This window comes from Nycticebus coucang, chromosome X, assembly GCF_027406575.1.
Source record: "Nycticebus coucang isolate mNycCou1 chromosome X, mNycCou1.pri, whole genome shotgun sequence".
Lineage (NCBI taxonomy): Eukaryota > Metazoa > Chordata > Mammalia > Primates > Lorisidae > Nycticebus > Nycticebus coucang.
The window spans coordinates 95,063,403-95,207,581 of NC_069804.1; the positions used below are offsets into that span (position 1 = coordinate 95,063,403).

Consider the following 144,179-nt stretch of genomic DNA (forward strand, 5'->3'; position numbering starts at 1 on the left):
GTACTCAGCCCTACTATGAAAACAATTTCATATGAAAGTTATAACCTAATTATATCCCAAGAAGAAGGGGAAAGTGGAGAGGGAGGAGAGGGGAAGGGGGAGGACTGGTGAAGGTAGAGTAATTGGTAGGACCACACCTACGGTGCATCTTAGAAGGGTACATGTGAAATTTACTAAATGTAGAATAAAAATGTCTTAACACAATAATGAAGAAAATGCCGTGAAGGCTATGTTAACCAGTTTGATTGAAACATTTCAAATTGTACATAAAACCAGCACGTTGTACCCCATGATTGCATTAATATACACAACTACGATTTAATAAAAAAAAAAAAAAAAAGAAGTTGCAGTAGTCCTATGGCTCAGGATGGTGAAAAAGTTTCCAAGCAGATTAGTGACTTGCTGACTACCAGAGTTGTGATGAAAAGAGAAATAATACCCCAGCCTCCCTTTCCACCAGGCTTTGAGCTCCCCAAAGTTGATCTCTGACAATAAATGTTTCCTCCTATTTCATTCTGCAACTTCTTCTCATGTAATTTCTTGCAGGCTCCGGAAACTTTCTCCCTAAACTACACCTGAGATGTGAACTTTCTTTCCTCTCTATTGTCTGAAACACTTCAATCCTTCTGTGATGAATTGTCAAACAATGTCTGCAGTCATGCATATTCCCCCTGAATAGGACTTCCTATCCCCAGGGTATGTTGTTCTATGCTATGTTGAAAGTCAGGTTTTCTACTGTGTTCCATTGTGTATGTTTCTATTTATGTAGCAACATCATGTTGTTTTGGTTACTATAGCCTTGTAGTATAGCTTGAAGTTTCATAATATGAAGCCCCAGATATGATCTTTTTGCATAATATAGCTTTGGATATTTGAACAATTTTTGGTTCCAGATAAAGTATAGAATTAGTTTTTACCTGTGAAATGTGACCTAAGATTTATGATTGGAATTACATTGAATCTTTAAATTACTTTGGACTGTAAGAACATTTTAACATGTTGATTCTAACAATCTGTGAACATGAGATGTTTTCCCACTTGTTTGTGTCATCTGTGATTAAATTTTCAGTATTGCATAGTTCTCCTTGTAAAGATCTTTCACCTCCTTGGTTAAGTACCTGCTTAAATGATGTATTTACCTTGCAGCTGTTTTGAATAGTACTGAGTCTTTGATTTTAATTCTTAGCTTGACTGTTATTGTTGCATATTAATAGAAATGCTGCTAGTTTGAGCACAGAGGTATTATAACCTGAGACATTGCTAAATTTATTTGCCAATTCTAGGCATTCTTTGGTATTTTCTAGATACAAGATCATAGCATCAGTATAAAGTGATAGTTTGACCTACTCTTCCTCCATATGAATACACTTTGTTTCTTTATTTTAACCAATTGCTCTAGCTAGGACTTCCAGTACTATGTTGAATAAAAGTGGTGACAGTAAGGCACCATTGCCCTTTTTCAGTTCTTAGGAACAGTTTATGCCTTTAGCTTTCCCCCATTCATTATGATGTTGTCTGTGAATTTGTCATACATTGCTTTTCTAACTTTCAGATAAATTCCTTCTATGTCTGGAGTTTTTTTTTTATCATAAAAGAGTGGTAGATTTTGTTGAATGCTTTTGCTTCATCTATCCATATTATCATTTAGTCTTTGATTTTACTTCTGTTTATGTGGTAAAACATGTGTACCAATTTACATATAATGAATCATCTATACATCCCTGGGATGGAGCCCACTTAGTGATGGTGGATTATTCTTTTGATGTGTTGTTGAATTCAGTTTCTAGTATTTTACTGAGGATTTTTGCATCTTTATTCATAAGGGATAGTGATCCATATTTTTCTTCTTTTGTTATGTGTTATCTGGGAAGAGACTCAAAGAAAAGGGTTTCAAGGGGGTGGGAGAAAAACCTGGACTGCTGAATCAGGAAGTCTGGAGGGCTCATAAAAATGTAGGTATGAAGTAACCTAGGTAACCAATGACAAAAAAAAAAAAATAGAAAGAAACAATAAATGACCAACAGAAAAGGGCAATACTGCCTGGAGGCACAGAGAGGCCATTGAAAAACTTGTAGCCAGTTTCAAATACAGAGAGTATTGAATATCCCTGCAGGCCTCTGCATCTTGTCTCCCTCACCTTTTTCTCCTTTATGAGAAGGACCCATTTCCAACTCTCTTTGGACATGCTCTAAACTTTCTCTTTGTTCTTCGTAAATAATATATCTCTTTGCTACACTGACACTTGTGTAAGTTACTTCTCCTTTCTATCTACATTGCCCATGCCTTCTCCAGTTTTACTTTCAGTTTCCACTCTAGCTTTCAGTTACTTCTGTGCCTCGATTGCACATCAGATCAACTGAATATGGGATCCCCAAACCTCAACAATATCTGAGATTTGATATCAAAATGACAGCAACTTCATGGAATGAGCTAGGAAGGATTCCCTCTTCCTCAATGTTATGGAATATCTGAAGTATGAGTATGACATTTTGTTAATCTAGTAGAAGTTTACCGTAATTCCATCTGCTCTGGGATTTTGTTGTTGTTAGAAGAATTTCTATTACAGCATTTTTGTGTTTTAAGGAATTTGTTTCCTTTCTATTTGATATGCATAGAGATATTTTCAGTATTCACAGATTTTGTTAAATGTGGTGTGCTGTCTGTAGTAATATCTCTTTTACATTTCTGATTGACCTTATTTAGATCATTTCTCTTCTTTTCCTAGTTGATATCAGAAAAGTTTTATCAATTTTGCTTATATTTTTAAAGAACCAGTTTCACTAAACTTTTGTAGATTTTGTTATCAATTACATTTAGTTTTGCTGTGACCTTTATTATTTACTTTTTGGTTAAGCATTCTCTTTGCACTTCTTTGCCTTGAGGTGCCACATTAGGTAATTAATTTGTGATCCTTTGAATTTTCTGTGTGTTCACTTAAGGTTATATATTTTACTCTTAGTTAAAATTTTTCTAAGGCTCATAGATTTATATAGCTTGTGTCCCCTTTATCTTTCAGTTCAATGGCTATTTCAATTTTCATCTGAATTTCATTACTGTCTCAATAGTCATTAAGTATATGGTTGCTTAATTTTGATGACTTTATGTAGAATTGAGTGTCTCTCTTAGAATTAATTTCTAGTTTTACTCCACTGTGGTCTGAGAAGATACAAGATATTTCAAAATTTAAAATTTTCTGAAATGTTTTGTGGTCTAAGATATGATCAATTTTGGAGAATGTTCCATGTTATAATTAGAAGAATGCGTATTTGATAGTTTGGGGGTAGACTATTCCTTTTATATTTGTCAGGTCCATTTGCTTTAGGGCCCCATTTAAGTCCAGTGTTCCCTTGGACATTTTTTTGTTTTGATGATATGTCCAACTCTGTTAGTGGGGTGTTAAGTCTCTGGCAATTATGATGCTATTATTTATTTCCTCTCCTAACTCTAGCAGTATTTATTTTATGTATCTGGAATCTTCTGTGTCAGGTGCATATGTTTTTAGGATTGTTATGTCCTCTTACTGAATTATTATGTTTACCATTTTATAATGGCAAACTTTGTTTTTCTTTACCATTGTTGATTTAATGTAATTTTTTTCTGATATGAGAATGGCTACACCTGATCTCTTTTGGTTTCCATTTGCATATAATATCTTCCATCCTTTTACACTGAACCTGTGTGTTTTTGAGGTTTAAATGTGTCTCGTGGAGACAGAAAATAATTGAGTTGTGTTTTCCCATCCATTATGCCAGGTTATTTCTTTTGATTGGAGCATTTAAATAATTAGTGTTAAGAAACAGAACTGTTATGTGGAATGTTATTCTTTTCATCATATTGGCTAGTACATTATTGGTTTGTTCTTCTGCATGTGGTATTGTTTTATAGAAAATGTGAACTTTAGCTTTTTTGAGTGGTTTTACAATAGTGGTTATTTTTTGTACTGATTTGAGTATAATGTACTTCTGAGCATATCCTGAAGGACAGGAATGGCTATGGCAAATTATTTCAGTTTTCGCTTGTCTGAAAACAGTAAATTTCTACATCAATTGTGATAATTAGTTTTGCAGGATGCAAAATTTTAAATTGAGAGTTTTTCTGTTTAATGAGATTAAAGATGAGACCCCACTCCCTTCTTGTTTATGAAGTTACTGTGGAGAAGTCTGCTCTTAGTCTGATGGGTTTTCCCTTGTAGGTAAATTTTTTTTATATCTAGCTGCTTGTAGAATTATTTTCTTTATTTTAACTTTGGCCAGTTTGATTACTGCATGTCTTGGAGCTACCTTATTTTCTATGTATATTTCTAGTGTTCAACAACCATGTTGAATCTATTGCCTGAGTCTCTGGCCCAGAAATACCAAGAAAATTTTCATCAATAATTTCCTTGAATAGAGTTTTCATTTTTAAATTCTTTCTATGTGTCCCTTGGAGATACCTGTAATTCATACATGAGTTCAATTTGCATGTTCCATATCTCTCAAAAAGATTGCTCTACCTTTATTCTGCCCATTTAAATGACTGGATTCACTCCAGAGACTTGTCTTTAAGTTCTGAGATTCCTTCTTCCCCTTGGTTTAATCAGGTGCTGAATCTCTTGGCTGTGTTTCGACTAATTTATTATTTATTTCTTTAAGAGCTAGTACATCTTTTCTTATGCTGTTCAGGTCTTTAGTAGATTTTTCATTAATTTCCAAAGTATTTGTTGGCTTTTTTTTGGGGGGGAGGGGGTTGGTTTTAAACTTTCTCTTCAATTTCATTCATTTTATTTTTCATATATACTCTGAATTCCACTTGTCTTTTGAACATCTTCTTTGAAGTTGAATTTCACTATTCTAGCTCCATTGTAATCCCTCATGTTATCTATCTGTTTTGATTTTTTACGTTGTTAGTTTTGTTTTGCTGATTTCTTCTCATCTGAAACCTCTTATCGTAACTCGGAGCTGATAAGTTTGAAGGGCACCTGTTATTTTCTGGGAACACTGCTGTTTTATTAAAAAAAGAGATCCTTAAATTATGTTCCCCCCACTACTTTGGGAGAATGTTGACATGACAGGGGAAGGGCATGTGCAATAAAAACCTATAATGCAGCTGTTTTGATTTCTTCTGTTCTGTGATTACCTCTGTTCAGGGGGTTTCTGAATGATGTTTGTGGGTGTTGAGTTGTCCACCAGATATTTGCAGAATGTTTGAGTTGAGAGCTGGGTGAGATGCTGCTCACTAAGGCTTGTATTGTGGGAATTGCTTCACCCAGAGTTTCCCTGCAGAGATGGCACTCACAGCTGTGTGAGGCTATCTACTCAGCTTCATAGATTTCCTGGAAATAAATGCTTGCCTTAACTTCAGGTTAATCTGGCTATAAGGTTATTGACTTTGTTTGTCTATTCAGAGAATCAACTTTTTGTTTCATTGATCCTTTCTGTGTGTGTGTATTCCTTTTTTTGTTTTTTAGTTATGCTCGGACATTTTTATTTATTTTTTAATTTTTTTTAATAAATCATAGCTGTGTACATCAGTATGATCATGGGGCACCATACACTTGGTTCATAGACCATTTGACACATTTTCATCACATTAGTTGACATAGCCCTCCTGGCATTTTCTTACTTTGCTAAGACATTTACATTCCACATTTACCAAGCCTCACATATACCCTTGTAAGATGCACCACAGGTGTGATCCTTTCAATGCCCCTCCCTCTACCCATATACCCTCTCCCTCCCCACCCTTTCCCCCTTCCCCCTATTCTTAGGTTGTAACTGGGTTATAGCCTTCATGTGAAGGTCCTAAATTAGTTTCATAGTAGTGGTGAGTACATTGGATACTTTTTCTTCCATTCTCGAGATACTTTACTGAGAATAATATGTTCCAGCTCCATCCATGTAAACATGAAAGAGGTAAAGTCTCCATCTTCCTTCAAGGCTGCATAGTATTCCATGGTGTACATATACCACAATTTATTAATCCATTCATGGATCGATGGGCATTTTGTTTTTTTCCATGACTTAGCAATTATGAATAGGGCTGCAATAAACATTCTGGTACAAATATCTTTGTTATGATGTGATTTTTGGTCTTCTGGGTATATACCCAGCAGAGGAATTACAGGATTGAATGGCAGATCTATTTTTAGATCTCTAAGTGTTCTCCATATATCTTTCTGAAAGGAATGTATTAATTTGAATTCCCACCAGCAGTGCAAAAGTGTTCCCTTTTCTCCACATCCACGCCAACATCACTGGTCTTGGGATTTTGTGATATAGGCTAGTCTCACTGGAGTTAGATGATATCTCAAAGTAGTTTTGATTTGCATTTCTCTGATGATTAAAGATGATGAGCATTTTTTCATATGTCTGAAGGCCATGAGCCTATCTTCTTCAGAGAAGTTTCTCTTCAAATCCCTTGCCCAGCCTGTAATGGAATCACTTGTTCTTTTCTTGCTAATGCATTTGAGTTCTCTGTGAATTCTGGTTATTAAACCTTTGTCAGAGACATAACCTGTTTGCTTGCTTTACTTACTGTGTTCTTGGCTGTGCAGAAGCTTTTTAGTTTGATCAAGTCCGAATAGTTTTTTTTTTGAAGCTGCTTCAGTTGCCCGGGGGGTTCTTCTCATAAAAAACTCGCCCAACCCAATTTCTTCAAGGGTTTTCTCTGCACTCTCTTCTAATATTTTTATAGTTTCATGTCTTAAGTTTAAATTTTTAATCCAGTAAGAGTCTATCTTGATTAATGGTGAAAGGTGTGGGTCCATTTTCAGTCTTCTACATGTTGCCAGGCAGTTCACCCAGCACCATTTGTTAAATAGGGAATCTTTTCCCCACTGAATGTTTTTAACTGGCTTGTCAAAGATTAAATAATGGTAAGTAGCTGGATTCATCTCTTGGTTCTGTATTCTGTTCCAGACATCTACTTCTCTGTTTTTGTGCCAGTACCATACTGTTTTGATCACTATCGATTTGTAGTATAGTCTGAGGTCTGGTAGAGTAATTCCTCCTGCTTTGTTTTTATTTTTGAGTAATGTCTTGGCTATTCAAGGTTTTTTCTGAAGAGATCAAACTTTCGCTCTTCACAGATGATATGATTGTATATCTGGAAAACACTAGGGACACTACTACAAAACTCTTAGAAGTGATAAAGGAATACAGCAACGTCTCAGGTTACAAAATCAACATTCATTAATCGGTAGCCTTTATATATACCAACAATAGTCAAGCTGAAAAAACAATTAAGGACTCTATCCCATTCACAGTAATGCCAAAGAAGATGAAATATTTGGGAGTTTATTTATTTATTTTTTGTCACTGGTTTTACATTTTTCTGAAAAATTTTCCTTAAGATGAGATATTAAGTTGTTAATTTATCATTTGTCTGTATTTTGAATGTAGTTATTTGAGGATACAAGCATTCCCCTTAGGGCTGCTTTAGTTTTATTCCATAGATTTTGATATCTTCTGTCTCCTTTATAATTAAGTTCAAAGAATCTTTTAATTTCCATTTGTCCAAAATATTAAGGGGTTAGAAACATTTTAGGTTACATGGATCACTTTTGAAAATGAATGCTAGCTAAACTTGTGCTAATCACGCAAGTAGTATGTATCCTACCTGCTATGTAAGCTTTTGCAACTCTCTTCCCTCCTACTGTTTGGGTAATTTCCAGTGAGTTTTACCCCGCTCTGTGCACATGCATGTTCATTGGTCAGTTCCAATTTATTTGTGAGTGTATGTGGTATTTTTTTTCCATTCTTGAGGCACTTCACTTAGGATAATGGTTTTCAGTTCCATTCAGAATTTTTTTTTTTTTAATGATTGATCTATGTGTCATAGAGCAACAATTATTTATTTTTAATTTCCATGACTTTGTGCAGACTTGAGTGTTTTTCTTGCAATTGGTTTCAATTTTTAATCCACTATAGTCTGAGAAGATACATGGTATTACTATTATTATTTTTTTGATATTTTGAGATATTTTCTGTGACACAACTTATAATCTTTGTCAAAAAATATCACATATGCTGATGAGAAAAATACATAAGTAGTGGTTTGGGGGTAGATGTTCCATAACTATCTGTTAGGTCTATTTGATTTATAATCCTATAAGTCCAGTATTTTGTTTCTCACTTTCTGTTTGTTTTTTTCTTTGTTTCAGAATGTTAGAAGATGCATGTATTTCATTTATACACTTTATTTTGCAAAAATTGGGTCAAGATTATAAGGGTGCATAGACAATGTGCATCATATGCAATGGGTGTGAATTTACCAATGTGCATCATATGCAATGGGTGTGAATTTACCCACCCCCTTTTTCCCCCTTCTCCCAGCTTGATTTTCATTGAGATTTACTTCCATATATGCACTTAAGAGATTCCTGTATCAAATGATAGGTCTATTTTAAGTTCTTTGAGGTATCTCTATATAATTTTCCATAGAGGCTGTACTAGTTTGCAGTCCCACAGTGTATAAGAATTTTTCTCTCTGCATCCACGCCAGCGTCTGTTTTGGGGGAGTTTTTTTATCTGAGCCATTAATGTTGGTGTTAGATGATATCTCACTGTGCTTTGGGTTTGTATTTTCCTAATTATTACACAAAGTATTTTTTCTTGGATTTGTTGGGCATTAGTGTATTTTCATTTGACAAGTTTCTGTTTATGTATTTTTCTCACTTTTTCATGGGGGTGGTTTGGTTGTTTCTTGCTGATTTGTTTCAGTTCAATTCCATTTACAAGTCTGTTATTAGATAAATAACATGAAATATATTTTCACATTCTCTGGGTTGTCTATTTCCTGTTTGGATTGTGTCCTTGACTATGCAGAAGCTTTTTAAATTGGTCAAGACCTATTTTGTTTTTGATTATAATTTTATTGTTCATATCTTTTATACATTTGATGTTTTTATTTTTTACCTGTTTTATCACCTATTGACAAATATGTCAAAAACTTTCACTGTGATGGTAGATGTATCTATTTCTCATTTTAGCCCTGTGAATTTTTGCTTTGTATATTTATTTATTTATTTATTTTATTAAGTCATATACACATAGACCATGAATACATTTATGCATATGTGGGGTACAATGTGTTGATTTTTTTATACAATTTGACGTGCTTACATCAAACTAATTAATATAGCTTTCATCTCATTTACTTGATTATTGTGTTAAGACATTTATGTTCTATACTTGATAGATTTGACTTGTACCCTTGCAATATGCTCCATAGGTATGGTCCCACCATTTATCCTCCCTCTATCAAACCTGCACCTCCACTCCCTTCCCACTCCATCTCTCTCCTTCATCCTGGGCTATAGTTGTGTTCTATCTTTCATAAGAAAGTGTGAGTAAATATAAGTTGGTTTCATAAAAGTACTGAGTACATTGGATACTGTTTCCTCCATTCTTGAGATACTTTACTCAGGAGAATATGTTCCAGGTTCCTCCATGTAAACATAAAAGAGGTAAAGTCTCCATCTTTTTTTAAGGCTGCATAGTATTCCATGGTATACATATACCACAATTTATTAATCCATAAATGGGTCTATGGGCATTTGGGCTTCTTCCATGACTTGGCTGTTACTAATTGAGCTGCAATGAATAATCTGGTGCAAATATCTTTTTTGCAAAATGATTTTTGGTCTTTTGAATATACTAATAGTAGAGGAATTGCAGCATCCAATGACAGGTCAATTTTTTGATCCCTGAGTATTCTCCAAACTTCTTTCCAAAAGGAACATATTAGTTTGCATTCCCACAAGCAGTGGAGAAATGTTCCCTTTTCTCCACATCCACACCAACATCTGTAGTTTTGGGATTTTGTGATGTGGGCTACTTTTACTGGAGTTAGATGTATCTCAGAGTAGTTTTGATTTGCATTTCTCTAATGATCAAAGATGACGAGCATTTTTTCATGTATCTGTAGACCATGAGCCTGTCTTCTTCAGAGAAGCTTCTGTTCAGATCTCTTACCCATAGTGAAATGTGATCACTTGTTCTTTTCTTATTAATCAATTTAAGTTCACTGTGGTTTCTGGTTATCAGACCTTTGTCAGAAATGTAACCTGCAAATATCCTCTCCCATTCTGAGGGCAGTCTACTCGCTTTACTTACTGTGTTCTTGGCAGTGCAGAAGCTTTTTAGTTTGACCAGATCCCAGTAATGTATTTTTGTATTCCTTCAATTGCCCTGGGGGTCCTCCTCATAAAGTTTTCTCCCAGGCCAATTTCTTCAAGTGTTTCCCCTGCAGTCTTTCCAAGAATCTTTATGGTTTCATGTCTTAGGTTTAAGTCTTCTATCCAGTGAGAGTCAAATTTTGTTAGAGGTGAAATGTGTGGGTCCACCTTCTGTCTTCTACAAGCCACCAGCCAATTCATCAAGCACCATTTGTTAAAAAGTATTATTTTTTCAAGGTCTTTAAAGTATGACAGTGGTGCTTTAATAGGGATTGCTTTAAAATTGTATATTGCTTTGGGTAGTATGGACATTTTAACAATGTTGATTATTCTCAACCATGAGCATGGGATGTTTTTCAATTTTTTGACATCTTCAACTATTTCTTTTCTGAGAGTTTCATAGCTCTCTTTATAGAGATCTTTCACATCCTTTGTTAGTTAAACTCCTAGATATTTCATTTTCTTTGGCACTACTGTAAAGGGAATAGAGCCCATGACTGTTTTTTCAGCTTGACTATTGTTGGCATATATGAATGCTACTTATTGGTGAATATTGATTTTGTAGCCTGAGGCACTGCTGTATTCTTTGATCACTTCTAAGAGTTTCGTGGTTGCGTCCCGGCGGTTTTCCAGGTATACAATCATATCATCTGTGAAAAGTGAATGTTTGATGTCCTTTGACACTATATGGATACCCTTGATTGCTTTCTCTTGCCTAATTGCAATGGCTAAGACTTCCATTACAATGTTAAAAATCAGTTGAGATAGTGGGCAACCTTGCCTGGTTCCTAATCTGAGTGGAAATGTTTTCAATTTTACTCCATTCAATATAATATTGGCTGTAGGTGTGCTGTAGATCGCCTTTATCAGTTTAAGAAATGTCCCTTCTATACCTATTTTCTTAAGTGTTCTGATCATAAAAGGATGCTGGATATCATCAAAATCTTTTTTCGCTTCAACTGAGAGAATCATATGGTCTTTGTTTTTTAATTTGTTTATGTGATGAATTATATTTATAGATTTACAGATATTGAAACAGCCTTGAGACTGTGGGATAAAACCCACTTGGTCGTGTTGTATAATTTGTTTGATGTGTTGCTGGATTCTTTCTGCTAGGATCTTATTGAATATTTTTTCATCAGTATTCATTAGAGATATGGAGCTATAATTTTATTTTCTTGTTGGGTCTTTTCCTAGTTTTGGGACCAGGGTAATGTTTTCTTCATAGAATGTGTTGGGAAGTATTTCTTCTTTTTTTTATGTTTTGGTAAAGCTTAATTAATATGGGACTATTTCCTCTTTAAAGGTTTGGTAGAATTCTGATGTGAAGCCATCTGGTCCCGGGCCCTTTTCTATTTATTTATTTTCATTGTTACTATGATTATTTGGGGGGTCTTCTTAATGAATTCTTAGCTAGGCTAATATCTGTAAGAGTTTTTTCTATTATTTTATTCTAGTATTCTTATAGTTTCCTTCCTTACATTTAAGTCTTTTATTCTTCATGCATTAATTTTTTGTGAGTGGTGATAGGGGAGGATTCAGTTTCAGTCTTTTACATGTGGTTCTCCAGTTTTCCCCACAACATTTATTGAACAGTGATTCTCTTCATTGTTTGTCTTTATATGTTTTGTCAAAAATTAGGTGAGAATATAAGGATGATTTTATATCTGGGGTCTCTGTTCTGATATGGTCTAGTTCTCCATTTTTGTGAAGTATTATGACTTACTTACCATATCTTGATATCTGATAAAGTGATGCATCCCACTTTAAGTTTACTCAGCAAAATTAAGAAAGATGGCTCATTTACAAAAATTACAAATGCAATATATGACAAAAATACATCCAACATCATATCTAATAGGGAAAAGTTGAGAGGATTCTTGTTCAGAACTGGAACCCAACAAGGTGCCCCTCTATCATTACTTTTGTTTAACACAGTGCTGGATGTACTCACCTGTGGTGACAGGCTAGAAAAATGATAAAGAGAAAAAAACAGTGAAACATTCATGAGGAGTACAAATGGCAAGAGTCCAACTCCTTATCTTGGAAGCTGAAGACAGCCACAAGAATAAAATGCTTAACTGGTTTTGAACAAGCCAAAAGATTAGATTAGAAAGCATCCATTTAGGGGTCGCGCCTGTGGCTCAAGGAGTAGGGTGCTGGTCCCATATGCCGGAGGTGGTGGGTTCAAACCCAGCCCCAGCCAAAAAAAAAAAAAAAGAAAGCATCCATTTAGGTTGGTTGAGACAGATTAGCAATATAGATTGAAAGGTAATTAGCATCTACCCTTTTACAATATATGTGCCTTTTTGAGAATTAATTCTAACCCTGACCCTTTTAAACTCCCCAATATATTATTCCCCTTAGGTGTGACATAAGACCACCCATACTTCACATGTGGGGACATGGTTTCCTTATAATCATGGTAAATAAGCTAATGCTAGTGTGTTGAAACACAGTAAAAGATCTGGTGATATTTCAGATGGGGTAGCATTCTCCAGATGTGTCTTTATGCTGATGAGAGTGTTTGCCTCTCTGAGCCTCATTGGTTGTTGCCCCAGCAATAGCTGAGTGTGAGAATCTTGATTTTTCATGCTGACCTCCTCTGTTTTGGCCAGGTTCCAAGGAAGTAAAAAGGAGAAAACAGGAAGAGGTGAGACCCCTTAGAGGTCTTCTGGATATCCGGGTCAGACGACCTGCAGAAGAGGGAAAAAGGCACTGATCTCCCAAATCCCAAGTGGAAGGAAGAAGGATCTCTAATTGTCCCAGTAAAGGAAAACTGGTATTGTCAGGAAAACCCCAAAAACCTGCAGTGGCAGCAAAGTTAGGGTAAAAGCTTGAGAGATTTCTTTGTTTCTCCTCTTTTTTCTTTTTTCCTGGACCTCATATGGCATGAGGTGATCTACCTCAGATCCTGTTCTGGGATCCAAGTTGAGGGCTTATACTGACCCTCCAATCACCAAGAAGCAGCAGTCTTCCTTTCATTTTCCATGGAAAGAAGGCTGAAGATTTTCACTCCTTCTGGAACTCATACAGCATAATGTGATTCATCCTAATTCTGATTCTGAGTTCCACTGGGGGTGAGGTCCAAGTAGGGGGATCATGATGACCCACCAGAAGCCATGTGGTCAAGAGTCTTTCTTTCATTTTCCTCAGCAGGAAGGCTGAAGGACCACTTGCAGCCTTGAGAGCAGGGCTCCCTGAAATCTGCAGCTTACAAATGCCTCCGCCTCTTAAATGCTTGTTTATGTGCTCCTCTGCCTTTGGTAAATAGACTATACTGTTATTGGGAGAGCAATTAGCCATCTTTTTGTCTTAATTTTCACATGTAAATATTTTCTTTCTCCAAATTTTAAGTTTTTACAAATATTATTGACAGAATTACAGTGGTACCCTTCTCCCTCATTTCATTTTATTTGGGATCTCTACCTTTTGATATAGGAACTATATTTGCAAAGTTTTCCCCCATCAAAGGCTATTTTAATATATTTTATTTTCTTAAAATATTTGTCCCATTTTTGTTCCTTAGCCATCAACTTCGTTGGCCATCATATTACCAACAAGAAAAAATACCATAAACTCCAGTTGCAGTGACTATTCCACACAGCTGGATGTAAAGTTATAGGTAGTCAATTAACAGATTTATTAGAGGCAGTTCAGTGTAAGTGCCCATGGTACCCCAAGGAAGGAAGTTTAACTATAGAAGACTTAGAGAGAAGTGGACATTGGCTACCAAAATCTCTCTGGCTAGTCTCAATTAAAAATTTGGCTATTCAGATTCAATGCCATTTGATGCTCCACCATACTCAAGGTAGTATGCCCCCATCTAAGTCTTTCCAAGTCAAATCAAAATCAGACCCTCCAAAATATTACTCCCTGGAGGAAAAGAATTTCTTTATTTTCAACCATGTAGGGAATACCCTATCAACTCCCCCTCCTCTGTTGGAATTAAATGAGCCCTCCCCTTCACAATTAATAAGTATTATAGAAAAATGTTTAAGAGAAGGGGCTGAATTAGCCCTGGTATATCACAGGTGTTCTTATATACCACTTTGTATATCACAGGTGTCCTTATATACTGTGATAATCACATTGCCTACCATAAAAAAACTGCCATTTTCAATTTTTAATGAATTAAGATCTATTGTAAAAGAGAATGGTATTCAAAGTGCTTTTACCAAAAGTGTGTCTGATTCTATTGCTCGAAGCTATGAAATGACCCCCTGCTATTACATATCACTGGTTTGATTCTTACTCAATTTAGTGTTTGGTTTCAGCAATTTAAAGATTTATGCCACCATTTGCCAACAATAATTCTAGAATAGGAACCAAAATAAGATTTGAAATGCTCATAGGTGCAGGAGCATATACTATCCACCAAGAACAAACACAATATAACAAACAAGCCTGAACTCAGAGCTCATCCATGGCCTTCTGTGTGTAGGCTAAGATCCCAGAGGGCCAGATGCCGACTGGCATATTTTCTGCCATCTCCAGGATGCCACAGAATCTTATTTAGACTTTGTCAACCATTTACAAAGTGCAGTAAGCCTCCAAGTTGACAGTCCTCAGGATGATGATATTTACTCCTCCAACTGGCTTATGAGAATGCTAATTCTGATTGCCAGAAAGCTTTGGTTCTATAAGAGGTAATTATCTAGACATAACCCTTCTGACATGATTAAGGGTTCCCAGAATGTCAGCAAGAAGCACATAAAACACACATTTCAGCAGAAGATCTTCAACCCCCCCACGTCATAAATGCAGAAAGAAAGGACATTTTCAAAAAGCATGCCCCCTCTATAATAACAATAATAGAAATCCTAAGTGTGTTGCCCAAAGAAAAATATCCCAAATGTTGTAAATGGTTTCATTTGGCCAATCAATGCCATTCTAAATTTGATTCTCAGGGTAATCACTGAAATAGGAAATGGGACATGGGCTCCCATGCCCCTCAAATCAACTGGAGCCTGTCTGTGAACAATGTCCCAGAGAACTCCCCACAGTAATAACTGCACTAAACTAAGAAGGTTTAATAAATCCCTACCTACCCAATGAAGACAAAATTAAACCAATTAGAATAATATTTACTCATGAAACAATAACAAAAAGTGAGGAATTGAAGGAAAAACTATTAAGTCTATACTGAACTGATATTTTTATTAACACTATGTGCAACTGAATGTCTGATGAATGCCCTACATGGTTAGAATTTCTCTATCTTCTTTGACTAAAGGAAGACAAACATTTAGATCAGGCAGTAGAATTCAGAGAATTATCTACTCATCTCCATGGACACCTACCTCTTGATTCTTTAGAGGTCATAGAGGTACAAGAATTCATTGGGAACATAAGTTTCAATCAATCCCTGCTATAGTTGGGCCTGACAATGATAGTCATGTTAAAATTACTGTTTTCACTCACATCCCTCAAACTCTTTGTAAGGATGAGCCTATTGCAAACATAATATTTATGTCCTGTGTTTCTGAAGTATGTCTTTCTTTCTCTCTTGACATTACCCAAGCAAATTTTAGTTAATTTGTTTTGAACACAAAATGAGGTAGAGGCAAACCTTTTGTGACTATGACAATTAACCACAAACCTATCACAGTCCTTATGAATATCAGAGCTGATACTACTATGATAGCAGCAAAATATTGGTCTAACAATTAGAAAACGGCCATCTCCTTCACTGCCATCTCAGGAAGGAACAGACAACTCCCAAACAAAGTAAATATTTTCTCTGGTGTATGAGGTGTATGAGTCCAGATAATCAACAAGCAAATGTTTGTCATTTTTTCTTAGATTTGTTCTTCCCTTTATGGGGGCATGATTTACTGTCATAATGGAATGTCCAGATGAATGTAGGGCAGCCTTTTCATTAGTGGCCATTGAAACTGAACTGCGTATGCTTTAGTGGAAACTTGGTCCCCTAGTTGCATGGATCCCTGGCCACTGGAGGGGGAAATTTTTAAAAACACTCAACCCAGTTATAACCTAAGAATAGGGAGAAGGGGGAAAGGGAGGGGAGGGAGGGGTGAGGTAGGTGGAGGGAGAGGGATTAATGAGATTATACCTGCCGTGCATCTTACAAGGGTATATGTGAATCCTAGTAAATGTGGAATGTAAAGGTCTTAGGAAATTAACTAAGAAAATGCCACAAAAGCTATGTTAACTAGTGTGATGAAAATGTGTCAAACGGTCTATGAACCAAGTGTATGGTGCCCCATGATCATATTAATGTATACAGCTATGATTTAATAAAAAAAAAAAACACTCAACAATTAGTGCAGCAACACCTGCAAGCCAATCATATAGAACCTTCAGTAAGTGCTTGTAGCACACTTATGTTTTTGTTTTCCTAAAAAAAAATCTGGAAAATGGAGGCTATTTCCTGACCTTAGATTGGTTAATGTTTGCATTATTCCAATGGAGGCTGCACAGCCAGGAATCCCTAACCCTCGTTTAACTCCTCAAGGATATAGTTTGACAGTGATTGATTTGAAAGACAGTTTTTTTTTTTCAATATCCCTTTGTACCTGTCAGATAGAGAAAGATTTGTTTTTTTTTTTTTCCTTTCATACTATTAATTGTAGTGCCCCCATGGAATGTTATCAATGGAATGTTTTGTCCCAAGGAGTTGTTAATAGCCATATGTTTTCAAGGTATACATGACAAAGGCTTTAATTCCAGCCTGTGTTAAAGTCCCTTTAGGTTTAATATACCATTGTATAGATGATATTTTAATAGTCATCAAAGGCAAACTATCCTTTCTCAAATATTGCATTTCCTAGTTGAATCTCTGGCCCAGGCTGCCAGTAACCTGCCTGGCAAAGGTATTTAGGGATACTGGGAATATACAGAGTGAGATGTGAAAGAAAGACACAAAACAGTGGGATCAGAAGGGCTGTCCTCAATAGGATGCAGCAATCTCAGCTTTACTGCACAGCTTTTATATATAGTAGCTTGAAGGCATGATCTTCTCATGGTTGCAAAACTTGATTAAAAAACAGCCTAAAGGAGTAGGACGCTGTCCCCATATACTGGAGGTGGTGGGTTCAAAGCCAGCCCCTGCCAAAAACTGCAAAAAACAAAACAAAACAAAACAAAACAAAAACAGCCTAGGGGCAAACAGCATCCTTAGCAGTCTGTTCTGAGCAAAGGGCATGGCTCCAATCTAATTCAGTTCAGGAACCAAGCACAACAGGAAAATTTCTGAGGCCAGATTTGCACTTGGTCCTTGATTTAGTACATTTCCTCAGACTAGGTGGCTTTGCCTCCCAGATGATCAGCTCTGAATAGCTCCTCCTTTTCTTTCTAAGTGCATGCAGTGAAGATTAAACTTTAATCCTTGGACTGCTGGGAAGGATTGCTGGAGGGCTTCCAGAAATACACACAAGATCAAAACCATTGTCCCCAATCCAATAAGGGTATATATCACATGAGTGAAAGATGTTGATGGTATAAATTTAGTAAAGAACTGCTTTATGGCTGTGGCCACCTCTTGTGGTGACAATGTCTGTAAATGTGCATGTTGAATGGACTGGATATGCTAATGCAAGGTGGCAATATCTACTGAAAAATTATTAGAAGCCCAAATGCCCTTCAAGTGACTCTGGACATGATCCCAACTCCACTCTGTGGCATTATATTTATAGTAACACAGAACCACTCAACTCTGTGTGACAGCGTAGAGGAAGACAGGACTTAAGGGCTTCAAATTGTTGCCCTAGAAGCAGGACCACCTCCTCAAGAGCATTAAGTTTTTCATCAATTTTACAATTGATCTTTTCCTGAATGCCCAAAGCAGTTGAGACATTTTTAGAGAGAACATTTACATAATCAGCAGTCTGTATGGATTGAGTAAGGGCTACACCAGCAGTAATGGCTGTGGCAACAGTAGTTATGAGGGCAATAATTCCAGCAATTAACATGCCCCGGAAATGCTTGGGGCACTTAAGCTGCTCTAGTAATAGCTGCAAAACTTGGTGCCCAGGATTGGCATACCAAGTGCCATTCACATGTACTGGAATCATAACAAAAGGGGGATACTGAAACTAAACAATATCTTGGTACTGCTGGGTGCTAGAAAGACAAGTCATTAGGTTACAATTAGTGCAAGTCACAACATACTCATACTCTGTAATCACAGAGCCTTCATCTGGAAAAATATGAGTCTTCATTGCAATGTTTTAAGGACCTATTACAAAAACATAAGGGTGTTTTACACATGCCTTGAGATACTGGGTTTGCTTATTAGCCTTTTCCTCCACAGTAGGATGTGTAAAAGTCATTGGGCCAGTGGCAGCAGCAGCTCACCAAAGACCAGTTTGCAACTGACCTCAAAGGGTAGAAAAAATTTTCATAGTCCAGTCCCCAGTGGCCCCTCCTGATTGGAGGAGCTGCTCCACCACTGAGAGCAACAAAGAAGGGGACCTGGCTTTATTCATAACAGCCAAAAAGGGACGGGACCAGTCCTACACAAAAAGAAGGTGCCAAAAATCTTGTGGATAGCTCTGGGGGTATAAGAACAAGATCTCCACAGGAGGAAGTCATCCAAAGAGTGTTCATGCCCTAGTAATTGGCAGGGAGGCAAAGACGCTTGGGGGAGACATCCCATGCTGTGATGGCTTGCATCCTTGATGATCCTCTCCAGAAGCCAGCAGGGTGCATCCACGCTCTCTGGAAAGACACAAACATTCCCTCATCCCCAAATGAGCACCAGACTGGGGCCAAACCACTATTCTGTGAGGGAGTCCTTCCACTTAACCAAGGGGAAAGAGCCAGGACAGGGATGCCAACAGCAATCCACAGGTGACTAGCCTTCTTGATCTAATGAAAGAAAATTAAGGACAAAAAGTGCATGAGAGATAGTTCTGAGGTGTGAGGATCCAACTCCCCTTTTTAATTTTTTTCCAATTGGAGCTTTAAGCAGGCATGAGCCCATTTCACAATTCCTTGGCCCTGAGGATTGTAAGGAATACCAAAAGAATGGTAGACAGAAAACTGTGCCATAAAAGAAGCAAGGGCCTTTGACATGTAGGCAGGGGCGTTGTCTGTTTTGATAACTTTGGGAACTGCAAGAACAGAAAAACAATGCAAAAGATGTGCTTTAACATCCTTGATAGCTTCTCTGGAATGGGCGGAAGCCATGGAAACCCTGAATAGGTATCTATACAAGCATGCACACAAGCAAGTTTACCAAAAGAAGAAAAATGGATGACATCCATTTGCCACAACTGCCCAGGCAAGAGGCCCTGAGGATTAACTCCATAATGAGGTAGTGGAACATGAGGTAAGAAATAAGAACATTGCTTCACAATCTGTCAGGCTGATTCTTGCAAAATACCAAACTGCAGATGCAGGGTATGTGTATTTTGATGGTGAATGGCGTGAGAGTCCTGGGTCTTATCAGTCATAGACAACATAACCAAGCCCACAAAACAAAGATAATCAGCAATGGTATATTGCCTCCAGCTAAAGACCCAAGCAATGCGCTATGACCACGAAGGTGACCAACATAATAGGGGGAAGACTGGGCAAGTAAAGTCTGCTGAAAATGTAACAAGAGTGTTTGGAGAGCTAAGTGTACTGAGGGGCCATTTGTGGCTTCCTCCAAAATCTGCAAACAGCAAAAAACTCATTCACTAAAATGGGAAGACTTTGGAAAAGTCAAATGAGCAGCAGCTAGCTCAACTCTTTGGGCATAAGAGAAGGAAGTGCAACAGATAAAAGTTTGACCATGTAAAACTAAATCAGCATAGCCAGAAGAGGAACCATCACTAAATGCAAGGTCTGCATGAGGAAGTGGGACATCAGAACAAAGGCAAGGAAAAATTAAAAGTTGCTGGCACAAAAAATGAAAGTAGATTGGATCCAGGGTAATGATAAGTAATCTGGCCCACAAAACTGGCAAAGGCAAGCTGCCAAGCAGTATTAAACTGCACAATTGATTCACTTGTGCTGCAGTAAAGGTGACTATAATAAAATGAGGATCAATCCTGCACAATTAACATGCATGGGTGTGGGTGGCATTGATGAGTTGAGCAGCTAAATCAGGATAAGGGGACAGTGTGCAGTGCTGAGAAGATAGCAAATGCAGCCATTTGATAGAGGTGACCTGCCAAAAAAACAGGTAGGAAATGAAGAAGTATCCAAAACTATAATGGTTAGAGGAGAAGCATAATCTATTCAAGCAACCTAAGCCTGGTTTTAAGCCTGGTCCACTAGAGTTAAAGCAGCAATGCACTGAAGGAGTGAAAGAGCAGGGAGAAATGGGGGAAGAGTCTCCCTATAAAATGTCAAAAAGAGGAAGTAACTCATGAGTTGTGATATGAAGCTATGTGAACAGCCAACTAATAACACATAAGAGTTTTTTAAAATCATTCAGTCTGCAGATGGGAGGTATCCAACACAATGTGTTGAGGGTGCATGGAACTTGTAAAACTTTCATGCCCAAGTAATCCAAGGGATAAGTCTGTTGAATTTTTTCAGGGGCTACAACCAAATTATGCTGAGTGAAATGATGAGTTAAATGACTCAGCATTTTATCTAAAACATCTCAGGAAGGATGAGAAAAAAGAATGTCTTCCATGTAATGAATACAGTAAACCAGTGAATACTGCTGTCAGAAGAGGGGAGAGAATTTGAGCTACAAATTTTTGGCAGAGAGTGGGACTGTCAGCTATTCTCTGAGGCAGAACACACCATTGAAAATGATGCATAGGCTGTTCAAAAGTAATAAATGGGAGACTAAATGCAAAATGCCAGCAATCCCGGGGCACAAGAGAAATAGTGAAAAAACAATCCTTAAGATCAATAACAAGCAAGCCATGAATTAGGGACAGCAACAGAGGATGGTAATCCAGGCTGAAAAACTCCCATAACCTCCATAGTAGCATTAATTGCACAGAGGTCCTGTAACAACTGGCATTTTCCTGATTTTTTCTTAATAACAAAAAGGGAGTATTCCAAGGGCTATTAGAGGGCCCAATATGACCAAGGTCCAGTTGTTCTTGTACCAATGTCTCAGCTGCCTGAAGTTTTTCTTGAGTCAAATGCCACTGATCTACCCAGACTGGGTCAGATATTTTCCATGCAATAGGATCTGCAGTCAGGTGAGCAGCTTCATCAGTGGCCTGAAGGAAAAGGCCTGTAAGGGCCATTGCAGCTACAGAGGTTGGGTTATACCCTGTGCATGTTTATCCTACCCTGATAGGGTATTAAAGCCTTGTTTAAGCATCAGACTAGATATACAGTTTCATTTGGGCTGATGAGAAGTGCTCCCAATTATTTGAGAACATCCCTTCCCCATAAATTGCATGGAAGATGTTCCAGCACACAAAGTTGGGAAGTACCAGAATTACCTTCAGGGTCAGTCCAAGTAAGGAGGGAAGAGCTTTAGAGGGGATTTTGACTAATACCTATTCCTTGCAACTGAGCCATGGATGGAGTCAGAGGCCAGGGTGAAGGCCAATGCTGTTTTGACATGACCAGTGATACCTGGGAATGAACAGCCTTGAATAGTAAGCCTGAGTTTGGGGTGTTCCTGAGAAATAGCTAAGACCCAATAGGCATCATTGAATCCCCTGGTCTTCTATTCTGACCCTTTTGGGACCTGTCTGCATTTTTGGAAGGGTACAAGGATAATCTTAGCAATGTGTTTTCCAGGAATGACAGACACAATATCACGAGGGGCTGCTGGCATAACTTTGATTTCTCCCTCATAGTCAGAGTCAGTATCTCCAAGAACAACTTGGAGCCCCAGCATGGCAGAAAAATGCCTGTGGAAATTCTCTGAGTTCCTAGCTCTGGGGTTAATACGTAGTGGGAGGTAGAACTGAGGTCCAGTCCTTCAGAGCTGGGAGTTGCTCAAGAAAAGGATTCAATGCCTTTCCGGGGAGTGGAGACAATTGAGACAGGACTGTCTCCCCTGGGTTGTGGGTAACTTCTCCAATTGTTTGTCAGGCCATGGGGGATGCCTGGACCCAGTTTCCTGAAGTTGGCTTAAGAGGCCTGCCCTGAGGATCAGTTTTTGACTTGCATTCATAAGCCCAATGAAAGCCATGCTGGCATTTAGTATAGTCACATGTGACCCAAAGAGGTGGGTCACATGTGCACAAGTGTTGAAGGTCCCTGAGTGCATTGCGGACACTGCTTACTAAAATGATCAGGCTTTCCACAATTGGAACAATTGTCATTTCTTTGGGGCCCAGAGACATGAGGGGGGTTACCCATTGGTTATTTCCTTGCATCTGCTGATACACCACTCCAATGGGTACACCTTTCATCCAATCTTTGAATTCAGCCCCCTGAGTATAAGAAGATTCAACCTCTGCACAGATGTGAATATAATCTTCCAAGGAACCTCATTTTTTGTAAGGGTATATCACAGCTTGATAGGCAGAATTAGCATTCTCAATGCTAATTGGCGAACAATCAAAGTCCCAGCCTCGGGGTCAGCAATAACACAACCACACCTTGCAACAACATCTTGGCAACAAAATCTTGGTAATTCTTATCAGGGGCCTGGCAAATCTTAATCAGTTCCTCTGTTCAGAGCTGTGAGGGTAGCTGCCTCCAGGTGGCTAATGCCATCGTAGCAACCTGATTATATACAAAGTGGGGCCAATTGACTTGAGCTATAGTATCAGAATAATTTCTCATACATGTAAGCATATCATAGGAACCTCCATTATTAACCTGATGATTATGCCGAGCCATTTCATCAGGTTTATTCATATATTCTGCCTTTCACAAGAGGTAATCCCCTCTGGAGAGGCATGCTTTAGCAATACTCTTCCAATCATTAGGGGACAAGGCATCATCCCCTAAAGCAGGCATCCTCAAACTTTTTAAACAGGGGCCAATTCACTGTCCCTCATACCGTTGGAGGGCTGGACTATAGTTTAAAAACGAAAACTATGAACAAATTCCTATGCACACTGCGCATATCTTATTTTGAAGTAAAAAACAATATGTGAACAAATACAATTCACACCTCCGCATGTGGCCCGGGCCGTAGTTTGAGGACCCCTGCCCTAAAGAATCTATCATAGCCATAGTAAAAGGAGCAGTGGCTCCATATTGAGACATATCTGCCTTTATATCCTTCAAAGTTTTAAAGGGAATGGGTTCATAGTACTGCTGATTAGAAATTGGATCTATGCAAATAGGGAAAGCATGAAAGCTAGACATATCCTCCCCCCACTTCATAGGCCAAATGCAAAGCTTGTTGCAATGGAGTAGCAGACGGGGTACACAGTGGCTGCAAAAGACGTGTGACGAGATGGAACTGGAGCAGGGAGAGCAGGAGCTGCAGGAGCTGGGGAGCAGACAGAACAACAGGAGCTAAAGGAGGGATCATAGAGCAATCTCCCTCCTTTTTCTTTAAGGTAGCCTGTAAGGCTGTGAAAGCTTTAATCAAGTCTTTAGTAGGCACTCCCTCAAAATCATCACTACAATTTTCATCCCTGGGAGGCTGCTCTTCTTCCTCATGATATCAAGCAGCTTTCTCCTCAAGCTGTTGCACTTCTTCTGGGGACAGAGAATCTTCTTTAGGGAGAAAATTGAGGGCATCCCAATCATCGAGAGCAGGCTCAGAGGGAGTGTGACAGAAGGGAATCATTCACTCAACCTCAGGTTTTGGGTCGAGGCAATTCTTCACCAAATTATAGTTGATGAAAGTTTCAATGGAGACCCCATCAGGCCCTTGAGCAGTATAACAAGCTTTCAAGCAGGACCCATCCTTATCCCATGTATCCGAATTGACAGTCCCCTCTTCAGGGAACCAAGGAAATACCTCCTCCACAAGCTGCAAAAAATGCTCCAATTAATGAGTCTGCAACCAGGCTCTGTGAGCTGTGAGCATACACTTTAACACTTGCACATACAAATCACTGTCCTTTGACCCAGACTGTCCCATGCTTTACTCCTGATGAACAATGCACCCCCTTAGTATACCTAAATTTACAGAAGTATATGACCTACTTTATATTAGGGACTCACCTATAAGTCAGCCGCAACACAGCAAAACAACTTTATCGGGCTGTCTCGTGTGGTCAGTATTCCTAATATCCCTGTTTGGGGCACCACCTGCTAGAAATCTGCCTGGCAAACGTTATTATGGACCCTGGGAGTAGACGGCACGGGTTGTGTCAAAGAAAGACACCAAACCGCAGGATCAGGAGGGCTGTCAATAGGACGCAGCAATCTCAGTTTTATTGCACAGCTTTTATATACAGTAGCTTGAAGGCATGATCTCTTCATGGTTGCATAACTTGCTTAAAAACAACCTAGGGTCAAACAGCATCCTCAGCAGTCTGTTGTGATCAAAGGGTATGGCTCTCATCTAATCTGGTTCAGGAACCAGCCGTAACAGGAAAACCGCTGAGGCCAGGTTTGCACTCGGTCCTTGACTCAAGTATATTTCCTCAAAATAAGTGGCCTTGCCTCCCAGAAGGTCAGCTCCAAACCCCAGGCAGGTCTTCAAATTACTCAAGAAAAAAATAAAGATTCAGAAACCTTAACAAAATCTTGCATGTATTTTGGGAACTCAAACCATTCAACCACAGCAAGTTACTCTTTCTTTATATTCCAGCCAAGATTCCAGTATTGACTGCACAGGCTCAGTATTGACATTTCCTCAGGCTCAAGATATTAATGGAGCCTTCCCAGAATGTCAACTGAAATATACTTCTCTCCCCATAGGAGTAAATCCCTGATGTTTACAGGCAAATGCCCTTTGGCAAATGAATTGCATACATTTCCCTTCTTTTGTTAAATTTAAATATATTCACATTTCTGGCATGATCCATACCAGTTGCTAAGCTGAAGAAACTACCAAACATGTACAGAAACTTTTGTGTCAGTAATAGCCACTTCAGCACTCCTTCACAAATTAGAACATATGATGGCCCTCCTTATACTTCAAACGTATTTTTCTTATTTGTTCTTTTTGTTTGTTTGTTTCTCTCTTTTATTAAGTCTACCCCCCATCCAGGGGAAGGGATATAGACCATTATTACTGTGACTCTTACCTCAGGACTCTGTGAATCTTTTGTCCGTCCACTCACCCCTGTCTGTGCCCAATAAATAAAAAGGGGACAAGGGAGGGGAGAGGAAGATGCTCCAGGCCCAGGACAGTATCTATCTGTTTTGAGAATGAGCTCAGCAAGACTAAATAGACCACAGACTATATGGTGGGGCTAAGGAAGAACCTCAAGCTGGCCTGAGGCAAGGGTAGGTGAAGAGCAGAGTGTCCTTTCCCTAGGCTTGGGGCAGGGGCTAAGAGCCTGCCTGCAGCCTGGAGCCCAGCTTTGCAAGGCAGGGAAAGATCCCTGATAGCAGCTTTCTGGTCAAGTTTGCCCAGATAAAGTCCTGACACAAAGACCTGAGAGTTCTGTTGCTAAGAGCACCATCTTCCTTCCTTGTCTCATCCCAGTGAAAGCTAGGATGGGCACAGAGTCCTCAGAATCTACTCTGGCAAGGCCTGCAGAAGGTGTGTGTCTCTCAGTGTCCCTGGGCAGGAGAAGGGATTGAGGAACTGGCCCCTCTGGGTTTAGCTTCTCACTTTCTAGGCTGCTTTCTAGCTCTGACCTCCCACTGGTGGCCACCTGGGGTGTAAACCACAGGATGGGGCCTCCCTAGCACCCCTGGGTTCCTGGTAGCTGCAACTCTTCCCAGCCTTGCCACAGAGTCTGGCCCTCCCAGGCCTTCTGCTGCTCCTGCTACTTTTCCAGCTTGTAGGAGGCTGTGAGTTCATCAAACAGCTTTCCATTCATCTCCATGAACATCTTAGCATATTGTAGATCAGAGATATGATGGTTTGATTCCAGTGCTCCTTGGAGACTTGATACGGGGTCCCAAACACAGCAGGTAGCACAGTGTGGCAGTTATCCTCAATGAGGCTCAGGATATATTCATTGTTTCAGAAATACAGAAACCGCTTGGCAACCTGGAAATAGGGCCTGAAAACATAGCAATCCACCTGCTTAAAGAGAGACTCCTTGACCTTCATGAACTGGGAAGTGCTTAATGACATCAGGAATCTCTTCCATCTCTCTGAGAAACTTCACCTCCTTCTGGGTGCAAATTTTTGGCCAGTATTTGAGCAGCCTCCAGATCACATGCTCTCCTAAAGTGGCATACTTCTCCAGGAACTCCACTACATAGTATGCCAGTTGGGCGTGAAAGACAGACAGCAGCTTGACAGAATGCAGGGGAATCAGATTGCAAACCAGAAACTGCTTGTGCTCGGTCTTCAAGGGCATCACAAAGCCATTGATGATGCTTCCTGTGATCTCCAGCAGCTCACCCATACCATTGAAGTGCTAAAATTCATAGATGAACCAGAGGAAGATAAGGTTGCACTGTTTGCTGGATATAGGCCCAGAGACCCAGGAACTTGGCATAGACCCATTGTAGAATAGTCTTGAAGTACTCACGCTTCCTAGGGTCCTCCCTATCAAATATCTCCAAAAACATCAGGACAAACTTTTGATCCACAAATCTCTTGGCCACAGAGAACTGGAAGTCTAGGCTCTCCCAGAAACGCAGAAAGAACTCATATACCAACTGCAGATGTGGCCATGAAGGTTCGAGATTGGGCTTGTTTTCTTCAGGGACAAATTCAGGGTTCTCACTGGGTGGCAGGATCTGGAAGATATTCACTGAGATCATTCGGATGATGTCTTCTGGGTAGACAGGCTCAATGAGGACACCCTGGGTTCTACTCACATACTCTACCAGGTCATTGAGTGCTGCCCAATTTACCTCCTTCCTCTTTAGGTCAGCCACACAGTCCAAGAAGTCAAACATACCCCACATTGGGCCAGCTCAGAGGCCAGGACTTCTTTGAGCAGGGGCAGTGGTGTGAGCTCTTGCTGGTTGCTCTGACAGCGGAATGGAGCAGATCTGTGAGAGTGCCAGGAACTTGTCCTGTGAAGGGACTGGTGGAAGAAGCCATCCACCTTTTCAGTTGGGGGGCACAGGCAACAGCCCTGGGGAGTAGGGGCTTGTGGGGGGTAGGAGGCAGTTTCATCTCCATAGCTGACAGGCAGCAGGTCAAGCTTTCACAGCCCCTGGGGTTCTCTCTCAGCCTGGAGGATGCTGGATGAGGCTGAGAGGACTAACTTAGGTTCATCAGGTTGGAGGGGGGGCCACAACCACAATCGTTAGCCCCCCACCAGGGCTTTTGGCAACTGCCTAGCCCTGGGGTGCAGGCTGGATAGAAAGGAAGATGGCTCAGGCCTACGTCCTTCTTGAGGGTCTAGGAGAGTCCAGATAGGGTTCTCACCCTGATTCTCAAAAATCTAGACTTTGGTCACTGACCCCCTGATGCTGCCCATGGGGCAGGGATGCAGTTCAGGGCTCTTTTGCACTTGTTCCACTCTGGGTTCTGGGACTGGGCAGTGGCACTCCTGGGTTCTCTCCCTGGCTCTGGAAGTGCTGGAGCATGCTCCCAGCTCAGTCCTGGGTTGAGGCCAGGAAAATGAGGAGCTCTATGCTAGCCTGGGAAGAGAGCAGACTTCTGCAGAAGTCCAGAAACTCCAACCCAGCTCCCAACCAGCCATGGCTCACTGCACACAGGTACCTGCCCACAAGCCACTCAGGATGACATCAAGTCACCTCCCTCATTTTTCTTTTTTTCAACAATGGCACATTAAACACACCACAGGTATTCCTCACAGTCCAACAAGCAAAGCCATTGTTGAAAGATTGGGCAAGGTGTCCTTAAACATCAACTAATAAAAGAGTGGAAGTATGGAGGATAGACTAAGTCCCCCAGAACAACTACAAAAGCTCTTTTTACAATTAAATTTTTATATTGTTGTAAGGACATTTTAACTGCTGCTGAAAGAAATTTCATTCACCCAAATGAAGACCCCAAGCCTAGCATTTAGGTATCCCTCAATGGCCAGGACTGGTCAAATGATTAGCATGGGGAAGAGGCTATGCTGCTGCTCTTTCTCCTACAGGCCCTTTGTAGATTCCAGCCTGCCTTGTGAAACCTTATCAAAAATTGACATCTGATACCAGAAGTGACCAAACCCACCATAAATCTGATCCAAGAGATGTACTCCATCACCTTGACACCCCCCAGGATATGATGATGACTCAGGAGAAACTCCTAGATGTATATCAATAGAGTATTTCAGTCCATAATTCAGAAGTGCAGCTGGCTACTCATTGAGTTCCAGTTATTACCTGGGGAATTGTAAAACATCTTTCAGACCAAGACAGAACTGCTGTAGAAAATACAGGAAAACCACCCACTACTGAGAATATATTCCTTGCCTTATTGGCAAGCATCATAGCCAATTCCATTTGTACTAATCAGGTATTATCTGTCTTGTATTTCTTTCTATTTGTTTTGCTCAGGTAAGTACTTCTCATTTATATTGTTCTTATGTACTTGAACCACCATTCTCCTACCCAATAATGTGGGACGATCACAAACCCTCATTGTCATCCAATGATATGGATATTACTGGAGGATCATGGCTCCCACCTCCTGATCCTTTATGGTATTATAACTCCTAAGCTTCTAATAATAGAATGTATTCCAGTGGATGGCATCAGTTACAAAAAAATTAGTCAGTTTTAACTGAATATTTACCTCTATGTTTATAAAGGGATACATAAAATAACACAATTTATTGTATTTCTTTTAATCTCCAATAATATATGACATATTCATAATTATTTTTCTTGCATAGAGGGGGTATAACATCAAAAACTTATCAGAGGAGTAGGTATTGATAGACTACTAATTCATGGACATTCATTTCACAGATTATGAATAACTTTATGTAAAGGCCATCCACCAGGTGATCATGATCCTCCCCAAATTATATGAAATTATTATTTATTCCCCTAATTTCACACAAGTATGATTACCTAATAAGTGGAATTATGAGAATTGGAGACCTCACAATTTATTTTTACAAAAGTCTAATACTACATGGAAATTTGCCTTGCCTTCTTATCACACCACAGATAGTCCCATTTGGATTCCCGGGCTGGCATGTCCTTTCATTGCATAAATTACATCCCCTGCAAGAAATTACCTCACCATAGTATGTTTTCACCATTAAAAATAGAAATTTGAGAGCTTCATTATCTTTCTTCTTCCAAATATTACTCAATATGTTAAATCAGAAAATCAATTATATCGGTGAATTGTTATAGACTCTTATGCCAATGTTATGGTATGTACTTCATAACCATACATATTTGCTTTAACTTCCAAGCTGGCATTTCTACTGCCCATTAAAAATCTTTGTTCCCAAATTTCACATTTTACTTTAACTTTATCAGCTGATAAGACTTGTCTCACCCGTTGCTTTATTTATCATATTGTGACACAGCTAAAGTTACCCATTAATATATTTTAGATAGAGAGCTTAGGCTTGGATCTCTGTTAATTTAAGTCAATCCTGGAGCTAAATCCAATGACTTAGAACAAATGACATCAGCCCTGGAATCGCTCCCCCCCCAAAAAAAAAAAAAAAAAACACACACACTTTGTTGGAGTGCTTTTAGCTTCTATTATAGCAGCAACAATGCTTGCTGGCACTGCAGCTACCACTGCTGTAGCTTTGTCCCAATCTATTCATGCAGCCCATCAGGTAAATAGTTACTTTTAAATCATAACTTCAGAAATTCAATCATTGCCTACTATTGACAAAGAAATCCTCAAACACCTCAATGTTCTGGCAGCTGCTGTCTTTGGATGTGTGAAAGGCAAGAAGGTATTTGGACATGAGAAAAACTAGTATGTGATAATGCATACTGTTCAATGCATTTCATATTGTTGCAAGGACAGTTTAACTGCTGCTGAAAGAAATTTCACTCACCCAAATAAAGACCGGTCTCTGGGGGTGCTGGAGCATGCTCCCAGCTCAATGTGCATAACTCCCATCACATTTAATACTCATCATAATTTGAATATTGTTAAATTGCATCTCTAAGGAACATTTGAAAAACCCATAGCCCAAGGTTTCTCTTGGCTCAAAGAACAATTAGGAAAACATTTGAAACAATTCCAAGACAAAGCTCAACAAGAAACATTAAATAATCTTAATGATGTGAGTAATTGGATCAATCCTGAAACATAGTTCTGCAGACTCAATTTAGGAATTTGTATTTTTTCTTCTCCTGCTTTCATTCTGTTACTGTGGGTTTTTGCAGTTATGAATGCGTTTTGCAAGTTATTACAAAGGACCAGAAATGCCAAGGCCATGATAACTCTGAAGATCAAAAAACAACCAAGATTACCACCTGTTCCAGAACAAGACCCTGATGATTATCATGCTCAAAATTATGCCAATTAGTAAAACAAAAAGGGGGAGAATTTGAGGACAGGCTAGAAAAATTATAAAGAAAAAAAGTGGCCTGAATGGTGACTATTCTTTTCTTCTAGTTTCTATTTGCCTGAAATATTAATTTCCAACCCTTTACTCCAAGCCTTGTTTTGTCTTTAGAGCATATAAATGGCTTGAATTTTTTATTCAGTCAACGAGCCAGTGCCTCTTCAGTAGGGAATTCAAGTCATTCACATTTATTGAGTAAATTGATAAATATGATGGAGTTCTGGTTGTTTTATTTTGTGGAGGTTCATTGCTTAGTTTTATCCCTTGAGCCATTGTGGAAGTTAGGTTTTGACCTTTAGTTTCTGGTTATCTACTTTGCTGGTCGGGCATTGTGATGTCAGTGTGAAGAACGGGTCTGAGTACTTCCTGCAGAGATGGTCTTGCAGTAAATTTCCTTAGTGTTTGCATGTCATCAAAAGTTTTGATTTATTTATTTATCAAGTATGTAACTTAATTAAGCAGGAGATAGAACTCTGGGCTTAAAGTTGTTTTGTTTAAGATGATTAAAGGAAGATAATCACCCTCTTCTGGCTTGAAATGTTTTAGCTGAAAAGTCTGCTGTCACCCTGATGGTTCTTTCCTTGTAGGTTACCTGTTGCCTTCTCCTGGATGCTTGTAAATTTTTCTCTTTCATTTTTGACCTTGGCCAAGTTAAACACAATGTGTCTAAGAGATAGATGATCTGTTTGTAATTAGTTGAACTGGGCTTTACGATATCCATCTAAGAGGATTGTGTCATCATCTTTGGTGATGCTTGGTAAATTTTCATTTATGATATCCTCCAGTAGGGCATTCATACCTTTAGGTCTCTATTCTTCTCCTTAATGTATACCAATAATTTGTATGTTTGTACATTTCATGAAGTCTCATAATTTTCTAAGGGATTTCTCTGCTTTTACTCTCTTTTTTGCCTCTTTAAAACTTTAAGTTGTCTCAAGAGCCTAATCTTCTAGTTCTGAAATTATTTCTTCTCCATGTTTTAAACTGTTAGTGGTACTTGCCACTGAATCTTTTAGCTCCCTGAATTACACATTCAAATTCATAAGCTCCAATATATTAAATACATAAAAGATTGCATATAGGGGACCTCTGACCACTTCCCCTCATTTCAAAAAAAGAGGTCTAGCTTTAAAATGGTGTCATAATTTACACTCCTATCTACGGGTCATACTTCTCCATCTGGTAACTGGTATTGAAGCCAACTGTGTTAAAAAGATTTTCTGAGGCTGTAAAATCTGAGGGTCTTCCAATTCTTTAAGAGTTATCCCAGGAGTGAGTAGATGGTATTAAAGATGTTTGTCCCATGGAGAGAAAAGACAGAACACTCTGCAACTCAGGCATCCCTCAGGTGCATACATAGTGTCTTCACAACCCCAGGAAGACTTTACCATCTGGCAAAGAAAATATCCCTCCAAGGCTGTGTGCAGACTCTTGGAGAGGTTACACGAAACCAATTAATTTTTCACAAGAAATGTTGTATGGGTCCATTTCATTCCCTTGTGACGGATGCTAGGAAGAGAAACCTATGTTACTGCCACTGGGACCATACCTGTCTTTTCCCCTTTTATTTCCCACAAAACACTTCATGGAGAGTAGGCTCTCCTCCTTGCCTTTAGGAATCCTTTTCCCACTATTGCCTCACAGTCTCCTCAGACATACACAACTCCACAAATAGCAGACTCTACCGCTTGCCTCTTGCAAGCCTCTTGTCACTAATGCCTTCTGGTCTCCTTGGACTTGTATGGTGTATGTACTTGTATTAGAAAGTGTCTCTAATTTGCAAAGAGATGGGAGCTGGCCGGGGGACATAGCTTGTCCTATGAGGACTTTAATGAATTTCTTTATCACATTTGTCACATCTCCTGTAGTGTTAGGGGGATAGAGAAATTCCATAGAAGTGGAGTTGTTCCAAAGAATACAGGGTAAGGAAAAGGTCTGAAGAGCCCAACAAGCATAGAGCTCTCTAGACAAAGATGTTGCTAATGGCTGAAAGTCAAAATACACACACACACACACACAGGGCAACCCCCTTCCTGGCTGACACTAAAAGGAAAGACTGTCTTTGCTTATGCTTTGGAGTTCCGTCTACATGGAAAAAAGTATAAGGAGAGGATAGTGATTTAAAGCAACAAAGGTAAGGCAAGCTTTAATTAGATTTTATTCCCTCGATCTTTGCAATTAATAGTATAGTAATGTCTGGACTATTAACTGTACTTTTTGTGTAGATGTTTGGTCTTTACAGTGAAAAATAGAAAAATCACTATCCTACTTTTTTCTTTTTACTTTATAAACTTTTAAAATTTTTTTCAGATTAATATGGGGGTACAAATGTATAGGTTACATTATTTTCCTTTCCAAGGTAAAGTTCAAGGCGTAGTTGAGCCCTTCACCCAGGGGGTTTGCTGTAAAACCTTACATAGCACACATTAGGTGAAGACTTACCAATCACCCTCCCTCCTCCTCTTTACCCTTTCCCCCTCACCTCACTTGAATATACTTGTGTTTTTATTTCATGGGGGGAATGTAGTTGTTTATCTACTTATTTCATATTAGTATTAAGTATCTTAGACAATTATTTTTCCATTCTTGTGATACTTTACTAAGTAGAATGTGTTTCAACTCTATCCAGGTTAATAGAAAAGATGTGAAGTCTCTATCCTTTTTTATGGCCAGATAGTACTCCATGGTATACATATAACACAGCTTGTTCATCCCTTCAAGAGTTTATGGGTATTTGGATTGCTTCCATGTCTTGACAATTGTGACTTCAGATGCAATAAACATTATAGTGTAAATGTACTTATATTAAATGATTTTTGTTCTCCTGGATAGATACCCAATAATGAGATTACAGTATCAAATGAAGGTCTACTTTTAGCTCTTTGAGAATTCTTGATACTTCTTTCCACAGAGGCTGTATTAGTTTGCAATAACACCAGCAGTGCAAAAGTGTTCCTGTCTCTCCAAATCCATGCCAACATCTTCAGCTTTGGGATTTTGTGATATGGGTTATACTTACTGGGGTAAGGTGATATCTCAGAGTGGTTTTGATTTTCATTTCTCTCAGGATTAGGAACAATTAATGTTTTTCATGTGTTTGTTGGCTATTCACCCATCTTCTTCAGAGAAGTTTTTGTTCAAGTCACTTGCCCATTTATAATTGGGATTGTTTGCATGTTTCTTGTTGATTGATTTTTGTTCTCTGTAGATTCTAATTATCAGCTCTTTGTCAGATTCATAACATGCAAATATCTTTTCCCATTCTGAACTTTGTTGGTTTACTTTAGTGGTTGTACCCTTAGCTGTGCAGGTGCTTTTTAGCTTGCTCATGTCCCATTCATTTATTTTTGATGTTGCTGCAATTACTAAATGGGTCTTCATAAGTTTTTGTTTTTTTTTCCCCAGAATGATATTGATCAAAAGTATTTACCACACTTCTTCCTGGGATTTTTACTTTTTTGAGTCTTAAATTTAAATCTTTTATGCAGTGAGACTCAATTTTTGTCAGTGGTGAAAGATGTGGGTCTAATTTCAGTCTTCTATATGTGGCCAATGAATTCTCCTATGACCACGTATTAAATAAGGATTATTTCCCCACTTCATGCTTTTTTTTTTTTTTTTTTGGTTTATCAAAGATTAGATGGCAATACATCACAGTGTTCAACTCTAGGTTCTCTTTCTATTCCATAAATCAATATGTCCATTTCTGTGCTAGTACCATGTTATTTTGATCACTGTGGATTTTATTAAAACCTGAAGTCTGGTAATATTATGCATCTAGATTTGTTGTCATTTCTTAAAAGTGCATTGGCTGCCAAGGGTTTTTGTGTGGTTCCATATGAAATGAAGTACATTTTTTTTTTTTTGAGACAGTCTCACAATTTGCTACCCTCAGTATAGTTCCATGGTATCATAGCTCACATTAACCTAAAACTCTTGGTTTCAAGTAATTTTCTTTTCTCAACCTCCTGAGTAGCTGGGATTATAGGCACCTGCCACAGAGCCTTGCTATTTTTATAAATAGGGTCTCACTCTTGCTCAGGCTGGTCTTGAAGTTGTGAGCTCAAGTGATCCCTGCTCCTCAGTCTCCCAGAGTGCTAGGATTACAGGCTTGAATCACTACATCTGGCTCATTTTTTAATTTCTTCAAAGTGTGACATTGGTGCATTAAATGTATAGGTCATTTTGGGTAGCATGGACAATTTAACAATGCTGATTCTTCCCAGTCATGAACATGGTATGTTTTTCCATGTGTTAACATGTTCTTCAATTTCTTTACTCAGTTTCATAATTCTCTTTATGGAGACCTTTCACGTCCTTTGTTAGATATATTCCCAGGTATTTCATTTTATTTGAAGCTACTATGAAGGGCATTATGTCTTTGGTTTGATTCTCAGCTTGATTCTTTTTGGCATATGTGAAGGCTACTGATTTGTAGACATTGAATTTATATCTTGAAATATTTCTGTATTTCTTGATCACATCTAAGAGCTTTGTGGTTGAGTACTTGGAATTTTCCAGGCATAAGATCATGTCAAAAACAAGACCAAGTGTTGGACCTTGCCTAGCCCCATTTTAATATTCTTAATCTCTTTCTCTTGCCTGAGTACGTTGGCTAGGACTTTTAGCACTATGGTGAACAGTGGTGGTGGTGATAGTGAGCATCTTTGTCTGATTTCAGTTCTCAGTGAAAATGCTTTTAGCTTTACTACATTCAATATGATATTGGACACTAAAAGAAATTAATCACCAGAGAAAAAGTGAATAGATGAGTCCCACAGTACTCTGTGAACTCCAGGTGGATCCTCCATGCCAGAACCTCCTCCTTCTCTCTCCAGGATGCAATGTTGGATCCTCCATGTTCTCCTTCCAAGAAGCCATGCAACCTCCCTACTCCCCTTCTGGGAAAACAAAACCAACACCATGCTTTAATATTCTAAACTTGGTCTGGAGTAATTCCTTTCCCTTCTCAGGAGCACCTACTGACTTTTTCAACCTGTTTTGTGAGCACACTTAAGGAAGCAGATTAATAAAATTCCGGTTAATAAGGGCTACAATCAGAAGACACAGTTGATTTGTCATCTTACCTGGGATTTGAGGTGGAATATGGAGAATGCACTGATGCTCTAGGGTTCTTTTTCTTGAGGCTTCTGCACAAGGAAAAATGTTGAGGTTTTTTATTCTGGGTTTTGAAGCCCACAAAAGTTGTTGGGGGTTGTGAGTCCCAGTTCCCTGAACTCAGTTGATCTGTTGTAATTACTCAGCTGAACTAGGAAGTTCAACTGAAGCATAGTGGTAATTGAAGGTAATAATGAATTGAAATTGGAAATAAAACTGAAGAAGCATAAGAAACATGGGTAGAAAGCATAGTACCTTACACAGGTTTCAGTGTAAAAAAGAGAATTTTTTTTTTTTTTTTTTTTAGGAAGAATAAAGCAAAAGTTTAGAACACTTCCAAACAGAATTGGAAGCAGGTTCCAGTCAAGATGTGAAGAGAGGTGAGAGAGACAGAGACACAAAGGCTATGCAGGGGTAAATACCCTCTCCATTTGAAATTGGTTGCAAGTATTTCTTTGGCCTCTCTGTACCTCCTGTTTACCTAGGTTACTTCAAACACACATTCTTATAGGCCCTCCATACCTCTTAGTTCAGCAGACTAGCCTGTCCTCCCATCCCTCTTAAAGTCCCTTTCTTTGTATCCCTTCTCAGGATCAATAAAAACATTTAAGAAAAAGATGTAAGAGGAAGTGCTTGCTGCACTGAGCCTGCCAAGTTGCAGAGCTGACCAGAGGAGTTTTTTCTTTTCCTTTCTTCTTTTCTTTTCTTTTCTTGTCTTTTCTTTTCTCTTTTCTTTTCTTTTCTTGCTTTGTGTTCTTTTTTCTGTGGCAGTTTTGGCTGGGGCCAGGTTTGAATCCACCACCCTCTATATATGAGACCAGCACCCTACTCCCTTAGCCACAGGCACCAACCTGCTTTGCTTTTTTATTTTCCTTTTTTTTTTCTTTTATTTTTTTTGGGGGGATATCAAGTAAGAGGTCTCATCCTCAACCCCTACCCCAGCCTCCCACTACCGCTGGGCTAAGAAGCTAGAATGGCCAAGGTCCCCCACACAACATTGTTCCAGGCATTTTGGTATCTTTCAGATGAAAGCATTGAAGCTTTCACAAGTTCTCCTGACAAAGTCAGTGTAAATGACATCATCCTAATTGCTCTCAATACAGATCTGAGAACGATTGGCAAGAAATTCCTCCCCAGTGACATCAGCTGTGGAAACATAGAAAAGCTTGAATGCCTAAAAATTTGCAATGTTCTGCACCAAAGGATAATGAAGAATCTCAGGCTGCACCAAGGATGCTGCGACCACAGATGTCTGATGATCATATCAGTTGCACAGCAGTAGAATTTAGTTATATGTCAAAAATAAGCCTGAAAACACCACCTGGAATTAAGGTTAAGCTCTCAGGCATTGTTGAGGTAAAAAATGGATTTCTACTCTTGAATGACCACAGTTCTTGGCAGTGAAGTGGAACACCTTATTGAGAAATGGGAATTACAGAGAAGTGTATCAAAACACAATATAAGCAATATTGGAACCAAAGGTGGACCACCTCCTTTTGTGCCTTTTGGACAGAAGTGTGTATTTCGTGTCCAAGCAGAAAGAACAGAACTTGATCGAAGAAAGACATTGCATGTTACAATGCCCGTCAAAGCTACAAATGATAATGATGAATTTGAAAAGCAAAGGACTGCTCCTACAAAGATCAAAGAAACCAAGACATTTGGAGGAGGTGGTGGCAGTGCTAGAAGTAATTTCAATATGGGTGGTGCTGGTAACCAAAATAGGGAAGTTTTACTGAAAGAAAAGTCAACCAAATCAGAGGCAAAACATGAATTTGTTTATAGTGAACTGGTTGATGAGAAGGCTCTGAAGCATATGACAGAAACCGGCTTCAATAAGGAAGCTTCAAGGCAAGCTCTTATAGATAATGACAACAACTTAGAAGCAGCATTGACTGTACTTACTTCTCAACAGCAATAAACAGAAATCTGTTATGGGTCCACATCTGGGAGGTAGAGAAAGAGTCAGCGGGGGAATGATATCTGAAGATGAAGCCCTGGGAAGGGGAAGGCCATCAGCACAAACTAAATTATTTCTTGGTATCTAAAATGGGAAATTTGACTGTGGAAGATTAATATGAGGATACAAACGATTAGATTACAGTGTTTGTGTTTGTTAGAATCTAAGTCACAGTCTCAGTAGCTTCATCAGGGGCAACATAGGTTGTCAAATACTGATCAAAATTGAGTGAAAGAAAATAATCAACCAAGACATCCTCCTCTAAATGATACCAGGCATCGAAGAAATGAAAAACCTCCTCATTTTCAAAGAGACTCTAAAAATTCAAAGTCCATTTTGTAAGACAGTGGGTTACCTAGAAATAGAGGTTCTGAGATTCTGAGAGAATGAATACTTCTTCAGGGTCTAAAGTATGGGATGAAGAGAGAGTCAGGTGTGATAGACCATATTCTAGATATGACAGAACTAAAGATACTTCTTATACTTTAGGTTCTTAGCACAATGATGGTGCTTTGAAAAAAAAAGAGATAACTATTCAAAGCAGATAAGGAAAAGGTCCATTCTATCTAGAGGCAAAAGAAAATCCACTTTCTCAAGAATCCATGGATTATAATAATCAAAAACATGTAAAAAGAGAAAAACAAACAGCTAACCCTGATCTTTTTTATGATAGGAAATCATGAATAATCAGCAATGAAGCTTTTAGTGGTATAAAAATTGAAAAACATTTTAATGTAAATACTGATTACCAGAATCCTATTTGAAGTAATAGTTTCATTGTCATTTCAAATGGAGAGACAGAAGTTCCACTGAGAAGAAAACAAGTAGGACCTATTAAACTAGCAGGACCTGTCCCAACTATACCCTATGACAATAAAATATTTTACAGTAGTGGTCTCAAAAGGAAACCTGGGCCAATAAAGCCAGAAAAAGTACTAGAATCATTTATTCCTCTGGAGTATACAAAAATGTGGAAACCAGGAGATGAATATTTTGCAGTATGTTAGGAAGACAAGTTTAACCAGGCAGAAGTGGACTCTTTCCCTTCCTCGGGTATGTCAGCTGTTGTTAAATCCATTGATTATGGAAACGATAAAGAGGTGCTACTAAGCAATATCAAGCCCATTCAAACAGAGGCATGGGTATGTAATCCAAATTCTGTACAAAGACATAAACTATATTATAAAATATACATTTCTAAAAGAGTAAGCATAATCATTCAGAATTTGCAAGTGGGAAATGATTTTGAATTTACTTAAAAGAGGTTACCCCTAAAGTAAGATTTTAATTTAATTCTTCCACTGAACTACAATAAATATAAATGCTTTGGAATTACTTTTCTGGTAGAATGTTTTGCCACATTATACTTTGGAAATAGGAGCTGTTATTTACATGTTTGTCAAAACTTTTTTGTGTGTAAAATGGGTTTTTATGCATATTTTTTCTTTCCCAGATCGTTACTTTAAATTTTATTAAATTATGTCCAGTGGTTGCCAAATTTAAATTTCTGTTGCATACATGTATATTGTTTATTATTTTAATTACATGTAAAATTAAGAAAAATACTTTAAATTACACATTAATTTGTAATGCATTTATTGCATATATATTTATATATGTACAGATTAACCATACATATCTGCTTATTAATTATTTTATTAGTTTTGTTGCCAAATATTATGTCAAAGTTGGGTGAAACTTTGCTGATGTAACTTAACACATAATGGCTTACTGGAGTCCATTTTATATGGGACTTACGTGACTGTAAATAGCTAAATCCTTAACTACATTTAGGCAAAAACAAGAGTACAAAACATTATAATTACTTTGTAAAGTTTTTGTTAATTCTTTCATTTCTCTAATTTGTGGATAGCTGTTAATAAATTTATCATTACAAAAGATAAGAAAGATACAAGAATTTCATACACAATGAAATATATGAGCTATAGATAATCAGTACTAAGGGAAACTTTATAGAAATAAATGCATACTTTAAAGTGGTAAAAAGATTCCAAACAAATAACCTAATGCTGTACCTCCAGGGGCTAGAAAAACCAAAATAAATAGCACACAATAAATAAAAACTAAAAATGTGAAAAAGATTAGAAAAGAAATAAATAAAATTTCAGATAAAAGGAAACTAAAAATATCAATGAAACAAAAAGTTACTTTAAGGGAAAGTTTAAAAAATTATCTATCTTTGGCTAGAATAAGAAAACAGAGGAAAGATCAAATAAATAAAATCAGAAATTTAAAAGGAAACAAAATACCATGGAAATTCAAAGAATTATTACGGACTGTTATAAATAACTGTATACTAACAAATTGTAAAATATAGGAGAAATATATAAACCTAAAACAATTGAAGGATGAATAAATAGAAAACATATTTTAAAAGCCATAACAAGTAATGAGACCAAAGCAGTAACAATAATTTTCTGATCCAAGAAAAATCTAGGTTATATTAATAAATATAATTCTACCAAACTTTAATAAAAAACAAAGAAAAAATAATACCAATTCTACTCAAATTCTTCAACAAAATTACACAGGAAGGGGTGCTTTCAGACTCATTCTTCAAGACCAATATTACCTGATATTAAAACCAGACAATATTACAACACAAAATAAAACTGCAAATCAATATGTCGGATAAACATAGATGGAAAATTCCTCCACAAAATTCTAGCAAAGATAGTCCGATAACACATTTAAAAGACAATTTACTGTGATCAAAAGGGATTTGTCACTCAGTTACAATATAGATGGACATATGCAAATCAATATGTAATAAATCAAATTAACATAAGCATGATAAAAATTATACAATAATTTCAATGCATGTAGAAAATGTATTTAATAAATTTCAACATCTTTTATGATAAAATCATAAATAAACCTGCTATTAAAGAAATGTACCTCAAAGAGTAAAGTTGCTATGAAACAAACTCACAGCAAATGTCATACTGAATGGGGAAAAAAATCTGAGCCTATCCTCTAAGACCTAAAACAAGACAAAAACTCTGAGCTTTGCTACTTTCATTCAATATAATACTAAAGGTGCTGGCCAGAGAAATTAAGCAGGTGAAAAAAATTAAAAGTCATCTATGCCAAAAGGGCCAAATCAGATTAGCCTTGTTCACAGACAATATAATCTTATATTTAAAAAAAAGTGTGGAAGGTAGATAGGTTGATCTCTCAGAAAGGAAGCCTGCCTCAATTCAGGGGAAAGCCTGCAAACACAACATCCCTGGTAGATCATCAAGACCATCAAAGACGAAAGAAGCCCAGAGGTACATGAAACAAGGCAAAGTCACCAAAACTTTTGGCACCAGGTGGGAAGGGGGTGGGAAGTCAGCAGGTGGGAAGGGGCTGAGCTCTTAAAGGGGCTAAATCCTTTGAACTCCTGATTGGAGTTAGATTGGAGAACCTAGCTTGCTTGCTCTGGGGAATGAAACTGGCTTTCCCCTCACCCTTTCTATATACATTATTGGCCATTTTTTAATGACCCCCTACCTGTTGTTCTCTATGTTTCCATTTACCTAGCCTTTCCTTCTATCCAATTTTCCTAGGGACTTGGGATTCTTTAAATCCTATCTTTTGGCATCTTTACATTTTTCATATGTGCTTTGTGTTAGAGATAAATAAAAGGTTTCTGAGAAGTTAGAGAGTCACTGCATTGATTCAATCTGCTGTTGTGTCATGGGAGTCAATGTATGTCTTTCTCCAGCCCTCTCAGTCTTTATGTATTAAGCTTATGTAGAGTCTCATGAATTTCTACCCTAGCATCATTCCCCCTGTCAATGTCCAAGGTAGGTTTTGGTACACAGAAAACCTAAAGATAGCTTCACAAAAAAAAAAAAAAAAAAAAAAAAAGAAGGAAAGAAAAAAGGAAAACTGATATAAGAATTCTGCAAAGTTGAAGGATGCAAAATCAATGTATTATAATCAGCAACATTTCTATATGCTAACAACAAATGATCTGAGAAAAAATTAAGAAAGCAATCTTGAGATGTTAAGGAGGGGCCAAAATGAAAACCTGGAAGCACCCTGCACATTTCAATCTCATGGAGAGGATTGAAAATGGCAATTGAATATTTATCTTTAGATTGATAATCTAAGGGACAACATTGAAAATTAAAAAGAGGTAATAGTGAGTGGCGCCTGTGGCTCAAAGGAGTAGAGCACCAGCCCCATATACTGGAGGTGGCAGGTTCAAATCTGGTCTCAGCCAAAAACTGCAAAAAATAAAAAAAATAATAAAAAAGGTAACAATATGCTCCCAATGTGAAGGAGAAGGAAGAGAAGCAACCACAACCTGCTCCATGGGATTAGATGGACACTGGGAAGGGGAAAGGAATAACACATGGGTAAGAAAAGTGAAGAGAAGCTGACTCTCCACACTCCTCCCACATATTATATCTTATCTGTGGGGGGTACCTTACACCACAGCAGGATTCTGAACTGACATAGAGAGATGATTAGAGATTGTGTAGTGTCCTTGCTCTAGAGTAAAGGCAAAGGCAAGGAGGAGACCCAATGGTTTGCAAAGTCTGAGTGCTGTGGCTGCTGCAATTTTGAGATCCCAGATATTCCAGAGAACTTCATCTAATCAGGGTTTGGATCCATTGATATTGCCTCCCAATTACCTCTGCCAAGCTGGCAGGGTGTAAGGATGTGGCACTCTTTTATGTCCTATGGGCATGTTTGTATGTTACCACTGCTGATGAGGGATTTGGCAAGGCAAATGCATGATTTGCTGCAGGCTGATTCCTACATCTGACAATCCTTGGTGGAGTGGCACTCAAGCAGCAATTACCACCAACTGCATAACTGAGGAGGCAATGCTCAGATTGAAGTGGGATAAAAAACACCACTGCCTGTAGACCCGATCAGAGAAGTGCTTGGATTGATGCATTATAAGAATCACCACTGCTGACTGATCTAGGAAGGGTGATCACTTACTCCACAGCTTGACAATCACCTGCGGTAACCACAGAACAACAATAAGGTGTGAAGCGCAGGAGAGCAGCAGTGTCAAAGTTTCACATTATATCTTTCCTACTTCTGCCAGGTAAATCTCTTGGAGTAGGACCCAAGTGCACCATTCAGGGGCCTGTTATTCACTTTACTGGGAGTTCCAAGTAAGGGAATTACTTCTATCTATTAGAGTAAGGGAGTTCCAAGAAGAGGAGAATAGATACATTGTGAACCTATCTGTCTTGAGCTGGGAAAAAATATTTCAGATGAGAAGGAAAGAGCACAAGAACTCTACAAACATGCAAAGGCAAACTCTTTTGACATCTCTAAAAAATCACAATAGTTATATATAGACTTCAGAATATGGATGATAAGTAAGATCAATGAGATTAAAGTAAAAGTTGGAAAACAGCACAAAAACCAAGACATAAATGAAAAAAATACATTAAAGAGATAGATAACATTAGAAAGATAAAATAGAATTTAAGGGGATTAAAGAGTAATTTAGGGAATTTCAAAACAAAATAAAGGTTTAACAAGGGAAACATAAAGCACAAAGAAAGAATATTTGAGCTTAAAGGCAATGTTTTTGCATTAACCCAGTCAGTCAAAAATGTAGGAAAAAAGCATCCATAATAATTGACCACCATTTCAAGATATATGAAGCATTTAAAGTACACAAATATAAGAAACATAGATATATCTGAGGGAGAAGAAGAAAAATCAGAAAGCATGAAAAATCTATTTAAAGAATAATTGAGGAATACTTTCTTGGTATTGCTAGAGATTTAAATATCCATATACAAAATGATAATTGAACACCTGGAAGTTTCGGCAAATTGCACATCACGAAGGCATAGGCATCAGTCTGGAAAAAGTCAAAATTAATGAGAAAATTGTACAAGCTTCAAGAAGAAAGAAACAAGTAACATACAAAATAAATGCATCATACTATGGCAGAATTCTCAGCAGAAACTTGCTAGTCAAAAAGGTTATGCATCCCATATTTAGTCCCCTTAATTTGGACAAGTGGAAGCCAATAATTTTGTATAATTCAAAATTTAGTTTCATAAAAGAAAGAGAAATAAAGTCTTTCTCAGATAAGCAAACACTGTAGGAATTTGTCACCACAAGATCTGTCCTACAATAAATGACTAAAAGTACTCTATACTAGGAAGAGAACAACAGAAAACCACCTTTGAAAAATAACCAAAAAATAAGCTCACAATTTTTATAGAACAGAAACCTAAGGAAGAAAACAAAACAGCTAGGAAATGTTCAACATGATGAAGAGAACAGCATCTCACATGCCAATATTAACATTAAATGTAAATGGTATTAATCCTTCACTTAAAAGATATAGATTAGCTAAATGGATAAAAAGCACAACCCAGAGAAATATCGTGCCCAGAAAACCCATCAAACTTACAAAGACTCTCACAGACTCAAGGTAAAGGAATGTTAAAAATGTTTCATGAGTGCAAACCAAAAAAGAGCACTATTAATTATTCTTCTCTCAGATAAAATACACTTTCATTCAACAATGGTTTAAAAATGCAAAGATGATCATTGTATTATTATGAAGGGAGCAATTCAGCAAAAAGATATAAGTGTTAGTGTACATGCACCTAACACAAGAGCTTCTGGATTCATAGATCAAATTCTACCAGATATAAGCAAATAACTAGGAGCATCATAATAGCAAGGGACATCAACACTCCACTGACATAATTAAACAGACCATTGAGGCATAAAATCAACAAAGAAACATTGAAGCTACAAAGGACTCTAAAACAAATGGACCTAACAGACATTTACAGAACAATCTACTCCCAACACAGCAGAATATACATTTTCCTCATCAGCACATAGAATATTCTATAGGATAGATCATGTTAGGCCATACAACCAGTTTCAGAAAACTCAGAAAAAATTAAAACTATACTATGTTTTTTTTTTTTCTCAGATCACAGTAGATTAGAACTGGAAATTCATTTCAGGAGAAAGACTAAAATGCTAACAAATACATGGGGTGAAATTAAACCAACTGACAGTGATTTTTGGGTCTATGATTAAATTAATATGGGAAATATATATATATATATATATATATATATATTATTCCAACTAAATGACAGAGGACACATAACTTCCCAAAATCAATAAGAATAACAAAAGAAGTGCTAAGGGAGGTAGCCAGAGCCTTAAATGTCTTAATTCCAAAAGACAGACCACAAATAATATCCCACCTCAAGAAATGGAGAAAAAAAGTACAAACCATAAAGTTAGTGGAAGAAGAAAATAACAAAGTTCATAGAAAAACTAAATGAATTTGAAAGCAAAGAAACAAAACAAAGAATCAGTGAAACAAAAAGTTAGTGCTTTGAAAAGTTAAACAAAATCAGCCAAAACTATCTAGATTATCTAAAGTTTTTTTCTTTTTTCTTTTCTTTTTCTTTCTTTCTTTCTTTCTTTCTTTCTTTCTTTCTTTCTTTCTTTCTTTCTTTCTTTCTTTCTTTCTTTCTTTCTTTCTTTCTTTCTTTTTTTTTTTTTGTTGTTTTTTGAGACAGAATCTCACTTTTTCACCTTCTGTAGAGTGCCATGGCATCACAACTGAAAGCAACCTCCAGCTCCCGGGCTTAGGTGATTCTCTTGCCTCATTCTCCGGACTAGCTGGCACTAGGCTATTTTTTGTTATAATTTGGCCGTGGCCTGGTTCAAACACACCACCCTCAGTATATGGGGCTGGTGCCCTACTCACTAAGCCACAGGTGCCGTCCACTTAGATTATCTAAAAGTAGAAGAGAAAGGAGAAAAATGCTTAATAAGAAATGTAAAAGAGGATAAATTATAACAGACACCACAGATATCAAAATAATATGTATGAAAACATTTATGCACAAAAATTAAAAACTATGGAGAAAGTTTATAAATTCTTGGAAACACACAACCTCCCAAGTTGAAATTAGGAAAAAATAGAAATTCTTAATAGAGTCATGATGAGTAGTGAGACTGAAACAATAATAAAAAAAAATCTCCCAATAAAAAAGCCCAATGTGAGATAAATTCATAGCATAATTTTCTCAGACCTGCAATAAATAACTGGTATCTACACCACTGAAACTATTCCATAATATCAAGAAGGATAGAGTCATCCCTAACTCACTGTACAAAGCTAGAGTCACCTGATTACCAAAGCCAGAAAATAAGAAAACACAGTAAGAAAACTGACCAGTATCTGTCATGAATAAAGAAGCAAAAGTCCTCAACCGTATAACTAGCACACTAAATTTAACAGCATAATTTAATTTACCATAATCAAGCGGCTTCCATCTCACGGATATAAGAATGGTCTGAAATATGCAAATCAATATATGTCATTCATCATAATTGTAATTATTTTAATTAAAATTCATAAGTTTAATTAAAAACAAACAAAATATGATCATTTCAATAAATGTAGAATAAATATTTGATAAAATCCAGCACCCTTCATGATAAAAACACTCAACAAATTAGGCATTGAAAAAATATACATCAAAAATAAAAGCTATGTATAATGCAACAACTGTCAATATCACAGTGAATGGGGGAAAGATTAAAGCTTTCATCTTAGAAACTGAAATAAGACAAAGAAGCCCACTATTGCTACTTCTTTTTTTTTTATTAAATCATAACTGTATACATTGATATGATCATGGGGCATCATACACTCGCTTCATAGACCATTTGACACATTTTTATCACAATGGTTAACATAGCCTATTCAACATAGTCTTAGAAGTCTCAGACAAAACAATTAGGCAAAAGAAAAAAGAAAACAATCAAAGTTGTAAAAGTGGATGTAAAACTATTCCTGTTTGCATCTGATAAGATCTTATATTTAGAAAATGCTATAGACTCCACTGAAAGACACCTATAATTGATAAATAAATTAAAGTCTCAGGATAAATATTAATGTACAACAATTAGCAGCACTTTAACATATTAGTCAAACTGAGGGCAAAATGAATAATTGAATAGTATTTAAAATGGCTGCAAAAAATAAAATAAAATTTCTAGGAATATACTTACCTAAGTAGGTGAATGATTTCTACACAGAGAACTATAGCCCATTTAAGAAAGAAACCACAGAAGACACAAACAAATGGGAAAACATCCCATATTAATTGATGGAGAAATCAACATTGTTAAAATATTCATACTTCCCAAAATATCTCAATAAGGATGGAATAAAAAAGTATCCAATATACTCAGTACTATTATGAAACCAATATATAATCACCCACACTTTCATATGAATGATAAAAAACAACTCTAGTCTAGAATGAAGGAGGGAAGAAGAAGGGGAGGGGATGAGAGGAAGGAGAATGGGTGGAAGGAGAATAATTGGTGGGACCTCACCTATATAATGCAAGGGTACGTGTCAAATCCATTAATAGTAGAGTATAAATGTCTTAACACAACAAATAATCGAGTGAGATGAAAGCTGTACTAACCAGTTTGATGTAAGTGTTCCAAATTGTATATCAAATCAGCACATCATAACCCATAAATTCATTAGTGTACACAGTTATGCTTTAATAAAAAGAAAGTCTCCTCCAAATACCAACCTCATTTTAATAGGTCCAAAAAAATTAATTCCAAATTTTATATGAAACCAACAAGAAGACAAAGTAATCCTAAGCAAAAGAACAGATACGAAGGTATCACATTACATGATTTCAATTTATACTACAAGGATAGTATCTCAAACAGTATGGTATTGGGATAAAGGTGTACACACAGACCAATGGAACATCATAGATAACACAGAAATAAAGCAACATAGCTACAATTAACAGATTTTTGACAATGTACACAAAAATATACACTGAAGAAAGGGTACCCGATGTAGTAAATGGTACTGGCAAAATCGAGTAACCACATGCATCAGAATAAAACTGGATCCTTATATCTGACATATCCAAAAATTAACTAAAGATGGATTAAAAACTTAAATGTAATAACTGAAACCATAAAAATTCTAGAAGAAAACATGGGAAAACCCCATTTGGGCATTGGCAGAGGCAAAGAATTTATGAATAAGACCTCCCCCCAAAATTACAGCAACAAAAATAAATAGATAATACTTGATGAAATCGAATAGTTTCTCATAGCAAAGGAAATAACAAAGAGAAGAAATAGAAAACTTATGTAATGATAGAAAATATTCATAAACTATACATCAGATAAAGGAATAATATCTAGAATCTATAAAGAAATCAAAAGTAGCAAAAATAAATAAAGTGATCAATAAGTGTGCAAAAACATGATCCGAAAACTTATTAAATGTAGAATATAAAAGTCTTAATGCAATAGCTAAGAAAATGCCAGGAAGGCTATGCTAACCAGTGTGATGAAAATGTGTCAAACTGTTTATAAAACCAGTGTATGGTACCCCATGATCACATTAATGTACACAGCTATGATTTAATAATGAAAAAAATAAAGAATAAAAAATAAATGGATTAATGGCCAAGAAACATATGAAAAACTGTTCAACATCACTAATCATCAGGGAAATGTAAATTAAAAGCAGAATGAGACACACCATTACTCCTGTTAGAATAGGCATTATTAGAAATCTAAAAACAATAGCTAGTGAAGACATAGTATAAACCAATCACTTATTCACTGCTTCTGAGAATATAAGCCACAGCAACCTCTATGAAAAACACTGTAGAGATTGTTCAAAGAACTAAATTTAAACCTATCTTTTGATAGAGAAATTCCCCTACTGGATATGTAAACATATACAAAGAAGTCATTTTATAAAAATACACCTGTACCTGAATGTTTACCACAGCACAATTGCAAAAATATGGAATAAACATAATTGCCTACCATTCATGAATAAATAAAGAAAATGTGGAATATATGTACCTGGGACTATTTCTCAGTCATAAAATATAAGGAAATAATGTCTTTTGCAGCAACTTTGATGAAACTGCAGGCCATTATCCTAAGTGAAATATCTCAGAAATGGAAAAGCATATGCTATATGTTCTCACTTAAAATTTGGAGCTAAATGGATACTTATGGTCATAAAGTGTTGTAATGGACATTAAAAATTAAAAAAGCAGGTGAAAGGATGGGTGGTGAGGAATAAAAATATGCCTATCAGATACAATGTACACAATTACTTTGGTGATGACTACACTGAAAGGTCTCACATTGGCATGATATAATCCATCTATGTAACAAAAAATACTTGTATCTTCTTATTTAAAAAAGTGTTAGCAATAGCGACAAACTATAGAATCTTAATATTTAATTTGGAATCAATCTAAATGTGCATAAATGGATAAAATAATAAAGATATGTATGCATATATATGTATGTACATATTGTTATTAATATATGCATATATTAATATATATAATATATAGTGTCCATAGTTTGTATGCAATGTAAAATAGTTGCCATATATATGTATGTATATATATCAAATACTATTAAGACACAACAAAGCATGGAGTCCTGGATGTCAGTGAGATGGTAGACTAGGGACACCTAGAACTTCTACCCTTCAGAAGAAATGAACAAGGCAGTGGGTAAACTCCTAAGATTTGACAGAAGTATTGAAGGGCAAATACTAGATTGAAGTTGGAGAATGGAGAGGTAACTGTAGTAATTGAAAGTCCAGAAGGGCAGTGTGGAAGTATTTGTCTTCTGCAGCCTAATTTTCCTCTGTCAGATTGGATTGGCCTTGAAACAGGAATGACTTTTGCCATTGAGGGGAAAAGTAAGCAGAAGAAACTCAACATCCCCCATTGCCCCTGCAAATAACTATAGTTCTTACTACAGGGGAATCCCACAGTTCTTTCAAATCTTCAGGCCAGTTGGGTGAGCTTCTGGGAATACATAAATATGTATTGCTACAGATACAATATTTGGGGGTAGATGGTGTGCCCTACCCACTTTCTATTCAGTCCCTATGGACTAAGACGCTGCATCAGAGCAGTCAGGATCTTATAATCACAGCCATGTCTTGAGTGTGTTTTCCTCTTTAAGCCAGTAGCAACTGGGCCTCTACAGCATTGTGGCTCCATATTTATTCCATCATGCCCACAAAGATGTCTGAATTCCACATCTCTAACTGTACAGAGCTTGAGCCAAGGACCAGCTGAGACTAGAGTCCTGCATGGCAGAGAAATCAATTCCTGCTGCCCACACCATGTCAAAGGAACAGTCTAGAAGTATTTCTCAGGGCAAAGCTATCACTGGGCAAACCAAACTACTGCATGCTTTCCCTGAAGTGAGAGAGGTCCCAAAGTCGCGAAGTAGCTAGCACACCTCCAGGCTGTGTAGGAAACAGCATACTTATTCCCATATCCAAACTAACAGTTATGTGTCCAAGAGCATAAGACAGACCCCAAATTGTCCAACTAAAAATGTGTGTGCACACTATATTGATCTAAGAAACAACCCAGAAGTCCCACCCTCAGCAAAGCCAGTCCATGACCCACTACTCTCCATTATAGTTTATGCCACTGAGACACTTGCATGCATCACAGGGATAGATTATAGCTTAAAGAAACTACAAGAAGAAACTACACTTCTGCATCCACTTATAACCAAAGACAAAACATATAACCAAAACTAACACCATAAGACCTATCTGAATGAATGTCTTTCCCTGTGAAACTTACTCTACAAAACTGAAAAAGGTAACTCTTCCACCAGAGTTATAGAAATAAATGTAGGTACATACCAATCCTTTAAAAAGCAACAAAACATGACACTTCTAAAGGAACATAATTATTTGTCACTAGCAGACTTGAATCAAGAAAATATATAAAATTCAAGTAAAAATTTAAAATAATAATTTTAGAGTCAAGATAGCCAATTAGAGGCAACTCTTTTTGGAGTGTTCTCCATAAAAGTAGGAGATTTAGATGGAAGTGATTTGGGAGCAATTGAAATTTAGGGGTAGATCCCAGGGAGTGGGAGCAGAGGTATTCAGTGACCCCACAAAGAAGAGCTATAAGGACAAAGATAAGAAAGAGAAAGACAGATAGGAAAGGACAGTCACAAAGCAAATCATATCTGAAGTAGTCTGGAGCCAAATGAAAGGGTAAGGTGGATCCCCTTTCCACATCCAGGGGCTCTTCACAAGTAGCAAGACACAGAAACTCTCATCCCGGGGGATAGTACCACGAGGAAAAATAGACCCAGCTTTCCTGAACCTAGATCTTTCCATCTCTGAATCTTCCCCTTTCCTAGCAAAATAGAGATCAATTTTGGTTCCAGCCAGCTTGTATCCACAGCCCATCCCACTCCCTAATCAACTAGATAGAGTACCCTTACTGAGGCTCACTTCACAAAGTGCCGGCATGTGGCTGGAATACCCACACAGTGTAGACAGTATAGCCGGTCTGGTTTCCCCTCTAGGTGGTGGAGTGATAAAGTCTAGACCTTCCCCTTTCCCATAGCGAACATAAAAGTATGCATTGCAGAGGCCAAATCCTCTCCCACTGGCATTGAGAGGGAATGACTGCCTCTGGGGCAGACAGTACAGGAGTGGTGAAGGGAGAAGGGTCCAGCTTCCTCATCTTATCAGGCCACAACACAAGGGGGTCCACACTGTGTGGCCCTGATTTGCAACACTGGCAGGCTGTGATCAGAGAGCCCCCATGCGCTGATTTCAGGAGTAAACAGTAGTTCATTTATACTGACATTGATACATCTGGTGGCTGTGTTGCAACTGCTTCCTACCTGGTTGTTTTGTTTGTTTATTTGTTTGTTTGGTTTTGGCTGTTGTTTTCAGGAGATGAAGGCCCACTTAGTTGCCTAGACTAGAGTATTATTGTGTCAGCCTAGCTTATAGCAACTTCAAACTCCTGGGTTCAAGGGATTTTCTTGACTCAGCCCCCCAAGTAGGCATCTGCCACAACACCCAGTAAATTTTTCTATTTATTTTTAGTAAATATTGCGTCTTACTCTTGCTCAGGCTTATCTCAAACTCCTGAGATCAAGGAATCTGCCTCCCTCAGCCTCTCAGAGTGATAGGATTACAAGGTATCTAGTCCTACCTAGCTACCTCTGACTAAACCATCTTAGCCAGTTCAGTTCACCATCTTCACACTGCCCAGGCCCTTGGGCTTTAACTGGTGTCCTAACCCCAGCTCCACCCCTCCTGGTTTGGAGAAAAGAAGGCCAGGACACAGGGGATCCAGCTCTGTGAAGTCCTGAGTGGCAGGCTGTGAGCTGTGCATACTCCTCTCCCTGGCTTAGAGTCTTAAAAGGAAAACCCTGCCTCCAGCCCCACACCTCCCAGGTTAGAATAAGGCAGGCTGGGCCTCAGGAGACTCAAGTCTGTGAAGCCCTTAAAGGCAGCTTCAGCAAGCTATGAGGGGGAAGGGTGACAGGAGAAAGCAGAATCTCATTTAAATGGAGAGTGATGGAGGGGTGTAGTGACATCCAATACAATGGCCTTTGAAACCGATATCAGTCTTTTATATTTAGTATCCAAGTGACCTTTAAACCTAAATAAGCCATCAGAACAGCAAGCTGCTGCTTTGCTCTAATAGGTCCTCAAAGGAGTGTGGGGAAACTCACATCTTGGGGCCAAAGAAATTAATAAAAGCATGCTGGTTTTAGCATCCAAGTGGCCCTAAAACCAGCTGGGTGGCTCAGAGGAACACCAAGTTGCCTTTTTGTTTTGGCAGGCCCTAGAGGGGTGTGGTGAACTTCAGCTCTCAGGGCCATTAATGTGAAAAACAGCCTTCTGGAATTGGAATAAAAAACAGTCCAAAAATCTACCAAGAAGTTGGCAGAAAAGTAAGCTGCCATTTTCCTTTACCAGGTCCTAGAAGATGTATAGAGAACTCTGGCCATGGGGCCCCTGAAACTAATACCAGGCCACCAGATCTGGCAACCAAGAAGCCTTAAAACCTTCTGAGCACCTGGAGGAATAAAGTACTGCCATTTTGCTTTGGCAAGTTCTGAAAGAGATATGGAATGCTGATATCAACCCACCTGACTAAGCATCCAAACAAAGTGAGAGCCTGTCAAATGGCACTAAAGCAAGAAAACCATTGTGCCACTTCATTGTCCCAGACTCCATTCTCTAGGCCCCAACTTCCTCCTATGAGCTGGCTAATTGAGCCCAGCCAGGTTATCTCTCAACTACGAGTCAAGGACACTCTAACCTTTTATCTTAGAGGAAAAAAAAAAAGGGAGGGAAGGAAGGAAGGAAGAAAGAAAGGAAGAAAGACATGGAAAGAAATCAGCAAAAGATCTCTAGCAACATGAATTCAGAGTAGTTCAATATCCCTGGTAGAGTTCAATGGAGCTAGAGTAAGAAATGCCACTTATAAAAATTTGTCAAAATGATAGAAATGGAATTGAGAATATAGATGACAAGACGAATGGAATTGAAAAAAAAAATGAGAAAAAAATCCAAAAATTGATTCAAGAAATGAACAAAATTAAAGACAAAGTCACTAAAGACCTGGAAATAATTAGAAGAGATAAAACCGAGCTTAAAGTAGAAGAGGCATTTAGAGAGTTTCAAAATATAGCAGAGAGATTCAGCAACAGATTAGCCCGTGGAGAAATAAGAATATCAGAATTCAAAGCCAATACTTTCAAGCCACCTCAATCATTTAAACAGGTAGAAAGAAAAAAAGCAAAAGTTGAGCAATCTCTTAAAAAGCTATGGCAGCCTTCTTCATGAAGTCTTCCCCCAGGCCAATATCTTCCAGTGTTTTTCCTATGCTTTCTTTGAGGATTTTTATTGTTTCATGCCTTAAATTTAAGTCTTTTATCCATCTTGAATCAATTTTTGTGAGTGGGGAAAGGTGTGGGTCCAGTTTCAGTCTTTTACATGCAGACATCCAATTCTCCCAACACCATTTATTGAATAGGGAGTCTTTCCCCCAAGGTAAGTTCTTGTTTGGTTTATCGAAGATTAGGTGGTTGTAAGATGTTAGTTTCATTTCTTGGTGTTCAATTCTATTCCAAGTGTCTATGTCTCTGTTTTTGTGCCAGTACCATGCTGTCTTGACCACTATGGCTTTGTAGTACAGACTAAAATCTGGAGATGCAAATCAAAACATCCCTGAGATATCATCTAACCCCAGAGAGAATGGCCCACATCACAAAATCTCAAAACTGCAGATGCTGGCGTGGATGTGGAGAGAAGGGAACACTTTTACACTGCTGGTGGGACTGCAAACTAGTACAACCTTTCTGGAAGGATGGAGAAACCTCAAAGCACTCAACCTAGACCTCCCATTCGATCCTGCAATCCCATTACTGGGCATCTACCCAGAAGGAAAAAAATCCTTTTATCATAAGGACAATTGTACTAGACTGTTTATTGCAGCTCAATTTACAATCGCCAAAATGTGGAAACAGCCTAAATGCCCACCAACCCAGGAATGGATTAACAAGCTGTGGTATATGTATACCATGGAATACTATTCAGCCATTAAAAAAAATGGAGACTTTACATCCTTCGTATTAACCTGGATGGAAGTGGAAGACATTATTCTTAGTAAAGCATCACAAGAATGGAGAAGCATGAATCCTATGTACTCAATCTTGATATGAGGACAATTAATGACAATTAAGGTTATGGGGGGGGAAGCAGAAAGAGGGAGGGAGGGAGGGGGGTGGGGCCTTAGTGTGTGTCACACTTTATGGGGGCAAGACATGCTTGCAAGAGGGACTTTACCTAACAATTGCAATCGGTGTAACTGGCTTATTGTACCCTCAATGAATCCCCAACAATAAAAAAAAAGAAAAAAAAAAAAAAAGCTATGGCAGCAGGCAAAGCATACAAATTATATATTTCCCTTAAGGAAAAGCAGACAGTCCCAAAGGCATGGAAACTCCAGTTCAAGACATTATAGTTGAAAATTTCCCAAGCATTGACAGAGAACCAGACAAACAGACACCAAATGGCTTAGACGTCTATCAAACTCTAGGATTATTCAATTCAAACAAAGGGTCTCCTAGACACATTGTCATAAAATTGACCAAAATGAAAATGAAAAGGAGAATTCTTCAAGCAGCTAGGCATAAGCAAACACATGAAGTGACAGCAGACTTTTCAGCAGAATCTTTATAAGACAAAAAAGGGTGGGCTCTAAGCTTCATTTGTCTCCAAAAAAAAAAAAAAAAAAAAAACAGTTGCCAACCTAGTATTTTCTAGCCTGAAAAACTAGCTTTTGTATATGACGGAGAAATCAAATCTTTTACTGGCAAGCAAACATTGAGAAAATTTGCTACTGTAAGACCATCTATGCAGGAAATACTCAGACCAGTACTATACACAGACCAACATAATGGACATCCAGTGAAGCAAAACACCCAGAAAGTAAAGGACAAAGCCTAGCATATACAATGGCCCAAGTAAGATGCACCGCAGGTGTAATCCCACCAATCACCCTCCCTCTGCCCATGTCCCCCCTCCCTCCCCTCCCTTTCCCCCTTCCCCCTATTCTTAGGTTATAACTGGGTTATAGCTTTCATGTGAAAGCCATAAATTAGTTTCTTAGTAGGACTGATACCCTATGATTGCATTAATGTACACAGCTATGATTTAATAAAAAAAAAAATGAAAAAAATACAACGGCCCAAGTGATAAAACAAGGTAATAGACCTCCACACATCAAGATGATTAGAACTCCATCATACTTACCAATTATGAATTTTCTCTATCAATGTGAATGACTTGAATTCCCTACTGAAGTGACACAAGCTGAATGACTAGATAAAAAGGTATAAGACAAGTATATAATGTATTCAGGAAACACATGCAACTAACATTTAAGGACAAATCATGACTCTGCATAAAGTGTTGGCAAACAATATTTTAGACAAAAGGAAAGGAAAATAAATCAGGAGTCACAATACCTTTTGCAGTTCAACTTGAATTCAAAGCAACAAAAGTAAAGAAAGACAAAGATGAACACTCCATTATGATCAAGAGAACAGTATATCAAGAAGACATTACAATACTAAATATATATGCACTCAGCAATAATGCCTTGAGATTTATAAAACAAGCTCTACTTGGTTTGAACAATATAACTTACAACATTGTAATTATCAGTAACTTCCACACACTATTGACAAAAATATACAAATTCTCTGAGAAGAAACCAAACAAGAAACAATGGACTTAAAAGCAACCCTAGAACAAATAAGGTTAACAAATATATATATATATATATATATATATATATATATATCCCTTTACTCCAATATTACTGAATATACATTCTTATCAGCTCATGGCAATATTAACTGAATATACATTCTTATCAGCTCATGGATCATTATCCAAGGTCAATTATATCCTAGGGCACAAATCGAACCTTAAGAAATTTAAAAGGATAGTAGGCTTGGCTCCTTCAGCTCAGCGGCTAGGGTGCCAGCCACATACACCAGAGCTGGAAGGTTCAAATCCAGTCTGGGCCTGCCAAACAACAATGACAACTACAACCAAAAATAGCTAGGTGTTGTGGCAGGTGCCTGTAGTCCTAGCTACCTGGGAGGCTGAGGCAAGAGAATTGCTGAAGTCCCAGAGTTGGAGGTTGCTGTGAGCTGTGACACCACAGAATTCTACTGAGGACAACAAAGTGAGATTCTGTCTCAAAAAAAAAAAAAAAAAAAAAAAGAAAGAAAGAAACAAAGAAAGAAAAGAAAAGAAATTTAAAAGGATAGTAATTATATCTTGTATCTTTGTTACTGAATATTTGACTTCTGTCCTCCCAAAACACACCAGTTAAAGAGAGACACATGGTTTCAGGAGAAAGAAAAAGTTTATCACTTTTCTAACAAAGGAAAAAAATGTCAGATAATGACCTTAAATCCAAAATAATTATTCTGAACAGTAGCACAGAGATTTTATAGGCTCTAATCAAGTAATTCTATCTTGGGCCAGGAGTATTTAGTGACTTCTGCAACAGTCTTGTGCTCTCCACCCAGATTAATTCCATCTGCAGCTAAGAGGATCATGTTACTTGCACACAGACAATTGCCTTGACCTATCTCTTGTGACACAAAGAACAAGAAACATTCTGTACACCTCTTGACAATCAGCCTGAGATAGGGTTTGGGGTTTCAGCTCCAAAAGATTGTGGAGACAAAATATTTTGCCTTTCTTCAGGCGATTCTCTCTGCAAAATCTTTACAGACAACAATCAAATGAAAGTTTAACTCAATTCCATCAGAAACACCCATCTCCACATACAGGTGTGAAAACTAAACAACCTTTTGCTGAACAAGTACTAGATTAAGGAGGAGATAAAGAAGGAAATCATTACATTTCTTGAACAAAATGAACACTGAAGCCACAAGTTACTGAAACTTGTGTGATACTGCAAAAGCAATTTTAAGAGGAAAATTTATCACATTAAATGTCCACATATAGAAATAGGAAAGAACATAAAGCAAAAGTCTAATTAATCATTTCAAGGAATTGGAAAGCAAAAAACAATCTGATTCTAAATCTTCAAAGAAAAGAAATAACCAAAATTATTTCAGAACTAAATTAAATTGAAAACAAAAGAACCATTTGGAATATAAACAAAACTAAAAGTTGGTTCATTGAAAGATAAATAACATTGATAAAACTTCAGCCAGATTCACTAAAAACAGAAAAGCAAAATCTCGAATAACTTATAAATAGAATAATTATAAACAGAAAATGGGAAATAACAGAGACCACAGAGACTCAAAATATTATCACCAAAAACTACAAAAAAACTTTTTCCAGCAATTTGAAAATGGAAAAAAATGGACCAATACAGGGAATCATATTAACTCCCTAAACTCAACCAGGAAGAGGTAGAACTCTTGAACAGACTATTATTAAGCTCTAAAATTGCAACAACAATACAAAAGCTTCCAACAACAACAACAACAAAAAGTACTAAATCAGATGACTTTACTCCAGAGTTTTTCAGAATCTTCAATGAAGAGCTTGTACCTATATTGCCAAACCTATTGCAAAACATTGAGAAAGAGGTGACCTTTCCCAACTCCTTCTAGTGAGCAAATATCATCCTAGTACCAAAACCAGGAAGAGTGAAAATTGAAGTTTACCTTACCAATTAAAATAATGTAACCTAATCATATGTACCATCATAAATATTCTGAAATAATAATTATTTTATGGAAACTCATCAAGATGGATATATGTAAGAATATTCAGTGAAATCAGTGAAATTCAAGATAGACAATTCAATTAAATCAGGAAAACACCTTCGTGATTGGAAAAGAAATTCAACAAAGATTAGAAATGTTAAAATGATGTAACCAGAAAACTTTCAACTGAAGAATTTCATTAATAATAAAAAAATAAAATTTAGAGCATCAACAATAGACTAGACCAAACAGATAAAAAGAATTTGTGAAGATGAAGACAGGTATTTTAATATAACACTGGCAAACAAAATGCAGTGGAAGAAGGAAGGAAAGAAGGGAGGAAGGGATGGAGGGAGGGAGGGAGGAAAAAATACTGAAAACAAATGAAGAGAGCTACAGGATATATGGGACACCATTAAGTGAACATATACTTGTATAACAGACATTCCAGAAGTAGAAGAGAAAGAAATGTAGGAATATAATTAATAAAGTAATAGCTAAAACCTTACCACATTTTGTGAAAGACAGTGACACATCCAGATTCAGAAAGGTAAAAAAATGGGTGGTGCCTGTGGCTTAAGGAGTAGGGCGCTGGCCCCATACACCGGGGGGTGGTCAGTTTAAGCTCAGCCCTGGCCAAAAACTGTAAAAAAAATAGATTCAACCTAACAGATCCTATTTAAACACATTATAGTGAAATTATCAGAAGATATACAAATATCCAAAAATCACATTAAAAATGTTGAATGTTACTAATTATAAGGGAAATAAAAATTAAAACTACAAGATATTATCTTACCCCTATTATAGTGGTTTTGGCATCAAAGTAAAAAAAAGATAAAAAACAAAGATCAGATGAAAGAGATTCTGACATAAATGCTAAGAGGAGGAAATACTTATACACTCTTGGCAGGATTGTACATTTAATACAAGCTCTATAAAACAATATGGAGATATCACAAATATCTAAAAGTATATCTAAAATTCAACTCCAAAATCCCACTACTGGCTATTTATCAAAAGGAAAATAGGTCATGGTTTATCACTTGAGTTTCTGCTGTAATAGTTTCAAACATCTGTGGCCCCTGCAGCTGGTGGCTGGAGGTGGCAAATCTGTGAACTTGACTGCCCAGCTATTCCCACCCCAGTTCCCACCTCTCAGCATGACAGCCCTTACCCAAACAAGTTTAAAAACCCATGGTTTTCCCTGGAATAAACAGATGGAATACACTCACCTACATGGCTGGGAGAAGGGATTTGCCACTCACATCTGGTTTTAGGACCTTCCCACGTGTGGGTACACTAAGGCTAAACCCATCTCTTTCAAAGTTGGCAGGAGGGGAACTAAGGGATTAACCACCAGAGGAGACCAGCAAGGCACAGAAACCAGGCAGAGCCATACAAGAGGGCAGGTGAAAGGTCCTCCCTATCAGGAGAGAGACTCAGGGGTTACCCTGACTTGCAAAAGTCAGTGTAGCCAATCTACAACATTCTCTCATAATGGGAAGTGGGGCATTTCAGTTTACAGGACTTCACAATAGAGAATATTCCTCAGAAATCCCACCAGATATATTGGAGGACCAGGGCCTTGTCTCCCTTTTCTCCTGTGGCCAGGTAAAGATTCAGCAAGTTATGACAAAAGAGAAAGTGGGCTTTGTAACCTTGCTTCCATATTCAGGAGCTCCTTTGCCTATCTGGGGCTTAGGTGTGAGGCATACCCTCCAGGCTGTCTGGGCTGGGCTAGCCCTCCACCTCAGTTAGGTACTAGGAAGCTGAGCTCTGCAGCAGGGGAAGTCTGTCAGGCAACCAGTAAAAGATGAAAAATGTGCTGTGGTCACAAGGCAGCTGGAGACAAAATTGATCTCTATTCTGCCAGGCAGGATAGAGACCCAGAGGTAGATATGCCTAGGCGTAAGATACCGGGGGCACTTTTTCCTTCATGGGACTCTGTAATTGGTGAGAGATCCTGTGTTTCACTGCTCCTGGAGAGTCCCCTGGGTGAGGAAGGGGGGGATAAAGGTCCCTCTTACTCTTATATTCCCTGGTCTTTTCCAGTCTGCTCCATTCCATATCTGAACTCAGTTCCTTTTCTTCTTCTCTTCCTCTTCATCCTCACAGTTTTTCTCAGTGTGGATGTTGAGTGCGTTGCTTTGTTCACCTTCGTAATATGACCCTCAATTTCAACTATTTTGAATTCATTTCGGTCCAAGTTTTCTCCTTTTAGATGGGAGCGTCTGACAAAAGCTGCCTTTAGTCAGCCATTTTGCTTCCCTTTCCTCAGATCATACATTTATGTTTCTAGTTAATCTGGCTATTGTTGTAGTCAGTGTTGTACTCACAGCCACCTGTAAGAAAAAACTTGGACTCTACTCAAGTATAAATCAGATGGTGATTTATTACACCTGCGCAGGGGACCACAGTGATGTATTACACCTGCAAGGGTGGGTCACTGTCCCAAAGGGCAAATGACCCTGAAATGAGGAACAGGCTGATTTTATACCCATTTTGTGCCATGTTGGCAGGCAAGCTGGTGAGTACAGAAGCAGAACATGGCCACTTAGCTCAGGGGTGGGGTTACAGAGTTGGCTCAGGGGGGCTACAACCTGGCGGTTGGCACCAGAACAAACAGCTTGGGAAACTAAGCTTGAGTAAGCTTTCACCATTGTTTTACCTGTGGCTTGGAGTTTTGGGAACTCAGGAAACTTCCTTATTCTATTTTGAAGCCAGTTCCTGGATTTTGCCAGTGGGGGTTTGAGACATGTGGGGACTCAGGCTGAGATAGTTAAGGGCCTTTAGGGGTATTTTTATTAAGTCAGATATTACATAAATGTTCTTGGATTTTTTTTTTCATTTGTTTTGAAAGAGCCAACTTTGTTTTGTTTATCTTTCAAATGTTTTTTGTTGTTGTTCTCAGTTTCATTTAATTATGATCTGATTTTGTTTATTTCTTGTCATCTGATAAGTTTGGGATTAGATTGTTCTTCCTTTTGTGGTTCCTTGAGATGATTAAGTATATTGTAGATTTGCATTTCTTCTGTTTGAATATGGTCCTTTAATGTAATAAATATCCTTCTTAAGAATTCTTCTGCAATATTTCACAGGTTTTGATAGCATATAATTTCACTGACATTTTGTTTGAGGAATCTAATGATTTCCTTCTTTACCTCTTTTAGGAGGACCTTGACCCTGCTATTGTTCACCAAAAGGTTTTTATTTTCCTTGATTTTGGGTGATGATAAAAGTTTTGTTAGTGTTCCACTTAGTGGATTTACTGGTGGGAGGAAGCAACATGTATTGAGAAAAAAAAAATAGCACTTACACTCACTTACTAACAATGCAGTAACGGATGAGGCCCAGAGAAGCAAGCAACTTTACATGCATAAGGATGGCAAGGAAGTTGACTAAAGTTAATTATAGAAAGAACTTTAACCTGGCAGTATAAATTGAAGAAATAATGGGAAAAATGCAGAAGGAAACAATTGTAGTCACAAAATCATAATACAAAAGTAAGAACAAATGCAATGCTTTAAAGGTAATCTATAACTTTCCTAGCTTACTCTATTTATCCCAATGTATCTAGAATTTCCCAGTCAGATATTAATCTTTTAATTGCTAAGGCTTCTGTTTGAACTCCCAGGGTGATAGTAACCAACACTGTGCAGCCTGGGGAATTATCAAAGCCCTGGCTATTTCCATACAGACTTAACAATGTTAGCTTTGGGCAATCTATGCTGCTTAACAAACTATTTAAATCCCTAGGCTTCTACAGCCCTGTATTGTTTGCAGCATGGGGGTCTGAGGAGCCCTGATATTTATCTAAAAGCTTTCTGGGATATTAGCCTAAACCAGTTTCTGTCCCTAATCTTTCACCCACAAGATTTAATTTGAAGTTGAGCTCTACTTTTATTCAACTGTGGTCCAAAATGATACAAGTTATAATGATACAAGTTATAATTTTTATTGATTTTTTTTTGAAATTTGATTTGTTTCTTAGGATATGATAAATTTTAGAGAATAATCCTGGTGCTGATGAGAAACACATATACTTAGTATTATTGAGTGGAATGTTCTGTATGTGTCTGTTAAGCCCAATTGTCCTAAAGTTGTGTTTAAATCCATCTTTTCTTTTGTTTGTATGTTTGTTTAGTGTCTACTTGGAGCATCTGTCCAGTTCTGTTAGTAGTGTTTTGAAGTTACTGGCTACTATGGTGTTGTAGGATATCGTATTGTTCAGACCAATTAGGGTTTGTTTTATAAATCTGAAATCATTATACTTGGGTCCATAAATTAATAGGATTGAAATGCATTCTTGTATTGTTCTGTTAAGGAGTATATCGTATCCATCATCTCTTCTTTTCTTTTCTTTTCTTTTTTTTTTTGTTTTACATAAAACCAAATGTATCTGCAAATAGAATTGCAACACCTACTTTATTTGAGTTCCATTTGCCTTAAATAATGCTTTCCAACCCTTCAATCAGAGTCTTGTTTTGTCCTTAGGGTTTTTATGCTTTCTTGAAGAAAGTATATAGTTAGTTGGGTTGTGCTTCTTTACCCCATCATCCAGCCTAGGACTCTTCAGTGGTGAATTCTAGCCATTCACATTTATTGAGAAAATTGATATGTAGATTGGATATCTACTTGTTTGTGTGGATGTGTGTTGCCTTGATTTGTCACTTGGTCCACTGAGAAAGCTAGAGTTTGTCCTTTAGTTTCTGAGTGTCTTTACTTTTCTAGTGGCCCATTGTATTTGCCTGCATAAATTATTGGTCTGAGAAATTTCTGCAGGGCTAGTCTTGCAGAGGCAAATTTTTTTCTATGATTGCTTTAATTTCATCATCAAATAAGAAACTTAGTTTAGCAGGGCACAGAATCCTAGAGTGAAAGGTTTATTTAGTTAGTGTTTTAGAAGATTTATGACAGGTGACTGCTCTTTTTGGGCTTGTCAGTTTCCACTGAAATCTTCTGTTACCCTAATATTTCTGCCTTTTTGGGTAAGCTGTGGCTTATGCCTGGCTGCTTACAGAGTTTTCTCTTTCATTTTAACTTTGGCCAAGTAAGTGCAATGTATATAAGAGCATCCTTATTTAAATTGATTTGTCCTGTAGTTCTGTAACTCTCTACTATAGAGAGTTAAGTCTGAGTAACTGGCAATTCTTGGGTAATTCTCCAATATAATGTCATGAAGGGAAACTTCCATGCTTTTGGGACTCTTTTCTCCTCCTTCAAGGATACCGATGACTTGCATATGTGTACATTTTCATAGTCTCATATTTCTCTAAGAGATCACTCACTGTGCTTTTACTCTCTTCCTTTCTGCCTCTTTAAATGATTGGGTTTTCTCAAAAGTTGTGTCTTAAAGTTCTGAAATTCTTTCTTCTCCATATTCTAATCTATTGTTGAAAATATCTATTGTGTTTTGAAATGTCTTAAATGTCTCTTTCAGGATTTAAGCTCTGTTATATTCTTCCTAATTATGTCCAGATCCTTAGTGAATTTCTCTTTAATTTCATTTATTTCTTGGCACAATTTTTGTATTTCTTTTTCCACCTTCTCTTCAATTTTGTTAATCTTATTTTTCACCCATATTCTGACATTCATTTCTCTCATTTCTACATTTCTTTATGGGTGCCATTTTTAGTGATACCTCCGTAATAATGCCTCGGCTGGCAGTTGATCTCTGAATTTTCATGTTGTCAGTGTTATTTTTTTTGATTCTTCCTTATGTGTGATTTCCATGTATCTATCTATTTATTTATTTATTTTTACTTTTTTAAATTAAATCATAACTATGTACATTGATGCCTTTATGGGGTTCAGTGTACTGATTTGATATACAATGTGAAATGCTTACATTGAACTGATTAACACTTACATCATAATTATAGTGTTTTCTCAATAGTTTTGAAATGTACCATTGTATCATGCACATTAGGAGAGGTCCCCCCCAAATACTCCCTCCTCATTCCTCCCCTCCCCTCTCCCTCATCTTCCCTTATTTTATATTCTAAGGTACAATTTAGGCTGCCTCTAAATTGCTGTTGAGAGCTATTCTGGTTGGGTTCAATTACGTTCCTTAGAGGAGTTGATGTAGGACTAGAGGGCAGTGTATGGGATAACCATGTTGTACCCTGGTCTGCCTATAATACTACAATTCATCAAGCTCTAGATCTGTTTGGGAGTTTAGTCACACAGGTTGAATTTGGCACCTGATGGCCTAGAATTCAGAGTTTTTCACATCCATCCTAGGACTTGCCAAAAACAAAGTGGAGGTACTTGTTTCAAAAGAAGGTTTTAGTCATGTTCGGCTGCCAGATATGGTAGATGGATATTTGTTTCAGCGGCTCCAGGAGCTGAACTCTCCACATATCTTCTAGGACTTGCTGAGTGGGGAGTTTCTAGTTCTGACATACATTCAGCAGGTTTTAGTGCTGATTGATAGCAAATTTGATGAGCTTATTTGTGTTTCAGAAGCTCCAAAATGTGTACCTCCCCATTCCCTTTCTAGGACCTTCCAAAGTGAAACTTTTGCTTATTGTTTTTTTGGCCTGCTCAGCAGGGTTTTAGGGCAACTTTGATACTAAATGTAGCAGGCTGATATTAATTTCAAAGGTCCTGGGATGTGAAGTTTACTGCTTCCCTTCTCCACTGTCTGTTCAAATGAGCTGTAGCTTTTTTATATAGCTTTCCCACTCATAGTCTGCCAAATCTTCCATTCAGAGCTTCATGCAGTGGGGTCTTCTGAAATTCAGCCTGAATTCCTCTAAATTGGGAGTGATTAGGATAAAATCAGGGCCTCTAGATGAATCTTAGGCCTGTGATAGAGTGCAGGTAGCTGGGTGGGATGACCCAGACAGTAGCTTCAGGATAAGTAAAGGGGGATGGTTTTCAGCACCCCAGAAAGGTGGCTTTGTCTCATAAGTGCTTCTTGAGGTATGAGGACCTAGGAAGGGAAAATTCCATTCTTGGCCATAATTGAGACTCGGTTAATTCCTCCCTGCTTGCTAAAACAGCAGAGGTGCAGGGATTAATTCCTCCCTGCTTGCTGAAAAGGCCTTGAGAAATGATTCCCTGAGGTCCCTGCCAAGTTGTAGCTGGAGATTTAGCACCTGTCTTGAGCTGAACTGTTGCTCTTCATTTCATTTAACCTTTTAAGGAGGTGGGTGAACAGAACGGACAGCCTGGTGTTCTTGTAGTTTAAGTTAAATGTTCCAGACTTAGAAATAATGTGTACATGCTTTGTAACATTTATGCTGAGGAGAAATTTTTTATGGCAGTCTCAACTAGTGTTTTGTTCTTTATTCTTACTTGTTTTTATCTGATGAGTCTGGATATATAATACAGTGAATAAAGATGAACAATCGCTGTGGGCCTGAGTGAGCCTCCAGTCTTCCCTTAATAAATAAATCATTCCATCTGCAGTGAAACCTCTGTGTCGTTGATTTGGCTAGTGAAGAGAAACAGATAAGTCAGATAGGAGGTAAGTGCCACGCAATCATCTGACACTAAGGACTAAGGTTTGATAGAGAAAAAGGAGAGAAAAGGCAAAATAAAAGAGTAAAATATATGTTTTTTTTTTTTTTACTATAAGTATAAGCATTCTTTCTGTTGTTTTTGAGAAGAAATAAAAAGAGGAAAAAAGTGAGGGAAAAGGAGGAAAGTAAAGAAAAAAATAATTTACAAGAATTTGACTGTGAAAATTGAAATTCCTTTTGTTGCTATGAGAGAATAAATAAAAATAACATGGAGAGAAAAAAGAAAGAAACATACTGGACTGTAATTATTAAAATCCTCTTTATTTCCTTCAGACAAAAAGAGAAAGAAGACGAAATCTTAAAAAAAGTGAGAGAAGAGAGGAAAAATAAAAGAATAAAAAGATAATGTAATAGCAAAATTAAAGAAAAACAATTTTATTTAAAGTGTCCATAATCATTAAAATCCTTTTTGTTGTCTTGGAAAGAAAAAAATGTGAAGAAGGGAAAGAAAAAAAACCTCAAAAACTATAATTAAAATAAGAAAAGTAATATAAGAGGTGGAGCACGATGGCGGACGGGATAGATGTTTAGCATAGCTCTCCCAGAACAACAGGTGTGAATTAATAGACTAGCTGCTTATGTGAGCTGGGGGAGAATATCCCCCAAAACTCACATCTAGCCCAAGTACTGGAAATGTTCCTTCTGAGAGCTTCGTACCTCAAGTAGCACAAATGAGACTGATTCACCTTACAAGGGTGCAGGGGATCTGCACCTTCACCAGAGGAGGAGATTTGTTTCAGGAAAGAGTAGACATTAGGGCACAGAATTAGGAGTTATAAAAATTTCAAGGGACCTTGGTCCTACATGAAATAAATTGTGGAGTTGTGTATGGATCTGTGTTGTTTAGGCTGCCAGGAAGAAGAATCAATTTTTTTTTTTTATTAAATCATAACTGTATACAATGATATGATTATGGGGCATCATACACTGACTTCATAAACCATTTGACACATTTTTATCACAGTGGTTAGCATAGCCTTTCCGGCGTTATCTCAGTTACTGTGCCGAAACATTTACATTCTACATTTACCAAGTTTCGCAAATACCCCTGTAATATGCACCACAGGTGTGATCCCACCGATTCCCCTCCCTCTACCCACCCCCCCCTTTCCCACTTCCCCCTATTGTTAAGTTGTAGCTGGGTTATAGCTTTCATGTGAGAGTCCCAAATTAGTTTCATAGTAGGGCTGTGTACATTGGGTATTTTTTCTTCCATTCTTGGGATACTTTACTAAGAAGAATATGTTCCAGCTCCATCCATGTAAACATGAAAGAGGTAAAGTCTCCATCTTTTTTTAAGGCTGCATAGTATTCCATGGTATACATATACCACAATTTATTAATCCATTCGTGGATCGATGGGCACTTGGGCTTTTTCCATGACTTAGCTATTATGAATTGGGCTGCAATAAACATTCTGGTACAAATATCTTTGTTATGTTGTGATTTTTGGTCTTCTGGGTATATGCCCAGCAGAGGAATTACAGGATTGAATGGCAGATCTATTTTTAGATCTCTGAGTGTTCTCCATATATCTTTCCAAAAGGAATGTATTAATTTGCATTCCCACCAGCAGTGCAGAAGTGTTCCCTTTTCTCCGCATCCACGCCAACATCTCTGTTCTTGAGATTTTGTGATATAGGCTAGTCTCATTGGAGTTAGATGATATCTCAAAGTAGTTTTGATTTGCATTTCTCTGATGATTAAAGATGATGAGCATTTTTTCATATGTCTGAAATTGGACCCACACCTTTCACCATTAACTAAGATAGACTCTCATTGGATTAAAGATTTAAACTTAAAACATGAAACTATAAAAATACTAGAGGAGAATGCAGGGAAAACCCTTGAAGAAATTGGTCTGGGTGAGTATTTCATGAGGAGAACCCCCCGGGCAATTGAAGCAGCTTCAAAAATACACTACTGGGACTTGATCAAACTAAAAAGCTTCTGCACAGCTAAGAACACAGTAAGCAGAGCAAGCAGACAGCCCTCAGAATGGGAGAAGATATTTGCAGGGTATATCTCTGACAAAGGTTTAATAACCAGAATCCACAGAGAACTCAAACGCATCAGCAAGAAAAAAACAAGGGATCCCATCGCAGGCTGGGCAAGGGATTTGAAGAGAAACTTCTCTGAAGAAGACAGGCGCACGGCCTTCAGACATAAGAATCAATTTTTTTTCATAAACCATCCTTACTGTTCAGGGAGGTTTTTCTGTTATATTGGATCATTTCCTCTGAAGAGTGTTAGGGCATGATTGATGGTAAAAGGGGAGACACAATTGCAGGGGGGCATTGGGTGAGGGAAATTTGATGTTCTATAGAATCAGTATGATTTATGTCCTGAGTGATAGGGTTGGATGGAGGTTAACAGTCTTTATAGTGAATGAGCATGACATGGCAAGGCTGTAGGGCTGCCTGGAGAAGTTAAGTGTTTTTGAGGGCCATTGGCTATGGGGGAGCCCCATGTGGTTAAGAAGCTTCTTTCAGCCATGATAGCAACATGATGGTGTAAGATGTGATAATCATATTTCAGTGTGTATACTGACTTCTTTCCAGGCCAGTTGTATAGGTGAGGGTGGCAAGTTCAGCCTTTTGGGAATGGATCTGGAAGGGAAATGTCTGACATATTAGGAAAAAATTACAAATGAGTATTATGACTTTCTCACATGAATGTATTGGTTCTGAGTGTGGAGATAGATATAAGGATCTAAACGAGTAGAGGTTCTTTAAAAAAAGGGTGTGTGTGCATTGAAGAGTAAATAAAATTCCGATATTCTTGATGAGACAAGGAGTTCCAGAACTCTGGTGGCCATAAGATCTGGGCCCCTGTCAAGGGGGCTGATTCAAAGTTAGTTTTAATCCTTCACTTTTTGAGTTGGCAATGACTGCTAGACCGCAGAGGCCGAAAGCCCAATATTTATTGGAGGGCTAGTAGTTAATCCAGCTATTTAGTGAGGTCAGCAACCATTTGTAAGGACAGACCTTAATATTGTCCTAGGACCTCTAGCACTGAGTTTTGTTTTTCATGGTACAGAGGGTAAAGGGGAAATTTTGGTCAGGTAGGGTGAGAAATGGGGCTGAAAGAGGGCTTCCTTAAGTTTACAGAAAGGAATTTCAATGGTTTGTAAAGGGTTTAAGGGTTCTTGTATATCACCTTTTGCAGCCCAGTAAAGGGGTTAGGAGAGCAAAATTAGGGACTCAGATTCTGAGGAAACTTGCTAAACCTAAAAAGGAAAGAACTTTCTTTTTGTTTGGTCTTGTGTACAGGCATATTTTTCATGAGGGTCTTGTAACAGGTGGTGATCATGCATGTGTTATTGTTTAGGGTTATACCTACGAATGTGACTTGAGTTCATCACTAATTGAATCTTGGACTTAGAGACCCATTATGCCATGAAGGACAAGAAGTTGAGGAGGGTTGATTACTAGAATCTACAAAGAGCACAAATTAATCAACAAAAAAACAGTAAATGATCTGTTTATTAGTGAGCAAGAGACTCGAACAGAAACATCTCTGAAGATTACTAGAAAACAGCCAATAAACACATAAAAAATGCTCATTATCTTTAATCAATAGAAAAATGCAAATTAAACCCACTCTAAGTAAGATACCACTTAACTCCGTTGACATTAGCTCACATTACAAAGTCCCAAATCCGAGAGGCTAACATTGATGTGGAGAGAAGGGAACACTTCTAAACTGCTGGTAGGATTGCAAACTAATAAAATATCTATGTAAAGAAGTATGGAGAATGTTTACAGAATTAAAAGTTGACCTTCCATTTGATCCTGCAATTCCATTATTATTTATCTAGCCAGAAAAACAAAGATTATTTTATCTCAAAGACATCTGCACCAGAATGTTTATTGCAGCTCAAATCACAATTGCCAAGTCATAGATGCAACCCAAATGCCCATCAACTCATGAATAGATTAATCAACTGTGGCATCTGTACACCATGGAGTACAGATAAGAAAATGGACCCATAAGAAAAGATGTAGACTTTGTATCTTTTATGTTTACTGGATGCAGTTGAAACACATTATTTTTGGTAAGGTATCTCTAGAATGGAAAAAAAACAAACAAACATGTACTCAATACTAATATCAAACCAATATATAAACAACTATATTCCCACATGAATAATAAAACACAAATGTAGTCTTACAAGGGTGAGGGGAGATGAAGGGAAAGGGAGGGGTGGGTAAGGGCAATAGGCTGGAGTTGGGAGGGCAATTGCTGGGATCTCACCTAATGTAGACAATGTGATTGTGTTCAGCATGCCCCTTGGGTGAACGGCTCAAGTACAACTTGAACTTTACCTTAGATGTGAAAACAATATAACTTAAATATATGTACCCTCATATTTATTTGAAATAAAAAGTGAAAAATGGGATTTAAATCCACACAATTCCCTCAGCACCTGCCATTTCTCACATCAGTAAAAGAGATTCTGCCAATGGAGGGAGTGGGTGACAGTTAATGTGATTGGTGGGTGGGAGAAAAGAGCCTTGGGGTTCTGATAGAATGTTGAGGTGGAGGAATGGTAGGATATCTGTGGTAAGCTGGATAGAATCACTCTAAGGAGGAAGGAAGATAGGAAGAAAGTTTGGGGAAGATAAATGGGAAGGAATTGGAAAAATGAGTATATATGGTCAATTGAGCATTATTTGCATGGAGAGGGGCAAGAGCTGAAGGAGAGAAAGACCTGAAGAGAGAGGATTTTGTTCCACCTGTCATTTCTTTGGAGGAAATTATTTGAACTTTTTAAAGATATTGAGATCAAAGGTCCAGTTCTCAGGCCAAATAAACCCATTATCCAATCTATATGTAAGCCAAGCTGTGTTGCAGTAAAATATAAAGAGTTTTGGTTGAATATCCCTTTTGAAGCCTAATTTTTTATCTTGTCAAAAGTGACCCAGGGGTATTTTCAGTAAGGGGATGGAAGGACCAGCTCCATTTCATATGTCCTTCCCCTATCTGTATATAAAATAGGACATCACTATTTTTTAAAGAGCAATTGAGGCCTCTGGGACTTTAGAAGCCCAAAATTGCATCCTTTGTTGGGTATGAAGAAAAAATGAAATAATATGAGTTCCCTGGGACCCCAGAAGGGAGCACAGTACCTCTAGTTAGGTGCAAATGAATGATTTAAAAAAAATAAGATGCCTAATCTAGGGTCCAGCACTGGGTCTGAAGTGAAAAACAGAATGACTTGAGCTCCCTGGGACCCCAGAAAAGAGCAGACTGCTGGGACAAAAACCTCTATTTAGGCAGGAACAAACAAAGGAAGAAGAAAGAAGGGGAATTTGAGGACATAGAAGGATGGAAGAAGTCAAAGAGCAAGCTGAAGAAGGTTCTATTTGAAGCTACTTAATGACCTTACTCACCCTTACATGACAGGTGAGGTAAAATCCTTTAGGATTCTCTGATAGGCAGGTCAATGGAGTTGGGTCTAAGTGTGACCAGAACCTGGTTCTCTGGAAATGCGGGTGTCTAGGGAGGCCAGCACTGAGATGCAACTATGCTGCCACCCAGCCACCAGTCCCAGGTCCTTGGCACCATATGAAATGTGTAAATGGTGGTGCTCAGATTTGAGACAAGAGAGGAGATCAGGCCAGGTTTATTGAAAGGCACAGCAACCTACTTCTGTAGTGCAAAGAGGATTTCTTCCCCCTTTATATGGGAACATAGGGGTGGGAGAATTTCAGAGCTTGCCCAGAGGAGTTTGGTGAGTTAAGGTCCTTTGGCAGGAACTTTGGGGGTGAGGCTGACTCAGTTCTTTGTGTCATTTGTCTTAGGAGGAAGGGAGGGGCAGAAGGTTCATGTAGGGCAGTGTTAGGACCCCAATAATTGTTCTATAGCACTTTTGAATGATTATACTCAACAACAATATATGTTTTAAATTGCTTGCTACATAGAGGGTATTGAAGGTTCTTCTCACACAAAAAAGATAAATATTTGAGATGATGGATATGATAGTATCTTTTTTTTTTTTTTTTTTGGCCGGGGCTGGGTTTGAGCCCACCACCTCCGGCATATGGGACCGGCGCCCTACTCCTTGAGCCACAGGTGCCGCCCGATATGATAGTATCTTAATTTTATTTCTTTACATTATATGTATTGAAATATCACCCTCTACTCCATAACCATTTACAAAAATAATGTAAATTAAAAATAAAATACAATAAAAATAATAACACCCTGTTATTTGCAGAAACATAGTAGAGCTCATTATGTTAATTGAATTACACCAAACACAGAAAGGACAAATATTTTATGTTTCTCGCTCATATGCAGGAGTTGCAAAAGTGGATCTCATGAAGATGGAGAGGAATTGGTGGTTACTAGAGGACAAGAAATGAGGAGGCATAAACAAATTTTGATTAATGGTTACATATATACAATTAGGTAGAAGAAATAAGATCTAGTGTTTGATAGACCAATAGGGTGACTATAGTGAATAATCTATTGTGCATTCTAAAATAGCTAGAAGAATTCAAATGTTCTATATAAAGATGAATATTTAAGATAACGGATATTCTAATTACCCTGATGTGAGTTTTATATATTACATCAATGTATCACGTTTCACATGTACAGTTAGTCCCTGAGTTACAAACTTTTGATTGACATACAACTCACACTTATGAAGAGAGGCTATTACAGGTAATAGGTAAATGTACCCGTTCCAACTTACATACAAATTCAACTTTAGAAAAAATGGTTAGGTCTCTCTGGAGGAGGATGCTCCCTGGTTCTTGGATCCTAGTGTCAAGAATGAGCACTGGAGTAATAATGAACACAAAGCAATCACAATCAATGTACATTTAATGTAGAACAAAAGCACAAAAAGTACATGGAAAATACATCCCTTAAGAGTGTGATGGGTCCCCCTTCATGAGTGTGGAAAAGACCCCAAAATCTGAACCCACTGACTTTTGCAGGCTAACTAAGCTACTGGGTTTGTCCTACCTTACTGTCAGCGGAAATGGCTATTGTCTCCTGCCTCTGGAGTAATTCACAGGTTGGGGTTATGTAACAAAATGTTTTAAAGAGCATGTTTCTTCCCTCAAACCTTCTTGAAGAACTCACAGGGTGGAAATTTGCAAGTTTAATTACACAATAATGGGCTCAATGATACCACATCACTGTAAGGTTGCTGGAGGGGGATCCTCACTGTCTGTTCCTACTGGGGAATAGCCCCTGCAGTAACTTGGTTCCTTCTCTCTTCTTTTAGCCACACCCCTCAGTCTCCTGTCCCATCAAGGAGAGAAGCTGAGGGAAGAGGTGATGTGTCTTTCCCCACCAGGTAGGAGGAGAAAAGCTGCGAGCTAAGGCTACATATCTCCCACCTCAGGCACTATAGCCCTAGAGCGTAGGACAAGCTCTGTGCAGCCATGGCAGGGATTCTGGAGCCCCTCCACTTGTTTTCTGCATCTCCCACTTCCAGGATCACAGAATGATGCTGACACTGACTAGGAAGACACTTTTACAGGCTGCCTCTTCCCTAGGACAGCCCTGACCGCTAGAGGGAGGACACAGGGAATAATTAAGCAAATTCTGATGATGGCTAACGCTCCTTCAACCAGGGTTTTAAAACCTCCAATGGCTGAAAACCATCCTACCCATAAGCTTTGAGAGCTCCATCCACTCCAGGTTTTCACTGGGACATGGGCCAATGTCTGGATTCTTTTCACTATATCCTCTATGACCTGCCCTTGTTCATTGATTTCAAAGCAGCAGTTTGTTAAGTTGAATTTTCCACAAACCCCTCCTTCTCAGATTAGTAGGTAATCCAGAGCCAGCCTATTTTGATAGACAGTATTTCAAATTTGAGTTTGCTGTTGTGCTAGAAGAATTGGTGCTCTTCCCCTTTCATTGTTTATAATTCCAAGTACTGCTTGTAATCTAATTATATTATTCAGCATGTAAACGAGGTGTTTGATATTCCCATGACCTATCCTTGGCCCATGTAGCTGGTTCATAGTACTGAATTATCCTTTCAGGGTGCCACTAGTTATCTTTCCAGTTTCTTATCATAACTTCACTCCTTTGACAGGACAAAGTGGAAGAGACTGGATAGCCAAATAATTTTGCAGTCTTGAGTGGCAACTGAAAAAAATGAGTGTCTGATGACCCCTATTATACATCTCCCACTCCATTCATTGAGAATACAGGCATATACCTTATTCCTGAATATCCAATACAGTCTAGCTGGGGCCGTCCAATCTCTTAACTCCCCAAGTCCTCCCATACCTCACTCAGAAGGTAAATCTGCTAAGAGGATTTTTCTTGCTCCTATAAGTTCCCCCACCATTTGCTTTTTCTCAAGGCATTGTAAATCTTTTGTTCCAGACAAGTTAGCTCCCCAATAGATGAGAAGTTTCTCCCCACCTAGCAAGGTAATATTTACCTATGTTGGAAGATCTTAGGACCCCCAAACCTTCATTTGGAGGGGGCTTTTGTGGATTGTGATGTTGATAAACCGCATGAGGTAGCAACTCCTTTGTTTCCCACAGCCACTGGACCCCCATAATGGTTCCTCCATACACATAACATGATGAAACATTTAGAGACAGAGCTATGACCTCAGCCAGTCCCAAGAATACATTTTTGGCATTATGTGGCATCTGGGGCATGGGTCTGGTGGCCTCCTCCTAAAACAACTGGAAGACTTGATAATTGGCTCTCTTCTGATTGGTAATAACCCTTTTCATAGTAATGTCTACTCTGTTGTCTCCCCCTTTACCATGTATTCCAAGGCACAGCCTCTATCCCGCCTTCCAGCTGCTGGTATCCTGAGGTAATGTTAGTGTTAGTTCCATAGGGGTGCAATGATGTTTCTTCCAGTTTGAGGAACACCTTCCCTTTCTTAGGAGTATGGAGGCTGTATGATCTGATTTATAGGTAGCCCATTTAACTTGACCCCAATTCCACCACTCAATAAAGCTAACTTAGCACAAGTACATGTCTTTAAGCATGTAGCCCCTATCCCAGCTTAGCAACCCACATGAAATTCCCATAGTATTTAAGCTAATTGCATCACATATATCAAAATAAATCTTCAACTCTTGGGTCAGGATCCCCCTTATTTTGTTTTGACAATTAAGCAGTTACCCAGGACCTTGTCATTGCTGCTCATCCATATTTCAAAGGTGGTATTCATGGGGTTCAGATGGATTATAACATATGTAAGACATTATTTCCTGGGTCACACACAGCATACTGAGTTTGATTATAAGTACAAGTCTCTTTGCGGATGCCCTCACACTCATAGAAATTGTAAAAGAGTAATATGGTCATCATTTTTTGCCCTACTTTAGTAATGTGAGCACAAAAATTACACTTTTCCCCGTGGTCCAAGGTCCAATTAAGATGAGTCCCATGATGGATGTCCTCAAGCTTTAGTCTTGCATGAACCAGCCAGCTCCCGCTTTTTGGCTGGATCAAGGCATATTGATCACTTTAGTGTCACTTTGCAGGGGCTGGCCAGATCTGGTTTTGTCTTCCACTGAGTTGGTGAAGCTGTCTTCAACTTGCTGTTATGAATCCAGGTGGGGATCCCTTCCACTTTTGCTGCTGTGGGTGTCATCAGGATGACGGTGTAGGGGCCCTTACATTTGGGCTTGAGGGGGGCCGTGTTCCAGTCTTTGACCCTGACTTGGTCTCCTGGAGAGAAAGAAGAACAGGCACAAAAGGACTAACTGGAGCCAGTCAATTACTCAAGTGAAGATCCTCTTTGCTACTCTTCCTGGGCTTCTAACTACCTGTGCAATTCAGTTTCTCCTAGTTATTTAGGGGTCCTTGGTAGATCACATAGGATTGATGGAGGCCTGTTATATATTATCTCATAAGGGGAATGCCCAGACGCTTTGGCATGGGTACATCTAATTTTGAACAAAATCAGTGGCAAGACCTGTACCAAATTAAGCCTTGCTTAATCCTATCCACTATCCTATCAATATTACAGATTTTTGTTGTTTTGTAGCATCTTCACTATAAAGATGTACTTACTAGGTATTCAATTATTCAGAATTGTGAAATAAGTAAAAGTTAACTTTCAAAAAATAAAACCAGAGTGAAATATTCAACTTTTCTTACTCAGTCCTTTTAAATATTTTTATATGTCTATCATTTACATACTATGTCTTATAATATGATAGAAGTAAAGTATAAAAGAATACAACTTGCAACTACAGTTCATTTTACCTAGTACTGAAAAATGTAAAATATATATTGTATATATATTGTATATGTATAAATATATTGTATATATATCAATACATAAAGAAACAAATAAGGCAAAGATTTATTGGTAGGCTTAGCAAGTGAAACAACAGAAATTTAATAAAAGCCTCTATGAAAATAAAAATTATGAGGACAAAAATGGAATGAAATAAATCGATAATATGAGATCCCTACAATATTGCATCAAAATTGTAAAATGCTTTGCCATTTTCAAAGCTCAACACTCTACCTTATTTTTTTTATTTGAAAGTTATACTAGTCCTGCATTTAAGCAACTATTATTCTTATTTTATAACTTGGAGTTCATATCACCTTTTTATAAATTTTAGAACACTAAAGGGGAACAACTTTTTGGTTATAAGAATTGCATTTGTGCAGTTAAGTCAAAGTTATAAATGTGCCCACCACCAAAAAAGGACACAATGTACCCATTAGGGGTGAACTTACCTGTTCTAGATACATTAAGATATAATTGGCAAATAAAAAAAATTATATATTAAAGGTGTAAAATGTGATGTTTGAAAAACATTTGCATTTTGAAATGATGTCTACAAAGTAATTAACATTTACATTATTTCACACTATTACCATATTTTGTGGTCGAAACATTTAAATTTGGCAAATATCAAGTGTACAATAGGGTATTCTTTTTTATTTTATTTATTTATTTATTTATTATTATTAAACCATAGCTCTGTATATTAATGCAATCATGGGGCACCATACACTGGTTTTATATACCATTTGACATATTTTCATCACAGTGGTTAACATAGCCTTCCTGGCAACAGCTGTACATTAGAGGTTTAGATCTTTAGAACTTATTTATACTGTATAAGTAAGGCTTTGTATACTTTGACCAACACCTCCTTCAGTCCTTGCCAACCATCATTCTAGTCTGTTTCTATGAGTTTGAATTTTATTTAATTTTGAACAAAACCAGTGGAATAAAACTTGGAACAATGTCCTTTTACGTGGAACAAAATCCTTGTTGCTGCAAATGACAAGCTTTCTTTTCCTGAGGCTTAACATTGTTTATTGCTTAAATATCATATATATATAGTCATATTTTTTCTAATTGTTCATCTGTCAATGGTCATGTAGGCTGACATGATATCTTGGCTATTGTGAATAATACTACATGAGCTTGCTAATGCACATATTTCTTGTGATAGTGATTTTTATTTCCTTTATGTATATATCCAGAGTAGGACTGTAGATCATGTGATAGTTCTATTTTTAATTTGTTCGAGGAAACTCCATACTGTTTTCCATAATGATTGTGCAAATTTAAATTCTCACCAACAGCATGCAAGGGTTTGCTATTATCTACATCCTCTCAAAGAGTTATCTTTTAGCTTTTTGATAATAGCCATCCTAACATATTGAAGGAGTAGCTCTCAGTGGTTTTTATTTGCATTTCTCTGATGATTAGTGATGTTAAGCACCTTTTCATATATCAATTACCATGTGTATAGGTTCTTCAGAAAAATGTAGATCCTTTGGCCATTTTTTAAATTGGGATATGTGGGTTTTGTTTGTTTTTGTCCTTTTTGTTATTGAATTTTTTGCAATCTGGGTATTGACTCCTTATCAGACACGTGGTTTGAATTTGCACCTCTTAAAAAATTCCTGTGTTAGAAACTTAATCCCCAATGTAACAGTGTTGGAAAATGGGGTCTAATGGTAGACATTTAGGTCATAAGGGCTCTGCTTTTAGATTTCATATTTATGAATTTTCCACTTTTTCTCTTATTACTGATCTCTAGTTTTACACCATTGGGGTTGGATTGATGTTATCTTAATTTTCTTGAATTTCTTAAGACTTGTTTTGTGTCCTAACATATAGTTTATTGTGGAGATAGTTCTGTTTGCACTTGAGCAGTATGTGTATTCTGCTGCAATTAGAAGGAATGTTCTGTGTACTTTTGGTAGGTCCATTTGATCTAAAGTAAAGGTCAAGTCAACTGTTACCTTATTGATTTTCTGTATGAATGATCTATACATTGTTGAATGTAGGGTGTTTAACTTTCCTGCTATGATTATATTTTTGTCTATTTCTCCTTCTAACTCTGTTAGTATTTGCTTTATAGATGTGTGGCTCCAACATTGGGTTCATATATATTTACAGTTGTTATATTCTTTTGATAAACTGACCACTTTTAATTCTATAAGAACCTTGTTATTTTTCTCTTGCACAATTTTTGACTTAAAGTTTATGTTGCCCTATATAAAAATAGTCACCCTTAATCTCTTTGAGTAATCATTTGCATAAAATATATTTTTTTATCCCTCTATTTTCAGTCTAAAATGACTCTCTTTTAGGCAGCATAAAGTTGGATCTAATTTTGTATCCATTCAACCAATCTGTGTCTTTTTATTAGAGAATGTAATTTATTGACATTCAAGGTAATTATTAACAGGTTGAGGCTTACTATTAACTTTCTGTTACTACTACTACTATTTTGTAGTTCCTTTGTTACTTTCTTACTCTGTTGCTATCTTTAATGGTTATTTGGTAATTTTTTGTGATATGCTTTGCTTCATTTCTTTAGTTTCTGTATATCTATTACATGTTTTTATGTGCCATTGCTATGAGACTTCTTATAGTTATATCTGCCTATTTTAAGCTAATAACAGCTTAATTTGAAATGTCTCTATTAGCAGCATTATAATAAATATATTGAAAATTATTTATTTATTGTCTTCACTTCTAAATTGTGACCCCTCACAAAAGTCAAAATAATGTTAAATTTACCTCTATAGAATAACCACCTAAAACTGTGTCAAAAAGCTTGATAAATATTCGGTGATTAATAAAGTAAATTAAATTGCCATGTGAATGTGACCAGGATCAAATCAATATACTATAGGGAGCAGATTTAATACTAAAGCTCAGATCTGCTGACTTTTAATCTATTACTGTTCCTAATTATTCATTAAGATGCAGGTGTTCTTCTGTTCCAGTTGGATAATAGCTTGGTGAATGTAAGATTTCAAGATACCCAAAGCAGGAATTACTTATTAAAAACAGAAACATTAAAAAATATTAATTAACACTTATTGTATGTTAGTCACTATTTTAGATATCAGAATTATTGTAAAAAACACAATCTACAAAGTCTCTTGCATAATCTTACATCCTGATAGGGAAGACAGATCATAAAAAAATAGAAAATGTATACTATGTCACATTGATTAAGTGCTATAGAGATACATAATAATGGAGTAAGGAATACAAGGAGCAATGTAGGGAAGGAAGGGTTATTATTTGATCAAGGAGCACCATAGAAATCCTCAATGATGAAGTGGTATTTCAGCAGAGACCTGAAGGAAATGAGGGAATAAACTATGCAAACATCTGGGGAAACAGAAAGCATAAGAACTTGAAGAGGAAAGATGTTTGACATGATCAAAAAACATCAAGGAGGCTAGTGTTACTATAACACTGAAGGAGCTATTGTAGAAGATAAAGCCAAAGATTTGATAAAAGCCAGATCATGTGAGACCTTGTAAGTCATTATAAGATTGAGGTGATTAAGTGATCTAATTTTTGTTCTAACTTTAAAAGATTGCTTTGGTTGCTGTGTGATTATGTCCAGAGCAAAACTGAAAGCCAGAAAACCAGTTATGAAACTACTGTGGTAATTCAAGTAACAGATGATATTTACTTTAACTAAACTTCAATGCAGATGACAGAAATAGTAGCATAATGAGAAATGGCCATATTCTGGATATATTTATATTGTAGAAATGTCAGCATTAGTTGTTGAGTTAAATGTAAAGTTGAGATAAAGAGGATTCAACAATTAGTCTTTAAAAACCTGAGCAAATGAAAGGATTAAGCTTACATTTACTGACATGGGAAATTCTAAAAGAGGGGCAGATTTGGAAGAAGAAATCAGTGTATTAGCTACATATTTTGTTTTCTGTATTCTACCTCCATGACATCTGGGAACTTACTGACCATAAAGGAACTGCCCCTCCAGGACTAGCTGATTCCCAGAGACTATAAACAAGTAACCTGAAAGCATGCTTTCCTATTGCAAAACAAACAATTCAGAAAGCACATACACAACTGCCTCTTTTATTTGGCAAACTCAAGGCCATGATTTATCTTCCCTAATGACCCCAAGGCCAGGTATAAAACTAGGGACAACTCCATGCCCCAGATTTGGGTAAAATTATTCAAATAAACCAATAATAAGCCTGCTTATCATGGCCTTACTCATTACTTCTCAGGGAAATCCCAACAAAAATTCTTGTCCACAAGTTCCCCCATCTCCCCGTACTTGATGACCAAACCAGACTTCCTCATGCATGCTCCCCACCATGGCAAAGCATGCTTGTTCCTCATAGAACCTGTAACCATAACAAACTATCCTTTCATTGGAAAAAACCTTCTGATCTCTTGGCCCTTCCATACCAGACTAATATTAAAATCCATATTTGAAAGCCATGAGCAATGCCAATTTAGGCATAATGATATGGAGAAATTGGAATCCTTGTACACAGTTGGTGGTAATGCAAAATGCTGCTACCACTATAGAATACAATAAGAAGTTTATCAAAAATTAAAAATAGGGGGCAGTGCCTGTGGCTCAAAGGGTAGGGCACCAGCCCCATATGCTGGAGGTTGCGGGTTCAAACCCAGTCCTGGCCAAAAAAAAAAAAAAAAAAAAAATTAAAAATAAAACTACCATGTGATCTAGGAATCTCACTTCTAGATATTTATCAAAAAAGTTGCAATCAAGACTCAAAAATATATTAGTATTTCCATGTTCATTGCAGCATTATTTTCAATAGCTAAGATGCGGAAACAACCTAAAATGTCCATCATCACTTGAATGGATAAAGAAAAGGTGGTATAGATACACAAAGAAATACTATTCAGCCTTTATAAAGAATGAAATTCTGTCATTTATGACAACATGGATGATCGTGGATATCATTATGCCAAGGAAATAAGCCTGGCACATAAAAATATGTTACTATATCATCTTATATACTGAATTCAAAAATGTTGAACTCATAGAAGAAGATAATAGAATGGAGGATACCAGAAGAGTGTTGGGGATAGAGCTTGGCCAAAAGATATAAAATTTATGTTAGATAGGAAGAATACATTCAAGAGAGCTATAGCTTAACATGAAGACTATAGTTAATAGTATTGTATTCTTGAAAAACATTAAGAGAGTTGATTTTAAGTGTTCTCACTACAAATAAATGTTAACTATAAGAGGTAATACCTCTTTTAAATCGTTTGATTTAGCCATTCGACACTGCATGCATATTTCATATCTTCAAGTGTACATAATAAATATAGACAATTTTTACTTGTTAACAAAAATAATTAATTAAAATGGGAACAAAAGAATGTCAGTAGTTAAAGAATAGTTATAAATTAAAGCAACCTGTACTAACCTTCCTCCTAAAACTAAAAACTTACTCCTCCAAAAAAATAAACTGCACAATTTTCATTTTTATTTGTTAATAATTTACTTCTATTTATGGAAACTATAACTACTTGATTTTTGTCTCTACCATGTAGCTGAGTGGTCTTTTAAATTATACTTCCAATGGCTTTTTCAGTTATTAATTTAAATCTCTATTAGAAATTAAGAAAAAATAGTTATAAACATAAATGAAGTAAATAATGGATCCAAACTTAATATTAAGCTTACTTGCTGATCTCCTAATGAAATACCATCTAAAGAAATTGAACCTAAGATATATACAAGTTAATATTAGTATAAAGCCTGTATATTTGATAATAGCATTGAAAGGACACAACCAGTCCACTGGAATTAGATACAAAGCTGGAATTTAACTGTTCATTTTTAATCAGGCTCTAGATTGAAGTCAAATCCAATTTTCCATTGTTTATTTAGATGATTCTTAGGTAGATTTCTGAATCCCTAGTTAAGAAGATTGGGGATAGTTTCAATTTTAAAACCTGTATGTTTTCAATATTTAGAATGATTTCTGAATATTTTAAATAATAAATGCAGAGTCACCAGTTGTTCACTTGGTGGTTTCATACAAGTATTGCGTATATTGTATACTTGCTTTTCCATTCTTATGATAACTTTGTTGAACTGACTTTGGTATGACTTCTTTCATGGAATTGAGCCAATAATTTTTTTATGAATATGCAAAAAACAGTATTTGAACATAATGTATGTAGCATTATAGAGTGAGATGAATATGATAAAAATTACTATGTTCATACAGTATAAGAGTTGTGGTTCATAAAATAATGTAAAAATGAAACAGTAAAATTCAACTTGGCTCTTGGGTTTGTGTCATTACAATTTGTGGTGAACTGTTTTCCACATCATAAATGCCTCATTATGTTATTTGATCTTGAGCAAGTCAATTAACTCCTTCCATGCCTCAGTAATTTTTAACATAAAATAGAGATATTTTAATCTCAACTATTTACCATCAAGAAACTATTTAAAGATGAATGAATCAAAAGTATGTAAAATTAAGGTAATATTTTTAAGATGTGTGTGCATGCTAAGAAAAAAGAAACTGAAGTTCATGTGCATATTCCAGAATTCCACTTTAATAGTTAGCCCAAATTCACAAATTCTCCAAAATTTTATATTTTCCAGTTTAATATGAACGTATAAATGATTAGGTTACATTATTTGCCTTTGTTAGGTAGACGCCAATTTGTTATATACCTCTTTACCTAGGTGGTGTGCCATATAGCCTTACTTTGTGCCCATTAGGGAAGAGCACACCAATTCTTCTCCCTCCTTCCATTTATTCTTTCCATCCTCCCCCCAAAAAGTAAATTAATTTGAATGTTTCTCTCTCCTGTGGACATGTGGTTGTTCATATACAGGTTTCATATTAGTATTGAGTGCATTGGATATTTGCTTTTTCATTCTTGTGATACTTTACTAAGGAGAATGTTCTTTTTTTAATTCTCTCAGGTGTTTGTTTCAATCCTTGGCAGAGGCTTTCAGGTTGTATCCAGAGGCAATTTATCTTGTTATTCTGCATCAAAATAATCTAAATTATAAGTGTTAGCATAAAAATAAAAATTCTATCAACTTTTTCTTGGTAAATAACATACGACTGCCTATACAACACCAGAAAGCTGGGTAATAAATGAATGATTTACTCTATTCAATTCAATTTTACACACAATTGATTTACTATGTGTCAAGCTGCTTACAAAATGGGCATTACAATATAAAGCACAGCATATTAGCTACTATCTCAATTAGTTTTTTTTAATGTTTTAAAATTTCAGATTAATATGAGAGTACAAACAATTAGGTTGCATTGTTCACATTGGGAAACATTGTTTGGGAAAGTCCAAGCTGTAGTTCAGTCATTCATCCAGGAAGTGTGCCATACATATACCCTTAGATTGTGGCAATTAGATGAGAGCTTATGAATCTCCCTTCCTTATCTCCTCTCCCCACTCCTTCCCTTCTTCCCCACTTAAATTTGATTGTGTTTTTTCCTTGTGTGGGCATGCAGTTGTTCATCTGGTGGTTTCATATTAGTGTTGAGTACATTGGATACTTGCTTTTCCATTCTTATGATAACTTTACTAAGGAGAATGTTATTCAACTCTATTGAGGTTAATGCAAAAGATGTAAAACCTTGGGCAGCATGTGTGACTCAGTGGGGAGGGCGCTGGCCCCATATACTGAGGGTGGTGGGTTCAAACCCAGCCAGCTCTGGCCAAACTGCAACAAAAAATAGCTGGATACTGTGGTGGGCGCCTGTAGTCCCAGCTACTTGGGACACTGAGGCAAGAAAATTGCCTAAGCCCAGGAGCTGGAAGTTGTTGTGAGCTGTGATGTCAAGGCACTCTACCAAGGGCAATAAAGTGAGACTCTGTCTCTAAATTAAAAAAAAAAAAAAAAAGATGTAAAATCTTCATTTTTTTTTTGGCTGAATAATATTCTATAGTATATATATGCTGCAGGTTATTAATACATTCTTGGGTTCATGGGCAATTGGGCTGATTCCACATCTTGGCAAATGTGAATTGAGCTGTGGTAAACATTATAGTCCAAATGTCCTGATAGTAAAATGAAATTTTTTCTGGTTAGATGCTTAGTGATGGGATTGTGGGAGCAAATGAATGGTCTAGTTTTGGCTCTTTGAATATTCCCCACACTTCTTTCCAAAAAGATTGTATTAGTTTGCAATCCCACCAACAGTACAGGAGTGTTTCCTTCTCTCAACACCCACACCAGGATCTGAAGATTTGGAATATTATAGTGTGAGCTACTCTCACTAGGATTAGGTATCATCTCAAAGTAATTTTGATTTAAATTTTTCAAAACCTCAAGGGCGATTAGTGTTTTTTCATTTGTTTATTGGCCATTAGCCTGTCTTCTTGGGAGAACGCTCACTTCATGTCTCTTGCTCTATGATTAATTGGGTTGTTTGTTTTTTTCTTGTTGATTACATTGAGTTATCTGTAGATTCTGGTGATCAGCTCTTTTTAACATTCACAAAATGCAAATATCTCCTCTCATTCTGAAGGTTGCCTATTTGCTTCAATTGTTGTGTCCTTAGCTGTGCAAAAACTTTTATCTTGATTATGTCCCATTTATTTATTTTTGTTGTTTCTGTGATTGCCAATGAAGTCTTCTTCATAAAATGTTTAACTAGCCTAATATCATCAAGAGTTTTTCACACACATTCTTCTAGAGTTTAATCATGTTGCATCTTTGGTTTAAGTATTTTATCCATCCTGAGTGATTTTTTTTGTAACTGGTGAAAGGTGCAGGTCTAGTTTTAGTCTTTTATGTGTGGCAAACCAGTTCTCCCAGTATCGTTTCCTAAATAAGGCCTCCTTTCTCCAGCTTATACTTTGTTTGTTTTATCAAAGATCAGATGGCAGTGTGAGGCTGATTTTATCTCTATGTCTTCTTTTCTATTTCATATGTCCGCGTATTTATTGTTGTGCTAATACCATGATATTTTAGTTATTATGGGCTCATAGTGTTACTTAAAACTCTGGTAAAGTGATGACTCCAGATTTGTTTACATTTTGAGGGATTGTGTTGGCTATGAGGGCTTTTTTCTGGTTACATACAAAATAAAAAACTACTTTTTCAAGTTTTTCAAAGTGTGATCTTGGTGATTTAATATAAATTGCATTAAATCTGTAGATTGCTTTGAGTAGCATGGCCATTTTAACAACGTTGATTGTTAAACTATGAGTATTGTATGTTATTCCATTTGTTAATGTTTTCTGCATTTTCTTTTCTCAGAGATTCATAGTTCTTTCTGTTGAGATCCTGCACATCGTTAGTCAGGTGTATTCCCAGGTATTTCATTTTCCTTGAAACTACTGTAAAGAGTACTGTGTCCTTGATTTCATTCTCAGCCTGTTTAATATTGGGACATATGATGGCTACTGATTTGTGCATACTGATTTTACTATTTTTTTTCTTTTTTTTCTTTTCCTTTTTAATTAAGTCTTGTACATAGATCATAAATACATTTATATAATTTCCATGGGTTGATTATTTGAACATATTGGAGTGTTTACATCATACTAATCACCATAGATTTCACCTCATTTACTCAATTGTAGCATTAGGACATTTGTGTTCTACACATGATAGATCCAACTTGTACTTTCAATGTGCTCCATAGGTGTGGTCCCCCTAATATCCTTTACTATCCCTCCCACCCCCTTTACTCCCCTCTCCCTCCACTTCCCTCCTTCGTTCTAGGCTAAAGTTGTGTTTCATATTTCATATGCAAGTGTGAGTGAGTATAATTTGGTTTCACAGTAGTACTGAGTACATTGGATACAATTTTTTTTCCATTCCTGAGATACTTTACTAAGAAGAATATTTTCCAGCTCCATTCATGTAAACATAAAAGAGGTAAAGTCTCCATTTTTTTATTGCTGCATAGTATTCCATGGTATACATATACCACAATTTATTAATCTATTCATGAGTTGATAGGCACTTGGGCTTCTTCCATGACTTGGGAATTAGGAATCGAGCTGCAATGAACAATCTGGTGCAAATATCTTTATTGCCAAATGAATTTTGGTCCTTTGGATATGCACCTAGAAGAGGAATTGCAGGATCAAACAGCAGGTCTGCATTTAGATCCCTGAATGTTCTCCAAACTTCCTTCCAAAAGGAACGTACAAGCTTGCATTCCCACCAGCAGTGCAGAAGTGTTCCCTTTTCTCCACATCCACGCTAACATCTGTTGTTTTGGGGTTTTGTGATGTGGGCTACTCTTACTGAAATTAGATGGTATCTCAGAGTAGTTTTGGTTTGCATTTCTCTGATGATTAAAGATGATGAGCATTTTTTCATGTGTCTGTAGGCCATGCGCCTGTCTTCTTCAAAGAATCTTCTGTTCATGTCTCTTGCTCACAATGAAATGGGATCACTTGTTTTTTGCTTAGTAATAAGTTTGAGTTCTCTGTGGATTCTGGTTATTAGACCTTTGTTGGAAGTATAACTTGCAAAAATCCTCTCCCATTTTGAGGGCTGTCTTTTTGCTTTACTTAGTGTGTTCTTGGCAGTGCAGAAGCTTTTTAATTTCATCAGATCCCAGTAATGTATTTTTGATGTTGCTTCAATTGCCTGGGGTGTCTTCCTAATGAAGTATTCTCCCAGGCCAATTTTTTCAAGCATTTCCCCTGTACTCTCTCTAAGTATATTTATAGTTTCATGTCTTAAGTTTAAGTTCTTTAACCAGTAAAAGTCAATTTTTGTTAGAGGAGAAAGGTGTGGGTCCAGTTTCAGTCTTCTACAAGTTACCAGCCAATTCATCCAGCATCATTTATTGAATAAGAAATCTTTCCCCAAATTTATATTTTTAATAGGCTTATCAAAAATCAAATGACATAAGTGTCTGGGTTCATCTCTTGGTCTTCAATTCTGTTCCATATATCTACCTCTCTATTTTTGTGCCAGTACCATGCTGTTCTGATCACTATCGATTTATAGTATATTCTGAAGTCTGGAAGTGTGACTCCTCCTGATTTGTTTTTATTTCTGTGTAATGTCTTAGCTGTTTGAGGTTTTTTCTGTTTCCATATAAAACGAAGTATCAATTTTTCCAGGTCTTTAAAATATGACACAGGTGCTTTAATAGGGATCACGTTAAATCTGTAGATTGCTTTAGGTAGACTTTTTAACAATGTTGATTCTTCCCACTCATGAGCAACATGGCTTTCCATTTGTTAACATCTTCAGCTATTTCTTTTCTCAGAGTTTCATAGTTCTCTTTATAGAGATCTTTCACATCCTTAGTTAGATACACGCCCAGATATTTCATCTTCATTGGGATTATTGTAAAAAGAATAGAGTCCTTGATTGTTTTTCCCCCTTGACTATTGTTGGTCTATATAATGACTACAGATTTATGAGTGTTAATTATGTATACTGAGATGTTACTATATTCCTTGATCACTTCTAGGAGTTTTGTAGTTGATTCCCTGGGATTTTCCAGATATATAATCAAATTGTCTGCAAAGAGTGACAGTTCGATCTCCTCTGGTCCTATTTGGATCCCCTTGATTGTGTTCTCTTGCCTGACTGTGGTGGCTAAGACTTCCATTACAATGTTAAAAAGCAGTGGAGACAGTGGGCATCCTTGCCTGGTTCCTGATTTGAGTGGAAATTATTTCAATTTTACTCCATTCACTATGATATTGGCTGTGGGTTTGCTGTAGATGGCCTCTATCAGTTTAAGAAATTTTCTTTCTATACCTATTTTCTTAAGCATTCTGATGAAGAAAGGATGCTGGATATTGTCAACAGCTTTTTCTCCATCAATTGAGAGAATCATATGGTCTTTGTTTTATAATTTGTTTATGTGATGTATTATATTTATGGATTTACGTATATTGAACCATCCTTGGGACCCTGAGATGAAACCCACCTGGTCGTGGAGTATAATTTGTTTGACGTGTTGTTAGACTCTGTTTGCTAGGATATTATTGAATATTTTTGCATCAATATTCATTAGAGATATTGGTCTATAATTTTTTTATTCTTGTTGGGTCTTTTCCTGATTTGTGTATCAGGGTGATATTTGCTTCATAGAATGTGTTGGGAAGTATTCCTTCTTTTTCTATGTTTTGGAAAAGATTAAGTAATACAGGTACTAGTTCCTCTTTAAAGGTTTGATAGAATTCTGTTGTGACGCCATCTGGTCCTGGGATTTTCTTTTTTGGGGAGGTTTCTTATAGTTGATGCTATTTCAGAGCTTGTTATAGGCTTGTTCAACATTTCCACTTCTTTCTTGCTAAGTTTAGGAGGGTGGCATGTTTCCAAGTATTGATCTATTTCCTTCAGATTTTCATACTTCTGAAAGTAGAGTTTTTTGTAGTATTCATTAAGGATTTTTTGAATTTCTGAGGAGTCTGTTGTTATTTGGCCTTTATCCTTTCTGATTGATGAAATTAGGGATTTTACTCTTCTACTCTGGTTAGGTTAGCCAAAGTTTTATCTATTTTATTGGCCTTTTCCAAATCCAACTCTTCGATTGGTTGATCTGTTGTATGATTCTTTTGTTTTCAATTTCATTAAGTTCTGCTCTAATTTTAGTTATTGCTTTTCTTCTGCTGGGTTTAGGGTTGGAAAGTTCTTCCTTTTTCATTTGCTTGAGTTGTCCCATTAAGTTATTGACTTCCTCTCTTTCCGTTCTCTTAAGGAAGGCTAGCAACGCTATAAATTTCCATCTTAAGACTGCCTTTGCAGTCCAGATGTTTTGATAGTTTGTTTCTTCAATTTTTTTTTGTTCCAAAAATTTGGTAAATTCCTTCTTAATCTTTTCTATGACTCAGCTATCATTTGGCATGAGGTTATTTAGTTTCTATGTTTTTGTATGTGTTTGGGGATTCTTGTTGTTATTGAGTTCAACTTTTATTCTGTGATGGCCCAAGAAAATACAAGGAATGATTTCTATTCTTTTAAATTTGCTGAGGTTAGACTTGTGACCTAAGATGTGATCAGTTTTGGAGGATGATCCATGGGCTGATGAGGAGAATATGTATTCAGTTTTTTTTTAGGATGAATTGTTTTGTAGATTTCTACTAGATGTAAATGTTGAATGGTTAAGTTTAATTCTAAAATTTCTTTCCTTAGTTTTTTTTTTTTTTTTTGAGGATCTATCCAACACTGCCAGAAGAATGTTGAAGTCTCCAACAATTATGGTGCTGGGGGAAATTAAATTGCTCACCTCAGTTAGAGTTTCTCTTATAAATTGAGGCACATTCTGGTTGGGTGCATAAATGTTGATAATTGAAATCTCATTATGTTGAGTGTTGCCCTTTACAAATAAGAAGTGACCATCATTATCTTTTCTTACTTTAATTGGTTTAAAGCCTATTGAATATGCAAATAAAATCGCAACACCTGCTTTTTTTCTGATTTTCATTTGTCTGAATTATAGATGACCATCCCTTCACCCTGAATCTATATTTATTTTTTAAGGTAAGGTGAGATTGTTCAATGCAGCAGATGTCCGGCCTGAGTTTTTGTATCCAGTCAGACAATCTGTGTCTCTTTAAAAGGCAATTAATTCACATTAATTTAAAGTGATGATAAGCCAGATAGAGTTTTGGGTATCGAATTTTTCGAAATTCCAGTGGACATTTTTAATCCTTTTGCCACTATGGAAGTTGGAATTTGATCAAAAATTTCTGAGTGAGTTTACTTTGGTGGTGGAGGATTGTGTTGTTCATTATGGAGGATAGGTCTGAGAATATTGCGAAGAGATGGTTTAGTTATAGCAAATTTCCTCAACATGTGAATGTCATTAAGTATTTAATTTCTCCATCATAGATGAAACTCAGTTTAGCTGGATACAGGATCCTGGGTTGAAAGTTATTTTGTTTAAGGAGATTAAAGGTTGATGACCACCCTCTTCTAGCTTGAAAGGTTTCAGTGGAGAGATGTGCAGTCATTCTAATGTTCTTTCCCTTGTATGTAATGGTTTTCTTATGTCTTACAGCTTTCAGAATTTTCTCCTTCATATTAACTTTCGTGAGGTTAATTATAATGTGTCTATGAGAATTTTTATTTAGGTTGAGTCCTTCTGGTGTTCTAAAACTGTCTGCTATCTGAATTTCAGAATCTGTTGGCATATCTAGAAAGTTCTCATTATTTATTTCATGCAGCAAAGCATCTGTATCCTTCACAGCAACCTCATAACTTTCAGGTATCCCTACAAGGCTTTTCTTATCAGAAAAGGATGCTGTATTTTGTCAAATGCTTTTTCTTCATCTATTGAGAGTATTTTATGCTCTTTGTTTTTGCTATTATTTATGTGGTGAATTACATTTATGAATGCGTTTATGTTGAACCAGTCTTGCATCCCATCATAAACTGATCATGGTGTATTATTTTAAATGTGTACTGTATTGTGTTTGCTAGAATTTCATTGGTTATGTTTGCATTCATTTTAATTAGTGATATTGGGCTATAGTTTTTCTTTTCTGTTGACTTTTTGACTGTTTTTGGTGTCAGGGTTAAATTTGCGTTGTAGAAGGAGTTTGCAAGGGTTTAATTCTTTTCAATGTTTTGTCATAGTTTCTGCAGTATAGGTATAAGCTCTTCCTTGAAGGTTTGGTAAAATTCTGGGATAGAACAATTTCAATTCATCCAGAAATTTTTATTGTTGGAAATGTTTCATTGTTAAAATTTGGGTGCTTGATATTAGACTGTTTAAGGGATATATATTTTTCTGGTTAAATCTAGAGAGGTGGTAAGATTCCAGGTATTAGTCTATTTCCTGTGTGATTTCAAATTTCTGTGTATAAAGTTTCAGTAGTAATCAGTGATGATCTTTTGTATCTCCGTAGTATCTGTTGTTATTTCCCCATTTTTTTGATATTGGTTATTAGAGATCTTTTCAAATTCATCTGGCCAAATGTTTATGAATGTTATTATTTTTTTGTTTTATTTATTTATTTTTTTTGAGAAACCAAATTTTTATTTTGTTAATCTTCTGGATAATTGTTTTTTTCTCAGTTTCATTTAGTTCTTCTCTAATTCTACTTGTTTCTTTTCTTCTTCTTTGTTTTGGGTTGGATATTTCTTCCTTTTCTCTTTTCTTGAGAATATTCATTAAGTTATTGATTTGAACTCTTTTATATGTGTTGGCATTTAAAGCAATGAATTTCTCTCTTACGATTGCCTTTGCTGTATCCCACAGGTTTTCATTGCTTGTGGCTTAATTGTCATTATGTTCAAGAAATCTAATTATCTCCTTCCTTATTTCCTCCTTCATGCAGCTATAGTTAAGTATAAGGTTCATTAGTATCCATGAATTTAAGTGGGCATATTTTTTTTTGTTGTTATTGTTTTCTACTTTTATTCCATGTGGTCTGAGAAAAACACAAGGTATAAGTTATATTATTTTAATTTTGTTGAGATTTGATTTTTGTTCTAGGATATAATCAGTTATGGAGAGCAATCCATAAGCTTACAAGAAGAACGTATACTCAGTATTGTTCAGGTGGAATGTTCTGTGTATGTCTGTTAAGACCATTTGTTCTAGAGTTGTGTTTAGGTCTATTGTTTCTTAATTTAATATTTTCTAGTAGTATCTATCCACTTCTGTCAGTTGGGAGTTGAAATCTCCACCTAATATGATGTGGCAGGATATATTGTTCAGACCTGTTGGTGTTTGCTTTATGTATTTGAGAGCGTTTAAGTTGGGTATACAGATATTTAGAATTGAAATGACTTCTTGTTGTATTGTTCTCTTGACCAGTATGTAATACCCATCATTGTATTTCTTTATTTTTGTTGGTTTAAATCCAACTGTTATCTGCAAATAATATTGTTACCCCTACTTTCTTCTGCTTTCTATTTACCTGAAATACTGTTTTCCAGATCTTCAGTCTGAGTCTTGTTTTGTCTTCAGAGGTTAAATGTGTTGGCTGAAGACAGCATATATGTGAATTGTTTATTTTTATCCATTCGGTCAGCTTGCACTTTCTCACTGGGGAGTTCAAGAAATTCATGTTTATTGAGAAAATTGATAAGTATAGTGGAGTTCTGTTCATATTTTTTGTGGAAATCTTGCTTTGTATTATTACTTGGATCATTGTGGAAGCTAGGTATTGCCCTTTAGTTTCTGGGTGTCTAGTTTGTTGATTCGGTTGTGATGGTCTGTGTATAGGGCAGGTCTCAGTACTTCCTTAAGAGCTAGTCTCGTAGTGGCAATTTTTTTCATTGTTTCCTTGTCAGTAAACAATGTTTTTTTTTTTTTTTTTTGAGACAGAGTCTCACTGTGTCAGAGTGCCTTGGTAGAGTCCCATGGCATCATAGCTCACAGCAATCCCAGACTCATGGGTTTAAGCCTCAGCCTCCCAAGTAGCAGTGACTACAGATGCCCGCTACAATGCCCAGCTAGTTTTAGAAATGAGTTTTTGGTCTAGCTCAGGCTGGCTTGAACCTGTGAGCTTAGGCAATCCACCTGCCTCAGCCTCACATGTGCTGTGAGCCACTGCGCCAGGCTGTCAGTAAACAATTTAATTTATCCATCGAGTATTATACTTAGTTTAGCAGGATGCAAGATCCTGGGCTGAAAGTTGCTTAATTCCATAAGATTAAAGACAGGTGATCACTCTCGTCTAGCTTGTAGAGTTTCCACTGACAAGTCTGCCTTCTCTGTATGGTTTCCCCCAGAAGATAAGGTGTTGCTTTCATCTGGCTGCTTGCAGATTATTCTTTTTCATTTTAACTTGGGCTGGGTTGATTACAATGTGTCTAAGGTATGCTTTGTTTTAATGGAGTCATTCTGGTTATTTATAACTATGTGCTACCTGTAAATTGGTTCTTTTCTTTTTTTTTTTTTTTTAGAGACAGAGTCTCACTTTGTTGCCCTTAGTAGAGCGCTGTGGCATCACAGCTCACAACAACCTCTAGCTCTTGGGCTTAGGCAATTCTGTTGCCTCAGCCTCCCAAGTAGCTGGGACTACAGGTGCCCACCACAATGCCTGGCTATTTTTTGTTGCAGTTTGGCTGGGGCTGTGTTTGAACCCTCCACCCTCAGTATATGGGGCTGACACCCTACTCACTGAGCTACAGGCACTGACCTGTAAATTGGTTTTTCAGCTATGTTTGTTATATTATCCACAATGATGTCTCCAAGTAGAGCTTCCATGCTTTTAGGACTCTATTATTCTTTCTCAGGAATACCTATGATTTGTATGTTTTTATGCTTTGTGTACTCAAGTGTCTCTCTAAGAGACTGCTATGCTTTTGTTCTCTTCTTTTTGCCTTCTTGAATGTTTGGGATAGCTCAAACACTTTCTGAGTTAAGATTCTTTATTTTCTGTGTTCTAATTTATTGCTGAGGCTCTCTAGTCTATTTTGAAATTCCTTGAATGTCTCTTTCAATTCTTTAAACTCTGTTATATCCTTAATTATTATGTCCAGATCCTTGGTAACTTATCCTTTATTTTATTTTTTTTTTATTTCTTAAAACACCTTTTAAACATCCTTTTACCACTTCTCTTGAACTTAATTCATCTTCTTTGGTATCCATAGTCTGAATTCTACTTTTGACATTTTCTCAAGTTCTTTATGAATGGAATTTTATGCTGTAAAACCATTATAATCTCTCAGAGGGCTTGATCTCCTCTGATTTTTCATGTCATCATTTTTTCTTTCTTCTGATTTGTCCCCATGTTTGTTTGCCATTTATTTATTTATTTATTATTAACTCCTTGCTAAAATGTCTGGGTGTTTCTGTGTTGAGGTTAACAGATATTATGTTTGGGTACAATTAGCCAGCTTCCTGGAGGCAGTAAGAGTGTGGAGAGCAGAGACTTGGCCAAGCAAATGGCATGCTGGTCTGCCAGCTTTACTGTTGTTCAGTAGTCTCTAGGGCTATTTGTATGGCTCCTCGGGTGGGTTGCTATGGTATCTGGCTTCCCCAGAATTTAGAGCTCTCCACACTTATGCTAGGCCTTGCCAAATTGGATTGGAAACTCTTTGTTACACCTGTTGCTCAGTAGATTTTAAGGCTGTTTGTTTGCCGTATTTGGCAGTCCAATCTCAATGTCAGAGACCACAGGAATGCAGAGTTCACTACTGGTCTTCCTGGACCTGTGAGAGGCACAATGGCCATTCCCTGCTCTGCCAACCTTCCCGATAGGTCTTGTCACATACCAAGTGTGGTGGGGTGATGCCAGTTTTAGAGGCCCTAGGAATATAGTTTACCTGATGTTTCCCACAACTGCCAGAAACAAAGCAATAGTTCACTGATCTACTGTCTTGTCCAGTAGGTTTTCAGATTAGATGAACACCAAGTCCAATGAGTCTGATGCCCAGTTCAGAAGCACCAGGAAATAAAGTTCACCATGTCCTTTACCAGGCCTGCAGAGACAAAGCAAATCTCTGCTTTGCTGGCACACCTGAGATCTTTAGGACTGCTCAGGCATCAAGTGTGGTAAGCTGATGTCATCTTCCACAGGGTTAACCATGCCTTCCAGTAGGAAGCAGCTGTTCATAGCTCTGCCACCCCACCTGTTAAGTTTTGGACCACTCAATTGTTCATTGTGTCTGAGACAAGATTCAGAGGTCCTCAGAATGCAGAGTTCACCATCCCCCTTCCTAGGCCTACCAGAAGCAAAGTGGTTGTACAGGGCTCTTCTAACCCTCTCAGGGACTTTAGGAACAGTCAGATGTCAAGTGTGGTGGCCTGATACCAGTTTTAGAGGCCCTGGGAGTGCCAAGTGCACCTTCTGAGTCCTGCCATAGGCCCAAAGTAACAGTTTAGGGCCTGCTGCCCCTCCCCCATCTGTTCCAGAGTTCATCTTCCCTTCTGCTCTATGGGGGAAACACTTGGTTTCAAGTTGCCACGGATGGCTAATGGCAGCCTATAATCCACTCAGACCTCCATCCAACCTCCAGAGGAGGACTGGTGCAGTTCACCCAAAAGCTCAGGCTGTCTTTATTTGCTATCTTTTTTTTTTTTTGGCCAGGGCTGGGTTTGAACCCGCCACCTCCGGCATATGGGACCAGTGCCCTACCCGCTGTGCCACAGGTGCCACCCTTTATTTGCTATCTTATCCTTTCTGTGCTTGCTGGCTGGTGATGTAGTTCTGCATAGATTTTAGATGAGCTGTGGTCAGATCCAACCAGGATCTGAGCTTCAGCTAACTCTGCCCCAGCAGGGTGACTGTTGAGTTCCACTGTACCCCAGTATTGTTTTTTGTGTCTCCCCATCACCTGTTCCTAAGAGTTTCCACTTCCTCTTTCTACTCTCTAAGTCTCCCACACTGCTTTTCTTCATTTTCATGCTGCTTTTTCTGCGAAGAGTAGTTCTACTGGAGGGCTTGGGGCTTTCCCCAATTACTTTGGGAGCCACAAGTATGGTGGCTACTTCTAGTTGGCCATTTTTTTCTCTCCAAACTTCTAATACAGACTTATATTATCCCTTGTATTTTGTATCTTGCCTACTTAAAATTTTGAGTGGATGACAGATTGACAGACTAAAAGATTCATAGATAATATATCTGGTAAGCATCTTATGACAATTATGGAATGTTTTATTTCTGATAAGAGTTTCGTCTTACAATTACCATAGTCATTGAACATGTACATTTCATATTCTATGATAATGTGTCACTTTTGGACCAAGTTATTTGCCAGGAGATTTTTCACAAACACAGGATTTATTGATTGACATGGAACTCCAGGTCAAAGTCTTAAACCCTAAAGCTGTCTTTTAGTCACCTCAACTAATTTTTTTGCATTCTGGACCCAGCACCTTAATGAAGATGCTGAATTTTAAGTTAGGTAAGTAACTTTGAGAAAATACCTACTTCTCCATCTATACATTCATAGTATCATTAAAGGTACATAACAATACCTGCCTAACTTGCCTCACACAACACTTCAATTCATGGAAGTGAATAAGTCTGAAAAATGTGCAAGCACTATTCATGTGTAGCTTTGAAAGTCAGCTTATAGATGTCCTACCAAATTCTCAAAACCCAGGTCAAATTTCATACCTTTCAACAAGTACACCCAGAAAGGAGTACTGGCTCACATTATGCTGTCACCTACTTGTCATATTGTTTTCTATTGAATCATGTACCTATATTTTCTCGTCTTAATTGGATTTTAACTCAATAATAGGGATGAACATGCCTTATAATTCTCTGACATTCTCTACTTACTGGCACAGGGCTAAGGAAATAATAGGCATTCAATAGTTTGCTTTATTGAGGTAAAAAAAAATAACTTGAAATATATTCTATTAAAATTCTTTAAGTGTACATTAAAGTATTGTTAACTATAATGTATGAGCATTTTTGTACAGTGGATTTCTAGAACTTTTTCATGTTACATGCTGAAACTCTACCTATTTCATAGCACCACCCTATTTCTCCTTCACCAGGAGCCCCTTGAAACCACTATTCAATTTTACTAATCAACTTTAAAAATAAAAAATACATTGTATCACTAAAGAGAATATGCAAGGTTGTTAACAAATTTAAGAGGTTCTGGGTCTATAATTATTTGGTATTATCTAAGACTGTCAAAGTAGATTCGGTAGCTAGAACTGAACAGAGCCCTCTCCCAAGCTCTGTCTCAAGTCTTCTGGAAGGATTTTTTTCTTTCTTTGCAGCTAACTTGTTGGTACCAGACCATGTCTACTTTTAAATTTGTTGTCTTCCATTGATAGAAGGACAAAATATTATAGATTCTGCTTTTCAGTGGCAATTCTGGAGATAGCCCCCTTGAAATTTACATTTATTGAATAATGATAGACATAAAAACATATCTCTTATTTCCTAGTCTCCATTATTACTACCACCTAACCTATTTCTTTCAATCTCCATTTCCTCAGAAGACCTTTTGTAAGTCTTCCAAAAGGTCTATGATTGTAATATACCCTATTCATTGCCAGCAGAAGAGTCTCTCTAAAGACCTTTCTTTGATAATGTCACCACTGTATTTGAAACAATTCAACATCCCCCTATAACTGACACAATCAACTTTGAACCCTTTGCATAAAGTTCAATGGACTCCTTGATTAGGCCTCAACATATTATATCTCCAGTATTATTACCTATTATATATTGTATTCCCATCTTAAATTTTGTAAACTCAAATCATTTACCATCTTCTAACATATCCTCCCTAGCTTTACTGAATTTATATTGCTAATTTTTTTTTTTTTTTTTGAGACAGAGCCTCGAGCTGTCACCCTGGGTAGAGTGCCATGGCATCACAGTTCACAGCAACCTCCATCTACTAGGCTCAAGTGATTCTCCTGTTCTGCATCCCAAGTAGCTGGGACTACAGGCACCTGCCACAATGCCTGGCTATTTTTTGGTTGCAGCCATCATTGTTGTTTGGAGGGCCCAGGCTGGATTTGAACCCGCCAGCTCAGGTGTATGTGGCTGGCACCTTAGTTGCTTGAGACGCAGGTGCCAAGCCTATATTGCTCATGTTATTCCTTTCTTCTAATTATTTTCTTCCTTTTTGCCCTTTCAGTTTATTGAAATTCTGCTTGTTCTTCTGGATTTTATTTAAACAACAATTTCTAAATTTCTGTCCAAGTATTTTAGACCACACATTGTTATACTCTAGTTTCTGTTACACTCTTTTGTATATATTTATCACCTATACATGAGAGCAGAGATCATCCTTTGTTCATTCATGTGTCCCTCTAGAATGCCTGGTGTATAAGAGATTCTCAAAACATGTCAAGTTGAATTTTTACTGAAAAAAAAATTCTGTCTTGTTAAAAGAGCTTTTGTGAAAATTACAAGGAAATTCTAGATAGAAAATTAGGAAAAATTACATTAATATCATTTCAGCTCAATTCATCATTGCCAAGTCATAGAAGAAGCCCAAGTGCCCATCGACCCTTGAATGGATTAGTAAATTGTGATATATATATATATATATATATATATGTATATATATATATATACACACACACACCATGGAATACTATGCAACCTTAAAAAAGGTGGAGACTTCACCTCTTGTATGTTTACATGGATGGAGCTGGAAAATATTCTTCTTAGTAAAGTATCTTAAAAATGGAAGAAAACATATCCAATGTACTCAGTACTTCTATGAAACCAATTTATAATTACTCACACTTTCTTATGAAAGATAGATCCCAAAAGTAGCCCAAGATGAAGGAGAGAAGTAGAGGGGGAGGGTAGGGAAGGGAGGAAGTTTGATAGAGGGAGGGTAAACGGTGGGACCACAACTATGGAACGTATTGCAAGGGTACAAGTCAAATCTAGCAAGTACAGAACATAAATGTCTTAACACAATAATTAAGCAAATGAGGTGAAAGATATATTAATTAGTTTGATGTAAGCACACCAAATTGTAAAAAAACAAACATCACATTGTACCCCACAATTTCATAAATGTTTTCATTATCTATGTGTATATGACTTAATAAAAGGAAGAAAAAAAAGAATGGCATTAGTAAGAGTGTCTATGGCTGCATATGATAAGGAGTAATGTATACTTAAATTCATGACTCAATAAAGTATGCTTCTCTAAAACCATGAAGAAGTATGACATATGAAAGTATGTCATTCTCTGTATGACATAATGAAAAATAAAAGTAGAGGGAAATATCATGAAAAAAAGAAAATAAATTCTCAGTAGTACATGGAACCTCCTCCCTGCCTTGACCACCTCAAGTTGATGTAATTTTCATAAATCGGACATGCACGAAATGTACACAATGGAAATTTACCACCTCTGTTTTTTGACCAGTTTGTTACAGTCCCTAAGGTGATCAAATTAAAGAAGTTTGACAGGGTACAACTTTTTTTTTTTTTTTAAGATTCCATTTTTTTTTTAATATGAATAAAATGAGGTAGAGGAGGAAAGGATCTTACTTATGGACAATTGGGAAAATGTATCTGAGAAGAGAAAGATCTGAAAACAAAAGCTACAACAATAGAAATATAAATGAGGAAAGGAATGAAAGCATGTATAATAGAAATAAAATAATATCCTCACCAGGTTTAATGAGATATTCTGGTTACTTAATTGAGAATTGCTGGAATTATAATCTGAAAGGGTCTTTTTTATGCTTGCATCTATTGGCTTTTATATATTATCAATAATTAACTTCAAAATGTAGCAGTTTCTCCTCTCCATCTTCAGTTCAAAACTCCTGCTGTCAGAATTTCACTCTAATAGAGCACCAGCTGATTGCCTCCCTAAGTATGATGGAAAATGTCTCTGGCCTGTACTTAGCCTACCTGGCAACTGTTTCTGTGCCCTTTAGGTATCAAAGGGGTGACCAAAGACACAGCTTTAGGTCACCATGACAACCCTGGTCCCGCCCACCTTTCTAGCGCACCAGCTTGCATTAATTACTCCCTGTACGATAGTTAGTGCAGGAGACTGGAGCTGCTCACTTGCCAATTTCTTGATGCCCTGACTCCCACGACCATCAGTTTGCCTTTAGACGGAACCTATTGGAAGCTGGCTTTTTCATTCAACAACGGTATCGAACCTCATACATACTAACTCCATAAAAACTAATGTAGGCAATGTGAGATATTGTGAAAGATCACTGGACTGTATGTGAAAAGTACTGAGTTCTAGTTTTTGTAGAGCCTGAGTGAGATTTCAGGTATGAATGAGCTGGAAGAACATTAACAGCGTTGATGTAATGGAAATTAGTTTAGAAATAAACAGATGTGAGTTTATATGGTTAAACCTATTTTACTTCTGTGATTTTTAAGTCTTAAAATCTCAGTTTCCTAATTTCTAAAACTGGTCAATGGTACTAACTTCCCTCTAAAGGTTAGAGGCAAACAAGATAAGGAATGCGAAAGTGCTTTCTAAGCTGAAATAATTACACACACGTCATTCTTAACTCACATGTAACCTTGATAAGAAATTTTTTTGATTTTTAATTTGTTTTTTCTACCTGTACAATGAAGGTATTGGGAAGAAATTGCATCTTGGATGACTAATGCAGTCTATAAATTGCATTGTATGTGTATGTAACTCAAACAAAAATATAAATGGTAATAATATGGAAGGAAGGAAAAGAAATGCAGTAACTTTCATTTCCGTTAAAATACTGCCTTCCTCAGGGCTTACAAAACACTACCACTATCTCAATGCCCCCTGCAGCAATGTTCTCCTAAGTACAGCATGTGAAAGTAAATACTTTGGTTATAAAAATAAAAAACTAAATATTTTATTCATTTTTATTTGAAAATATCCTTTTGTCATTTCTATATTTGCATATTTTATTATGCATAAAATATTGTAGAGAATGATATATTTATTTGACATGTAAAAATAAATATATACAAAGGACATGCATTTTTAAAAATTTGTATAGCTATGCAATCATCTGAAGTAATTATTTAGTTTTCCATATTGTGTGTCTTCTCTGTAAGCTTCTTGAGTACAGGGGCCATTCTTTGTGTGTTGTATGCCTAGTATGTATAATAGTAACAGTATCTTGCATATATTATATGTTCAGTAAATATTTTGATGATGTCTCCTGAAGTTCAGTAATCAACAGAGGCCTCATGGGGTTGCAGGAGAAAATTTAAATGTACATACGTTAGGATCACCTCAGAAGTTAAAACTTTGGTCCTGATTAATAAAATCTTCTTTTCTATACAAAAAAATATGCTAAGGCAGGGGGAAAAATAGGTGAATATACTGGATAAACCTAGGGACAAATCAATAAAACTAAATTTTAAAAAGCAGGGAAAAAAGAGGAGTTTCACAAGGTAATGATGTTTTTCATATATAATAATCATATTTCTTTTCAAACAGGTATATTAAATTACTTTACTCAAGAAAAGTTCTCAAGAACAAAGAAAATATGGATGATTCAAAACTGTATGTAAAATATAAATGATTCTAAAGTTTTCTTCAATCCTTCTAGACTACTACCCTGTTTCCCCAAAAATAAGACATCCTCCGAAAATAAGGAAAGATAAGAGGTCCCCTGAAAAAAGGACCTAGCGCATCTTTGGGAGCATACCTTAAAATAAGACACTGTCTTATTTTCGGGGAAACAGGGTAATAACTAAATCTCCAAAAGAAAGTCTTTAAAAATATTGACATGCGAGTTCCTTTTAAGGAAATGATCCATATTAAAGTTACCACACAGATGGGCTGGAGGCTTTATTTTTGGAAAAGTTAAACAAGTACTTCATGTTCTACTTTTCTAGATCAGAGGATGAATATTTTGATACAAAATCATATATAAGTACAGAATCAGAGGAAACTGACAAAAATAAAGAAGAGAGTGATAATGAGGAGGAATTTTTTGATGCATTGGGAACTCTAGAAGAGGAGCCACCTCCAAAAATTCCTGGAAAAGAAACTACCCCACAGCAAATGGATGATACAGCATGTATGCCCTATTTCAAATCATTGCTTGGTTCCTAAACAAATATAGACTAAAGACCAAATTCTCAGCATTTCCCAAGTATAAACCATTTAAGAAATTTAGTAACTTAATGTTCTAACTTACAAACTAAAAGACTTTAAAACTATTTTAATGTTTCACAGTTTACCTAGAAAACTGTGAAAAAATATAACAATGTCAGGATTTTCTATTATTTTCTAATTTTTATGACAAATTTTCAATAGATTTCTAGAGGCAGAAGAAACATATGTCTCGGGTTGAACTAAATGACTGAAATAGTTCCCTACAAACTCTAAAAATATGTTTTATGAAATTCAAAACATTCAAAAATTACTGTTTTACCTACTTTTGTCATTGCCTGTTCATTTGAATCAGAGAAAAAAGTCATGTTCTTCAATCACATGAAAACTTTTTGTTTTCCTCATCCCATTTCCATCCACATATTGTTCATTGAGAACCACAATATAAGGGTATCAAATGACAGACAATTAAGAGGAACTTTTTTTATGGTTTACCATTATTTTTTTTAATTCAATATACAAATATCCATTGTATGCCATTAACAATTAGAGAATTAAAGTTAACATGACAACACAAAATATAAAATACACAGAAATAGTTCTTCAGAAACACATAGTATTTCTACATGAAAAACATCTAATTATTATTGACAATATAAAAAGACACATGTCTGTATATATTGCAAAATTGTTATTAATGATTTTTTTATTTGTTTTGGTATTCCTTCTATTATAACTCGAGTTATTGTCTTGCTAGGGATATTAGTATAGCACATAGCAAATTCAGTTTGCTCTGGATGTTCAGAAGGATTGTAGCAAACAGCTGGCCTGCTGGGGGACACATATATCTGATATTGGGTGTTATTATATATGCAAGTACTTTCAGGTTTTCCTGTATATTCATAATAAGGATAAGCCAATAGGGTGGTGCCTGTGGCTTAAAGGAATAGGGTGCTGGCCCCATATACTGGAGGTGGCAGGATCAAACCCAGCCCTGGCCAAAAACTGCAAAAAAAAAAAAAAAAATGAAAACCAATAACACAACTTTGAAAGTTGTCTAGTTTGGGTTTCCTATTGGATACATTTTTTACAACCTTCATCATGTCTTACACCTAACATTAAAAAAGGAAGGTGAAAAAGTCCAAAGCAAGGAATCAGTCCCACACCACTGCTGCTCATCCTCAAGCTTCTGCAGTGCGTTGACCAGTCAGCTCTTGGTATGTGACTAGAGCGGGGCTGTCTGTTTTATCAAGGTAAGATGGTGGAATGCTCTGGATGTTGTTGAACCATCCACTCCCCATCACTGGCTGTTTCAAACAGGGGTGATGTATCCAGACAGGAATCTCAATCATTTTCAATGCTGTTGGTGTGGACAGGATCACCAAGTAAGGGCCTTTCACCATGATTTCAGCAGGCTCAAGCTTCAGTCTTTAATCCGTACCTGGTTACCTGAAGACTGGGAATGTACTGGGGTGATAAAATAACAGGATAGCTAACATTTACCCCTTCTAAAATCTTGTGTTCATTAGTTTTTCCCAGTGACATAAGCTAGTTAGTAAGTTAGAAAATTTTCCATCTTCCAGTTCTCTCAGTATCCCTGGTAAATTTCTTTAAATGGGAGGGGTCCTGTGGTATTGTATTTAATAGGGTGAGTAACCTATTCCTTTTTGTTGTTGTTGTTTGAACCAGGTTACATTGACTGCATTTGTTAGGTAAAGTCCTCCTTTTAACTGTGTCTTGCCCCTGAAAGGTATGTCACACACCTCCCTCCATCTCTTTGTCTACTTTCCCTTTCCCCCACCCCCACCATGTACTAAGTCATTAATTGTCCTCATATTAGAATCGAGAAAATAGGATTCTTATTTCTCCATTCTTGTGATGCTTTACTAAGAATAATGTGTACCACTTTCATCCAGGTTAATACAAAAGGTGTAAAGTATCCATCTTTTTTAATGACTGAATAGTATTCTGTGGTATACATATACCACAGCTTGTTAATCCATTCCTAGGTTGGTGGGCATTTAGGCTTTTTCCACATTTTGTTGATTGTAAATAGAGCTGCTATAAACAATCTAGTGCAAGTGTTCTTATGATAAAAGGATGTTTTTCCTTCTGGGTAGATGCCCAGTAATGGGATTGAAGAATCAAATGGGAGGTCTAGCTTGAGTTCTTTGAGGGTTCTCCATACTTCCTTCCAAAAAAGTTGTATTAGTTTGCAGTCACACCAGCAGTGTAAAAGTTTTTCTTTCTCTCCACATCCAAGCCAGCATTTGCAGTTTTGAGATTTTGTGATGTGGGCCATTCTTCCTGGGGTTAGAGGATATCTCAGATTGGTTTTAATTTGCATTTCTCTAATAAATTGGGATGATGAGCATTTTTTTCACATGTTTGTTAGCCATTCGTCTCTGTTCTTTAGAGAAGGTTCTTTTCATCTATATTGCCCAATGATATAAGGGATTGTTGGCTTTCTTCATGTTGATTAATTTGAGTTCTTTATAGATCTTAGTTATTAAGCTTGTGCAAATATCCTTTTCCGTTGTGTAGGTTGTCTATTAGCTTTGGTTGTTGTCTCCTTAGCTTTACAGAAGCTTTTAAATCTAAGTAAGTCCCATTTGTTTATTGTTGCTGTTGTTGCAATTGCCATGGAAGTCTTCATAAAGTCATTCCCCATGCCAATATCTTCAAGTATTTTTCTATTACATTCCTTGAGGATTTTTATCATTTCATGCCTTAAATTTAGGTCTTTTATTCATCTCAAATCAATTATTGTGAGTGGAGAAAAGTGTGTATCCAGTTTCAGTCTTTCTACGTGTGTATATCCACTTCTCTCAGCACCATTTATTGAACAGTGTTCTTTTTCCCAGTATATATTCTTGTTTGGTTCATAAAAGATTAGGTGGCTGCAAGATGGTAGTTTAATCTTCTAGTTTTCTATTCATTCCAGATATCTATGTCTCTATTTTTGTGCCAATACCATGCTGTTTTGATCATGATGGCCTTGTAATACAGCCTAAAGTCTGGTAGGCTAATACCCCCAGCTTTTTTTTATTGCTAAGAACAGCCTTAACTATACAGGTATTTTTCTGGTTCCATAAAATAGCAGAATTACTTTTTTCAAGTGTTGAAAGTACAATGTTGGTATTTTAATAGGGATGACATTGAATCTGTATATTACTTTTTGAAGTATAGACATTTTAACAATGTTGAATCTTCCCAGCCATAAGCATGGTATGTTCTTCCATTTGTTAAAAAATACTGCTATTCCTTTTCTTAGGGTTTCATAATTTTCTCTTTTTATTAAATCATAATTATGTACATTAATGCAATTATGGGGTATAATGTGCTGGTTTTATATACAATTTGAAATACTTTCATCAAACTGGTTAACATAGCCTTCACTGCATTTCCTTAGTTACTGTGTTAAGACATTTATATTCTACACTTAATAGATTTAACATGTATCATGATTTTCATTATAGAGGCCCTTCACCTTTTTTGTTAGGTTTATGCCTAGGTATTTCAAATTTTTTAATTTTCTTTTAAGCTACTGTGAAGAGGATTGTATCCTTGATTAGTTTCTCATCTTGGCTGTTATTTGCATATACAAAGGCTACTGGTTGGAGAACATTGATTTTATATCCTGAGACATTATGGTATTTTTTTATCACTTCCAGGAGCCTTGTGGTTGAGCCTATGGTGTTCTCTAAGTAAAAGATCATATTGTCATTGAAGGGGAAGAATTACACCTCATTTACCCCATTTGGATGCCCTTATTTCCTTCTCTTGCCTAATGGTATTGGCTAGAATTTCCAGCACTATATTGAATAGTAGTGGCGATAGAAGACAACCTCGTCCAATTCCAGTTCTAAGTAGAAAAAGATTCCAGTTTTACTCCATTCAGTAAAATATTAGCTGTGGGTTTGTCATAAATAGCTTCAATCAGTTTAAGAAATGTGCCACGTATGCCTATACTCTTCAGTGTTCTAATTAGAAAAGGATGTTGGACTCTATTGAATGCTTCTTCTGCATCTATTGAGAGGATCATATGGTCTTTGTTCTTGCTTCTGTTGATATGGCAGATTACGTTTATGGACTTGTGCATGTTAAACTAGCCTTGTATATCTGGGATGAAACCTTCTTGGTCATGAAGTATGACTTTTTTGATGGTAAGCTGTAATCTATTGGCTAGGATTTTGTTGAGAATTTTTGCATCTATGTTCATTTACGAAAATGGTCTGAATTTCTCCTTTTCAGTTGGATCTTTTCCTGGTTTTGGTATCAGGGTGATGTTTGCTTTGTAGAACATGTTGGGGAATTTTGCTTCATCCTCAATTTTTGGAATAATTTCTGCAGTATGGGAATAAGCTCTTCTTTGAAGGTTTGATAGAATTCTGGTATGAAGCCATCTGGACTGGGGCATTTTTTTATTGGGAGTTTTTCTTTTATTGTTTCTTTGATCTTAGTGCTTAAAATTGGTCTGTTCAGGAGATCTGTTTCTTTCTGGCTAAGTATAAAGAAAAAGGTGTGATTCCAAATATTGATCCATTTCCTTCATGCTGTCAAATTTCTGGGCATAGATTTTTTTTGTAGTATCCAGTAATACTTTTGTATCTTTGTGACATCTGTTGTTTTTTACCCTGTATAATTTCTGATTGAAGTTACTAGAGATTTTACTTTTCTAGTTCTAGTTAGTCTGCCCAAACGTTTATCTACTTTATTTATTTTTTTCAAAAAAACAACTTTTTGTTTCTTTAATTTTCTGAATGATTCTTTTGTTTTCAATTTCATTACTCTGTGATTTAATTTTAGATATTTCTTTTCTTCTACTGGGTTTAGGCTTATATTTTTTCTTCTTTTTCTAATTCCAAAAGATAGTTTCTAAGTTTGTTGATGCACTCTCTTTTTCTTTTTCGGATGTAGGCATGTATAACAATGAATTTTCCTCTCAGAACTGCTTTTACTGTATCCCACAGGTTTTGGTAGCTTGTGTCTTCATTGTTGTCATGCTCAAGGAAGTTAATGATTTCTGCCTTTATCCTTTTTTCACCCAACTGTCATTCATTGTAAGGTTGTTTAATTTCCATTCCTTTGTGTGGAGTTGAACCTTTTTCTTGGAGTTGAGTTCCAACTTTAAAGGCTTGTGGCCTGAGAAGATACAAGGTAAGATTTCAATTCTTTTGATTTTATTGAGTTTTGTTTTGTGTCCTTAAATATGATCTATTTTAGAGAATGTTCCACTGGGCAATGAGAAGAACGTATATTCCTTAGCTTTGAGATGGAGTGTTCTAAATAGGTCTGTCAAACACAATTGTTCTAGGGTCACATTTAAGTCCCTTGTGTCTTTGTTTAGTTTCTGTTTAAAGGATCTGTCTAGTTCTGTAGAGTAGTGTTAAAGTAGTCTATTATGGTGTTATGGGATATCATATTGCTCAAACTAATTATGGACTGTTTCAGAAATCTGGGAGCATTTATGCTGGGTGCATAAATATTTAGAATTGAAATGCCTTCTTATTGTATTTTTCTCTTGACCAATATGAAGTGTCCATCTTTATCTTTTTTTTTTTACTGTTGTTGCTTGAAATCCACTTGTATCTGAAAATAAGATCACAACCACTCTTTTCTTCTGAATTCCATTTGCCTGAAAAATTCTCTTCCATCCTTTAACTCTGAGTTTTAATTTGCCCTTTGAGGCTAAGTGTGTTTCCTGCAGACAGTAAATGGATTGCTTGTGTTTTGTTTTTTTTTTTCCAATCCTCTAGTCTATGCATTTTGAGTGTGGAATCCAAGCCATTAACATTTATTGAGAAAATTGATAAGCATGGTGACCTTCTAGTCATCTTATTTTGTTAAAGTCCATTGCTTAGTTTTATCTTTTGCATCATTGTGGATGTGAAATTTTGTCCTTTAGATTCTGAGTGCTTACTTTGCTGGCAGTCTGTTGTGGTGGTCAGTGTGTAGAAGAGGTCTAAGTATTTCCTATAGAGCTGGTATTATTGTGGCAAACATTGTCAATGTTTGTATATCACCAAACATTATTTTTGTCCAATTTTAAAGCTTAGCTTAGGAGGATATATAATTCTGGGTTGGAAGTTGTTTTGTTTAAGTATAATAAGTATAGATGACCATTGTCTTCTGGCTTAAAAATTTTTATGTGAGACTTCTTTTGTCACCATGATAGGTTAACTCAATTAGGTCAATTAATACTTACTCCTTGCAGCCTGCAGAATCTTTTCTTTTGTCTTGATTATGGACAGGTTCATCGCAATGTGTCTTGGAGAAGCTTGATTTAAATTGAGAATATATGGGGTTCGATATTCCTCTGAATGGAGTGTGTCAGAATTTTTGGTGATATTTGGAAAATTTTCATTTATAATTTTCACCAGTATGGCTTCCATTCCTCTGAGGTATCCTTCTTCCCCTTCTGGGATTCTTATAACTCATATGTATTAATGCTTCATGAAGTCCCATAATTATGTCAGTGAGCATTCTGCTTCCTCTCTCTTTTTCTCTGACTCTTTAAGTATCTAAGCTAGCTCAAGAGCTTTGTCTTCTATCTTTGAGATTCTTCTACATGGTCTAATCTGTTACCAATACTTTCATATGCCTTTTAAAATTCCCTAATTGACTGCTTTAATCCCTTTATATCTGCTATATCCTTTCAATATTCTTCATGTCGTTCATCTCTTATTTGACCCTGTTATTATTTTCCTTTTGGTTATTTTCCACTTTCATAGCAATTTCCTTCATTGTTTTCATAATCCATATTTTAAATTTCCCTTTTGTCATTTCTAACATTTCTGTATAGGTAGAATCATCTGTAGTAGCTACTTCATGCTCATTTTTTTTTTTTTTTTGTGGGGGGAGTGGTCTGGCCTGGCTTTTCATGTTGCCAACAATTTTCTGCTGTGTCTTCCTCATGAGTGTTTTCTTTTATCTGTTTCCTTGCCATAATTTTTCTTTCACTTCCTCTTGCTCTTTAAGTTACCACGTCTCGGGTGGCGCCTGTGGCTCAGCGAGTAGGGTGCGGGCCCCATATGCCGAGGGTGGTGGGTTCAAACCCAGCCCCGGCCAAACTGCAACAAAAAATATCCGGGCGTTGTGGCCGGCGCCTGTAGTCCCAGCTGCTCGGGAGGCTGAGGCAAGAGAATCACATAAGCCCAAGAGTTGGAGGTTGCTGTGAGCTGTATGATGCCACGGCACTCTACCGAGGGCGGTAAAGTGAGACTCTGTCTCTACAAAAAAAAAAAGTTACCACGTCTCTGCCCTAGGGTTTTGATGTTTCCTTTTAGTACAGGACTAAATGGAAGAGAAGATTGAAGAGCAGGAAGGAAAGAATGATGAAAAAAATAAAAATAGGAAAGGAAAGGTGGTCAGTAAAAGAGAAGATTGATAAAAGGAAATGAGGCACAGAAAGAGGGAGATAGGAGCAATAGAGGTGTATAGTAGGGTACTTTGATCCACATTTTAAAAACCCCCAACCTCTGGGGTGCTAAGTTGGGTGGTTTTCTTGAGGTCTGTAGCTCTTTGCCAGCCTGGACAGACAAAGTATCCCACCTCCAGTTTTTCCAGTAGAAAAAATACTATTTAAAGTGAAGCTCTTATTCAAGAAGGAAGCAACAAAAAATTCAAAATTAGAAGAAAAGAAAAGAAAACTCTAGGGGGAAAAAGTTAAAAGAAAAAAGAAAATAGGTGATGCCTGTGGCTCAGTGGGGAGGGCGTGGACCCCATATAAAGAGGATGGAGAGTTTGAACCCAGCCTTAGCCAAACTGCAACAAAAATTACCTGGTATTCTGGCGGGTACCTGTAGTACCAGCTACTTGGGAGGCTAAGGCAGGAGAATGTCCTGAGCCCAGAAGTTGGAGGTTGCTGTGAGCTGTGATGCCATGGCATTCTACCGAGGGAGATAAAGTGAGACTCTGTCTCTAAATAAATAGAAACAAAGCAATGTGTGTGTGTGTGTGTGTGTGTGTGTGTGTGTATGCATATTTTGGTGAATATTGCCTGAGAAACAGGTAATCTTCTGGGTTAAGAGATGTTAATCACAGTGCTGATACAGTCGTATAAGATGAAGACTGGAGGCTTCTCCTGGCTACTTTGCCCTATGCCCTCTAACTAAGCAGGGTCTAGAGCCTGGTTCTCTCCTCAGCCCACTTAAATTACACTTCAAACCAGGACCCTTGGCTAAGCAAATGCTTTCTCAGGAAACTTTGTGTTACTGGGATCTCTACTGAAGTGGCTGTCCACTTATCAGGACTGCCAAATGGGCCTTGCTGTACGCTCCTGAGGGAAGAGACTGGAAGGCTTCTACTGCCTAACAATGAAAACCCCTCTCTCTCTCTCTTTTTTTTGTAATACAAAGATAATAATATTAATTATTCCAATTTATGAACATGGGATATCTTTTCATTTAATTATTATTATTTTTTTATTATTGGAGATTCATTGAGGGTACAATAAGCCAGGTTACACTGATTGCAATTGTTAGGTAAAGTCCCCCTTGCAATCATGTCTTGCCCCCATAAAGTGTGACACACACCAAGGCCCCACCCCCCTCCCTCCGTCCCTCTTTCTGCTTTCCCCCCCATAACCTTAATTGTCATTAATTGTCCTCATATCAAAATTGAGTACATAGGATTCATGCTTCTCCATTCTTGTGATGCTTTACTAAGAATAATGTCTTCCACTTCCATCCAGGTTAGTACGAAGGATGTAAAGTCTCCATTTTTTTAATGGCTGAATAGTATTCCATGGTATACATATACCACAGCTTGTTAATCCATTCCTGGGTTGGTGGGCATTTAGGCTGTTTCCACATTTTGGCGATTGTAAATTGAGCTGCAATAAACAGTCTAGTACAAGTGTCCTTATGATAAAAGGATTTTTTTCCTTCCCAGTAATGGGATTGCAGGATCAAATGGGAGGTCTAGGTTGAGTGCTTTGAGGTTTCTCCATACTTCCTTCCAAAAAGGTTGTAATAGTTTGCAGTCCCACCAGCAGTGTAAAAGTGTTCCCTTCTTTAAAGTATGACCATTGTGCTTTAGTAGGGATTGCATTAAATCTGTAGATTGCTTTGGGTAGTATAGACATTTTGAAAATGTTGATTCTTCCCAGCCATGAGCACGGTATGTTTTTCCATTTGTTAATATCTTCAACTATTTATTTTTTTAGAGTTTCATAGTTCTCTTTATAGAGATCTTTCATGTCCTTTGTTAGGTAAACTACCAAATATTTCATCTTCTTTGGCACTACTGTAAAAGGAATAGAGTTCTTGACTGTATTTTTAGCTTGACTATTGTTGGTATATATAAAGGCTACAGATTTGTGAGTATTGATTTTGTAACCTGAGATGCTAATGTATTCCTTGATCACTTCTAAAAGTTTTGTAGTAGAATCCTTGGTGTTTATAATCATATCATCTGCAAAGAGTGAACGTTTGATCTCCTCTGACCCTATATGGATATACTTGATCAACTTTCTTTGCCTGATTGTGATGGTGAAGATGTCCATTACAATATTAAAAGGTGGTGGAGACAATAGGCAACCTTGCCTGGTTCCTGATCTAAATGGAAATGATTTCAATTTAACTCCATTCAATTGATATTGACCGTGGGTTTTCTGTAGATGGCCTCTATCAGTTTAAGAATTGTCTCTTCTATACCTATTTTCTTAAGTGTTCTGATCATAAAAAAAATGCTGGATATTATAAGTAGGTTTTCTGTATCAATGGAATCATATAGTGTTTGTTTTTTATTTTGTTTATGTGATGAATTATATTTATATATTTATGTATATCAAACCAGCCTTGAGACCCTGGGATAAATCCCAGTTGGTCATGGTGTATAATTTTTCTGATGCGTTGCTGGATTCTGTTTGCTAAGATGTTATGAATATTTTTGCATCAATATTCATTAGAGATATTGGTCTATAATTTTCTTTTCTTATTGGGTCTTTCCAAGGTTTGGGGATCAAGGTGATATTTGCTTCATAGAATGTGTTGGATAGTATTCCTTCTTTTTCTGTATTTTGGATAAGGTTACATAATATAGGTAGCAATTCCTCTTTAAGGGTTTGATAGAATTCTGGTGTGAACCAATCTGGTCCCTGACTTTTCTTTGTAGGGTGATTTTGTATAGTTGATGGCATTTCAGAACCTGATATAGGTCTGTTAAACATTTCCAGTTCATTCTGGCTAAGTCTAGGAAGGTGATGTGATTCCAAGTATTAGTCTGTTTCCTTCAGATTCTCATATTTCTGAGAATAGAGTTTCTTTTAATATTCATTAAGGATTTTTTAATTTCTCAGGAGTCTGTTGCTATTTCACCTTTGTCATTTCTGATTGATAAAATTAGAGATTTTACTATTTTATTCCTTGTTAGGTTAGCCAAAAGTTTATCTATTTTATTGACCTGTTCAAAAAAACAACTATTTGATTTATTGATCTGTTGTATAATCCTTTTGATTACTGTTTTAAAATCCTTTTGCTTTCTATTTAATTTATTTCTGCTCTAATTTTGGTTATTTCTTTTCTTCTCCTGGGTTTGGGATTGGAATGTTTTTCCTTTCCCAGTTGCTTGAGATGTCCTATTGAGTTGTTAACTTCCTCTCTTTCTGTTCTTTTGAGAAAGGCTTGCAGTGCTATAAATTTCACTCTTAGGAATGTCTTTGCAGTATCACATAGGTTCTGGTAATTTGTGTCTTCATTATCGTTTTCTTCCAAAAATTTGGTAATTTCCTTCTTAATCTCCTCTATGACCCTGCTATCATTCAGCATGAGGTTATTTAGTTTCCATGATTTGAAATGAGTATGCAGATTCCTGTTGTTACTGAGTTCAACTATTATTTCATGATCGTCCTAGAAAATGCAAGAATTTATGTCTATTCTTTTAAATTTGCTGAGCTTAGACTTCTGACCAAAAATGTGATCAATTCTGGAGTATGTTCTGTGGGCTGATGAGAAGAATGTATGTTCAGTTTTGTTAGGATGAAAGTCTCCGTAAATGTCTGTTAAATTCAATTGTTTAATGGTTAAGTTTAAGTCTATACTTTCTTTGCTTAGTTTCTTATGAGAGGATCTATCCAACACTGCCAAATGGATGTTAAAATCTCTGACTATTATGATGCTGGAGGAAATCAAGTTCCTCATGTCTGATAGAGTCCCTCTTATAAGTTGAGGCACATTCTGGTTGGGCACAGAAACGTTAATAATTGAAATCGCATCATGTTGAGTGTTGCCCTTAACAAATATGAAGTGACCGTCCTTATCTTCTCTTACTTTTGCTGGTTTAAAGCCTATTGTATCTGCAAATTAAACTGGAATGCCTGCTTTTTTCTAATTTCCATTTGCCTAAAATATAGATGACCATCCCTTCACCCTGAGTCTATATTTCTCTTTTAAGGTAAGATGAGATTCTTGTATGCAGCAGATACGTGGCCTGAGTTTTTGTATCCATGCAGCCAACCTGTGCCTTTTTAGAACACAATTTAAGCCATTCACATTAATTGAGAAATTGATAAACTTAGTAGTATTTTGGGTATTCAGTGAAGATTTTTAATCCTTTAGCCTCTGGGGAAGTTGGAATTTGATCAAAATTTTGCGAGTGAGTTTACTTTGGTGGTAGATCATTGTGCTTGTCATAGTGAAGGATGGGTCTGAGAATATCCTGGAGAGCTGGTGTAGTTATGGCAAATTTCTTCAACATGTGAATGTCATTAAAGTATTTAATTTTTCCATTATAAATAAAACTCAGTTTAGCTGGATACAGGATTCTGGATTGAAAATTATTTTGTTTTAGAAGGTTAAATGTCGATGACCATCCCATTCTAGCTTGAAGCATTTCAGCAGAGAGATCTACAGTCATTCTAATATTCCTCCCCTTGTTCGTTATTGTTTTCTTATGTCAGGCTGCTTGCCTAATTTTCTCCTTCACATTAACTTTGTCAAAGTTAATCATAATGTGTCTGGGAAGTTCTTTATTTGGATTGAGTCATGCTGGGATTCTGAAACTGTCTGCTATCTGAATTTCAGAATCTTTTGCCATATTTGGGAAGTTCTCCTCGATTGTCTCTTGGAGTAGAACATCTGTGCCTTTTGAAACAACCTTGTCACTTTCTGGAATTCCTATAAAGTGAATATTATTATTTTTTTTTTCAAATTATCCTACAGCTCTCTGAGAGAATAATCCATTTTTACTCTCCATGTCTCTTCCTCTTTGAGCATTTGGGATATTCAAAAGTGTTGTTTTCAATGTCCGAAATTCTTTCTTCTGCCTAATCCATTCTATTACTGTGAGATTCTACCATATTTCTCATATCTTGGATGGCTGCAAATTCTTTTCTCAACGTGTAAAAATCTTCAGTAATTTTGTCTTTGAATTCATTTAATTTTTGAGACAACTTTGAATTATTCCTAGAATTTCTAATTCCAACTTTACTTCCACTCTGTTAATCTCATTTGCCATCCAAATTCTAAATTCGATTTCTGACATCTCAGCCATTTGTTTATGCATGGGATCTTCTCGGTGCCCACTTTTTCATTTTTGGGGGGAACTGATCTACTCTGATTATTTGTGTTGCCAGAGTTTTTTCACTGATTACACCCCATGATTATTTTTCACTGTTTGGCTAGATGGGCAGGTAAGGTGAAATTGGATTTGGGGCTCCTGGAATAGTGATTACCCATCCCTTTTCCCAAGAGCTGGGACTAGTGAGTGCAGCTTTTCCCCTACAGTTTTGCAAAAGACCCGTACAGTACTATAGACTGAGACACTGAGGACCTCCTTGGTGTTGTGGGGCTAGGTGGTTCTGTCTTGTATTTAGCTGGTCTCTGTCCATTCCTAGTGAATCTGTAACTGTGGGTTGAAGTCTTAGCTATGGAGAAACACAAGCACCTAAGACACCCTGCCCCTCACAGGCAAAAACTGGAAAAGGAAAAGCACACCTTCCTACCACAATACAACCAGGGTGCTACTTTGGATGGTCCACTGGTGATTGGCACAGGTCAAGTGTTCCAAATCAATTTTCCCAGTCAGCACCAAGTCTAAAGTGGGAGAGTTCGAAAGGTCTGCAGAAACTAGATAGCAGGGGTCTGCTGGAAGCTTGAGTGTGGCTTGCTCCAGTACTCTGTGTAGTCAGAAGGGCCTGCCCAGCAAATAAGTTAGTCCAGGGAGGTTGATGCCTCCTTCCCCATCTTCATACCCAGTCACTGGTAACCCCAAAGGGCTGTGATCCAGTTCCCGCCAATGATCAGATGCACCTGGGGTTTGCACCTGCCTGAGTCCCAGGGGGTGATCTATGTCTCTTCTGCAAGGCTACTGTACTCTGCCTCCAGCCAGCAGGGGGAGCTGAAACCTAACTTCCTCGGGTGGTTCATGGAAGCTGGGGAGTGTCACTCGGTTCCAGCCTCACCCCAGATTGATATTCCTTCCACTTATATTCTCAGGGAATTTGTGTTTCTGACCCAGCTGTATTCCATTGTGGCCCATGCACTGTTTGAGTTCACAGAAACTGTGACTCAGCCCCACCCTGTGCTACTGCTGCTGTGCCAGTTCTCACAGAGCTGGCATCCCTGTCTCAGCTGCACTCTTTTTGGGGGCATGCACAGTTAGAACTCACAAAGGGTTCTCAGTTCCTGCCCTTCCCTGAGCTGATGTCTCTGCTATGCCCACTTTTGTCCTAGCTATGCTCCACTAGGGGCCGAGTGCATCTTGGGCTCACAAAAGCAGCAATTCTGCAGCCTCTGTGTGCATATGTTCTAGTCTCCATCCCTGCCATGCCCCACCCAGGCAGGTACCACCTCAGGCATAGCCTTTGTTCATTAGGCCTGTGTTTCTGTGGCTGCAACTGGAGTAGAGGCCCAACTCCCTCTGATTGCTAAGACAGATGAGAAGTATTTCTTGAAAATATCATCAGGGATGTGAACTCTATTGTTCCCACCACTGCCACTGCTGCTGCTGCACTGTGCCACAGGGCACCATTTCTCCATATCTTGTATGGCTCTCTCGCACCACAGTCCCCACTTTACACTCATGCTGTTGAATCAGCACAGACTTGTAACAGCCCATGCCTTGTCCAAACCTCTCGAGAAAATGCCCAAGAGTATGGACTCTGTGGGGGAGAGGCTTCCAGACTTTGGGGTGGGAGTGGAGGGGAGTGCTGGGAGTTCAGAATTGTGGGTAGAGTATATGTTCGGTTTTATGCCTGGCGGGAGAGTGCCCTGGCACACCAGTGGGTTCCCTCTGGGGAAGGAGATCCGGTTTGTAGCAGCTTTCTCCCATGGAATAGAAAAAGAAGAGATCTGAACTCTGCTCACTTGTCTGTAGAACATACACTGTGAGCTGTTCTCATTGGGGAGGGGACTCCTGTCTGCTTTGTGATAAGTTTTGTACCTATTCTTTGTTTCCTTGGGGTCACAGCTCACATCAGCAAGGGTGATGTGCACTCTTCAATCTTCTCTCTTGGCTCATCTCCAAACTATCAGCTTACTTGATAAACTTCTGTCCTTTCACTCTTCTTCTGAATTGGAGCCTTTGTGGAAAGCTAGCTGTAGTCAGCCATCTTGCCTCCTCCCCCAAGGAATTTTTTTAAAAGACTTTAAAGATGTTTGAGAGACATTCTTAATCTTTGGAATATGATGTCACAGGGGTACTATATTTTGTCACAGAAGTTCTCTGCTGCTTCTGACAGAGAGTAAATGATAGGTGGAAAAAAAACGTGATGTGACCCAAAAGCATCACATTTAAATCAAAACTATATTTATTTTAAGATATGAAAAGAAGTTAATTGATGTGAATCATAATTTGGAAATTTATTACATGTTTCATTTATGTGAAAATAAGCTAATATCAGTTGGTAATTAGAAAAGTGAATATTTTTTCTTTAGAAGTTATATGCCTGTAGATGTTAAAATGCCAGTGTCAGAATCTGAACCATCAGAAGAAAGAGGTAAATGCACTGACCAAACAATATTCTTGAATGTAATCACAAACATAATTTTCAGATATTATTATCTTTTATTTTATTCACAATTGTTAATTTTATACATTTTTTTAGAAGGAAAACTTGATTTTTGATGAGTACATCTAAAAATAAAAAGCCAATAATACTAAGTTTTGTTATCTCTTTCCTAGACTTAGATTCCATTTTTGGAAAATTACCTCCAAAGTCGATCATTAAAATCAGCCTCCTCTTTGCTAAGCCTGTTTGTCCTCAAAGAAGAGCTAAATCCAAGTACTTTGTCAATAACATAAAAGTAAGTATTTAGCATCTCAATTATATTTTACATAGTAAAATAGGATCTCCTAGTAGTTGTAACTAGCATTTTCTATGGCAGTACCAAGTGACATAACGCAGTGTGGGTTGGGTGTAGTGGCTCATTGCTGTAATCTTAGCACTTTGGGAGGCCAAAGTGAAGGGATCACTTGAGGCCAGAAGTTTCAGGCCATCCTGAGCAACATAGTGAGATCCACTTTTACAAAAAGAGAAAAAAATAGCTGAGCTTGATGGCTTGTACCTATAATACCCACTATTGAGGAGGTTGGGACAGGATAGTCACTTGAACCCAGGAGTTTGAGCTTACAGTGAGCTCTGATGACACTGCTGAACTCTAGCCTGGGCAATATAGAAAGACCTTATCTCAAAATAATTATTGGTGTGACAAAAACTTACTTTTAACCATTTTGTGAAACAAAACTACTAATGTTGAATTGTGCTTTCATTTTGCCTTTCAACAAATACTTTTATGGGGTGGGGGTGAAAAAATAAGCCAGATATAAAGAAAAACACAGTGAGGTATTATAATTTTCACATTATGTATTTTGACTCTTTAACTTCTTAATGTACTTACAACTCCCATACAATATCTGAAAAAGTTAGACAAATCAATAATCAATGCACATGAATAATTATACACATTTTGAAACACCATGTTAAAAATATACTGTAAGTTTACCATTCGTTTCAGTCCTCTGTTTCTAAAAACTGTTTAATGAAATTACCATGATGCTTGTTTTCATGACCTGCTGGTGCCTTAGATATAAAACTTTTTACTTAAACATCCAGAAAATCCTAACATATAAAGTGCTTGTTAAGCTATGAAAGTTTCTTTTTTTTTTTTTCCTCTCTTTGCTGTGGACAAAGTATTTCTTTAAATGCAATCTAAAAATTTTAAAAATATAATAATTAATACATATAAATATATAAAAAGTAATGCAATGGATATCCATAACCTCACCAACAGATTTAAGGTATGGAATATTCCTTAATATAATCTCAATCTTTGTGTATGTCCCTCAAAGGCTCCCCTACGTAACCCTGCATGTTTTTTCCTCAATTATTTTCACTCTAAATTATATTCCATCACATTAATTGTACCAATATTTCTTCTTTCTTATTTTTTTAAATTTCAGATTAATTTAAGGGTACAAATGTTTAGGTTACATTGTTTGCAATTTTTACGTAAATTCCAAGTTGTAGTTGAGCCCTTCATCGGGGGGGGGATGTGCAACTTACCCTTATATTGCACCCATTAGGTGAGAGCTTACCAATCCTCCTCCCTCTTCCCTTCTTGCTTCTCCCTCCTAACTCCCTCCCCAACACTTGAATTTAATTGTATTTTCTTTCATGTGGATGTGCAGTTGTTTGCCTATTGGTTTCATAATAATATTGAGGACATTGCTTTTCTATTACTGTGATGCTTTACCAAGGAGAACGTTTTTCAACTCCATCTAGGTAAATACAAAAAATTGTAAAGTCTCCATCTTTTTTTTGGCTGAATAGTATTCCACAATATACATATACCACAGCTTATAAATCCGTTCATGAATTAGTGGGCATCTGGGTAGGTTCCACTTCTTGACAATTGTGAATTGAGCTGTAATAAACATTATAGTGAAAATTTCATATGGAAAAATATTTTTTTTCCTTCTGTGTATATATGTAGTAATGGTATTGTGACATCAAATGGAAGGTCTACTTTTAGCTCTTTCAAGATGCTCTATACTTTTTTCCATAGAGGGTGTACTAGTTTCCAATCCCACCAACAGTGGAAAAGTGTTCCTTCTCTCCACCTTAGTGCCAGAATTTTCAATTTTGGGACTTTGTGATAAGGGCTACTCTCATTTGGGTCAAGTGATATCTCAAAGTTGTTTTGATTTATATTTCTCTGATGATTAGGAACAATGAATATTTTTCATGTTTGTTGGCCATTTGTCTGTTTTCGTCAGAGAAAGTTCTCTCATTTCTATTCACCACTTATACATAGAATTGTTTGCTTCTTTCTTGTGATTAGTTTCAGTTCTCTGTTTATTCTTGTTATCAGTCCTTTGTCAGATTTGAAGTATGCAAATCCATTCTGAAGCTTTCCATTCTGAAGGCTGTCTGGTTGCTTTAGTTATTGTGCCTTTAACTGTGCAGAAGCTTTTTAGTTTAATGGTGTTGCACTTATTTATTTTTGTTGTTTCTTCAATTGCCAAAGAAGTCTTCATTTAATCTTTCCCAAGGCCGATATTTTCAAGAATGTTTCCCACACTTTGTTCTAGAAATTTGATCATTTTGAGTCTTCAATTTAAGTCTTTTATCCCAGCAAGAGTTAATTTTTGTAAGTGATGAAAGGAGCAGATACAGCTTCAGTCTTTTACATGTGTAACCAGTTCTCCAAGCACCATTTATTAAATAGGGACTCTTATCCCCATTGTGTTCTTTTGTTTGGTTTATCAAAGATTCTATAAGATCTATGGTGATCTTATAGAATATTATGCAGCCTTAAAGAAAGAAAGGTGGAAATTTTACCTCTTTCATGTTTAAATGGATGGAGCTGGAATATATTCTTTTTAGAAAAGTATCTCAGGAATGGAAGAAAAAGTATCCAATGTACTCAGCCCTACTATGAAGCTAAATTATAGCTTTCACATTAAGGCTATAACCCAACTATAGCACAAGACTATGAGGAAAGGGCCAAGGAAGTGGAAGGGAGGGGGGAGGTTAGGGTGGGGTGGGGTGCATCTTAGAATGGGCACAGGCGAAACTTAGTAAAGGCAGAATACAAATGTCTACATACAATAACTAAGAAAATGCCTAGAAGGAAAATATTGAAAGTTTGATGAAAATATTTCAGATTGTATACGAAACAAGCACATTGCACCCCTTGATTACACTAATGTACACAGCTATGATTTAACAATTAAAAAAAAAAGTTCAGATGGTAATACATGTCTGGTCTCATCTGTAGGCTATTCTATTCCATAGATCTATATCTCTATTTTTGTGCCAGTGCAGACTTGTAATATAATCTAAAGCCTGGTATTCTGATGCCTCCAGATTTCTTTTGCTTTTTTTTTATTTCATAGAATTTCAAGGGCTACTCTGGATTTTCTTCTAGTTCCATATGAAATGAAGTACTAAAATTCTTCAAATATGACATTGGTACTTTGATGGTGATTGCATTAAATCTGTAGATTGCTTTGGGTAATATAGACATTTTAACAGTGTTTATTTTTCCCAGTCTTTAACATGATATTCCTTTCCATTTGTTAATATTTTCTGCTATTTTCTTTCTCAGAGTTTTATGGTTTTCCCTTGAGAGATTCCACACATCTTTGATAGGTATATTCCTAGGTGTTTCATTTTTTTGAAGGTACTGTGAATGGTGTTGTGTCTTTGATTTGTTTCTCAGCTTGACTTTTATTGGCATATATGAAATCTGTTGATTTGTGTACATTCATTTTGTATCCTGAGACTTGACTTTATTTTTTGATCACGTCCAGGAATTTTGTGTTTCAGTCCTTGGAGTTTGCTAAGTCTAAGTCTAAGATAATATCATCAATGAAGTGCATCACCTATCTGCTTGCAATAGCGCTATTCAACTGGCTCTGGGGAATTTTGGATGTCAATTCAGGCAAGCTGGTTGTGACACTGGCTGCCCTCAAGCACAGAACTCTCCATAACTCTTTTTGAACTTGCGAGTGCGGAGCAGAAGATACTTGTTCCTCCAGCTGCCCAGGGGCTATTATAGTTGTTTGGCTGCCTGCTTTTTAACTGATATGATTCCCAACTTGAGGGGCTGGTGTCAAGTTCAGAAGCCCTTGGATGTGGAGCTTGCCTCAAACTTTATAGAGACCTTCCAAAGCAAAGCAACTACCTAGTTGTACACGTTTATCCTTCTTAGTGGGGATTTGGGGCCATTTGGATGCTCAAATAGACTGGCTAATATCTTTTTCAAGGGCCCTGGGTTATGGAATTCACTGTGACCCCTTCCAAGGCTTGTCAAAGTGTTCTGGTAATTTGTTAAAGTGCTGAACCACTCAGCAGGTTTTTCAGGCTGTTCCAATACTAAAATTGGCTGGCTGAAATCAAATCCACAGGCCCCAGGATCTGAAGCTCACCACGCCCCTTCTCCATTGAGTGTTCAAATGTGCTGCTACTTATACCTGTGGCCCTTCGCATACACAGCCTTCCAAAGCTTCCTTTTGATGCTACAGTGTGTGAAGGACTCTGAGATCCAGCCTTGTTTTCTGCACACTGGGTGGTTTGAGGCTAAGGAAAGGACTGCCAGGTGATGCTCCTAGGCAGGAGGTGGCTCCCGGATAATGTTCTGAACGGTTTCACCCAACGTGCCAGCCCTGCTCACAAATAGATGTAAAAAGCTGAGGTTTTTGCCAAAATTCCACCAACAATAAATTTGAAATGCCACATCTTTCACATGTAGTTGGGGAATGGGAATCTGTGTCTCCACATCTGCTTCCTAGGATTTCACAGAATAGGGTTTCCCAATGCTAGACTTGCCCCTCTCCAAGCCGGCAGGAGTGGAGCTGCGGGCAGAACCTCCGGAAAGAGCCTGCAGGGCACAGATCTTGGAACAAGCCACTCCACAGAATGAGGAAGTTTTTCCCTAGTGGAAGGCAGTCTCTCTGGAGACCTTGCCTTGCTAATATTACTGTAGTTGAGCCACAGGGTTCTCCTGCAGTGAGAATCATGGTGCTCCCAGCTCATCAGTCCACACAATGCAAAAATCCCTCAGAGTTCCCACCAGATATGTTGGGGAGTGCAGTACCTGTCTTCCTTTCTTTCCTTATCAGGCTAGGCTGTGGATGCTGCCATTTGCTGGTGACAGAGACAGTGTACTCTGTAACCCTTGCTTCCACAGTCACTATGGAGGCTGGGTAGGGTTTAAATCTCCTGGGCCTCTCTGGTACCTTGGACTGGAGAAGCCCTTCCATGTTGTCTGAGACAGACTAGCACCCCTGCCCTGACTTGCCCATGCAGAGGGAAGCAGGCCTTAGCAGGGGACAATCTGTAAAGCAGCCAAACAAAGAGAGTGTATGGGCTGTGGCCACAAGAAGGCTGGAGCAACAATTGCTCACTATTCTTCCAGGAAGGAGGGGACCCAGTGAAGGATAATTCCAGATGCAGAAAAAATGGGTGTTTGGTCCCTTATCTCACTTTCCCATTGGGTTAGAGATCCTGTGTTTAACTGTTTGCAGAGTCTTCCAGTGAGGAAAGGTCCCCTCTTAGCCTTCTTTTCAGGTACAGGCTCCTCTGAGTCTCGTATGGTCTGCTCCATAACTGTCCTCTGTTCTCTCCCTTCCTCTTTATCATCCTTGTCCCTATAGTTTCTCTCAATGGAGTTGCTGAGTGTTTAATTTCTTCTCCCTGTTGTATACTCACAATTTCAACTGCTCCAAGTTCACTTCAGTCCAATTTTCTTCCTTCTGTCTGGGAACTTCCAATGAGAACTACCTCTAGGCAATGATCTTTTAGACAAGGATATCTTTCTCAGTTTTTCTTTCTTTTTTCTCAGACTTCATTGTTTTTTTATTTCAAAGTATTATGGAGGTACACATATTTTAATTACAAGGATTGTTTTAATAATGCCGAAGTCCTCCAAACTTCTTTCCAAAATATCCTGCCATTCCTCTACTAGTTATATACCCAGTTGATCAAAAATCATTTTACAACAAAGACATTTGAACATTCATTTAAACATTGAATGTTTATTGCAGCCCACTTCATAATAGCTAAGACATTGGAACAGCCCAAGTGCCCATCAACCCATAAATGGATTAATAAATTGTGGTATATGTACACCATGGAATATTATGCAGCCATAAAAAGACGGAGATTTCACATATTTTATGTTTACCTGGATGGAGCTGGAACATATTCTTCTTAGTAAAGTATCTCAAAAATGGAATAAAAAGTATCTAATGTACTCAATACTACTATGAAATCAATATGTAACCATCTACACTCTCATATGAATTGCAAAATATATCTGTAGTCCAGAAAGTAGAAGGGAAGAGGAGAGAGAGGAGAGTGGAGGGGGAATGTGGGAGGAGGGGAGTATTTGGGGGGACCTCACTTAATGCGTATGATGCAATGGTACATTTCAAAACTATTAAGAAATGAGTATAGTTATGATGGATGTGCTACTTAGTTCAATACAAGCATTTCACATTGTATACTGAAGCAGTACCCTGAACCCTATACATACATCAATGTACAAAGTTATGATTTAATAAAAGTAATTTTAAAAAAGTATAAAAGTATTAAAGTATTCCTGATTGACCTAAATAATAATAATAATGGAGTCATACTTATACGTATGCCCATCACTCACATTGTTTTTGTTCATTGTACCCATAAGCAGGCTTTCACACATTCCCCCTGATTGGTTTTGGGTGAGTTTTACTTCCCTCTATACACATGAGTGCTTACCAGATATTTCCAATTTAATTATGAATATATGTGTGGTTTGTTTTTTTTTTCCTTAGATATCTCCAATTGCACCCACATTGTCACAAAAAGCATTAAGTCACCCTTTCTCATGGCAGAGTAGTAGCACATATATACCACATTGTGTTAATGTGGTACATATTACCATGGCACATATAAACTACATTGTGTTAATCCAAATATGAGTTGATCAGCACTTGGGTTGGTTCCACACCTTTGTGATTGTGACTTGTGCTGCAATAAACATTGGAGTGCAGGTGCCTTTTGTATAAAATGATTTTTCTTCTTAAGGTAAATATCCAGTAGTGAGATTGGTGTATTGAATGATAGGCCTACTTTCAGTACTTTCAGGTATCTCCATACTATTTTCCATACAGATTACACTATTTTTTTCTCCATCAGCAATGTATAAGCACGTTTTCTCCTTTCTCTCTGCATCTATGCTGGCATCCATTATTTTTCTTCTTTCTCTCTCTCTCTTCTTTTATAAAATCAAGAAGAGGTAGATCATGTATGCCATCCATTTTTATTTGGACTTTTTAAATTTTTTTTTTATATTGTTAAATCATAGCTGTGCACATTAGTGCAATCAAGGGGTACAATGTGCGGGTTTCAAATACAATCTGAAATATTCTCATCAAACTGTTCAACATAGCCTTCATGGCATTTTCTTAGTTACTGTATGCAGGCATTTGTATTCTGCATTTAGTAAGTTTTGCCTGTACTCATTCTAATATGCACCGTAGATATGGCCCCACCCATTACCCTCCCTCCACCAAAACCTCCTGCCTCCCTTCCCCTTCCTTGGCCCTTTCCCCATAGTCTTGTGCTATAGTTGGGTTATAGCCTTCATGTGAAAGCTATAATTTAGCTTCATAGCAGAGCTGAGTACATAGGATACTTTTTCTTCCATTCCTGAGCTACTTTGCTAAGAAGAATGTGTTCCAGCTCCATCCATGTAAACATGAAAGAGGTAAAGTCTCCATCTTTCTTTAAGGCTGCATAATATTCCATGGTATATATGTACCTCACTGGATAGAAGATTTAAACTTAAGACATGAAACTATAAAAATACTTGAAGAAAGTTCAGGGAAAACTCTTGAAGGAATCAGCCTGGGTGAATATTTTATGAGGAGGGCTCCCCAGGCAATTGAAGCAGTGTCAAAAATACACTACTGAGACCTGATCAAACTAAAAAGCTTCTGCACAGCCAAGAACATAGTAAGTAAAGCAAAATGTTTGGAGAATACTTAGAGACCTAAAAATAGACCTGCCATTCCATCCTATAATTCCTTTACTAGGTTTTTACCCAAAGACCAAAAGTCACAATATAACAAAGACATCTGTACCAGAATGTTTATTGCAGCCCAATTCATAATCGCTAAGTCATGGAAGAAGCCCAAGTGTCCATTGACCCACGAATGGACTAGCAAATTATTTGGACATTTTAATGAGAGCTATTCTCACAAGTGGTAAGGTGATATCTTCTAATAGTTTTAATTTGCATTTTCCTAATGATTAGTGACATTAACATTTTTTTTTAGATGTGAATTGTTCATTTGTCTATCTTTTGAAAAGTTTCTGTTCATGTATTTTGCCTACTTTTTAATGGGATTATTTGTCTTTTTCTTTCTGGTTTGATTGAGTTCTTTGTAGATTCTGGTTATTTGCCTTTTATTGAATGTATAACTTGTGAATAATTTTTACTTTTGGGGGGATTGTCTATTTGTTCCGTTGATTATTTTCTGGGTTATGCAGGAGCTTTTTAATGTATTCAAGTACCGTTCATTTATTTTTACTTTTACTGTGATTGTCATTGGGATCTTCTTCAAAAATTGTTTGCCTAAACTGAAAACTGGAGGCATTTTTCAAACATATTCTTCTATAATTCTTATGGTTTCATGCTTTATATTTAAGTCATTTATCCATCTTTAACTATTTTTGGTGAGTGTTGAGAAATATGGATCCTTCTTCATTCTTCTACATGTGGATGTCCAATTTCCCTGTATCATTTATTGAACAGAACTTCCTTTCCATAGTGCATATTATTGTCTGCTTTGTCAAAATTCAGTTCACTGTATATGGATTATTATATATAATTATGTATATGTGTATGATTTTTGTTACATTTTATTTGTCTGTGTTTCTATTGTTGTGCCAGTATCATGCTGTTTTGGTTGCAGTTGCCTTATAGTATAGTTCAAAGTCTGGTAATGTGATACCTTCAAATTTGTACCTTTTGATATAATTAGTTTAGCTATTTCAGGCTTTTTTCTTTTTCCAAAAATCATGGAATTATTTTGTCTAGATCTGAAAAATGTGATATTAGTGTTTTATGGGTATTGCATTGAATCTCTAAATCGATAGCATTGTATGGATATTTTAACAACATTGGTCCTACCAATCCATGAATATGATAAGTTTTTCTATTTTTTTTTTTTTGGTGACAGAATCTCACTTTATTGCCTGAAATAGAGCTCCATGGCATCTTCATATCTCACAGCAACTTCAGTCTCTAGGGCACAGGAGATCTTCTTGCCTTAGCCTCCCAAGTAGCTGAGACTATAGGCACCTGCCACGATGCCCAGATAGCTTTTCTATTCTTGGTAGAGATGGGGTCTTTCTCTTGCTCAGGCTGATCTCAAACTCCTGAGCTCAAGTAATCCACTCACTTCAGCCTCTTGGAGTGCTAGGATTACAGGAGTTAGCCACTGCACCCAGCCATGTTTTTCTATTTGTTTGTGTCTTCTGTTGTTATCTTCCACTGTGTTTCATAGTTTCCTTTGTAGAGAGATATCTGACCTGCTTGATTAAATATACTTCTGCATTTTATTTTCTTTGTATCTATTGTGAATAGTATAAAAAATCTGATTTGACTCTCAGTTTGACTCATATGGGTGTGTATGAATACTACTGATTTGTATATACTGATTTTGTCACCTAAGACTTTGGTGAATTTATCTATTAATTCCAAGTATCTCTTGGTGGAATCTTTTGGGCTTTGTAGATATAAGATTATAACATTAGACAAAAGCAATACCTTAACCTCCTTTTTACCAATATGGATATCCTCAAATTTTTCCCTTGGCTGATTGTTTTATCTATGACTTCTAGTATTGTGTTGAATAGAAGTTGTGCCAATGGGCATCCTTGTCTTGTTCCAGTTCTTAGTGGGAATGCTTTCAACTTTTTTCCTATTCAGTATGATGTTGGCAGTGGGTTTGACATTTATGGCTTTTATGATTTTATATATGTCTTTTTATTCCTGATTTTTTGAGTTTGTTTGTTATAAATGTGTGCTGAATTTTGTCAAATGTTTTCTCTGCATCTGTTGAGGTCATCACATGCTATTTGCTGTTGCTTTTGTTTATGTGTTGTATCACATTGATTGATTTATGTATGTTGAATCATCCTCATTTCCCTGGAATAAAGCCCACTTTGTCAGGTTGGATTTTTTTAATGTGCTGTTGAATTTTGTTTGCTAGTATTTTATTAAAGATTTTTGCATTAAAAATAAAATGTACAGACTTTAAAAATCAGCAGTCAAATTATTTGTTCTGTGGGAAGAAAAACATGATGGCAAGAGTTTGGCTGTTCTAATATTGAATTCTTCACTTTTTTGTAAAATGTGTATAAACTACTTAGAAGAGAGCCTGACACACACTAAGTGACTTACATGTGTCTTCTGTTATTTATTTGCATTATTATCATGCTAAAAGTCAATATGTGCTTTATATTTTTTTCAGTTCTATTTCAAATAATCCTCTTAACCTATCACACATAGTTGGAAGCCAGGCTTTAGAAATCCAGTGTCCCTAGAATGACAAAAACATGAAAATGGAAGTTTGAAAACAAATAGAAAAAACACAGATAACTTCGCATATAAAGTAATAGGAGATACTATAACACTTTGTTAGGCATTAAATGTGAAGATGTATTAATTTTCCCTAAGAACTCTAATTAACCTAAGTAATCAAGGATGAGCATATAAATGATGGTGTATTCAGGTAAGCTTGATCATGACTGTATTAATTATTTGAAGAATTAATAAAGTGTACAACCTTTAAAAGAAAAATAAAGGCTAAGAAGTCCCAGAACAATTTTAGATTCTTCTCCAATTGTTTATCATTATTTATTGTTTTCATTTTTAAGTGGGGGGAAACAAGTTAAGTTACCTTTTTAATTTCCAAGATAATGTGGTTTGTATATTGTGATGTTAGGGTTTTTGGTCAGTTTCAGAATAAAGGTGGGGTGCATATATTTTGCTTACATATTTTCCTTTTGTTCATTTTAAGTCAAAGTTAGAAGTATGACTTTCACCCAGAAAGTGTGCATTTTACTGCTTAGGTACAAATTTATCCAAGCCCTCATTGCCCCTCCCATCTACTAGATTCCCACTGAGTTTTACTTTTGTATGTGCACATAACAGTTAATTGACTATTTTCAATTTAGTATTCAGTACATGTGGTGTTTGTTTCTTTATTCTTGTGATACTTCACTTATAAGAATGGTCTCCCAGTTCCATCAAGGTTGTTACAAAATATACTACATCACTGTTTTTTTTTTTTTTTTATGGCTCAGTAGTGCTCCACATTTTATAAATCAATTCATGTTTTGATGGGCCCCTGGGTTGTTTTCACTGCTACAACATTTGAATGCAAGTTTATTGTTATAAAATTTTATTGCATCTTTTGGGAACTTATAGATCAAACAATAGATATACTGTTTATTTCTCAATGGTACCCTTATCCATTTTATACAGTGACCATCTTTGTCTTTGTTTTCTTTGGTTTGAGTTTTATTTTATCTGGTATAATAATGGCATGTCCAACTTTCTTTTGGATTCTATTTACATGAAATATTGTTTTCCATCACATTACCTTGAGTCTAAATATAACCTTGTAGGTTATGTGCATTTCCTGGACACTACAGATTATTCACTTATATTTTTGTGTTCATTCAGCCATCCTATATCTCTTCAGTCTGAAGTTCAAGTAATTCACATTTATTGGAAGCACTGATATTTATGGTGGATTTCTCTTCCTCCTGTTGAGATGAACCTATCACTTTGCTTTACCTCTTGAGCCACTGTGGCATGTGGGTTGTGAATTTTAGCTTTTAAATAGCTTTACACTGGTGGGTGTTTATTATGCTGATCAGTGTATAATGCAGTTCTGAGTACCTCCTGTAGGGCAGATCTGGTCTTCACAAATTCCATCTGTGATTGCTTGTCTAGGAATAGCTTTATTTCTTCCTCATTTAAGAAATCTAGTTTTGCAGTATATAAAAATCTAGGTTGGCTATTTTTCTATTTTAGAAGACTGAGGATGGGTTCCTAATCTCTTCTGGCCTGTAAGGTTTCAGCTGAAAAGTCTGCAGCTAGTTTGATTTGTGTGCCTTTGTAAGTTACATACTGTTTTTACTTTATGGATCACAGGAGTGTCTCTTTAATGTTTACTTTCACCAGCTTAAAGATTAGGGATCATGTTGACTACCTCTTTGTGATGAGTTTTCCAGGAGTTCTGTGTGCTTCTTGTATCTGGATAGCTAAATTTCTATGAGGGAGAGGGAAATTTCTTAATAATTCCCTCAAATAAATTATCAAAGCCTTAGGTATTTTCTTCTTAACTCTTAAGGATGGCAATAATTTTTATGTTCGGTCTTTTAACATAGTTCCATATTTCTTACAGACTTTGTTCTTTTTATTTCTCTGTTCTTTCTCTTCCAATGACTTAACTTCAAGAAATTCTTTCTTCTGCCTGAGTGAGTCTATATTTTTTAATAAGTCTTTTGTACATAGATCATAAATATATTTATGCCCATTTTAGTGTGTTGATTATTTGTACAAATTGGAGTGCTTACATCATACTAATTGGCATAGTTTTCATCTCATTTACCCAATTATAGCATTAGGACATTTGTGTTCTACACATGATAGAACCAACTTTTACTTGCAATGTGCTCCATATTTGTGGTCCCTCTATTATCCCCTACTATCCCTCCCAATACCTCGCCCTCCCTTTCCCTCCTTCATCATAGACTAAAGTGGTGTTTCATTTTTCATATGCAAGAGTCAGTTATTATAAATTGGTATCACAGTAGTACTGAGTACATGGATACTTTTTTTTTCTATTCCTGAGACACCTTGCTAAGAATATTTTCCAGCTCCATCCATGTAAACATAAAGGAGGTAAAGTCTCCATTTTTTTTTACTGCTGCATAATATTCCATGGTATACATATACCACAATTTGTTAATCCATTCATGAGTCAATGGGCACTTGGGCTTCTTCCATGACTTGCCAATTATGAATTGAGATGCAATGAACAATATAGTGCAAATATCTTTATTGCCAAATGATTTTTGGTTCTTTGGGTATACATTTAGAAGAGGAATTACAGGATCAAACTTCAGGTCTACATTTAGATCCCTGAGTGTCCTCCCAACTTCCTTCAAAAGGAACGTACTACCTTGTATTCCCACCAGCAGTGCAAAAGTGTTCCCTTTTCTCCACATCCACACCAACATCGGTTGTTTGGGGATTTTGTGATGTAGGCTACACTTACTGGAGTTAGATGACATCACAGAGTAGTTTTGGTTTGCATTTCTCTGATGATTAAAGATGATGAGCATTTTTTCATGTGTCTGTAGGCCATGTGCCTGTCTTCTTCAGAGAAGCTTCGGTTCATGTCCCTTGCCCACAATGAAATGGGATCACTTGTTTTTTGCTTAGTAATAAGTTTGAGTTCTCTGTGGATTCTGGTTATTAGACCTTTGTTGGTAATATAACTTGCAAAATTCCTCTCCCATTCTGAGGGCTGTCTATATGCTTTACTTAGTGTGTTCTTGGCAGTGCAGAAGCTTTTTAATTTGATCAGATCCCGGTAATGTATTTTTGATGCTGCTTCAATTACCTGGGTGTCTTCCTAATGAAGTATTCTCCCAGGCCAATTTTCTCAAGTGTTTCCCCTGCACTCTCTCTAAGAATATTTATAGTTTCATGTCTTAAGTTTAAGTCCTTTAACCAGTAAGAGTCAATTTTTGTTAGAGGAGAAAGGTGTGGGTGCAGTTTCAGTATTCTACAAGTTGCCAGCCAATTCATCCAGCACCATTTATTGAATAGGGAATATTACTCTCAATTTATATTTTAATAGGCTTATCAAAAATCAAATGATGATAAGTATCTGGGTTCATCTCTTGGTCTTCAATTCTGTTCCATACATCAACCTCTCTATTTTTGTGCCAGTACCATGCTGTTTTGCTCACTATTGATTTATAGTATTCATATTTATAGTCTAAAGTCTGGAAGCATGATTCCTCCCAATTTGTTTTTATTTATGAGTAATGTCTTGGCTGTTCGAGGTTTTTTCTGTTTCCATCTAAAATGAAGTACTAATTTTTCCAGGTCTTTAAAATATGAGAGAGGTGCTTTAATAGGGATCGTGTTAAATCTGTAAGTTGGTTAAGTAGTATAGACATTTTAACAATGTTGATTCTTCCCAGCCATGAGCATGGTATATTTTTCCATTTGTTAACATCTTCAGCTATTTCTTTTCTCAGAGTTTCATAGTTCTCTTTATAGAGATCTTTCATGTCCTTAGTTAGATGCACTGCCAGATATTTCATCTTCTTTCTCAATATTGTAAAAGGAATAGAATTTTTGATTATTTTTTCTCCTTGACTATTGTTGGTGTATATAAAGGCTACATATTTATGAGCGTTAATTTTGTATCCTGAGATGTTACTATATTCCTTGATCACTTCTTTGAGTTTTATAGTTGATTCCCTGGGGTTTTCCAGATATATAATCATATTGTCTTTGAACACTGACAATTTGATCTCCTCTAGTCCTATTTGGATTCTCTTGATTGCCTTCTCTTGCCTGATTGCAGTGGTTAAGACTTCCATTACAATGTTAAAAAGCAGTGAAGACAGTGGGCATCCTTGCCTGGTTCCTGATATGAGTGGAAATGATTTCAGTTTTACTCCATTCACTATGATATTGTCTGTGGGTTTGCTGTAGATGGCCTCTATCAGTTTAAGAAATGTTCCTTCTATACATATTTTCTTAAGTGTTCAGATGAAAAAAAGGATGCTGGATATGGCCAAAAGCTTTTTCTGCATCAATTGAAAGAATCATATGGTCTTTGTTTTTTTAATTTGTTTATGTGGTGTATTATATTTATGGATTTACGTATATTGAACCATCCTTGGGAACCCCGGGATGAAACCCACCTGGTCGTGGTGTATAATTTGTTTTATGTGTTGTTGGATTCTGTTCGCTAGGATGTTATTGAATATTTTTGCATCAATATTCTTTAGAGATATTGGTGTATAATTTTCTTTTCTTGTTGTGTCTTTTCCTTGTTTGGGTATCAGGGTGATATTTGCTTCATAGAATGAGTTAGGAAGTATTCCTTCTTTTTCTAAGTTTTGGAAATGATTAAGTAATATAGGTATTAGTTCCTCTTTAAAGGTTTGATAGAATTCTGATGTGAAGCCATCTTGTCCTGGGATTTTTTGGGGGGGAGATTTCATATTCTATAAAAAGCTATTTCAGAGCTTTTTATAGGCTTGTTCAACATTTCCACTTCTTTCTGGCTAAATCTTGGAGAGTGACATGTTTCCAAGTATTGATCTATTTCCTTCAGATTTTCATACTTCTGAGAATAGAGTTTTATGTATTAGTCATTAAGGATTTGCTGAATTTCTGATGAGTCCGTTGTTATTTGGCCTTTATCATTTCTGATTGATGAAATTAGAGATTTTACTCTTCTACTTCTGGTTAGATTAGCCAATGCTTTATCTATTTTATCAACCTTTGCAAAAAACCAACTCTTTGATTGGTTGATCTGTTGTATGATTCTTTTGTTTTCAATTTCATTAAGTTCTGCTCTAATTTTAGTTATTTCTTTTCTTCCACTGGGTTTAGGGTAGGAAAGTTCTTTTTTTTCCCAGGTGCTTGAGATGACCCACTAAGTTATTGACTTCCTCTCTTTCCGTTCTCTTGAGGAAGGCTTGCAATTCTACAAATTTTCCTCTTAGGACTGCCTTTTCTGTATCCCAGAGGTTCTGATAGTTTGTTTCTTCATTATTGTTCTGTTCCAAAAAAATGGCACTTTCCTTCTTAATCTCGTCTATGTCCCAGCTGTCATTCAGCATGAGATTATTTTATTTCCATGTTTTAGTATGTGTGTGGAGATTCCTTTTGTTATTGAGTTCAACTTTTATTTTGTGGTGGTTGGAGAAAATACAAGGAATGATTTCTATTCTTTTAAATATGCTGAAGTTAGACTTGTGACCTAAGATGTATTTGGTTTTGTCAGCATGAAATGTTATATAGATGTCTATTAGATGCAAATGTTGAATGGTTAAGTTTAATTCTAAAATTTCTTTCCTTAGTTTTTTTTTTTTTGAGGATCTATCCAACACTGCCCGAGGCCTGTTAATGTCTCCAACAATTATGGTGCTGGGGGAAATCAAATTGCTCATGTCAGTTAGAGTTTCTCTTAAAAATCAAAGTGCATTCTAGTTGGGTGCATAAATGTTGGCATAGAAATCTCATCATGTTGAGTGTTGCCCTTAACAAATAAGAAGTGACCATCATTGTCTTTTCTTACTTTGATTGGCTTAAAGCCTATTTTATCTGAAAATAAAATTGCAACACCTGCTTTTTTCTGAATTCCATTTGCCTGAATTATAGATGACCATCCATTCACCATGAATCTATGTTTATTTTTTAAGGTAAGGTGAGATTTTTGAATGCAACAGATATCTGGCCTGAGGTTTTGTATCCATTCAATGAACCTGTGTCTCTTTAGAGGGCAATTTAAGCCATTCACATTAATTGAGTCTAATGATAAACCTGACAGAGTTTTGGGTATTGAGTTTTTTGAACATCCAGTGGACAGTTTTTAATCCTTTTGACACTATGGAAATTAGAATTTAATCAAAACTTTCTGAGTGATTTTACTACGGGGGTGGGGGATTGTGTTGTTCATTATGAAAGATAGGTCTGAGAATTTCCTGAATAGCTGGTTTAGTTATGGCAGATTTGTTCAACATGTGAATGTCATTAAAGTTTTTAATTTCTCCATCATAGATGAAACTCAGTTAGGTGGATACAGGATCCTGGGTTGAAAGTTATGTTGTTTAAAGATATTAAAGGTCAATGACCACCCCCTTGTAGCTTGAAAGGTTTCAGTGGAGAGATATGCAGTCATTATAATGCTCTTCACCTCATATGTAATGGTTTGTAATGGTTTTTTTATGTCTTACAGCTTTCAGAATTTTCTCCTTCATATTAACTTGTGTGAAATTAATTATAATGTGTCTATGAGAATTTTTATTCAAGTTGAGTCATGCTGGTGTTCTGAAAATGTCTGCTATCTGAATTTCAGAATCTCTGGGCATGTCTGGAAAATTCTCTTTAATTATTTCATCAAGCAAAGTATCTGTATCCTTCTCAGCAACCTCATCACTTTCAGGTATTCCTATAAGGCAAATATTAGACCTCTTCGAATTATATCAGAGCTTTCTCAGAGAATGATCCATTTTTGTTCTGCCCTTTTTTTCCTCTTTGAGTGTTTGGGAGCGTTCAAAAGCTTTTTCTTCAATATTGGAGATCCTTTCTTCTGCCTGCTCCATTCTGTTACTGAGGGATTCTACTGTATTTTTTAGATCTTTGAGGACTGCCAATTCTTGCTTTAATGTGTCAAAATCTTTGGTCATTTTGTTTTTAAATTCATTAAATTCTTGAGACATCTTTTGAATTTCTGCTTTAAATTATAATTTCATCATGTCCTCCATTTTGTTGATCCTATTTGCTATCCAAATCTGAACTTCATTTCTGTCATCTCAGCCATTTGTTTGGGAATAGGGTCTTGTGCTGTATCTGTTTCTTTGGGATGTTGATCTACTCTGATTATTTATGTTGCCAGAGTTTTTCTGCTGATTCTGCCTCATGATTGTTTTTCACTGTTGGCTAAGTGGTCTGGTAAGGTGAGATTTGATTGGGGTTTCCTGGGTTTGTGATTAACCAGCCCTTTGTTAAGGATCTGGGACTGATGACTGCAGATTTTTCCCCTTTAGCTTTTCAAAGGACCTGTACAGTATTACAGTCTGAGGCTGGGGAAACCTGCTTGGTGTGGTGGGGTTCGGTGGCTGAACACAGTCTTGTATTCAACTGGTTTTTATCTGATCCTGTTGGATCAGTGACTATGGTGAAGTCTTAGCTGTGAAGAAATACAAGCAATTAAGAAATGCCACCTCCTCAGACAACAACTGGAATGGGAAAATCAACCCTTCCTGTTACTACACAACCGGGGTATACTTCTAGAGGGTCCTTGGGTGATTGTCCCAAGTTAGGGGTTCCAAACCAATTGACCCTGTCAGTACAAACTATTAGGTGGGAGAGTTTGAAAGGTCTCCAGCAGCTAGATAGTAGAGGTCTACTGGCTGCTCAGATTTGGCTCTTCCCAGTGCTCTATGGAGTCAGAAAGGCCCACCCAGTAGCATAGTAGGACCAGTGGGCTGAGTCTCTTTCTCAACTTTGTTCCTTTTTCACACCCAATCACTGGTGACCCTGTAGGGCTGCAGTCCTGTTTCCTCCAATAATGTAAAGTGCCAGGGCTTAGCACCTGTCAGAGTAAAAGGACGGTCAATGTCCCCAAGGCCCGACCACTGCCCTTGGCTACCAGCCAGCTGAGGGAGATAAGGCCTGCCTGCCTTGTGTGTTTAATATCTACTGGTGAGTGTTCCACTTGGGCTCAGTCTAATCCTGGGGGTACCAGGCCTGCAAATGCTTATCTCCCTCAGGCACCTCACCTTTGTCCCTGCGGCACTGCAGCACCAGTACCCCTATAGAGTTACTTCTGGTTTCCTCTGGCAGTACACAGAGTTGTGGGGGTGTTTCTCCAAGATTAGACCACGGAGTGATCGCTCTATTGTTGCTGGATCTTTGTGGGAATTGCCGCTGCACATGTATCTGGCAGCAGGGTGGGGTACACTGCACTGATTCTGGCAGTATCCAGCACCTGGTGACTTTAGCAAGAACACTACTCCACTGGTGATTCTGGTCACGATGAGGCCTGGTGTGGAGGCAGGGCAGGCGCCGTGCAGCTTCAGTGGTCTCCGGATGGGCAGGGCATGGTGCACAGCCTCTGCGGTCTCCTGGCAGAGGAGCATGGAGTGCAGCCTCGTAGGTCTGGCCAGGTGGGGCACAACACGGCCTCAGCCTCGGTGGTCTCCTGGTGGGCAGAGCAGGGTGCGAGGCTTAGGTGGTCTCCTGGTGGGCCTGAGTAGCCTATTCTTAAGGAGTTCTACTGTGCTCTGTAATTCCTCAAATTAAGTGTTTTTTTTTTGTTTGTTTGTTTTTTGATACAGAGTCCCTCACTATGTCACCCACTATAGGATCCTGTGGCATCACAGCTCACAGAAACCTCAAACTCTTGGGCTTAAGCAAGTCTCTTGCCTCAGCCCCCCAAGTAGCTGGCACTACAGGCTCCTGTCACAATGCCGCCTAGCTATTTTTTGGTTGCAGTTATCCTTGTTGTTTGGCAGGCCCAGGCTGGTTATGAACCTGCCAGCTCTGGTGTAGTGGCTGGCATCTTAGCTGCTGAGCTACACATGCCACGAAAAATTAATTTTTTTAATTTAACTTTCAGAAGTTCTGAAGTTCTGGGATTTTATTTTTAATGCTTTAATTGCTTTGAAGAATTTTATATTTATATCATGCATTGTTTCTGTGGATTATTTCTGTTGGGTTTCTGTTTTTCTCTTCAATTTCATTGAGTTGTTTTACCATCCACATTTGAAAGTAACTTTTCTTTTTGATTTTTAGTATTTCCAAAGTTTTTTCCATGGCTTCTTGCTCATCTGGCCTCTCAGTTGAGAGCCAAATTTATTGACAATGAATTGTGAGTCTGTCTGTTAGACACCAAACATTAGTCTGTATCCTTGTTAGGGTGAACAGTGCTTCACTTTTAGGATGCAGGTTTAATGAACTTCTTGGGGGTATTCATGACCTATTATTTTTACCTCTTTCCAAAGAGGGTGGTGAGTTAAGTCCTCCAGCTTACCTCCAAGGTGATAGGTGGAGCTGTTTGAATCCTTTACTCTTATTTTAAAAAATGAATGTTATTGCATTAGTGCAAGAGTGGAACTAAACATGTTAAGTATATTAATAACCATGCTTTTTTAAAAGTAATTACGATTACAATATTGATATACTCATCATCATATTAGTCAATAATCAGTCATAGATGAATATAAGCCAATTGAATCCAGAAGGAAACCTTAACACTCACTGTGCAATACTCCCTCAGATTATTTATAGTTTTTTTTTTATTTTTTCTTTTGTCCTTGGACAAAGATCAAAAGGAAAAGCTATTTGGTATTCAAGTATATACACCAATTAAACTGATGGTTTAAATTTATTTTTAAAAATGAAAATGTAGTATACAAACTTATGAAAAGCCAATTTAAAAATATCTAATATTAGTTTGTTACATATATTTTTATGTTCTGCCAAAAATGTGATTGGCCACTCCTTTAAATTATGTCATAAATTACACTTCACTAAAATGCCTATATGTTAAGGAATACTTTTTTCGTGAAATAAAATAATAATCTCAAACTACATAGTCTGTTTATACAAAAGCCCCAAATCATCTGAAAATAGAAAACTATAGTCAATGCATTAATTTGTTCTAAATATTAACAAACTAATTTAATTTATCATTTTATTCATAATGACTCTGAAAAAAATGACTTTTTGTTTTTGTGTTCTGTAGACTGAACCATAGTGAAAGTCAACATCCTGCCTCTTCAGTTACAACAAAGGCATTTCTGCAAGAAAGTAAAACATGTTCTCTCAAATATCTTTTTGCTGTTATTGTATTATTTAATTCAGTGAAATGTTTTGAAAACACTGATGTGATTTTATTGACAACTTCGTAAAAGCTGTGTGCAATTTCTTCTAGCACTATATGTGCAGTTATCAGCAGCACTAAAAACTATCCTGAAATTTGTCATTGAAGTATAAGAGGTTATTGAATATTTTTTACTTTGTATTCATTCTACATAGTTTAAGTAGTTTGAAAAACAGTAAGAACAGTACAAGAGTGCATACAATATATCTGTCTCTTTTCAATGCATTATTTATGAAATATCTCTATCTTTAAAAATGATAAATACTTGATGTAGAAATGAGTGATTGACAACAAAAAAGCTAAAACCAAGATTCACTCACGTATAGATATGGAGAAAGCAAGACAATGTAGAGGCAATAATATTAGAGTGTAATTAAAGTATGAGGTCCTAGTTCCATTCTTGATCCAGAAAAAGTCCCTTACACTTTCTGAATGTTTATGCCCTTAACTATTTGAAGATTGGGATAATGGAGAGATTCCTAAACTTTCTTAGTTTATGGAAACTTAGTGTGTTATTAATTTTTTCCACTATACCCTTTGGCCGAAAGAGATATCTAGCACTCCTTTTAATCAAAGAAGTCCAGACAACTCAATAAAATTCTATGCCATAAGAATTTAGTAGCCAAAATACCAATATACGTGCATGGACAGAAAAATGTTTATTTTTATATAATTATAATTCTTACTAATGGATATGTGCACCTTTCAGATATTGTACTTCTCAAGCTTCACAATTCGATTGAATACATCACCTTTGTTAGCTTTATTAGCTACTCCACATTGATTTTCATACAGTTCTTGCTTTCTTTCATAATAAACACTGAAAACTGATTCCAATATTAAAAAAAATGTAATGATATTGAATGTTCACACTGTCAGTTACCTAGGTGGTGAATATCAATGATTCATTTGAGAATTAAAATCATATGTAGTGAGAATAAGATGGAGTTAGTCAAGCTAGAGACAACATGACACAATTGGTCTAGTTAGTATAGGTCCTAAGTGACCTTTACCTCCTGTTTCCCATTCATATTGTTTTGCAAATTTTACTCCCACCCTAAAGATACCTATCTTGAGTAGTTTAGGTGAATTGATTTAAGTGATTAAATTTGGAATTGGAATGTTATAATAAGACTCTGAATTATGCTGATTATTATTTAAAATAAGGGTTAATGTGGTCTTTACTTTGAAATTTAATGTATAAAACTGTGATTTTGGGAAATGGAAGAACAGAACAGTATTGGAGAGACTACTCTCACTGTTCTCAAGAATTGTCAAGCTTCTGACAAAGTTTGGTGGACCTATCTCAGTCTCTGCATATTGGCTGACAGTGACAGGAAGCCAGACTCACTTAGTGCTGTAACATTTCTGGCAACCCCGAAAGTAACACCTAGACTGCTCTGGTAAGTGCTACATAAGTGTTATCTTGGGGAAGGCTATCAGTTGCCTGTACAGGAGGGCCCAGGGATGCAGTGTTCAAATGCTCCTAACAGTGCTACCAAGAGACTTCTCCTGGAAGTCTTCAGGCTCTGCTCTCATTCACCCACATTGTCATCACATAACCTCCTTTATTCTGGTTGTGACTGAGAACTTTAGTTCTCTTCATTTCTTCTTTTGTTCTCGAGAAATCTGGTGTTTCTGTATTTAGTCTGTATTGGGATCTCAGGCCTCATGGTTGTGACTGAGAACTATAGATCTCATCTGTTCTGTTTTTTTTTTTCTTCAGCAAATCTGGTATTTCTGTAACTAGTCTGTATCATGGGAGCTCAGGCCTCAATCCCAAATGACTGCAAATTGGGGCTTATCCTGTCTGATTAGCCTCAGTATGCATACCTGCCTATAACTAAAAAGCAATGAAATTTTACCATAACAAGGCCTGGCTAATGTGTCATCTGGACTCTGGAGAAAGTGGCTTTTTTAATGGATCCTTGAATTATTGTGATGCTGTTGCATTGCTTAAAATAACAAGTCTAGTAAACATACTGAGGTTTTTTTCTTTTTCATTTTTTTAACTTGGTAGGATCTAGTTTACAAGGTGTAAAAATGGTTAACACTAAAACAATTTAAGATGGTAACTAAAGCCTATTTAAACTCCTAAGATAAATACATTATGTATGTTGGTGTGAATGTGGGGAAAAGGGAACACTTCTACACTGCTGGTTGGAATGCAAATTAATACATTCCTTTTGGAAAGATGTTTGGAGAACACTTAGAAATCTAAAAATAGATCTGCCATTCAATCCTATAATTCCTCTACTAGGTATATACCCAGAAGACCAAAAATCACATCATAACAAAGATATTTGTACCAGAATGTTTATTGCAGCCCAATTCATAATTGCTAAGTCATGGTAAAAGCCCAAGTGCCCATCAATCCATGAATGGATTAATAAATTGTGGTATATGTATACCATGGAATATTATTCAGCCTTAAAGAAAGATGGAGACTTTACCTCTTTCATGTTTACATGGATGGAGCTGGAACATATTCCTTTTAGTAAAGTATCTCAAGAATGGAAGAAAAAGTATCCAATGTACTCAGCCCTACTATGAAACTAATTTATGGCTTTCACATGAAAACTATAACCCAGTTATAACCTAAGAATAGGGGGAAAGCGGAGAGGGAGGGGAGAGGTGGGGAGGATGGGTGGAGGGAGGGTGATTGGTCGGATTACACCTGTGGTGCATCTTACAAGGGTGCATGTGAAACTTAGTAAATGTAGAATATAAATATCTTAATACAATAACTAAGAAAATGCCGGGAAGGCTATGTTAACCAGTGTGATGAAAATGTGTCAAACAGTCTATAAAACCAGTGTATGGTGCTCCATGATCGCATTAATGTACACAGCTATGATTTAATAATAAAAAAATACAAATTAAAAAGATACATTATGTAATTAAAAGATTAATAGTCTGAATAAAAATATGTTATAAAACCAGAATATATAAAGTCTGCTTCAGTTTGTATGTCTGTCTGTGTATCCGTATATATCATGTGCTGGTAATATAACACTATCAAAGTATGAAAAAGGGCTCTAATTAATTTGATTTAAAAAAAGAAAAATGTAAACACTTAAATCAAATACTGTATTAGGAAAACAGAAAAAATCTCAGATGTCTTTTATGCAGATGATGTTTAGTATTCTTTGATAAGTAAAACTAGTTTTAGAACTGTTATTAAAATTCAGATGTTTAAAGATTATAGAACTACCACCTCTGTAGTATTTCTAAATTTGATGGATCAGACTGAGAGTTATGTTCTTGATTTTGAGTCTCTGAACTCTGAGGTCTAGATAGGTGCTATGATAAGACCTAGGGACATGTTCTCAGTACTTAGGCCAGCAGCTACAGGGCACAGTCTCCTCCACATGGCCCCTTTTTCCTTTCCAACTTTGCCCCAGGCTATCTTGGGAGGAAATGAACCTTCCAGTCTTCCTGCTATCTGTCTTGAACTCAGCAGCTAAGGATACAGATAGGTGTCCGATGCAGGCATTTTTTTGTAGCCATCTTTGATACCACATGGCCATGTGAGACTTTGGAAGACCAAGAAAGGTATAAGAGATGGTCTCTATGTTGCAGTTTCAGAACACTTTTCAGTAACTTAAGACCTTAACGTCATGTTATGTTTGATAAAATGGCTGAGTCATTTGTAAGATGTAATACTTCAGCTCCTTATATTGTTTTGGAAACTGGGTATCTTTTGTGTCATAAAATAAGATTGTAGTGCCTTTTAAAATCTTCTGGTTATTTGCTTGGCTAAGTTGATCACTAAGTTTGTGGTAAAATGTATTTCTATTTTGTGAAAAGTGTTTTTGTGGCTAAGAGAGATTAAACGGAAAGGAAAATGACGTTATGTAAGAAACAATTATGTGAAAAAAAAATAAAAAAAAAAGAAACAATTATGTGCAGAACTTTTGCCCTGAAATAGAATGACTGGCTATTTAAGAAAATGAAAGGTTGGACAAAACAAAGTTTAGCATATTTGTAGATTGTGCGGGTGAATAGAATTCATAAAAGGAAATTTGTGAAGGAATTTCCATTGATCTAGTTGACTATGATTTATAAAACGTGGCAACTTATTTCCTTTTAATTAAAAAATTACACTATGGGAATTTTTTAATACTTTTTTTCCAGTAACTGGTCTGAAAGAAGCAATCCAGCAATCCCTGTGTTGTCTGTATTAGGATTTTGTCTAAGTATAAAACAGTAAACTTTAAAAGATTTAAAGTATACACCCATATAACTTCCTGTTTTGCCTTTAGAATCTTTTGACTTGTGATTCTATTTAAGCAAATACTTTAAGCCTTTGATATTTGACAAACCTTCCAAAATCAAAATTCTAAATATGGTCTTTTTGAAATATTAAGACTACAGAAATATTAAGACATATTAGGCTTACTTGCTGAGATAAAACTGTATAGGAAACATTGTCAAATAAAATTGTGTTTATTTTTCTGTGTATTATGTTTGCATGTATACATATATGTTCTAATATTGTAAAATGTTGATATGTCATATTACATGTTATCAGGAGTAATTTTTGATTCATCTCAGAATGTTCTTTTTTCTGGCTAAGTCCAAAGTTTGTCTTTCAAGGAAAGTAATGGAAAATTTTACAGGTTCTTGTCAATACAAATTTCTGATAGCTTTGGAAATTATATACCATCAGACTGCAAGAAAATTTCCAGAAGTGTAATTAAAAAGCTAATATGTCCATGAGTATTGACAACCTAACCTCAAACAGAACATAAATCAATTACATGGACTGGGGCTAATTTTTATAACATTTTTGCTGAAAACATTGCTGATTCTTTCTGTGTTCTGTTTTACAGAAGTAAAAAAAAAAAATCTTTTTCCATATCTTAACCATTTTATAGCCTGAAACTATGTATGTATTTGATTTTTTTCCTTTTATTAAGTCATATACGCATAGATCATAAATACATTTGTTTTGTGGCATATAATGTGTTGATTTTTTTAATACAATTTGGAATGGTTAAATCAAAATAATTAATATAGCTTTCACCTCATTTACTTAATTATTGTGTTAAGACATTTATGTTCTATACTTGCTACATTTGACTTGTACCCTTACAATATGCTCCATAGGTGTGGTCCCACTTATTGCCCTCCTTCTATCGAACTTCCCCCCTCCCTCCCATCCACCTCTACTTCACACCTTCATCCTGGGCTATAGTTGTGATCTATCTTTCATAAGAAAGTGTGAGTAATTATAAATTGGTTTTATAAAAGTATTGAGTACATAAGATACTTTTTCTTCCATTCTTGAGATACTTTACTAAGAAGAATATTTTCCAGCTCCCTCCATGTAAACATAAAAGAGGTAAAGTCTTCATCATTTCTTAAGGCTGCATAATATTCCATGGTATACATATACCATAGTTTATTAATCCATTCATGGGTTGATGGGCACTTGGGCTTCTTTCATTACCCGGCAATTATGAATTTGGCTCCAATAAACATTCTGGGGCAAATGTATTTGTTGTAAAATGATTTTTGGTCTTCTGGATATATACTTAGTAGAGAAATTACAGGATATAATGGGAGGGCTACTTTAGTTCCCTAAGTGTTCTGCAAACTTTTTTCCAAAAGTACGTATTAGCTTCCATTCACACCAGCAGTGCAAAAGTGTTCCCTTTTCTACACATCTATGCCAACATCTGTAGCTTTGGGATTTTGTGGTGTGGGCTAATCCTACTGGAATGAGATACTATCTCAAAGTGGTTTTGATTTGCATTTCTATGATGATTAAAGATGATGAGCATTTTCTCATGTATCTGTAGGATATGTGCCTGTTGTCTTCAGGGAAGTTTATGTTCAAAACTCTTGCCAAGAATGAAACGGAATCAACTGTTCTTGGCTTATTGATTAGATTGAGTTCTGTGTGGATTCTCATTATCAAACCTTTGTCAGAAACATAATATGCAAATATCTTCTCCCATTCTGAGGGCTATCTGCTTGCTCTACTTACTGTGTTGTTGGCTGTGCAGAAACTTTATAGTTTGATCAGATCCCAGTAATATATTTTTTGTGTTGCTTCAATTGCTTGGGGAGTCCTCCTCATAAAACATTTTCCCAGGTCAATTTCTTCAAGTGTTTTCCTTGCACTCTCTCCAAGTATCTTTCTAGTTTCATGTTTTTTATCCAGTGAGAATCAATTTTTGTTAATGTTGAAAGGTGTGGGACCAGTTTCAGTCCAACTTTTCACCAACCATTTAACCCAGCACAATTTGTTAAATAAGGAATATTTTCCCCAATTTATGTTTTTGATAGGCTTATCAAAGATAAAGTGACAATAAGTGGCTGGGTTCATCTCTTGGTTCTCTATGTGTTCCATACATCTACCTCTCTATTTTCGTGCCACTACTATGGTGTTTTAATCACTATAGATTTATAATATAGCCTGAAGTTTTGTAGCGTGATTCTTCCTGATTTGTTTTTATTTCTGAGTAATGTATTGGCTATTTGAGATTTTTCTCTGATTCCATATAAAATGAATCACTGTTTTTTAAAGATCTTTAAAGTGTGGCATTTAAAGTATGACATGTACTATGAACGTTTTAACAATGTTGATTCTTCCCAGCCATGAGCATGGGATGTTTTTACATTTGGTAACATCTTCAGCTATTACATTTCTCAGACTTTCATAGTCATTTTTACAGGAATTTTCATGTCCATTGTTAGGTAAATTTCCAAATATCCCATGTTCTTTGGCACTACTGCAAAAGGAATAGTCCTTGACTATTTTTTCAGCTTGACTATTGTTGGTATATATAAAAGCTACTGATATGTGAGTAATAATTTTGTATCCTGATCACTTCTAAGAGTTTTGTAGTTGAGTCTCTGGAATTTTTCAGGTGTAGTATCATATCATCTGTGGAGAGTGAGACTTTGATCTCCTCTGACCCTATTTGGATATCTTTGATTGCCTTCACTTGCCTGATCATGATGGTAAGATTTCCATTTCTAAGATAAATAGCAGTGGAGACAATGGGCATCCTTGCCTAGTTCTTGACCTGAGTGGAATTGTTTTCAATTTTACTTCATTAAATATGATATTGGCTGTGGGTTTTCTGTAGATGGCTCTGTCAGTTTAAGAAATGACCCAATTTGCAAGACATGATTGCAAGAGGAACTTTACCTAACAATTGCAATCTGTGCAACCTGGCTTATTGTACCCTCAATGAATCCACAACAATAAAAAAAAAAGAAAGAAAAAAAGAAAGAAAGAAAGAAAGAAAGAAAGAAAGAAAGAAAGAAAGAAAGAAAGAAAGAAAGAAAGAAAGAAAGAAAGAAAGAAAGAAAAACAAGCATAGAAAAAAAAAAGAAATAGACCTATTTTAGGTCAGTGTAAGAGTGAGAGGTGGTATATCTTTTTTCCCCCCAAATGGAAATCACTGTATATACTGGTTATATGCTCAGTATAAAAAGAAAGGGGGAAAAATTAAAGCAGAAAATACAAAAAGGTAGAAAGAAAGAAAAAAGCAAAATTGTATTAATCAATGAAAAAAGTATTAATCCTACTTCTTGAAGAAAAATATATTTAAACTTTCCATGGATATC

At 36.8% G+C, this 144,179-nt stretch overlaps 2 pseudogenes; one reads left to right on the top strand and one right to left on the bottom strand.

Annotated features, from left to right (window-relative positions):
- Positions 1–25,512: 25,512 nt before the first annotated feature.
- Positions 25,513–27,203, bottom strand: LOC128576905 (serine/threonine-protein phosphatase 2A 56 kDa regulatory subunit beta isoform-like; annotated as a pseudogene).
- A 9,419-nt stretch (positions 27,204–36,622) lies between these two features.
- Positions 36,623–100,934, top strand: LOC128576906 (tudor domain-containing protein 3-like; annotated as a pseudogene).
- The last annotated feature ends 43,245 nt before the right edge of the window (positions 100,935–144,179 follow it).